This window comes from Pseudorca crassidens, chromosome 9 (genome assembly GCF_039906515.1).
Source record: "Pseudorca crassidens isolate mPseCra1 chromosome 9, mPseCra1.hap1, whole genome shotgun sequence".
NCBI lineage: Eukaryota > Metazoa > Chordata > Mammalia > Artiodactyla > Delphinidae > Pseudorca > Pseudorca crassidens.
The window spans coordinates 78,486,706-78,630,884 of NC_090304.1; the positions used below are offsets into that span (position 1 = coordinate 78,486,706).

Below are 144,179 nucleotides of genomic sequence, written 5' to 3' on the forward strand. Positions count from 1 at the left end.
CTGAGGGGGACTGCTGCAAAGGAGAGGCCATGTCACTACATGTGAAGTAATCTGTGAACACGGCAAAACAACGATAGCTGACGTTTATGTGGATCTCACCACACACCCAAAACTGCACTAAGTACTTGCTTTATGTCCATTGACTCATTTGTCTCAACATATGAAGTAGGTGCCATTACCTGACCCCAATATTAAAGAAATTAAAGAATAGGAAATAAGTAACTTGTCCGATGTCACAGAGCTAGTAAATTGTGGAACTGGGATCTGAACTCAGATCTCTGGAACTCCAGAACCTATAAATTTGTGGTTAAACGCACTTGACATTTGGAGATGGGGGTGGGGATAAATATAAAAAGCAGTCATGGGCATCATGGAGGCAGATCCCTTTCTTCAGATGAAAGTGTAATCCAGAGCAGTTGATTAGAATCTTGCCGTAAAATCTTGAGGCTCTTTCCCTGGCCTGCCCCACCACACCGAGTGATACAGATCCCTCTTCAGATTTATCCAGGGCATGTCCTGGCTGGAGGAAGAGTTTATTTTTTTGCTCAGGGGACCTTTCCTTGTTTAATCCTGTTTACACATCTGTTTCACTAGCGTTGCAGACAAAATCATTAAAACAGGAAGCTAGTTTTCTTTAGAATGAACTAATGGATTTAAAATCAGAGTGATGTTGCATAACCCTTTTAATACACGAAAAATACTGGGTTGCGTGAATGGCCGCATTGTATGGTATGGAATTATATCTCAGTAAAGCTGCTTTTTAAAAAATCAGAATGTATGAATTAAAAAACAAATTTTGGGGAATTCCCTGGCGGTCCAGTGGTTAGGACTCCGTGCTTCCACTGCAGGGGGCACGGGTTCGCAAGAGGCGCCGTCAAACAAAAAAACAAAAAAAACCCAACAAATTTTCATTGCTTTTGAGTGATTTCAAGTGAACTCCTTGCATATATGACACTGCCGCAAAGAGAACCAGGTGCCTGGGGTGAGCTCCTCACCCGTTCATTTCTTATTCGGTCAACTTTAAGAGAATCCACCCTTGTGCCAGGCACAGGGATAACAAAGAGAGGTAGGCTCCCATCCCCTCAAGGATGAAAGACAGGTACACCGAGGAATGCTTGCAACTGAAGTTAAACACTGAGTTTTTCCGTTGAGATTTTCAAGACTGTGTTTCAAGTCTGAGCACTAAAAAAGTTTTCACTTTTAAAAAAGGCAGTTTTTGGTTATTTAGTAAATCACACTGAGTCACAGATCTAGTCTTAAAGCTTCAAATTACAGAAATCGTTTATCCCTTTCAAGTGGGTTTTGAATATTGAGTGGAAAGAAAATCAAGTTAATGTTAAGAAAAAATGGACCCTTATTAAAATCAATGTCTGTTACGGGTACCATTTTAAATTCAACCTAGTTTGAGGATTTGAGCCCACACTGACACTCCAGTTGGTCAAGTCGGGCAAAAGCGGGGAGGGTTTAAGTGGATTTATACGTCCCCTCCCAACTTCTTTCGGCCTTGGCCGTTTCGCATCTCGGGGCGAGCTGGAAACCTTTCAGCCTTTCCTGAGAACTGGCGGGGAAGGGGCCGGGCTGGGAGGGAGGACTTCCTGCGGCCAAGGGCGGCCGCGTTCGCCGCAGAGATCAGAGCTCCGACCCAGACCAGACCCAACGTTGGTCGTCGGGCCGGCCGCCCTCCCGGCGCGGATCGCCAGGCACGCTCCCCGCCGCGGCCGCCCCCAGGCCCCAGCCCCATGAAGCACTGTGGAGGCCCGGCCCGCTGGCGGGCTGGTCACGTGCGGCCGGGAGGGGCGTTGGAGGCCGGGAGTCTGCAGGAATGTAGTTAACTTGCAGGGGAAAGTTTCCCTCCGCGGATGGCCGCGGATCCTGTGCGGGCGGGCGCGCAGAGGAAGGAAGAGCCGGGAGGAGGCGGAGCCGCGAGCGGCTCGGGCGGGCGGTTCTCTCAACTTTAGTTTTGGCGTCTGAGGCGAGTTTCTGTCTCAGTCGGGCGCAGCCGCCGCCGGGGAAAAGAAAGGGAGGAAGGAAGGAAGGAACAAGAAGAGGAAATAAGAGAGAAAGGGGGAGGGGAAAGGCAACTAGCTGTCCGGCATCCGTCAAGGGCGTGAAGGAAAAAAGTTCTCGGGCGCGCAGGTCCGGGTCTCTCGCAGCCCCTCCCGAAGCGCAGCCGCCAGACCAGTGGAGCCGGGGCGCAGGGCGGGGGCGGAGGCGCCGGGGCGGGGGATGCGGGGCCGCGGCGCAGCCCCCCGGCGCTGAGAGCAAGGCGAGCGCCGCTCCCGCCGCCCAGCGCCGCCGGCCCGCCACCCTCGCCGGTTCTCCCATCTCGGCCCGTCGAGCCGGGGCGCCCGGGCGGAGCCCTTGGCCGCCTGGTCGGGGTGCGCGTCGGGGGAGGGAGAAACCATGGATCCCGGGCAGCAGCAGCCGCCGCCTCAGCCAGCCCCCCAGGGCCAAGGGCAGCCGCCCGCGCAGCCCCCCCAGGGGCAGGGCCCGCCGTCCGGGCCCGGGCAGCCGGCACCCCCGGGGTCCCAGGCGGCACCGCAGGCCCCCCCCGCCGGGCACCAGATCGTGCACGTCCGGGGGGACTCGGAGACCGACCTGGAGGCGCTTTTCAACGCCGTCATGAACCCCAAGACGGCCAACGTGCCCCAGACTGTGCCCATGAGGCTCCGGAAGCTGCCTGACTCCTTCTTCAAGCCTCCAGAGCCCAAGTCCCACTCCCGACAGGTAACCTGGCCGCCCCTCTCCCCACTTTCCCGTCGGGCGGGCCCCAGGCCCGGGGGCGCTCGGGAGCGGCGGCCGCGAGCCCTGGCCGCGGAGGGGGGGTTCCGGGAGCGCTAGAGAGGTGGGGATGGGGGCTCGCGGAGAGGCGGGGGGACTGGAGGCGCCCGCCGGCCGCGGCTACGGGCTCCCCACTCCTCCCGGAGTCCGGGGCCGAGATTTGTTTTTCCCCTTGTAGTTTCTCTCTGCGGTTGCAGCCCCGGGGGGCGTGCTTTTCCCTGCCTTTTCTTTCTTCCTGGGGTTCTCGGGAGGTTGGCGGGAGTGGCAGGGGAGGTGGGGAGGAAGGAAGGGGGTGGGGAGAGTCGGGCCCGGGCCGCGGTGGGCTTGCACAATGCGCGCGCCGCCGCGCTCCGCACCTTCGCTCCCTTCGCCGCCGCCGCCGCGGGGCCGGGGAGGGGGAGGGGGGCCTCTGGCATCTGTGTGTGGGTGAGCTGCCAGCGGCGGCCGAGTTTGTGAAGTTGAGCCCTGGGCCCCCTTTCCTTCGGGGCCTCTCGGTCCACTTCAGTCTCCTAGGGAGTCAAATAATTGTTCTCTTGTTTTCCAGTGTTGATTAGGGGTGGGGGTTGAACCAGTCCATTTAGTTTCTCGCTCTTTCTCCCCCTCCCCCTCCCAAAAGCATTTATTTTCTTCGCGGCCCCGGCGCTTTCTGAATACAGGATCCAGACTTTCCTGGAAGTTGTTTACGGAGTTAGTGCTTTCACCCCTGCCCTTACCTAGCGCCTTGGAAGTCAGGCAGGCTTACTCTTATCAAACTTAGTTGGTTCACGTGTTGGCTTCCCCGTTGGAGACTATTATTTACAGTTTGCCGAAATGCTTTTAAATTAGCCACATCTACACGTTGCGCAGGACCTGAGTTGAGCTTTACCGTGCTTTGGTTTTAACAGAAGCCTTTGATAACGCACTGCAGGTTGACTCATAGGCCGAGTCCTGCCTAGTTCAACTGTGATTAGAAGTTAATGTTTGGGAAGTGATGACTAATTCGAGGCTCGCCATTGCTCTTTAATTCTTATTGAGGATATGAACATGGCTGTTCCACATACACAACGTTCGATTACTTTGTCAACGTGATCCAACATTAAAGTGAAACTATTATGAAAGTGTTAACATTCTGACCTGTCCCAGAAGATTTGTTTAGTGTAGGTTTTTATTCCTTTCCTTACTTTTTTAAAAAGAGCTTGCTTCAGGCTAAACTTCAGCATAGGAACTTTGTCCAGAAGTTAATTGGTTTTCCAAATACTGCGATGTAGTTAGTCCATTCGGCTGTAACTTGAGTGGGAAGAACAGTTATCGCCCCACTCCCATCGCCCCTCCTATTTGCAGCAGGCCTGTGGTGTGTTCTCCTGCCTCAGACCAAGGGGTTTTGGAACTCAGAAAAACTCACTTAACCTGCTGACAAAAACCTGCGTTAAGGAAGAGGAAGGAAAAACAATTTAGCAGCTTGCCCCAAATACTTCAATTTGTAAGAAGTAGACTTAGGTATGCTTTTTTCTCTTACCCCTGGAAATGAGTTTCTGGACTCATTATGGGTAAAAATGTGTTGGCATTGCACCCCACAGTCTACACGACTATGCTGTTAGTTAATATGTTTTGAAAGTATAATACCCATAGGAGATTGAATTCCCCATTTTGTGGCATCTATAAGCCGTAAAGAATTGCAACTAAAAGTTGCAATACTTATTTTTCTAGTAAATAATTGCACAGTAATTTATATCAGCAGTTTATGGATTCATACTATTCATAATCTATTGTAGTTTTGTTTGTTTTAATGCCTTTTTTATCCAAATGTTGTGCATCTATAAATTTGACTTTTTATTTCTGCTAATGAGTCCTAATTCATTCTGATTGGAAACTCAGAATGTACATGATTTAACATCAAGGCATAGATGCATCTGCTGATTGCTTTTAGTCTTCCTTACTTGCCTATATGAATCTAGGAAATTCTAACTTTTTGATAAACCCTAACTCTTCAGTTAAGGAATTTAAATAACTGTACTAGATTATGAATACTACAAATGTGGGTTGTAAATACTATTGTTCACAAATTATTGGATATAAATTCATATACTCATTTTTCCATCATGAAAAAAAGCTATTTAACAAACGAGAAAACTTGAGGCTCAGAGATTATGATATTGTTCAGTGTCACACTAGACAGCTTGGACTGGAACCCAGAACTTTAGGGTCTGAGTTCAGGATTTTTTCTGCTACTACACAGTTGTAAATATGTTTGTAAATTCTTAAGTTATATTGTAATGGAATTGTTGGCATCTTTATCATCTAGGTACAAATATATGGCTGGGTTTTTATTTCATTCATTAGGAGGCTTTTAAGAATATTCGGATGTTTCTGGATCTTTTGTATTCCTTAAAAGTTGTATAAATTTTGATGGTTGCTTTATTGATGACATTTGTCCATGGTGAGAAAAAAATGACAACTGTTGTGTGTTTAGGACTTGGCTTGGAAAAAACATTCACTATGTAAAACCTAGTTTAAAAAAAAGAAAGAAAAAGAATCCATAGCTATATTCCTTGGGTTTTGTTTATACCTAGAACATTTTAGAACTTGGAAAAGCACCCACACTGCCTTGGCCTTCACGTAAACATTTAAAAGTATCCATCTGCAAACCTGTATTCCTCTGTGTCAAATATTAAATGTTGAAATGTGCCTTTGGATTTAGAATTTCATTGCAACCAAATATCTATCTAAGAAATCTAAAGGGACTCTCTTTGAAAACAAATTTTAAGAAATCTTTGTTTTAATATTCCTAATAGGCCAGTACTGATGCAGGCACTGCAGGGGCCCTGACTCCACAGCATGTTCGAGCTCATTCCTCTCCAGCTTCCCTGCAGCTGGGAGCCGTATCTCCTGGGACATTGACACCCACGGGAGTAGTCTCTGGCCCAGCAGCTACACCCACTGCTCAACACCTTAGACAGTCTTCTTTTGAGATACCTGATGACGTACCTCTGCCAGCGGGCTGGGAGATGGCAAAGACATCTTCTGGTCAGAGATACTTCTTAAAGTAAGTGAAAATAATGGTAGGAGATAATTTTCTGGTACAAAGATATAAAACGTCATTTATTTTTATATTGTACTTAATATTTATGTCAAGCTCAGTTATATCTTCCATAATTCTTTTTTCAGTTCAGTATGAGCTAAATACCTTCTTTAGGTAATGTTTTGAAAGCTTTATGGATTCCTGGTTCATAACCTTTTAATAATCTTTTATTTTGTGGCAATTTGGATGTTCTCCTTTTGAGTTTGTGCCAAACCTATTAACTAGCCTAGCTCAAAACTGAAAGGATACCATGAAGAATTTCAAATTGTGAGAGTTTTGGGGCTGGCATAGGTTTATGAGTATGTGCAGTACTACTTACCTTTTTCTACCATTTTACTGGTAGAAGAGAACTATAAAAATAAGGAGGAATTTCCTAGGAGTCTAATATTATAGTACTTTAGGTTGTGAGATGACAGACCCTTTAGCTGCAGTTTGATGTGATTTACCAGTTTGTTTTTCCCTCAAAGGGTAAAGAGAAATATGAATTTTCCCGCTTGATATACAAGCTCAGTGTCAAACTTCTTCGAGCTAGCAGGCCTTCAAAACAGAATCTCTCTTCTCTGGGAAAACAAAAACAAAGCCATTGGGTTATTTGTTTTTATCAGCCTTATTTTTTTGTGTGTTTAAAAAAATGGCAAAATTTCATGGAAGCTGAAAAGATCAAAATAGAATTTCGTCCCTTCTTGTTTTGAAATTATAGGTAGGACCTTAATATTTTTATTTGGTGTGTTTGGAATAAGTATATACAAAATGTTTCCTAAAAGTAATTATTATAGACTGAAATTGATGTTTTCAAAAAGTTGCTTACTTAGTATTGTTTAATCATGTTGAGATAATAAAGTAAAAAACAGTCCAAGTTTTGATTGTGATCTGTCCTGACAGTCTACTCCTAAGGGAAATGTAACATTTATTCATTAGATCAGATAATACAATAATGATATTGTTTTGTTGTGTGTCTTAGTATTTTATATTGATTGTCTTTGGGGGCAGATTGTTACTTTGCAGTGTAAGATACAGTTTTGTGACAAGCTTATTTAGAAGAGCAGAGGAAAAAGTTTGATCTTAAAAAGTTTCTGCAGTTTTTTGCCCCTTTTCCTCCAACTTTTTTCTTATATTTTAAATTCGTTTTCTGGTGTCCTGGTATCCATTTCAAAGGGTCAGGTTTCAACCAGAACAATAAAGGGCCTGAGACTGGAAAGTACACACAAGTCTGGCAGACTCATCTGCATGAGCAAGATTATTTGTTCTCAAGCAGACATCCAGAGTAAATGATTGAAAGAGCTACTAGCTGTGAGGGATGTGTCTTGAAGGGAAAGGAGTGGAAACAAACCAGGTTGTTAGGAAAAAGAAAGGCTGTACTTTTTTGAACCTCTCCCTGCTGGGTCACATGCTGACCTGGGGAGATTTTTAAACAGCTTAATAGCTGGCTTGCCTCTCTTCTTTGGTTGATGTTATAGCTAAAAGTCTATGATTAAAGAGCAACATTTATGCTCCTCTTTTAGTCTTTTGTATCTTGTAATAATTGCTTCTAGGTGACATGGGCCTACATTTTTATTATTTTGAATGATCTTTTTGTTTTGACCTGAAATGTTCTATACTTTATTTTTTAGTTTCCAATGGTTCTTCCTTTGAGAAGTGTTTCTCTCAAAGATGGATTAATGAAGGGTATACACACGCACACACCACACCACCCCAAGCACCCCGCTCAAGTGAGCCTGTAGCAAAGGTAAACCAGGACAAAATGATACGAAAATTATGCCATATGGATAATGGTTACCATGGAAATGAAAAACTGGGAAGAAGAGAGATAAACATGATTATTCTTTAAGATTTTTGAGGGATTCTCACGTGGAAGTAAAAGTAGATTTATTATATGAGAAACATGAAGATTTTTGACACCATGGAATAATTTTCTCATATCAAACCTTCAGGAATAGAAATGTTTTCCCTGTTAGATGTGTCTTGGTCAGTAAAAGCAGGCAAAATCATTGATTATTTGGTACGTGTCAGGAAATGCAGGGAAACAACTAGTTGTTGTCTTGCGACCTTAGATGAATGACTTTGAAGTCAGTTGGCCCATCCTATTGTTTCAAGGCAGCATAATTACTGAAGGATTATAGGTAGGCAACTATTGGGATTTTTAAAGCCCTGCCTAGGTCAGTGAGATTTTCCGACGAAGACTTGTACCTTAGGTTGGCAAGTGATAAGGAGGAAGTATGGTACTGGCTACATTTATCAATGACACATATTCAAGTTCTGGTATGATTGTGAAGTATTTTTAAAAAGCTTAGTCTGTATATTGGGTATATTTGTTCTACTGAATTTACTGTTTAAAACTAATTTCTTCAACATTGTGTATTGAGCTTTATTTTAAAAGAATTCTTTTATTGCTCTGAGAATTATTGCTTTCTTCATCTGTCTTATAGTTTTCCTACAGGAAATAGTTCTTCAAGTAGTTGGTCAACAACTTCCTATTTCTTTATAAGCTGCTGAATAACTTCCTGAATTAGTATTCTATAATATTTCTTGGTACAAGGAGTGCTCTTACTTCTCAGATTTATTTTATTGACTCTGATGCCTTGCAACTATTACCACATACAAAGAACTTCTTGTGTAAAATGTACCATATAGGACCTTATAATTTGATTTTAGAAATCTCATCCAGTAATTTTAGAAGTGTGGAGATTTGCATTGTTTTAATAATCTTCTAATTTTTAAGAAGTCATTTTTGTTTCATTTCTACTATCTATCATTTTCTGAATAACTGGCCTCAGTGTTTTTAATCCTTGAAGATTCAAGGTTTCTTGTGGCTGGGATTTTATTAAAATTATTGAGTATCTTGATTCACAGTTTAAAAAGGTATGTTTTTCAGAGATTTTTTGCATTCTGCAACATATAACTCAGCCAATATTCCAACATTAAATGAACTTACCTTGCAGGTGTTATTAATTGCTACAAATGGTTTGATTCTTTTTCTATTGACCATGTATCTTGTTTCAGAAGTGAATGCTCCACTGCCCTAATTAAAGCTACTTCAGACATGTATCAATTAAAAGAGATGAATTAAACTGTTTCTTGTTATCGTAATTTGGTCTTGCTTCTTCTCCCAAACACTTGCCCAGCAGAAGACTATGAACACATACAGTGTATACATTGTTACCGTAATAAAGACTAGATGTTTTAAAAAGGAACAGTTTCATTGAGAATAAGGCTGTTCTCTTTTTGGTTTCTTGTTATATCAAATGTAATCCAAATGATTTCCCTTTAAGAATGAAACGCTTGTAATATTGCCCTTAACTGTTGATTAAGCTGCCAAAAGAAAAAAATAACCATAAACAGTTGAAATTGCAATCACAAAACATTTCCCTAATATAATAAGTCAGTTATACTTCAGTTTTAAAAATCCGAAAGCAGAGTATTTCCCTGTTTGAGGGAAGGACTGTCCCTGCCCATTTATCTTGCTGATTGAGGCTGAGTGGAGAAAGGAGATAAAAGTATGCCCTCAGCTCTCAGAAAAAATGCTTGCTTCTGCTTGGTGGGTGGGCACCCCGGGGAAGAATGGCCCATGGTGCCACAGTGATTTAGGTAGAAAAATGCTGGTGAATCTGTTGGATACAGTGGTAGAAAAAAAAAAAACAAAACAGTTGGAAGATAGTGGATGTGACAGTAAATAGAACATAGAGATTAGTTTATTTACTGGGGGAAATAATGAGTATTTTTAGAGTGAACTAAAAAAGTACTTAACCTTTATCAAACTAGATGTTTAATTTCAGCAAACTCAATTAGCTGCAAGATGGTAGGCAAATTTTCTTTAAAAAGTAACATTGAAAGCATATTTCTCCCCCAAAGCTTCATGTTAACTATAAAGAAAAAAGCCTAGGTAATATTCAAATAGTTGAAACTTTAAAAAGTTTTTGAAACCCTGAGGTCAGTCTTCATTAGTAATGTAGAAGAATGTTTTACAGTATAGTTGGAAAAATAATGTAAATTAGCATCCCCAAATAGTAATGCTAGTATGACTCTGAAATGTATTTTATCTTAAGACTTTTGGGAAGAGGTAAACTCTAAATCTAACCTTTTAGTTGTCAAAATATTTAGTGAAGTTTAGGCTTAGGGCAAATCAAAGTGAAGTTGTTTTAAAAATCAGTTAAGATTATTCAAACTTAATTTGCTACCTTCAGTAATAGCATAATTTAGCCATTAATTATGACTTGAAAGTTTAATAGTAGTTGAGTAGCATTGTATAAAGGAGGGTCTTAAAGAGCTGTGTGGTTCAATAACTATGGTTACTAAGTGATGCACTTTTTACAAGAAAGGCTTCTGATTCGAGGATTGATCGGAACTTCAAGCCACGAAAGGGACGTTGCTGTTTTTATGAAGAATTGCTTCGTGGTTCTGCTCAAGTACTGTAGCACCAAGTTTCCTGGGAACAAGTACTGCTACCGTGGAAGCACTTCTATTTGCGTAGGGCTTCACCCCTTCTAAAAGCAAACAAAAGAAGTTTGGTATAAATCACAATGGTCTTTTTTTATTCCCTTCTCTTTAATATTTTACACAAAAGTGGTCAGTAGTTTAATCCTTATTTGGCTTTTAGCATGAGAAGCATCATAATCTTTAACACATCAAATAATAAGATGTTGTTTCTCTGAATAATGTTGCAAATTAACAAAATAATGCAAATAGGCGTATCTATTTAAAATATTGCTGTTTTCTTCCACCAAATATTTTCAGTGCTTTATTTGTGGTTAGTGCTGTTACTTACCTATTTTCACTTTAGTGTGCTTCTTTTTTTCTTCACAGGATAGTGTTAGTCAATAGACTTCAGATTTTTCAGCTGGGTCTTGCTTTGCGGGTGGTGAGGGTACATTTTGTTAAAAGCTCCTTTCTTCCTCTTTCAATTTCTTACTTAACCCAAGGTGAGGAGATTTTTGATTATTTTTAAAGTAAGGTCTTTCTTTATCCAGTAAATATACGTTTTAGAGAATGAGCTTTTTGATACATGCATGAAAACTTACTATAGACTAGTTGATCTGGGCTTCAGAGTAAAAATGGCTTTCTTCAGAGTGCTACTTTGTGCTTTCACACAATTGAATGTGGATTTACGAAGTTCTTTGAAATGTAACTTCTCACATATCCTGAAGTGACTGTAGTATGAAGCAGGGTTTTGGGAAGGAGCTAAACCCTATCTAGGAGGTGGGGGTAAGAGGTGGATTTTTTTTTTCTGTACAAGCATGAATATGGGGTTCTTTTGTTTTATATTTATAAAAGTTCTTCCTTCCTTCGCTTCTTTCCCCATGTATCTGATTTTGTGGATTTTTAATAAGGTGTATTTTTTTAATTACAAAAGTAACACATGTTCATTAGAGAGAATTGGAAAATTCAGGAAAGGAGAAAGTTTGGGAGGAAGCACCTAGATTCTTCTGCCAAGGAGAGATGGTTGAACATACTTGTTTATATAGTCTTATCTATAAACATATATTTTGAAATTTAATTTTAGGGGAGTAACATATACATAGATTCAGAAAATCCCTTAGTGCTCTTAGGGTTATAATGAAAAAGAGCAGTTTTAACTCACTTTTCTTTATCTGTGGCTTGCATTCTCCAGAGGCAAACATTTCCAGCTCCTTTGAGATTTTCCCCCCTTTTAAAAATTCCATATTTATAGAACACGTTACACTACCATTTAAATTTTTTTTTTTTTTTTTTTTTTTTTTTTTTTACTGTACGCGGGCCTCTCACTGTTGTGGCCTCTCCCGTTGCGGAGCACAGGCTCCGGACGCGCAGGCTCAGCGGCCATGGCTCACGGGCCCAGCCGCTCCGCGGCATGTGGGATCTTCCCAGACCGGGGCACGGACCTGTGTCCCCTGCATTGGCAGGCGGACTCTCAACCACTGCGCCACCAGGGAAGCCCTAAAATTCATTGTAAAGATTACATTGTTTGGAAACTCAGTCTTCAGTGTGAGTGGTGCCCTTTAAAGTTTTGCAGTATAGTTGCCCTAACTGTCCTTTGGTCCTAGGAAAGATTTCTTTTATTAGTTCCCGGATAATTTCTTCCAGTCTTTTTAATCTTTTCGCTGTTTCTGGAATTCCTGCTTGTCAGAATAACTCTTGAATTTTCTTATCTTTCCCGCCTTTTGTTATGCTTTCTGGGAGATTCCTTCAACTTTAGCTTTTAATTTTTCAGTTTTTTTTTTCACCCCAAAAAGGTATTTATCGTTCTTAATTTCCAGGGAATCTTTTCTGAGTTCATTGTTCCTTTGTTATTTTTAATAACATGCTGTTCTTATTTCATGGATGTAGTAATATAATATCTCTCTAAGGATATTATAGTGGGTGTTTCTTTTTAAATTTTTTCTGCTTTCAATGTCTTAAGTAGGCTTCACTGGAGAGTAATGTAACAGGAACCAACCAGGCCCTGAAGTTGTGGGAGGCCCTAAATGTCATTATCTTTGTTAGGTTCTCTTGTAGTGGTCAGTTTCTCCAGATAAAAATCTGGCAGTCCCCTCTCTAGAGAGCATTGCTGGTGGTAATGGGTGTTAAGATGGAGAGCCAGTGTTTTAGGGTTGAGAGTGTGGGGTTTCATCCTTGCTCTTGGCTGTGCCAGGTATGTGAATCCAGATCCTCTTAGTCTACTTCTCTGGAACATGAATTTCCCATTTCCTGCTTAGGCCAAGGAGGGGGTGTGCAATAGATTTTTAAAAGTTCTTTGTAGGCTTGATTTTTGTGAATCCAATTTTGCAATTATTAGGTTGACTCTATAAAGTTGCCAGTTTTCTAAGCCCCAAACAGTAACTACTGCCAATTTCGTATTATTTGACTTAAATATTACAGGATCACTTTTTTTTAACTAGTTTTTTTTTAAAACATATTTATTCTTTGTTTGTTTATATATTTGGCTGTGCTGGGTCTTAGTTGTGGCGCGTGAACTCTTAGTTGCAGCGTGCCAACTCTTAGTAGAGGCATGTGGGATCTAGTTTCCTGACCAGGGATCAAACCCTGGGCCCTCTGCATTGGGAGCACAGAGTCTTAGCCAGTGGATCACCAGGGAAGTCCCTACAGGATCACTTTTAAATCAGTACTTAAATAAATGCTTTTACCAGGCAAATGATTACTTCAATGACATTGGTCTTCAGCATCGGTTTTGCTACTTTAAATCTTCATATGTTAGATTTTCTTAAAGGGGGGAACTGTGTACTTTGACACTGGGGTGCTTGGCATCCAGCAGTGTATGAATTTGTTCAGAGGGTTTGGATTCTGAAATAGTGTGAAGGGGCAGAGAGACTGGAGACTTAATTCCTATTTGTACATAGAATAATGGAGCTGATCCTATCTGTTTTTATGTCATTTTCAAGTTTTTTGTTTAGTATACACAACTTAAAAAAGTTGGGCTTTAAAGTAAAATAGCCTTATGAAATCAGTGCATCTGTTTTCTTTCATTCCTTCCTTTCAGCTGGTTTTCATCAATATAGATGGTAGGATAAAGAAAATATTTATGCATATCTAAGTTCATTAAATAGTTATTGGTATACTTATGTAGGTTAACCCCCAGAGGTGTATAACTTGGTTTTATCTTAGTTTAGGTTGTTGCTTTCCCTAGCAAGTGCTCTTTTGATAGCTCAGAAAAGTAGCCTGTGCTGTCTTCAGTAGGCCATTGTAGATGTCATAGAGTAATAGTAATAGAGTGTTTTTTACATATAAACTAACCATGGAGATGTAAGTAGTTAGAATTTTATGAAAACTGGGTTTAGGTTAAAATGGATTCACTATAGGTAGTAACAGAGATGTGTTAGGACCCTTTGTTGTTGATCTCAAGTGAAATTTCTTCAGATCCACTTTTCCAGCAATCTCTTCCTTGAGTAGTTAAAAAGCAGTTACATATGGACATTTTTTTATAGAAGAGGAGGAAGCAAACCTTTTAAAATCTGCATAAAATCTTAATTGACCAATGCAAAATCAGACCAGAACACTCTAACATCAGAGAAGAGTGCTAAATGATACTGAAAAGGCGGATACCTGGGGGTTGTAAAAGGTATTAAGTTGAATGGGGTAGAGGAATGGAACAGAATTAACACAACTTAGTTAAACAAGTAAAGAAGTGTGTTAAAATAGCAAAGTACTAATGTTAGAAATGAGCTAAATGAGATTTCTGAGACCTTGCCTGGTACTAATCCTTACCAGTGATAGGGTCACAGTTAAGATTTACCAAGCTCTCCTGGCTAATTTTTTTTTTTCTAAGATGGAAAAAAAAAAAAATCTGTGGAAGAGTTGGCCAAAATACAGATGTTTCTGTTTTTCCTCTACACATGTTCAGACTGATACAGGTTATGTTTCTGAAATCGTGTAGTCTGGATGAGCTCCAGATGATGTAATAGGATCTGTTAACCCCTCCCAGCCGGAGGGTGTGCAGACTTTCCTGTTAAGACTGGTACAAATCTCTTCTTGTGGGTGATACAATAATCACTGTTTCTAGACAATGATATGTGAAATTAATATTATTGTCCTCAAACACAATATTGTCCTTCAGACACAGAAGACAAAGCATGCCCTTTGTGTACCTGTCTATTCTTCAGTTTTCAGTTAATGCCCATCACACTACAGATAAGAATTTGCCCAGCTCCCTCTACTCCCTCAAACACAGGGTGATTTTGCTCAAAAAAGACCCACTTGGTTCTGGGTGGTGTGTGTTGGGTCACTTACATTAACGTGGTTGTGGTTTCTTTCACCCTGCTTATTCTTAGTTAGCTTCTTTGAATTCAGTATGTGTGCTTAGTGGTCTCTTCATTTCATAAACACTTAACCTCTTGGTTTTATGTAGCAGGCATTGTTTAAGGGTTCACTGAGTTCCCCTCTGTAGAGTTGGGACAATATTAATAATATATCAGTCTTGATAGACCAGGTGGGTCTCAAGACACCATTCATTGCAAGTCATCTTGTTTACCTTTTCATTGCTAACTATCTCTCAATGGAGAAGCTGTGGAGGCTAACTAACTATAAGCTCAATAAAGATAGATTTTGTCTTCTCTGTTCAGCCTTGTGTATGTAGCTCTTGATATATTTATTGGTAGATTATGTCCCTTAGGCTGCTCATTTATTTCAGTCTGTTGGTTGATAGTCACCCTGATTGATGCCTATAGTCCCTGCTTAATTATTATTGCTGTGTAACTCCATGCTAAAAAGATGCTAGAGTATTTACTTGTGTATTTTTAAAGTTAATTTTGTAAGTTTGAGATTATTCTTAAACTCAAATAACTACAACTATTAAAAAAGATAATTGTGGGACTTCCCTGGTGGCACAGTGGTTAAGAATCCGCCTGCCAGTGCAGGGGACACGGGTTCGATCCCTGGTCGGAGAAGATCCCACATGCTGCAGAGCGACTAAGCCCGTGTGCCACAACTACTGAGCCTACACTCTGGAGCCGGTGAGCCACAACTACTGAGCCCGCGTGCTGCAACTACTGAAGCCCGTGTGCCTAGAGCCCGTGCTCCACAACAAGAGAAGCCACCGGAATGAGAAGCCCTCGCATCGCAACGAAGAGTAGCCCCCACTTGCCACAACTAGAGAAAGCCTGCACGCAGCAACAAAGACCCAATGCAGCCAAAAATAAATAAATTAATTTTTTAAAAAAGAAAGAGAATTGCTTATTTTTAGGGTATAAATGAATAATAGTTCTACTTTAGGGTTACAGATTTGTTCCATGGACAGGGAATATTTGACTGCTTTAGAATTAAATGAATAAGAAATAAAATTATGTAGGTGTAAAAATGATACCAGTGAGTAGATTACTATGGGAATTCAGGGGAGAAGTAATGAGGTTGTGGCATTGGGACCTCGAAGAGACAGTACTCAAGTTATGCTTATAGAATTAGCATTTTCAGCTCAATGAATGTGGGGGCATAGGAAGTGGGGAAACAAAAGACAGCTGCAAAAAGATTTTCTGGTAACAGCCAAAGTGCTTGCCCTTCCCGTTTTGAATTATGTTTGCATCTAACATATTATGTAATGTTAATGTATTCTAATATAATATATTATACAATATATAAATTATATTTGCATTTACTTTCATCAAAATTAAGTTATTAATTGTGGTTAAATCTGCACTCTGACCTTGGGCATTTAAAAAAAACAATTCTAATATCAAAGCACTTGAAAAACCACTAAATGGCATGGTTTTATTCACTGCTTGGGAAAAAACAAAGTTTTAAAAGTGAAGACCATCTATTACAGACCATCATTACATGAACATTGTCAAATATAGTTGTATCCCGTATGCATTTTTTAACTTTATTTTCATGTTACAGCCTATTTAAGATTTTTTTTTTTTTTGCTAATTTTTGACAATATTATTTGTCAGGAAATGCTAGTTAAAAGGGATTGTTTTCATTTTTCTGGTACTTTTAAGTTTAGCTTAATGTTTATCTGTTTACCAAGTAAACTTTATTAGAATTCGCAAAATGAATATAAACCCTTTTCATTCCTTGATATTATTGCTGGACAAATTGAATTAATAGTAAAATATGCTGTAAAAAGTTACAATTTTTACTTTTTAAAGTTGGTAGGAAAGCTGCTGAAACATTTTCTTTCAGAGATTTAAAGAATTTTTTAAATTAAGCTTTAGAATTTGTTTTAGACAGGCAGAATCAGATAATTTAGTCCATTGTACATTACCAAAACCAAATAAACATTTGAGTGCATATTAATTTTATTAAAATAAATTGTAAAACAAATCTAATATTCTGCCTATCACTATTATAAACTAAATTGTGTCTTTTAAAACACTCCTATTTTAAATTTATTAATAAAACTTCTATGGGACACAGAGCAGCCAGAATTCTTTACCTAAAACTCAGTTTAACATGGGTTTGGAAGGATGTTGGGAGTTTCAGGAATTCCAGTAATTAAGAATTGAGTATATTTGACAGCAACATATTAGGCCATCGGGATTTCAGCTGTTTTATATTAAGCCACATGGAGGTCATTTGCTCTCACTGGTTGACTTACTAAACTGGGCTGCCATACAAAAAACCACGGACTGGGTTGCTTAAACTACCACCTAGTACTTCTCACAGTTGTGGAGGCTGTGGAGTCTAAGATCAAGTTAGGTTTCATTCTGAGGCTTGTCCTCTTGGCTTGTAGGTGGTTGCCCAGTTGGGCACAGAGGTTTCCTTATGTGTTGGTGGGAGCCTTCTAGGGGGATGAAGGCAGAAGCTGCAAAGCCTTCTGAGGCCATTGCATAATGTCACTTCTCCTACATTCTGTTGGTTGAAGCTAGTGACAAGGTCAGCTCAGATTCAAGGGCTTGGGAAGTAGACTGCCTCTTGATGGGAGGTACTGCAAAATATGGTGGCCATGTTTTTCAGCCTACCACACTTGGATTGGAAGTTTTTAAAAAATAATGTTCAAGATTGGTGAGTTATCACCTGAGGCCTGAAAATCTCAGGGTAAAGCATGTCACCGGAAAACAGTTTATACCGTTAACATGTAAAATCTCATTTTTGGTGAATAATATAAGTTGGTAAGTGTTTCCTCTTGAGATGCCATCAAATCAGTCAAGTTATTTATAAACCATTCAGTAAGTTAGACAGAATATGGGCTTTTTGATTACATGTCAGCATTTATATTTAAGACCATGAATTCTAATTGACATCTAATTGTAACTCTCTTCTAAAACTTGACTCTGGTATTTTATTTTTAAAAACTGCCTTGTTTAAATTAACTAAGGCATGAACTCACATGGAAAATTGTAGCAGAAATGGAACCTGGATTTCCTGGTACTTACTTGTGTTTGATTTAAACACTACATTGCTGCTTTCTTTCCCTACTTGAATTCAAGTAAGAACAATCTTCATTGTTATTGCAAATAGATTTGAGTTTGTTAATTGACTGATCGTTGAATTTTTGTTGATTTACAGACTAGTAAGTTATCTGAATTATCAAGTTACATATATGTAAATATCTATAAACATAAGTAGTGCAGGAGGTATGAGTGCTCAGTTACCTTAGAAGTTTATATTTATGGGGTTGCTGCTTCCCCAAAGTGTTTTCTGTGACCACACCACAAGTGTCTAGGTTTCCAGGTTGCTTATGAATGGACATGAAGGAGCACTGCTCCACTGGGAGTTAATAAAGACATTCTCAAACATTTAATTTCAAACTTAGTATACATCCCTTTTTCTAAAGGCCTATAAAAACAACAGTTCTTTTTCCTTTTCATGAAATTGCATGATTATAAAAACTGACTTAATCCCTTGTAATTTTTGTTACCTAAAAGTTGAATTTAAACAGTGGATCAGATTTCAGCACTGTGATTCATACTCCCAAAATGAGTAACCTGGTTAGCAGGATATTCCTACTTGTTCTCTTGAGGGTTGTTTTTTTTTTTAAATGTCCATGGTTACTCCTCCATTTTTGGTAGTGAAGTTCTATTGGGTCTTTGAAGAGGCTTTACAAGAAAAAAGAGCAGCTATTTATGGAGCATTTCCTCAGGCCTGCAATTTGAAGCCATTACAGCAAAGTTGCTGAGCAAGTCGGTGATGACATGCCAGCAGTCACTAAGGCCCCCACCCTGCAGCCTGGGCAGAGTAAGAGTTCAGGACTGCTGCCGTGCGGAGTTTGCCCTCTTCAATTATTGTCAATTGCTTACTTTTTAAAGAGCAGGAAGGTTTCAAGCATTCTCAACCTACTTTCTTAACAGATTATTAAGGGACTATAGAACAGAAGCTAGTTTTTAAGTTTTCAGGAAATAGTTCAACATCCAAGAATAGAGTGACTCCTCCATCCCCCACTCCCTTTTAGTTAGTTAAAATCAGGTCACCTTATCAAATGCAGAACTTGTCCAGCAGTTTTGCTTAAGCTCACAGAAACAGATAACTATTACAGGAATTCCACGATAATGTATATAGCCTTTAGATCTGGAGTCTATGTTTGAGAGGAGTTTGATTTTCAAAGTTTAGGTAACTTTGTTGCCTACCTAACAACATTTCTCTATAGAGTTTTGTTTTTTTAATAGTGATAGAAAATAAAACAAAATGGTCTCATTGTGGGTTTTTGTCATCAAGGGATGAAATTGGATTGTCTAATTGTGGTTGGAAATTATGTTTGATTAGTTAACAGCAAATGATTAATTGAAAACCACTAAGCTTCAGTCCACTCGGGGTAAAATTAGTAGCCGTTTTATCTTAAACAGGACACTTCTAATATGTGAATTTTGCAAACTTTCCACTCTTTGATGTCAAACTTTTAAAACTTAGTAGCTTGTCTGTATTATAGTCTGATGTCTTAAAATATTTAGACATTGTTCCACAATTGTCTTCATCTTTTTAACAAAAAAAATGTATTTTCCACTGTTCTGGATTCAATTTCAGGAAAATTTTAAATGAGAAAAATCATTTTTAGCAATACCTATAATTTTAAGAAAGCATCAGTTGATAAAATCAGGAATTACGTTATAAGAATTGAAATCTGCTTTTAATTCAAATTCTTTGAAAGTACTGACATTTGGAACTATGATAATCTAGGACAGTGGACCCCAACCTTTTTGGCACCAGGGACCAGTTTCATGGAAGACAGTTTTTCCACGGATGGGGTTGGGGGCATGGTTCAGGCAGTAATGTGAGCGATGGGGAGCAATGAATGGGGAGCAGCAGATGAAGCTTCGCTTGCTCACTTGTCACTCACCTCCTGCTGTGCGGCCTGGTTCCTGACAGGCCGCAGACCAGTACCAGTACCTGGAGATTGGGGACCCCTGATCTAGGATATTTGAAATGGTTTTCTAGTCACAGACATTATCTATAAAAGGTGAGTTATTTCCTAACTTACTATGTCTCTACAACTCCCCTCAACCCCAACCCCTCCGCAAAACAACCCATGATAGTCAACAACATAGACTAAAAGGAAAAAGAGAACAGTATCGTTATAAGGTGACCTCCAAATTACTAGGCCTTTTAAAAATGGCACCCTAATCGCTGAATAATCCTCTTGAATTTCACAATTAGATTGAGTGAAATAATGAGTTTCTTAATTGTGGTAGTTAAAATTGAGAGAAATTTCCTAGTTCTGTGACCTAAGTTGAGTTTTAGGACATTTCTATATTTTACTGAATGGTAGCTTTTGGGAAACTGCTTTTTGTATTTCTTTGCCCTCCGACCCCCTAGCCCTTTTCAAGGAACTTTATTATTTATTTAAATATTGCCACACATTCCTTTTTATTGATTGATTGATTGGCTGCATCAGGTCTTAGTTACCGCACACGGGATCTTTTGTTGCGGTGCGCAGGCTTCTCTCTAGCTGTGGCATGCAGGCTCAGTAGTTGCTGCATGCGGGCTTAGTTGCCCCGCGACATGCGGGATCTTAGTTCCCTGACCAGAGATCAAACTGGCATCCCCTGCATTGCAAGATGGATTCTTAACCAATGGACCACCAGGGAAGTCCCCCAAGAACTATTTAAATGAAACACAAATTCCTTCAAGGTTCAGCTCAAGATGTTAATTAATTCCCCTAGAGTGTCTTCCTAGATTTTTCCTAGCCCCAAGTCTGCCTTGGAGTCCCCTCTTCTGGCCTCCCATGAACCTTTTTGCATCAGGAGTATGTTTTCACTTACAACCTGTTGATATTGTATCCCCCTGCACCTAGCATGGTGCCAGCACATACCTACTAACCGCTCACCAGAAAATGTTGAGAATTGCTTTTCAGTGTCGTTCCCAGTCATTTTGGAAGCACTGATTTATTTTCATCTGTTTTGATGCCTTCAGAAAGCTTCAGCACCGTGCTTGGAGCTACGGAACATACAGATTGAGAACCAAGTGGTCCCTGTCTCATTTAGGAGGCAAGGTGTGTGAAGTAAAAATGGTACAAGGAAATGTGTAGTTGACTGCTAAGCAATATGGTAAGCCCTGGGTAGTCTAGATTAGTAACCCAGAAAAAAGAGATTGTTGTGCTGAGTTGTTAGAGGTTTGTAGAAGAGTCTGGTCTTTGGTTGTATTTGAAGGATGGGATGGATAGGATTAGATAGAGAGGATTTTATTCTGTACTGAATATTGAGTCCTTTTTTGACTTTGCTTTATTTGTGAATGGTTTTGTAACTTGACAACATGTGATTTTAGTAAAATCCTATGTCTGGTTAAAAAAAATTTCCCACTTGAATTTTAGTTACCTCGTTACTTGTCTCCCCCACTGGATATTACAAGGCCCAGTCAGTTCACCATCATGTCTCAAGCACTTAGCTTAGTGTCTGGCATATAATAAATGTTTAGTAATATGGCTGGGTGGCTAATTACCTACTCAGGAGCCTTGGTTTCCTCCTCTGTAAAATTACTGGATTGGAATATATGATTTCTAAGAACTTTTCCACTTCTAAGATGCTGTGAAAATCAATGAAAAAATTCACATAAATTCCCAATCTATATATAAATGTCAAATTCCTGATGTGATGTTGTATTTACAGTGCTTTACATTTAGCATAAAGTATACTAAGTTTAATATATAAATACCACCATTAAGCAAAAACACTTAGTGATGTTGGCAATAGGAGGGGTATATTTAAAGGAGGGATTTTTGTTATTGTGACTTAACTGTAAAGGAAAATGAAAAGTAAAAGAGCTCTAACAGTGACGTTAAGGGATGTAGGTAGAAATTTAAGATGGAATTGGTATTTAGGGCCAAAGGAGTTAGAAAAGAATTAGAAAAGAGAGGGCTGACCTTTCTAGATAAAGAATCAGTGATTAGTTTGGGGGTATGGTTTTGTTAAGAACACAAACTGATTCTAAGAAATATTTTGTATGAGAAAATACTAACATATCACTAATTGTTTATTATCTATTAAACTTAAAATAAATATTAGAAAAAAGAAATTCAAGATTTAAATCAGCTCTTTCTCATTTGTAACTACTCTGTAGCACAAAAACTGAGAGGCAGTCACTGTCTCTTAGAGCCAAAAAAAAAAAAGCCTTTAGCCTCTGAGAGAAGAGCCAATTTGTTTGTCAGAGTCACAGCATAGTAGTCCCAGACACTTGCCATATTTTCAGAATCTTTTCTTTATAGTCAGTTTTAATTTTCGACTGTTTTTAATTAATTAATTTTTTTTGGCTGTGTTGGGTCTTCATTTCTGTGCGAGGGCTTTCTCTAGTTGCGGCGAGTGGGGGCCACTCTTCATCGCGGTGCGCGGGCCTCTCACTGTTGCGGCCTCTCTTGTTATGGAGCACAGGCTCCAGACGCGCAGGCTCAGTAGTTGTGGCTCACGGGCCTAGTTGCCCCGCGACATGTGGGACCTTCCCAGACCAGGGCTCGAACCCGTGTCCCCTGCATTGGCAGGCAGACTCTCAACCACTGCGCCACCAGGGAAGCCCCGGACTGTTTTGATTGTCAAATACAACTTAGAATTTTTTTTTTTAGCCCATCGTCAGCAGTGTTTTGATTTATTTGTTCCACTGTATGGAAGGATGTTAATATTTTGTGAGTAGGTTAATGATCTATATTTATATTAAATTTCAAAGAAAAACAGTTACAGAAACTTCCTTTTGAGCATGCAAAAATTTTTTATATACTACATTTGATATTAGTGCTTTAAAGTTACATGCCTTCAGTACTTGCTGTGTGAATACTTAACAATGAATACTTACCATACTTTATCTCATTTAGTCCTCTCCATAATCCTGTAGGTGTTTCCTACTTTATAGATTGGGCCTCTGCCTTGAAGAGTTGAAGTAACTTACAGATTCACCTCTCGAGGCCTGTGTCATTCCATTGCGTGAGCTCTTCCTATTAAATCTCTTTACGATCATAAACTTTTTTTGTTTTTGTCCTACAATTTTTTTTTTGTAGACTGAGCTAAATCTACACTGTATTTATCACAGAGTTTCATTCAATATTTTATACTCATTTGGTGATCAGTAAACACTTGTTGAATTAAACTAGGATGTTTTAATTTCTTTACCATGTTCCTTAAAAGAAATGACACCAGAATGGATGAATTATCTACTCTTTCAAAAGCTTCCAGAGCGATTCTGATATATGATTCTACTTATTAAATAGTTGTTGAATTAATTGAAAAGACTTTTCAGATTGAACGTATTCTTATACACGTACAGTTGACCCTTCACATCCACAGGTTCCAGCATCTGAGGAATGAAAATTTTCAGAAAAAAAATTTTCAGAAAGTTGCAAAAACCAAATCTTGAATTTGCCATGCATCAGCAACTATTTACCTAGCATTTACATTGTGCTAGGTATTAATAAGCAATCTAGAGATGACTTAAAGTATACAGGAGGATGTGTGTAGGTTATATGCAAATATGATGCCATTTTAAATGAGACTTGAGCCTCCTCAGATTTTGGTATCTGAGGGGGTTCTGGAACCAGTCTCCTGAGGATACTGAGGGAGACTGTACTCTTTCATATCATTAAATACATACATCAATCTGTGAAATGAGTGGATCCTCATTTTACAGATGTTGAAGTTTAGCCACACTTTCTCCCCACCCCCCAGCTGCTGCTGATTTAAGGTCCCTTTATTAGTTTATGTGTTTGTGATAATGCATGCAAGAGTACTGCATAAGCTGTAAAGGACCTTATAAATGTTGTGTTTTATTACCCAGCTTTGTTTATTGCTAAGAGCAGGTCACATGCTATAGATACTAAGGGAGAAGAGGTTACCTAGACACCTTGCATTATCTGAAAAATAGTGTTTTAGTTGAACAAATTACGTGTTAGTACTTACACATTGGATTAGAATTTGGTAAGGATTTGAGTTAGGCTCATGTTCCTCTGCCTTCATGTAATAACTGTGAAAAGAGTAGCAAATTCATATTGACACTCATTTATTATAACTTTCTTAATGGAATTGTCCTAGTTGGAATTTCCCACATCTAGGGATGTTAAGCAATAGGATTCATTTCTTCTATAGTACCTGATTAAGATAAAGTGGCCTTTATTATAAAGACGTTTAAAGAATAAGCAAGTGTGTGATAGAGGGCATTCCAGCATTGGCAACCCAGTGTGAGAAGAGGCACGATGACCTTATGGATGCCTTCTGGCTCCAGACCTGTGATCAAGAGTTCATAACTAAAGCTGTTTGAATGCTGAAAATAATGATACCAGACAAACCTATTTAAATGAAAACTGAAAATTCATGGCATTATAAAAGATTATTTACACTCACACACATAGATAATTTTTTCCCAACTATGTGCAAAATTAGTTCAAGTTATATAGTTTTATCCTAGGGCAGAATTATTTACCTGGGAGTAAAATATTTGATTACATAATTTTAAGTAGGGGAAAAAATAGTTTTATTTAGGAAATTTACCTTGTGCCATATTAGGACCTCTAATGTTTAGATTAAGACACCTGGTGTATGAATTTTAAGTAAGGCTTATTGATTTTACTGGGATGCCTTTTTTTTTTTTCTTCTCCTGTACGCGGGCCTCTCCTGTTGCGGAGCACAGGCTCCGGGCGCGCAGGCTCAGTGGCCATGGGTCATGGGCCCAGCCGCTCCGCGGCATGTGGGATCTTCCCAGACCGGGGCACGAACCCGCGTCCCCGGCATCGGCACGTGGACTCTCAACCACTGCGCCACCAGGGAAGCCCTGGGATGCCTATTTTTAAAGTACAGAATAAGTTTCTGCTCTCAGGAATACAGCCTAGTGTTTCAAATGAGAGCTCATGTATTGCAACATTATTTATCTATTTTTGTAAAGGGCTGTTAATCACTTGGTGCCACCCTGTCTCAGTTGTGTGCTTGTGGATTGTCTACATGAAATAACTTGATACGGCCTCTCATTTCTGCAAAAGTTTTTCCTATATTTTTAGCCCACAACCCTAGTATAAATCTAAATTATTTAATAGAAATATTTAAAGACCAGAAGCTTACTTTTAATGAATTTTTTATTGCAGATGTTGCCCTACCCTTTTTGGAACAGGGCAGTGTTAAAAGCAAATGTCAATATAGTTATGAAATATAATTCATTTATCCTACCTTTGACCAAAACACACGTACACACTCCCTCCCTCCCATCCTCCCTCCCTCTCTCTCCTCCTTTCCCTTTCTACTATTTCTAAGTTACAGTCTTTTGTTTAAAAGAAAGATTAGTGTGTTCATTTTATTTCCATATTATATTTCTAGATTTGAAGTTTTACTGGATACTTGGTTTTTGATGGAACTGTCATTTCGTTTAATCCCTCTTGAATTATTCTGCAGTAGTGTTAGCAAGAGTTGTAAACTGGAGTTCTTATTTGAAACGTGAGACTGTGACCTCTTGATCCAGAGGCCAGGAGTGTTGCCAACTGAACCAAACCCTGCTGTTTCCTAAGAATAGAAGTACTCTGCTTAATGATTGGAGTAGGACTCAGCGCTTACGGTGTTTTCCTATAATTGGTCAGAATCCCAAATACACATGTTGGTTTTGTATGTCTTTTGAGTGGACAAGCAAGTATTTCTTTGTAGGGAGGAGGAGAGGGAAAATGTGAGTAATTTCTTCAAAGAGTTTGGGAAGGAGTTCTAGTGTACCAGAAACACCACTGATACCTAAGACCTGTCTCAGCCGGGACCCCATAGAAGTTGTCTTCAAATGTGGAACGAAGTGTCCATTTTTATGTTAAATATAACCAACTTGAAAAGAAACATGTAATACATGTATAATCTAAGTCTTTCACCTTGGAAAGTTAAGCCCTAGAAACCATAAATATTGAACTGAGAAAAAAATTGAAGGTAAAGAAAGATTATTAGGAAGCATGAAGAAATAGGTTCATCTGTGAGTCATGAAATATTAGTAAACTGTTGACCATATTTGTTTGAACTGTTCAAAATCAAAGCACAGCAAGGCTTACAGGTCTTCAGTTGGTGGACAAGATTAATAATACTTCATAAATTCAGGGTTCTTACTCTCATGTCCAAGCTGCCTTATATGTATTTCTACTTTTCCTATTCTCCTGCTTATTCCTCTTGTTCTTTATGCTTTTCAAAATTTGTGGTGTTTTGATGCCTGAATATTTGGGAGTCTTTCAGGACAAAAGTGGTTGTGCAAAGCCATGGTCCACCAGAGAGACAGAGAAGAGAAGCCCTTTTCCCTGACCCAGGTAGTTAAGATAGGTCACTTAATCAAAAGTCAGTTAGGTTGAGTTAGTTGAGTCAGGTATGTCAAGGAATTAGTTTGGTTAGTTAAATTAGTTAAGTCACATATAAGTAATGCCCTTGTACAAATCAGTGGAACCACCAGCCTAGAGGTTAAGATTCATAGCCTGGCCCCAGATCTGCTTTCTAGACTCATCTCTATCTACCACCTCTTCTGCTCACCCTCTCCCCCTACCCATCACGCACCACCAATCAGTAGCACTGCAGAGACCATGCTTGTTCATGCATTTGTAACTTTGCATGGCATGTTGCCACTATTTGGGCTGCTTACCCTTCTGGTCTCCCCAACTTCTCCTAATTATTATCATTTAAGACTCGGCTCCAGCTCAGATACTGGTGCAAATTTTTTGGTGTAGCTTGCATTGACAATATTTGAACCTTCCCATCTAAACTTCTGTAGCATTAACTTCACTCATTTTTATTCGTGTAGCATTCTTCAATTCTAGTATGTATATTTTTCACATTTTAACCTCTGAAATTAGGGTACTTCTTATAATTCATGGGATCCTAGGTTTGATTAAGTAAGGTACTTGTGTTCTGTTACATATTACAGAGAATTGAGGTTCTGTGGTTGCCTCCGTTCTGAAACTTGTACCCTTTGTTGGGGCTGTATCTTTCATTTCTCTTCCAATATAACACCCAATAGTTTATGTTCAAATATTGTTCAACGAAATTGGCTTTTATCCATTCATTTGGTTTTTAATGTATTTAGGTGAATTTCAAGGCCATGATTTGTTCTGAATTATACCAACAATAGTAACCGTAATGACTAGCATTTGTTGAGTGTTTATTATGTGCCAGGCATTGGTTGAAATCCTTTATATGGAGTAATTCAGTGAATTCTCACAACTCTTATTATCCCCATTTTATTAATGAGGAAACTAAGGCACACTTCAAGCAAGATTATATAGCTAATGGCTGTGTCAGCATTATAGCTCTGTCAGTCTGACACCAAAGGCCATACTCTTAACCATTACCCTATACTGAAATATAATCGAGTATTTAGCCAGGCACTATATGCTACGTGCTTTAGCTGCATTTCTCATGTAATCCTCAACACAGACCCGTGAGGATTTATAATGTAATATAGTAGAACACTCCGTCTAGTCATCTCTAGATGTAAATTCTAGTCCCTGTTTTGGCACTGTAGAGAGATAAACAAGATAAAGTGATTTCTTACTGTTAAGGAGTGTACATACTAGAGTACTGGCGTTAATAAAATGATCTCTCTAGGTCTCTTCACCTTTTGAAATTATTAAATTGCTGAAATAAATCCAGACCTGAAAGGAAATGAACTAACATTGAACACCTGCTACACTTAAAGAAGGTGGGCAACATTCCTATTTTACAAATGAAGAAAATAAGGTTCAAAGAGATTAAGTAACTTGACCAACTGATTGAATAAGAAGTACAGGCAGGGCTTCCCTGGTGGCGCAGTGGTTGAGAGTCCTCCTGCCGATGCAGGGGACACGGGTTCGTGCCCCAGTCTGGGAGGATCCCACATGCCGCGGAGCGGCTGGGCCCATGAGCGCCTGTGCTCCACAACGGGAGAGGCCACGACAGTGAGAGGCCCGCGTACCGCAAAAAAAAAAAAAAAAAAGAAATACAGGCAGAATTCAATTTTAGCATTGGATCTCTGACTCTGAGAATGACTTCTGAACAGGCAGAACATCTGTGGTGGTGTTTTATTTTTATTTTTCAGGTTTTTAGGAAGCTCTTTTTTCTCCACCATCCTTTTATTCCACCAAAGAATTATCCTAAAACTCACTCAACAGCTATTACCAAAAATTTTATAACCTGTATTTATATTTAATATTAGCCACATAGTATCTCTGCCAGCCATACCGTGGACTTTAAAAACTGATTATTAAAAAAAAAAAAAAAAAAAAAACTTAGAATGATAGTCACGAAAAGGAGAAGGAAAACATTTACATTTATGTTTTAGAAATTACGTGAGAATATTGTGGAATTTCAGCAAAATAAAGCTTTAGAAAAGTCTTATAAAAGCTTTTAAAGCATTCTTGTGAATTTTATAAGTCTGTACTAACTTTGGCTACCCTTGATTATTTAGAATAATTAAAATACCGTTCAGTCTGTATTGGGAAAAAATGAGTTTTGAATGTTTTTAGTGTGTTTTAAACTCTAGCCCATTTCATAACATCTGAAAATAATAGAGCATGCTTAAACTTGGGAATCTTAGTATTTCTTAGTTGACTCCTAAGAGAGGGCAGCTTTGATCTCTAAAACTGCAAGTAATGTCTGACTTATCTGTAAATACCTGGTTTCAGGACTTTCTGGGAGCCTAAGAAGGCCGTTGGTTTCAAAGCTGACATAAGTGTACATTTATGATAGCCTGTGTTTCTGCAAAAGGAAAATAGGTTTAGATTTAATTTCTCTCTCTGAAAGAACTTGTATAATAGAAAAGAACTGAAAAAACAAGACCTGCAACTAAGACATGGTTTAGCAGTGGTTTATTCAGTTCAGTAAATCCCGTGTGCTCCCTGTGTACCACACACTGGCGATTTTAGGATGGCATAAATGTGCCAGGTTTAAGGATCCCATAAGAGTTAATGGTACCTACTCATTGTTGGTGTCAATTTTGGGATAGCTGTGCAACACTAGAACCATTTTAGAGTATTTAGTATTTGATATGCTTTTTAAAATACTATCTTACTAAATGTCTTTACTCATCTTCTGCCAGTTCCTGATCATTGTATAAATCCACTTTTAAAAACAAAAACAAATTACATTTTTTATTGCACAGGTAGTGGAGCTGTTTTGGAGTCAGAATTTGAAGGTGCTATAGGATGATAGAAAGAAGAGGCATGGTTTGTACAGAGAGATGGAATAAGATGAGCATGACCTGTGTGTGTGCTGGATAAGAAATTGACATTATATCTTCAAGAGAGAAAAGAAGCTGATGAGATATTGCCGGGGTGGGTTGTCAAATTAAGGGTTAAGCCAAGGGATAATGACAGGGGGAGCCAGGTTTATTGTTGTAAAGGAAGGGGAGAGAACAGATATGAATTGTGTTTAAGGGAAGCTGGCCTAGCAACTTGTATGGAAGGTGACCTGTGAGGCAGGGAGTCAAGTCTAAGTCTTTTAATTAAGATGGATGTGAAATGACTGGCCAAACTTGTTATTGCTGAGTATAGGAGGTTAAAAAGGGGGGCGGGGGCATGTAAATATTTAATATTGCTTTTGTGATCATGGAAAAGTGGGAAGAATTTGTTCGGGGAAGTTAAAATGATTGCTTTTGTTTGCAGTTATATAAAACATTAAATTTATTTCCTTCCTAACCCTTATTCTGTTGAGTATTAGGACTCTGGTTGGGGACTGAATCTTCCTTGTTCTGTACCCTATGTCACTCCCACATGATGGCTTTGCCTGTAATTGGTGCTCAGGAACCTTCATTGTCTAATTGCACAGATGAAAGAATGTATTTTACTGGGCGATATTGCAACACCAGGACAATCCTGTGGAGGGACATGAGGCTATCACTGCATACAACTTCTCAAGGCTAAATAAATAGGAAAAGCTGTCAGAAATGATGTAAGAAAATGGCCACGGGGCCAGCTGATCAGTGCCAGGGAGAACTCATGAATCTTGACACAAGGAGACTGGAGAACACAAACTAGCTTTCTTTACATTTCAGTTTTTTAACTCCTGCTATTATTTGCTAAGAAAGAGATTGCAAGCAGTGTGCTCACTTCTTTCCAGAGAAATTAGAAGTGTCATTTTAGTGTCTTTTGTCTGTCATACAAGAAGTCTCAGGATGTTTTGATCTTTGGCCAACTGAAGTATTGCCAACCAGTATTTTGGGAACTTTAAAAATGATGGCTTAGTGCTCAATTATCTGTGTTGCAAATTGTTGAGATATAAAATTTAATGACAGATAACTTTAGTTATCAAGTTAAGCCTGAGTTAAACAATGTATTTGGTTATTTAATAGTTTCATCCAACTCTCTTCCTTTAGATAACTCTTTCTCCCTTTAGATGACATCCTCGAGAGCAGAGGTTCTATCTTGCGGTATTTATTTTGTAGTTCCCACAGTGTCTATAGTTGTGCATGGCCTGCAGTAATTGAAAATACCTGTCTACTGTATACTGGTCTGATGTATGCTTTAATCCTTGAAAAATTCTTACACATGCGTATTTTTTGTCCACGCTTCCTTATGAAAACATGTCTAAACAGTAGTTGTAATCAGTGTGAAATTTTGTTTTCTTTATTTTGATGAAATTATCAAACCATTTTTTCAATCTACATAGAGTATATTTATCACTTTTAATGGCTTTAGGATTCTATTAAGAGATGCTTATTACTTGATTTTGATGATTGTGTGGGAGTGTCACAGAATTATGTACCCAGTCTTTCACCCTACACAGCTTAATATTCTACTTTGTCTTGTGCCCAAATCCACTGTTTTCAGAGTCAATTAAAATTATGCCTCTTGGGTATGAAACGAGCCTGAAACCTTTACCTGAAGGGAACATATCTCATTGTTGATTGTCCACAAGGCTGGTCTTTCTGGTTTTGTGTCTACTTTTCTAATTTTGTGGCTAGAGCTCATTGTTTATAGCTCTACTTTAGTTCATCAAGAATTTCTGATGCCTTACTTGCTTGTCATACTTGTTTTTAGCTGTCAAAGGCTACTACCAATGCCAGTGGTATCAAGTGGATTTATGAAGTCAGTAGAGATTGCATAGAGATCTTGTTTTTCATGAATTTTTCCCTGTTTGCAAGTTTACTGAACTTCCTTTGAGGCAGTTCTTGGTAGACAGGATTGGAACTGTGGTTCATTACTACATTTAGAAGAATTTCACCAGGCCTTAGGTTGTGAAGGAAAAAGAAACGGCAAATAGTCTGCATGATTAATTTTTTACCTTAAAAATGTTTTTTTATAATTGTGGTATGTAACATACATACCATAAAATTTACCATTTTTAAGTACACAGTTCAGTGGTGTTTAAGTGCATTCACAGTGTTATGCAGCCATCATCAATATTCATTTCCAGAATTTGTTCATCATCCCAAATAGAAACTCTGTACCTATTATGTTAAACAGTAGCTCTCCATTCTCCGCATGGTGGGTGGGAGTGCGGGAACCTTTACTCTGCATTCTGTCTCTATGAACTTGCCTTATAAGTAGAATAATACAATATTTGTCCTTTTTTTTTTTTGTATGTTATGGCTGAATAATATTCCACTGTACGCGTACATCACATTTTGTTTATCCATTCATGTGTTGATGGACACTTGGGTTGTTTCTACCTTTTGGCTGTTGTGAATAATGCTGCTTATGAACATTGATATACACATGTCTGCTTGAGTCCCTGCTTTCAGTTCTTTTGGGTGTATATCCAGAAGTGGAACTGCTGGATCATACGGTAATTTTATGTTTAATTATTTTTTGAGGAGCTGCCAAATGTTTTCACAGTGGTTGCACCAGTTTTACATTCACATCAGCAATGCACAAGGGTTCCTAATTGTTCCACATCCCTGCCAATACTTGTTTGCTGTTTTCTTGATAATAAGCATCATAATGGGTGTAAGGTAGTATTTCATTGTGGTTTGGGTTTGTATTTTCCTAATGGCTATGATAATGATGATGTTGAACATCTTTTCATGTGCTTATTGACCATTTGTATTTTTTCTTTGGAGAAATGTCTATTCATGTCCTTCCTTATCTTTTAAATTAAAGATAGTGTTCATAGTGAAAATTTTTGAACACTTATTTTATGTGTGTGTCATATGAGTTTAGAGCCCATAAAGATTCTTCTACATACTCTCATGTCTCAAACATCTGAATGGACATGTAGATACTAGCAGCGCTTTTTTGTATTTTGTATTGGGACAGGCTAGGTTATGCTGGGTAACAAATGACCCAAAAAATCTCAGTGTCTAAGGGCTTTATTTCTCACTCACAAGATATTTTTTGATTTGGTGCTTTCCAGGGTGCTTCCTTCTTAGTGGTGATTCAGGCATCCCAATATGTATCTCTCTTGTGACTGCCATTATGACGCATTGCCTTCATTGTTATCACACAAAGGGCAGAGAAACATGGAAAATTCATACATATTGCTCTATGCTTTGGCCTGAAACACGGAACTTAGCATAGCCTACTGGCAAGAACAAGTTACTAGATTGCTCCTCATTGTAAGGGGCATAGAAGCGTGGGGGAGCATTTGGGGATTTTTTTTTGGTGATCAATAAATGTATCTGCCACGTAGAGTTAATAGGGACTTATAAGTATTAAGATCATTAGTGTTTTCTAATAATCTCTCCTGCAATGGACATTGAACCATATCTGTTCTTATTAATAATATAGATGTTCTGTGTATATTCTAGAGGTATATAGCCATCCTTATCCTGGTGATTCATGTATTCCTAGATCTATTTTTAAAATTCTTCCATGTTTATGTATATATGTGTATATATGTATATATGTGTATATACATGCACATATATGTATATATTTATATCCATTAGCCTAGTATTTGTTAAATGATAACATTTTAATATAACAGGTACAAAAAAGCTTAGCTGAATCAACATTATTGAACATATAAGGGACTCTTAGGAACTAGAGGTACTACAGAGTTGAATAGAACATGATCTTTATTCTTAAGTCTAGAGCAGTACTTCTCAACCAGGATAGGTTTTATCCCCTCTCTCCCATGGGGCATTTAGTAATGTCTGGAGACATATTTGATTGCTAGAGTCATGTTAAATCTTTTTCAGCCAGAGCGGTTTAACTAAAATCTACTCCAGCTCTTTATTTAAGTGGACAAAAACCACACTTATGTGATTTAGCCTGTGTTTCCCCCCTCTTTGTGGAATGCTTTTCCAGCCTCATCAACAAGCTAGTTTTATAGATTTTTCAGCACTCAGGTCAGAGGTTATCTCCTCTGTGTGTCCTCTGTATCCCTAGGTTGGACCAAGAACCTTTCCACAAACACCATGAGCCTCCCTTTCTATCATTTTTTATTAAAATTTTATCTTAGTGGATCTTCCCCACTGAAAGGAGACTTTTCCAGGTCAGGGACCATGTCCTGTTCATTTGATGTCAGCAGTACCTTGACTTAGTAGTGTTCAGTAGGTGTTTCAAATGAACTGTAGTCCAGGCAGTATTGTTTGGCTTGGGTTTAGGTTTTGTTTGTTTTTGTTTTGTTTTGTTTTGTGGTATGAGAGAGGGTTGGGGTTGTGGAGAGAAAAGTTGCTTGACAGGAGACTTGAATTCTAGTTCTCCCTTTACCACCCACTTAGTCTCATGATCTCAGGCAGGTGGTTGAATGACCATCAGGAGTCTCAATTTTGTCATTTACAAAGTGAGGGAAAATTGGACTTACAAGAAGATCAAGAATAGTGCTCAACCTGTAAGCAGTGTATCACAGCCCACTTACCTGGAGGCCAGACAGCTGTGTGTCCAGGAGTAAACAGAAGAGGCCTTAGTGTAACTTCCAGACATTTTCCCTGTAATTTAAGGTAGGGGATTATAAATAGTAGTTAATAGTAAATTAATACCCAAAACTGAGAGTCCAAATAAAGAGGGCCTTGCACTTACCTGTGAAGTAACTTTTAGGGTACGCTTTCTTCTTTATCACTGACCTGGATAAGGGAAGTGTATTATACTCAATCTGGTAGTATTCAGTCTTCAGTAAGCACCTGGCTAATGAAGAACTCATAAGATGCTGATGAAATGGCTTTGTCCTGAATTGTTTTTCATCTTCTGAGTCATAGGCACCAAAGCAGTTGTAGATGCTTCTGCCAGTGACCTGGATGTTAGCAGTTGTTGGACAGGTAAGGCAGTGCCCATGTACCTTTCCACTCTGGCCTCTCTAGGCCAAGCTCCTTGATTTAAGAGATCAGTCTGGGTGTTGCCAAAGGAAACTATACTACTCTGTGAGTTAGAAAGGAAACTATACTAACTCTGTGAGTTAGAAAATCTGTGTAATAGTGCCATTGCACGCATTGAGTTAAATGACTCTCTTATCTGTCCATTTCCTCATCTATAAAATTAAACAAATTGGTCAGATGGGGCTTCCCTGGTGGTGCAGTGGTTGAGAGTCCGCCTGCCGATGCAGGGGACATGGGTTCGTGCCCCGGTCCGGGAAGATCCCACATGCCGCGGAGCGGCTGGGCCCATGAGCCATGGCCGCTGAGCCTGTGTGTCCGTAGCCTGTGCTCCGCAACGGGAGAGGCCACAACAGTGAGAGGCCCACGTACTGAAAAAAAAAAAAAAAATTGGTCAGATGGTCCTCAAGTTTCCTTTTAGTTCTAACATTGTCCTGTTCTATGTAAGTTTGCCCTTTGATTTCAGCAGTTCTTTTATTTGTATTGACTTAATCACCAATTTAGTGATTCAAAAGATTCTAGTTATGCCTAGAACATAACTGAATGATCTGAATATAAGTCAGGGTTTGCTTCAATTAGTAGAAGCAAGTTGTGCTGTCTTTGGGTAATTAAAAGGAAATTTTAGCAGCCAATCTTGGTGTGTGTGTGTGTGTGTGTGTGTGTGTGTGTGTGTGTGTGTGTGTGTGTGTGTGTGTGTGTGTGTGTGTGTGTGTGTGTGTGTGTAAAATGAATATTCTGGATTTCTTTCCTCCCAATCAGTAACTTGAGTTTGTTATTCTCTGCCTTGATGTAGTGTACAAGAAAGGAAAATAAATGTTTTGTTTATGAACAATAAGCAAACAATTGTAAACATTTTAAACATCATCTGGTTGGTGAGTTAAAACATACCAAACACACAACCTATAGTAGACATAGAATCCCTCAGAACCATGAAACATTTCTATTCATCTATGTTTACCCTGCACCTACTACCATGCTTAGTGTTAAGAAGTTGAATGTTTAAATGATTGGATGATAAGTAACACGCTATAACTACTGTAACAATTTTGGAAAATAAAATATCATTAAGAGCTGAAGTAGTTAAGAAGGTTTTATGAGACAGAGCAGACCTAAACAGGTTATTGAAAGAACAAAAGATTTGGGATTTTCCTCCCCGGTTTTATTGAGATATAATTGACATGCAGCACTGTGTAGGTTTAAGGTGTCAGCATAATGATTTGACTTGTATATATTGTGAAATAATTACCACAATAAGTTTACTTAACGTCCATCATCTTATATAGATACGAAAAGAAAAAGAAAAATTTTTTTCCTTATGATGAGAACTCTCAGAATTTACTCTCTTAACATTCATATGTGTCATCCAGTAGTGTTAACTGTCACCATGTTGTACATTACGTCCCTAGTACTTATCTTATAACTGCAAGTTTGTACCTTTTGACCAACTTCATCCAATTCTCCCCCCCCACCTCTGATAACCACAAGCTGATGTAATTTTCTGTGACTTTTTTCCCTTAAGATTCCACATATAAGTGAGATCATAACAATATTTGTTTTTCTCTGTCTGACTTATTTCACTTAGCATTATGTTCTTAGGGTTCATCCATGTTGTTGCAAATGGCAGGATATCCTTTCACACACACACACCACACCTTCTTTATTTGTTCACCCATCAGTGGACACTTAGGTTGTTTCCATATTTTGGTTATTATAAATAATGCTGCTATAAATATGGGAGTACATATATCTTTCTGAGTTAGCGTTTTTGCTTTCTTTGGATAAATACCCAGAAGTAGAATTGCCTGATCATATGGTAGTTCTACTTTTAATATTTTGAGGAACCTCCATAGTGTTCTCCATAGTGTCTGTATCAATTTACAATCCCACCAGCAGTGCACAAGGGTTCCCTTTTCTCCATATCCTCTCCAGCATTCTCTTGTCTTTTTAATGCTTGCCATTCTCACAGGCATGAGGTGATATCTCATCATGGTTTTGATTTGCATTTCCCTAATGTTTAACGATGCTGAGCATCTTTTCATGTACCTTTGTATATCTTCTTTGGACAAATGTCTATTAAGGTCCTTTGCCCATTTTTATTTAGATTATGTAGGTGTTTTTTGCTATTGAGTTTTATATTTTGGACAGTAACCCCTTATCAGATATATATGGTTTGCAAATATTTTTTCCCATTCCATAGGTGTCTTTTCATTTTGTTGCTAGTGTCTTTTGCTGTGCAGATTTGGGATCTTTTATGCTGCCTAATGTTGATGGTTTTTGCAAGGCTTTTACATGGTTTTGAAGATTGCTTGAGCTAGCAGCATTTCTTTCTTTTCCTTTTTCTCTCCTTTTCTCTTCTCTTCTTTTCTTTTGTTTGCCATTTTCCTCATCTGTAATATGAGTCTGTTGGATTAAGTAATTCTGAGATCTTGAGGAACTCTTCTAGACAAGTACTGGGTCTTCTGGCTGATGCCACTTGGTTGATCACATAAAAACTCTTGATACAGGTGTGTTTCCACTTCAATTTATGCATCTGAAATGTTCATAGAATGAGAGTTTGGCCTAATGCTAATGAAACTAAACTCTTAGACTCTTAGATGTTTTCTCTGCCTTAATATAATATTTGTTATGGTGGTTTAGTACTTTTTCAAAAAAAATAATGCCTCACACTTCATAGGGCTTCATAAATGTACAAAATTCCATGTATGTCCTCTTTTGTTCCTTAAAACATTTATGAATGTATATTACAGTGGAGATTGAAGAACATGTACGCATAATAACCCCTCTGATCAGTATAGTAGTAATTCTAAAGAAATTTCCATGAAGGCAGGAGGGGGCAGTTAGACCTGTTAAGGGGTCGAGTGGAGGCAGAGAGAGCCCAGGGAAACCTTCCTAGGAGCTGACATTTGAGCCAGCTCAAAGGCCTTTGACAAGAGAGGAGTGGGGGAGAAAAAGGAATTGAAGGCCAAGGTACTATATGAACAAAGGCATGGAGGCATGAAATAGTGATTGGTGGCTGAAATTTTCCTTTAGGTGTGAAGTGTTTTTCATATTTTGAGAACTTTGGAATTTTCCTTTCCATTTGTGATTTTAATCATATCTCCACTTGGACTTCATCTTTATAGACTGAAGCATTCCAAATAGGCCTAGTCTGTTCCATCCTTTAAACCATTTAAATAGTTTGTCTTTGTCCAACAGCTCCGTTTTGTCAGTCTTAAGCAATAGTGACAAAAACTTTCCACAATTTCACAGATATAAGTGATTCATAATATGCAGACATTATAGCCCATTCTACCACTCAACTGTTGCTCCTTCCCAAACTTGTAGTGGACAAAATGTTTTATGAAAACTCTTGTATAGAGGTGGAGTTTTTTTGTTTTTGTTTTTAAGATACAAAGAAACCTTTATTTTATACTTTAGGTATTTCAGTCTTACTGTAAAATCCAATAGTATGTTCTGATATTGTGTTAAAGAATCAGTTATTTTCTATATGTCCATTATATGTGAATTAGAAGTTTAACAAAATGAGTTCCACAGATAACCAAATTAAGTTCCTGCTTTGGGGACCCTTTTTCAGTTATTAATCATTTTAGTTATTGAAGGAGAATTTCAGTAAAACTCCTAATCTAGTAAGTAGTCTCTTCATTAACTTTTTAGATTCCTAGACCTTGGATTTTTTCTCAGTAAGCTGGTGGGCATTTCTCATCTTAATCAGAGTAGAGGGAGTACATAGGAACTCTCAAAGAAAAGAACAAAACAAACAAACAAAAAATACCTAAAAACTAGATACCTAAGAAACTACTCTTTGGGCATGTTTCATGAAAGTGAGGATTCGACCTACGGGCATGGCTCAGATTGAGACAGTCCCTAAGTGACCATGTTACTTAGTGTTTACAGTATAACCTTTTTGTTAATTTCCTTTTAATGACTATGACTGAAACATTTTCTACAAATATCCATAAAAATTGGCTTCAAAAAGGTATTAATATATTTCATAGTATAATTGAATTTCATAGTCATTTAACTTGGAAGGTTCAAAGAAGAAAACTGTATTTGCACTGACAGGATCACATTTCAGTTGCAACTTAGAAAAACCAAGTTGAATCCCAGTTTTCAGCTTGAGCAAAAATGTTCTGATTCTGGTGAACTAGGCAATTTATAAAGTGGGGTTTTTTTTCTTCTTTTAGTAAGCCCAGAGGAGACAGAAAGGAGACATTTAATCTGTATTTATAAATTTAGTATAGATAGACTACTGAGTATTCTATGTAAGTCAGCTCTACCTAATAAGGTAAACCTGGGTTGGATGACTGTCTAGCATTTATTTTCTTTAATTAAAAAAAAAAAATTAGCAGCATGGCATGACCATATAAAGAGAATTTACTGGATGCAAGAAAGGTTGGGTGTCTACTTGGCTGTGAATGAAAGAGTCCTACTTCCCTTTTGCCACATTTAAAATACACAGGCCTGGCAAACCACCTTATTAGTACCTGCAAAAGTCCTTCACGTAAAATTTATTCATTTATTTATTATTAGTTTTACCAGTAACCTTAATGTAGCTAAGTGGTTCTATCACTCCATTCAAGATAATTTTTCCAAGTTTGCCATCAGATATTTATTTACTTTGAAAATGGTCATATGGATAAAATGCTTGGTTTTTGTACAGTAGGTGTTCAAAAAGTGAAGTATTGGTTCTTATTAAATGGAGGCCTGTCATATATCACAGCTACTGAAGGTGAGGTCCAGAAAAGTTGAATGACTTGACTGAGATTGGGTACCTTAAGTCTCAAGTTAAATAATAAATGTAGCACTTTTCCACCAGTGTCCTGCTTTCTGTTCTGAGAAACCCCTTGTGGAACCCCTGAAGGCATTACTAAAATTTCAGTTATCTGAGCAACCAGCATGCCCTAAAATGACATCTTGCAATTAAATAACAAGACATGAAATTAAAAGGTTTTATATAACATTTAATGAAATGCAGTTAAGACTAAGACTCTATGCTTACTATTTATTTGTATAGAAACCACCTCTCATTGTTCAACGTGCATTATATGTATTCATTCTGAAAATGGGGTGTAGAGTATATAAATTTAACTGCTTTAGATTTTGGGGTCCTTCCCCAAGTTATTTTGCTAATTTCAGTAAGATTGTTTTTAGATGATTGAAGACATTCTACAGTGTTATCCACTATTGTTTAAAGCAATTTGTGATTAAAAGAAAATACATATATAAGAATAAAATATATATATAAGATTCTTTCATTGTATCATTTCCATCAAAATGGTGGTGGTAGGAGGTCCTGGGGTTTATGTTAAAAGTCGTGCCATTTGCCTACTTTGCTTAAAAGTGTTTATTGTGGATATTGTTAACTGCTTTCCTGGTGATTTACCACTTGGGAAATGTTTCCTAGGCTGTTAGACTCATCCTGTGTTAATGTTTTGGGTGGCTGAAACCCTGTTCTGTTGATAACAGTTGAAAATTTGAATGTAGCCATAAATATGCAATGAATATGGTTCCAGCTTTGTAACTTAATGTGATTTCCTCACGGTAGACACATGAGCCAACAGACTGAACAGATCCTTATTTGGAAGCCAACTGCGTCTGATGAGATGCAGAAGGCTGATTATAGCTTTGTTTGACTGCCTAAACCTGTCTTCCTTGGTCCCTGGTTGAGGGCCTCAGGCCTAAGTCATGTCGTGGTAGATGAGGTGAGAGTTGGTACTCAACAGATTTGTTTCCTTACCTTCACAGGGTTTTGTTTTGTTTTTTTTTTTACCCCTAGACTGACAATTATAAAATGAAAGGATGATACTGCCAAGGTCTTTAACATGTATAAGAAAGTTACTTCTTTTTGACATCTGACATATAGTTTCATTTGAAACAGTATTTGCTGAGGAATATCACTTTAAGGATAACAGTGGAATGTGAGAAAATTATCAACCATCTTTAGAAGAGATTGTATTCCTCATCTAGTTCTTATGGTAAATAAATGTCTTATTGTATGTAAGGATCTCAGATAATGAAAGAATATGTAAAGATGTTAGATAAATTATTCTCCAATCTTATTGTGCTTAAAAATACTGAGGAGCTAATAAGTCTTCCAGGTAATTGTGATGCAAGTGGTTTCAGGACTGTATTTTGAATAATGTTTATAGATTTTCTGTGTCTTAATATTTCTTAGCGTTTTGTTTTGTTTTGTTTTTAATTTTTGGTCATAGTTCTGCCATTCAGCCATTTCTTTTTTCCTTTCTTTTTTTAAGATGACTCTTATGAAAGAATCTAGGTAGACCTTATAATTGAGAATCAAGAGACTTGAATTCTGGTCTTTGTTCTATTAACAAAATTATGAGCCTCAATTCATACTGTGATGACATCTGTCATTTTCTATAACATGAAATAAGGACGAACACTTTTTTTTGAACTTTTGGGGAGAATGTTCTCAGTCATTATTGAAAGAATGTTGCTGAACGTAACTACAGATAAAAGCCATGTGGGATCAAGATTGAAAGAACTGTGTGTGTTTTAAGAAGCCTCCACTGTAGCTTTGGCATTATTCTCATAACTGCTCCATCCTATCCCTTCCTTAGGGAATAATTTCCAAGGGGAGATGTATATAAGCATGTCACTCTTATATGGCAACATGGTTAAGTTTGTGTTTAAATTGATTTCATACTTGTGAGCAAATACTAATTTTATTCAACCTGAGGCTATAGGGTCAGATTGCAGTGTGGTTATACAATTTGTAGAGCAGAGTATAATCAATTGTCACGTTTGCTTTTATGTGTTTCTGCCTACACTTGTTCATAATTTTAACCCATCTTTAAGCCTTTAGTGATAGTCCAGTTATTTACAGTTCAATATAAGATATTGGTTTCCAGTAATTGTAAAAACTGTTGTCATAGAAGCAAAGTGTGTAAGTTTTCTCATCCTTATCAAGAAATTATAGTATGTGTATATCTCTTAACTTTTGAGGGTTCTAAAAATAGTTCATGGTAGACATATACAAATATAAAAAGCATATGGTTGTGGCTTAGGAACTGTAGCTCATAGAAGGATTAGCTTGAATAATGTATCATTGTTCCTAGGGTCAATTAAGCGTGTAGGTTTGGCTAGCTTGGGAACAGCCTCTAGCATGTGACTCTATAAATAACACTTGCACAACAAACATGGGCTTGATAAGTGAGCAATAAATCTGGGCTGACTGCCCATGCTTCTAAATTTTAGAACCAGTCCTGCCATCATAGTATTTAGAGGGCATGACAGCAGTAACAGAAGTTTTTAAATGAAAACATTTTTCATATCTATTTTGTGTTATTCCTGGTTATCCGGTTTTATTCTTATTTTTTGTTGTTTCCTAAAAGTCAGCTTTGCTTGATAAAAAGAATTCTTTAGTTTGGTCACTTGGCTTCTCATTAGATTCTTAGGTTTTGTGGTCTTACATATACTTCAGTACAAAGGTTCTCACCTTGAGGAATGGTGGTGATTTGGTTGCCCAGTTTTCTATAAGCATAAAAACAGGGCACACTTCTATCATTTCATCTTTGTTTAGCTTTATTGGGAAGAATTAGGAACTTCTCACAGTTCCCACAATTACAGGCCCAAGCAGCAAAAGATAAGTTCACAAAGACGCATTTTGTCAAAGGATCTATCTAAGCAAGTCACTATTGCCAAAAAAAATTTTTTTAATTTTGGTTTTCCCCTATTTCAACACAAGGTCTGAAAGGTGTGTTAGGGATTAAACATTTGTCAGATGTAATTTTTTAAAGTTTCTGTTGGTTTAGTTTGTAAATTATGTTAAATTCTTATGACCAGTTTGTGCCATCTGATGTCACAGAATCTTGGCAGAGTTGGAAAGAACCAATTTGTTAGGTAACTGTGAAGTACAACCAATTTAGGACTACATTGTTGGGATTTTGTGAAAAGTAGGTTTTACAGTTTAGAAGAAAAACATTTTCAAAAGTGGATTATGAAAAGGGAATAAACCATACATATTGACTCCATTTAGGATTTAGGTCACAGTATTCCTTGGTGGTTAAAGAATAACCCGGTAGAATAAGCTTTCAATTCATCAGACAGGTTATTGAGCACTTATGCAAAGCACTGTGTTCATGTATGAAATGTAGAAAGGGAGGCTGAGATCGTTTACCCTCCAGAAATTCATGATCTGATGGGAAAGACATCTTAGACTTATGATATAAAAATGCTCTCTATTTATATTGATAGTTTAATGGTCTCTTAATGCAGTGGCTCTTATCCCTGTCAGTCTCATCAGCCTCTTTTAGTAATAAATATTTGGGAAAGTATCCTAAAATGAAATTCATATGTAACAATTTAACTACATACATAATTTTTAAAAGTCAACATTATATCAGAATTATGCAATATGGAGGAGAAATAAAGTAATTTATGATAAAAATAACATGTATATTAATTTATAAATGCTTTGGGTATTCTGTATTTGAAGCTATAATAAAGTAGTCAAGTGCCTGCATCTGTACCTAAAATTGCCATGAACATGACAGTTTTGAATAAAGATCAAGTGTGTTGAGTTGGTAACTAAAATACCAAGAGGGCATTGCTGTGATAATGTGGTTATCCAAAAAGTATATACTGTTAACAGATTTCCAAACAGAACTAAGTGTAATTGATTGCCTTCCAGAAAAATTTGGTATGTAACTAAAATTGTGCAAAACATACTTTGTCTATGTATAAAATGGAGTTCTGTGTAAAATTTGGCTTTTTAGAATGTGTGGCATGACATTCAAAGTTGTGGAAGACCATCTACTGCATTGCAGGAAACCTAGCATCCAGTACCCTCTCCCCATTGTATATTTGTAAGACTGTGATAACGAAAAATGCCCTTCCCCCAGTTTCTAAATTGAGAACTGTTGCTTTAAATAAAAATTATCAGTACAACACCAAATCAGTTTTTGAAAAGCTGCAGTGCTTTTTGTTTTGTTTTAAATTCAGAGTAGGCATGAAAGAGTAGAGAACTATCACCAGTGATGTAACAGTGAGAATGCTGTTTCCTTGTGATGTAAATGAATACACTTACAGTGCTACAGTCAGTGGCTAGTAGATTTCAGTGTACCCTTCTGCAGTAATGATGCAAATTAAACTTTGAATTTTTACCACAGGTTATTGGTTTTGCTTTAACTGTAATATCTACACCATGTAGTTCTTCATATACATATACAGAATATTTACCCTCCAGGCATTAGTCATACTTAAAACACAGCATAGGTGATCAAGTAGTGTCTAAGGCAGTGTTTCTCAAACTTTTAATGTGCATACAGCTCTCCTATGGATCTTGTTAAGCTACAGATTCTTAATCAGTGTGTTGGGTGGAGCCTGAGGAGACCCTGACATTTTTAACAGGCTTCCTCACAGGTTTTGTCAGTTCTGCTGGCTCAAGGCCCACACTCTTTAAGGAGTAGGGATGTAAGGGAAATTGTTAGTTATCCATTCCTTGAGGTGTGTAAACTTTGTCAGTATCAATGTTAATCACTAAAATTATTTTACTAAAACTACATTACTTTAATTCTCTAATACGTTCACTAATGAGTAGCATAAGGTTATCCTAAATTTTGAGGGTAGAGATAGTCATCAGTAGTTTCTATCACTACAAAACTCATTTCCCATTACGTTGCTCTGTATCCCTTAAGTAAGGGTTATGCATTTAGTATTTGATAGATGAAACATACAACAAAGAATTTGAAGAGCACCTTAGCATTTGTTGGGATGTGCTTTGCCTGGTTCATAAGAAGTGTAGCTTTTTCTTTGCCTTGGTTTAGGTGGATAGAGTTGACCATTTTATGGCTTAAATAAAAAAAAAAAATTTGTATGGAGTGATTTTTCACAATGAATATTTTAAGACATTTGGTTATATGAATGAGATTATTCTTTTACTCCCAAATTATTTTGCTGCTCTTTTCCTGGGAGCCAGTATGGTCGTACCTGCATGGTTCCTTCTTATTCTAAGCTGATGGCCTTGTGCAAGTTGAACTAATGGTCTGGAAACATTGTTTCCTACCCTGAAACCTATAGTGTCTACTGCATCTCTTCATCGTCTATCAGGGGAAACCAGACTCTTTTTCAGAGCTCTTAAAGCCCCAGACCTGTCATTCTCACTTAACTGAAGTCATCTCATTCTTAAACATGTTCTTGACTTAACCTGTCTACCATGAAGTTTTTCCTATTTTAAATACTATTGGACTAGCACAGGAATGAAGTCTGGAGAAATATTTGAGAGCCTTTTGTGTACTGGGAGCCACAGTACTAGTTGCTTTTGTGTATGCTATTGAATTTAATTCTCAAAACCCTGGGAAGTAAGTAAATAAATCAGTCTTATTTTAACGAAGATGAAACCATTTGTCTAAACGACCTGCCTGTACAACCCAGTTTATCGTTGGCAAATTTGAGACTGGGATTTGAATCTATGTCTGCTTTCTTACTATTCCAAAGACTTCTGAAAGGAGGGATCTGGGTCTTGAAAAGGTAAGGTAGAAATTAGGTGTTTTATGGGCCAGCTGGGGAAAAGATTACCTGAGGAAGAACAGTAGTCTTAAGAAATGTAGCAGATATTTCAAAAGAATCAGATACTCATATTAAGCTTACATAGCTGTTGATTATAGCGTTGATAACACTTGATTTGCATAAAGGATTTTTTTTTTTTTTTTAGTAATACATTATCTAAGCCATCTCTCCATGACCCACTTCCAAAGTGGGTTCACTCCTTTCTTAAAATGTTTATGTGCCATTGTGACAATATCTGTTGAAGTTAATAGTAGGGAGAGTTACTTTTATTAGATTCTGAGGAATTACTTTCTTAGGAGATTAGACACTACATTATAACAGGAAGACAATGCCTAGATAGGGAAGCAACTTGCAGATTATCATATCTGTATATTAATTTATACCGGTGCCAATAATCTTGTTTCTAAAGTAAGAAACAAAGTAGGAAGGAGAAAAACCAGTGTAACTTTAGAGCTGCAGTCCACCAATTTAAGTGAGTAGAAATGGTAGGCATAATATCCCCATAACCAATTTGTCTCTTTACGAGTGCCATCAGGTAACTGATCATTAACACCTCTAATGATTGTGCATTTTTATAATAAAGGCAACTTTCTGTTCTGATGGTAGAGCTCATTTGCTGGTCTTGGAATAGTCTTAATAGTTGGCGAATTAAACAAGGAAGCATTTAAAAGGATTCTGATTCTCTTTTTGAATTACATTCCCTGAAAAAATTTTATTCTGCAAATGGCAGATTATCATTTTAGAAAATCTTTTCCTCTTTAGAGACCAATAAGGTAAAGTGAAAAGAACACTGAGCCAGAAGGTAAAAAACATTTATTTTAATCCTGGCTATGTGTGACTGGGTGTTTGGTCTACTGAGTGTTGTTGCAGAGATTTTTGTCTCCTTGTACTTCATTATTGTAGGGATTAGAGGCAGGTAAGTAGTGATGTAGAGGTTAGTCTTAAGAAATCTAAACAACATCCAAAATACTCTCACAGCAAAAGGAAGTCTGATATAGTACAAAGAGTGCAGATTTTTGCATCAGTTCTCATTCCTGAGTTTAAATCCCATTTCTGCTGCATACTATTCCGCTGCTCTTGGGCATATCACTTAATCTTAACAAATTGTAGGAAGGGACTTCCCTGGTGGCGCAGTGGTTAAGAGTCCTCCTGCCAATGAAGGGGACACAGGTTCGAGCCCTGGTCGGGGAAGATCCCACATGCCACGGAGCAACTAAGCCCGTGCGCCACAACTGCTGAGCCTGTTCTCTAGAGCCCGCGAGCCACGACTACTGAAGCCTGAGCGCCTAGAGCCCGTGCTCCATAACAAGAGAAGGCACCGCAATGAGAAGCCTGCGCACCGCAACGAAGAGTAGCCCCTGTTCGCTGCAACTAGAGAAAGCCCACGCACAGCAGTGAAGACCCAGCGTGGCCAAAAACAAATAAATAAATTTTTAAAAAATAAAAATAAATTGTAGTAAGTGATTATTTTGTTCAATCTCTGTGAGAGACTCATGAAACAATAGCATGGTATCATCTTCCTGTTGAACATCGGTCCTGGAGAGATGAGATCTTTGGGTCTCCCCATTGTAGCTTCTTCAGGTAGCATTTCATGATCTTATGGATTTCCCCATAATTTGAAGATGTGACAGTAATATTGTTATTCTTTATAAGATCAGAATTCCTTATATTCCCTGCCCACGTTTGAGTTTCATAAGGTTCACATCTCACAGGAGGATATAAAGCGCTTCAAATATTTCTATATACTGTAGCCTCAATTAACTTTTGTGGGATTATGCAAAACGTCAGTTTACTAATGATTCACTTTAGATTTTTGCCCCTTTTTTGGTTCTACATGGATTCTGCTAAGTCATCTAATACGTAAGGCCAGATTCTGTAGTATAAAGTAAAAGACAAAAGCCAACAGGAGAGGTGGCTCTGTATACGCAGGAGAGACTGCTGCTGGACGTGGACCTTGGTCAAAGTACAGCTGCTTATGTTTCATCAGTCTAAACTTTGAAAGGTTCATTGTTTCCCAGTCTTAGCTGCTCCAGAGTAAGATCATAGGGTTTATCTTGGTCATAAATCCAATCACCTTTTCTTTTCCAAAGTAATAGGAAAGAATAATTTATTTACATATCTTGAAGGGGCTGGAGAATTTCACACTTATCTATTTTCCTGTAGTAAGTTCAGCAGCTAGACTATTCTTAGGAACAAGATAAACTAAATTTTAAATTATTTTCTATGTTATATATAACCACTCATATTTTTAACTCTGAAAATACTGTTTATGAGTTTTGCTTAATTTTATCTCCTTGGTTTGTATATTTTGATTCTGTTATTTATAATTTGACCTTTTTTAGAATCTGTAGTTTAAGTGAAAATTCTTTTCAGCCCATTCTCTGATTAGCATTTATGTGAACTCTTAATCACCTACATTCTTAAATAATGCACACTGCTCTAATATTCATTGCGTTTACTATTTATTGAGCCCTACTATGTACCAGGCACTCTCCCAGGTACACCTTCTTCAAGGAGCTTATATTCTAGTAGTAATAGAAACTCTGTTTTGTAATATTTTGTAAATTTTGTAAATTCTTTTATTGAATCTTCAATACCATGCCTTTTTATTATACTCCCTCTTTAGTATTTATGCAATTATTTGTTATTCAATGTATATTACAAAGAATTCACATTTTTGAATATTGTCCTTTTCATGTGTATGTCTAGTACAGAAATTGTTTTCAGAATTCCTGGGTACCAGATGTAGTCTTGTTGTGTACTGGATATGTGACCTTGTGCAAGTCCCTCAGTTTTTCATAGTGGAGGTACCAATAATGCCAGCCTCCTTAATCCTCTTAATGCTATATCTCTCGATAAGAGAGTAGAAGTCCTCACACCAGAATGCGATCAACTTTGACCAACCAGTGAAATTATTTGCTTCTACCCTATCCTTTCTTCCTCACCTCCTTACAGTGGAAGCAGTGTCTACATTCTGTTCCTTCTCACTCTCTAATGGATGACTATAACTCTTCATTGATCCTTTAGCACATCTTCAGCTACTCTGTTTTCATTCACATTTAAACAGTTGAGTTTCTTCCTCCGGAAAAAAACAAAAATTCATATCCATCCATTTGTGGTTTTGTACACAACTAAATCTGTCTGTTTTCTTACCTCCTATGCACTGTACCCCCATCATGCCACTGAAGCTGCTCTTGCCAGTGTCACCAATAATCTCCTTATTACTATTTCTAGTGGGTCTAGAATCCTTACCTGCAATTACATTTTTGGAAAAGAAGGTGCGTATTGATAAAGTCAGTAAGGCGACAAGGACTTTGGGAGAAAGTTTGATGTTCTTAGGGCAAAAAGAAAACAGCTTTCTTTTCATTAATTCATTGACAAATATTTATCAAGCACTTTATTAATCATTGAAGATACAGTAGTTAATAAAATGGATAAAAGTCCCTTTTTCTCTGGAGCTTGTTAGTTTGAGGAAATAGACAAACAAAATAAGTAAATTATGTGTCAGATAATGATAAAGGATTATCAAACAAAAATAAAGCAAAGAAGAGGGAGTAGAAGTTTAAATAGGGTGGATTTTAGATGATATGGCTACGGAAGGCCTCACTAAGAGTAAGACATTTGAGCAAAGACCAGGAGATGAGGGAAGGTCCCGTGCAAATATCTGGGGGAAGAGTAGGCCTAGCAAACTATTTATTTTGTCTAAGCAAAAATAGTTCTTTGTCCTATGAAATGTTTTTATAAAGATTTTCATTCTTATGATAAGGAAGACTGGATATTTTGGGGTATACTTCTGCAAATTGACTTTTTAGGATAAAACAGTATTCATGATTTAATCTTATAGAAAAAGTGAAGACAAAAACTCTAAAGCTAATTTTATTTCACATTCCCTTTAGCATCTAGATGGTTGCATGCTTTTAGAGTTGGGACAGTTTAAATAATGGCATATTTATTCCTTAAAAAAATGTAGATCTTTTTTGAGTAAGTGAGACATTAGCTGAAGTAACATAGGGTAGCTTTATAGGGCTCTAAACTATCTTACTGAGGTTCAACAGAAGCCTTTTCAGGAGGAGAAATTTTAGCATTTGTACACTTAGTAGTATTTCAGCAAAATAATCACTTTTATGAGAGCAGTAAAACTATACATTCTCTGCATTATATTCAAAACACTAATTTATTTAAAGGAGAAAGACGCCTTAAGAACAGACTTACAGATTGGCTCCACTATTTGGGAAGATTCATGTGCTTGTTATTGGAATATGGTCATTTAGTCATCAGAATAGGGTCCTAAACCCTCAAGTGGACTGCAAGCTAGTTATAAATGGATTAATATGATTTACATAATTGGTTAGTTTTCAGAGAAACCTTTTAGATATTTAGAAAACCTTCAACAGTCAGAATCCAGAACTTGCTTCTCTCTTCTCTTTTACCCCTCATAAAGGTAACAGATTTTAAGAAGTACTGGAGGGCTTACCTGGTGGCGCAGTGGTTGAGAGTCCGCCTGCCGATGCAGGGGACATGGGTTCGTGCCCCGGTCTGGGAAGATCCCACATGCCGCAGAGCGGCTGGGCCCGTGAGCCGTGGCCGCTGAGCCTGCGCGTCCGGAGCCTGTGCTCTGCAACGGGAGAGGCCACGACAGTGAGAGGCCCGCGTACCGGAAAAAAAAAAAAAAGAAGTACTGGAGACAAGGAGTAGGCAGGTGGCACACAATTTCATTCATATTTAAGAGCCAATAATAATGAATCACTGGCCATTTTTCCTGGTTTCTTAACATTGTAACAGGCAGTGAGAAACAGAAACATTTCCCTAAATTTTGGTTGTCTTACAGGTTTCAAGTTTCTTTCCTTCAGTATGACTGTATTAATTATCGTGTATTGCTTTATATCTGTAAGCATGAGAAGCACTGAATAGGAAACATTTTAGGGTTTAATTTGTTCAGTGGCTCACATGGAGGATGGAAAAGGAATAAACTCTTAACTGAGCTTGATAAGGATGTGATCTTTTAGAATGAGGTGTTTACATATACACTTGTACAAGGTTTTGCCTGTATTGTCTAGACCTGAGCAGTGCTAGTGCAACTGCTAAAAAGCATATATGACTGGTAAAGAAGTGCTGATAAGGTGATATTTGAGAGACTATATACTCTACTAAATAAATATTCTCTCTTAGCATTTTTAGTTGGTCTGTGATAGCCTTCAATTGTCATTCCCAAGTGTACAAATCTTCCACATTTTTTACCCCCCTGTTTTCATCTTCTTTCTGCTTGCTTAGGAAAAAGAATTCTCCCATCTCTAGTAGATAATATTTAAGGTCCATTCTAGCCAGAGTCTAAGATCCTTTCTTACTGTGTTATTGATATGGTAACATTATTGATGAGAGAGCATTCTGGTTCCATTTCAGGAAAATTAACGACAGGCTGTCATTTCCTTTACTATTTACATGGGTATTTATCATGGGATGAGTCAGGAAGAGAGAAATCAGATTTGAAATTTAAACAGCCATAGAGAAAATGATTTGAGGGTTTTGTGGGGTTTTTTTTTGCGGTATGTGGGCCTCTCACTGTTGTGGCCTCTCCCATTGCGGAGCACAGGCTCCGGACGCGCAGGTCAGCGGCCATGGCTCAACGGGCCCAGCCGCTCTGCGGCATGTGGGATCTTCCCAGACCGGGGCACGAACCCGCGTCTCCTGCATCGGCAGGCGGACTCTCAACCACTGCGCCACCAGGGAAGCCCTTGAGGGTTTTTTTTTAATAACTTATTTCTAATGCCCTCCCTCCCCCATTTCAAAGATAATGAGTTCATGATTGTCTTTCTAGGTTTTCCTATTATTAAACAGTTCTGTAATTTTGCCATCTAAACACTTAAAACATTTTGATGTCTATCCTTCCCATGTGTTTTCAGTACACACACGTTTAAACAATTAGCCTCAATTGTTTTACAATCTACTTTTAAAAGCTGTATTATGAATATTTTCTATGCTATTAAATATTATTCTAAAATATTTTCAATAGCTGCAATATAGTACGTTATATGTAACAAGATTTAATTAGTCCCTCTGGTTAGATGTTGTTATCTACTTTTAGATTTTTGCTTTTATTAATTATACAGAAGAGAACTTTGCATAAATCTTTGAATACTTCCCTGGCTATTTCTTCAAGATAAATTTTCAGGTGGTTTCATGGGTATAATATTTTTAGTTTTTGTTTCAGCGAAACAATTACTCTTTGCTGGAGGAAGAAAACTATATTTTTTGAATGCTCATATGCCAAATACTGTGCAAGATGCCTTGTAGTCACATATTTCATATAATTTTTAGCTGTTTTCTTCCCCATTTTTATAGATGAAGACATCTATATGCATGTGTGTAAGATATTTTGCAGTACGTTAACAGTATGTAGAAACTGTTTAAATGTTTTGTTTAGCAAATAACAAAGGCCTTCAGCAGTCACAGGAAACAATCAAGTTTGTAATTCTGTTTTGGCTTTGGAATATGTACTATAATAAGACTTCATCTTTTCATGTTTTATTTGTTCAGTGTAAAGGGTTTTAGGTCTTAAAATTATATGTTAATTGGCATTTATAGCTCTAGGAGGAAAAAAGTGGGTGATTCCCTTATGAATTTTGGGTTTTGCTCATATGACTACTGTTATAGATGATTAATTTATAAATCACATTTTATCTTTAAATTAGAAGCAGATAATAATTGTCTGCTAGGTGAAAATGGTTTCCCTTCACTTAAAACTCCAGACATAACTTTTTCAAATTTTGCACTTGCAAGATCTAAGAGGGGAAAGTTCAGAGATATAAGGATGACAGAAGGTTGCAGAGGAAGAGTGAGAGCAGTGAGGTGACAAGACTGTATGCTTTTACAGAGCTAATTTAGAATCCTTTGCCTACTGCTTCATAGAGCTACCCTATGTTGATAAGTGAGGTTGTTGTTTTTAGGGCCTCGTATTTGTTGTCTAATGCAGTGGATGTTTTGTCTCAGTCACATAGATCAAACAACAACATGGCAGGACCCCAGGAAGGCCATGCTCTCCCAGATGAACGTTACATCCCCTACCAGTCCACCAGTGCAGCAGAACATGATGAATTCAGCCTCAGGTGAGTGAAATGCTGTAATTAGAGCACACCAAGTAATGCTCGTGCATTGATAAAACTTTCTGTGGAAAATAGTAGTTATTCTTTTAAGGAAACTGGAGCATGGATGATGGTTATTTTCTATCCACTTTCATAAGGGAAACTTATCTTATTTCAAATAACCTGCCGAAAGCCAGCAGATTTTAAAGTTTCAGTTCTGAAGTGAATATCTCAAATTCCTAGTTTGGTTAACTTTGACATGCTTGTGTTTTATTGTGCCGCTTTCTTGTGTCTCTTAGAGTTGAAGTTTCCTCCCTCTTCCTTTTGTGGTTTGGATGGGAAGCCAAGCTGTGGTGTTCTTAACTCACCTCTTAAAGTGGATGTTTGTTCTACCTTGAGAATAACTGGAAGGTAGCAACTTATAAAGCTCAAAGCATCTTTCTTAGGGCTGGTACATGTTATTTAACACATTTCCACCTTTTTCACAGAAGATAAACCTGAGTATAAATTTTTTTTCTGTCTCCTATTTGGCAGTTTACTTAAATCTGCCGTTTTTCTCATCTATATAATGGGTAGTGGTCATGCCCCTTATTATAGAGAGGAAGATATTAAAGGAAATCATATAATACATATAAAGCATTTATATTACAGTTCTAGTACGGAGTAGAAATCTTTAGTTCCTTCTTCCCTAGGTCAGTTAGATAATTGTCTGGCTTCTTCTTTGTTACATGGGCCCAAGGCCATAGCTACCCATTATGCATCTTTGTGCATGTTAGGAAAAGGTACCCCTTCCTCTGGGAAGATGCAGCCCTATGCCTGGCATCAAGGATTGAGCATTTGGGCTGGATTTCTGACCATTCCCCTACCCCACACAAACACACACAAACACACTTTATCCCCTTTACTGAGTGTCCTGGGTCAGGGCACAGATGGCAGCTGTAATTGGCAGCCCTAGTGGCCTTAATGGCTTCCTCCTTCACAGCCCATCCATCTTCCCTACCCAATAAACTGATCAACATGATATTATTGGAAGCTGCACTGTAGATTTTCTTAAACAGCAGCCTTTGGAAAGGGACTGGTAGAGTTGGAGAGGGTGGTACAGTTCATTGTCACAAGGATTCCTTGACCAGGAAAGGTCACAAAATTTGAAATGTCCTTCTGCCCCTAAAGATGGTGACAATGTGTGAGAATGTTTTTGCTGTTGCATTAACTCTATGTTCTTGCCTTTGGTGGGTTGAACACTTGAAAGGATTCAAGAAAATGAAAGTCAAGGCAAGATTCGTGACTGAGCTTCTCTTGTCATAAAGTTTCTTTATATAAACTCTTGAAGAGTTTATATAATCTTCCATTTTATCTTCCATTTTAGCTAATTTTAATATCAGTACATTTACTTATCCTCAGAACCTGTTTTATGTGTGACACTTGAGTTAAAATTTTTCAAAAGCAAAAAATTATGCAAGTATTTATTGACTGATATTTTTACTTGACAACCATTTTTTTAATTATCAAATTTCCAAATAAAAGTTCTGAAAGCTGCTTCGTATTTATAATCCGAAGAAGATGACGCACATTTTTTATTTTGTCATAATCCATCAAAAACTATACCTGGGAAATTAGTAACAAACAACTCATTAATATAAATTTTATTTTGAAAGATTAGGCATTTTGCATCTAAAAGGTTGATTATGATTCTTTTAGAACATTGGTTTGTTTATGTTTTTCCTATTAAATTTTCTAATAGTAATGGTCTAAGGAAATGGGGAGAATTTGTGTTCAGATTTATGTTTAAAACCAAAAGTATATATCAAATTGGTTTTAATGGATTTTAGAATATTTGTGTATCTTTTATTTCAGCTCTGCGTTTTATAAAATATGAAATGTGTTTTTATATACTGCATATAAATTAATAGACATGCTTACTGCTGTATATTAATAAAAGAGGTGACTGGCAGGAACAGTTTGAGTAAAGTGGCAAGAAGCACGATTGTAGTGGGTGGGTAGCGGGGTGGGGGGGGCATTGTATGAGACAGAGAGAGTTGGAGGGAGGACCTGAAATGGGAAAAGCCACCCCGAAAGAGACTTGAGCATGTTTAAATGGTAGTAGAAGGTATTAAATAATAATAGGAAGCCCTGTTTATATGTCAGGCTTCCTGATGAGGTCATTTTGTACAATCTCATTCAATTCTCATAATGGTCATTTAAGTTAGGTGCTGTTATTAGTCTCACTTCACATCTGAGAAACATTGAGTGACTATTTAAAAACAAATAGAAGACTTCTACATGGTGTTGAAATGCTTGGGAATGAATGTCATGGGAACTATAATCTTGATAACCTCATGTTCACATAAAGTTATAGCCATAATGTCATTTTAATAAGGGTTCAACCCAGGGTCTTGTCCTTATCCATCTGTAACAAACCCATGGAGTTTGGCGGCTGTGCATTCTCCACTGAGGTTACACAGCATGATTTCTCAAATAGCTTTAAGAGAAAATGATCTTATCTCTCAGTCAAGGATTTCTCCTTGAGAAAAGCAGCAAAATTGATGCTCCTCTGTGCTTGGAAAATAATCTTCTGAGTTTTTAGAGCCTGGAGCCAGTGAGCAAGAATTGTGAGGGTATATAAATAAATTTCCAGGGTATTTACTGTAACAAAGCAGCAAGCCTGTTTCCAGTTAAGCAGGGTGTCTACAGACAATTTTCACCCTAAAGGGAATGCCTTCTGAACCTGGTAATCTGAAGCCTTTGAATAAAAGAGGAAGGTACACAGCTCTTTTGAAGCACTTTACTGGGTTAATCAAGCTAAATGCAGCTTGATTTACATTTTTATCATTAATTATTTTAACGAGAACTTTCTAGTGTTAGTCTTTTTAAAAAACTCTCCTCATTCAAATATTTGAGTCCAGCTTTGTGTTCTGTTCTAATTATTTCTAATCAGGCCACTTTCCTTTAAAATACTGTATTTTCTCCAGACTCTCCAGTTTTCTGCATAATTTTTAATGGAACTGAATAATATTTTAAGATTTCCTCCAGTTCTAAGATTTTATGAAATCCAATTTATTTCACTCAGATTTGGTTTAGCAAAAATGATTAGTTTACTTTTGCTTTTTATAAGTCCTTTTTCAAAATATGAGGTTGAAATGATGAATTTCATTGCTAGACTGGAGATGTGTGATTTGTAATTGGCCAAATTTCTAAATATATGTAATTGAGAAATCACTTAAAACAAAGCTGCACCTGGAAAGGGTTCCTTACTTGATCCTAGGAAGAAATTTATATTCTTTAACTGTCCATTTAATTGACAAGACAGTGAACTTTGTGAAAGGAATTTGAAAAGTGAGGAAAAGAAAATTATTAAAGGAAATTTGAATAATTTAGTAAGATAATAGTTCTATTTTACTTTACATTAAAATATATAATACTATATACACACATATAAAAGTATACACAAACCCTGTTCTGTTAAATTACTTGATGTTGCCCTTTACAAGTTATATTAAAAATGTATTATGCTTATAGCACATTAGTAGCCTTTTGATGCATGCTTGGGATCTATATAAAATAGTTCTGCATACTAAGAGTTGGGTAAACAGTAGTGGTTTTTGTTTTAGACATTAGAAGATAAGGACTTGGGGAGAGAAAAGTGGTAATTCTCCTTTAACCAGCTCTATTTATATGAAGATGTTAAGTTTTTTATTAGTAGCTTGTTAACAGTGACCCACAAGATTGCTGAATCTTAAAGCAGCATTAAAGTCAAGAAAATATACTCTGTGATAATCCAGAAATAACTTGGTGCCAAAGGACTGGTGACTGTTTAGGACCATTAAAAATTGTGTAAACCTTGATTTAAATTATACAAAATCAATGAGACCAGTTGTCTGCTTTTTTAAAATTTACCTTTGCTAACAATCCAAAGTCAGATGTCTTGTTACAGATACATTTTAAGGGATTCATTATTTTCATGTTTTAAGTCTGGCATTTATTTTTGACTAATGCCCAGATCTACCAATGCAGCACTTTCTGATTTCCCCATTATGAAAACCTGCATGGAATTCCTAGGAAATATATCAAGATGGGTGGAGAAAATGCCCTCTTGATCATGGAAGGTGATGTGTGTTGGAAGAATTTGCTAAGCACCTCCATTGCAGTGGGGAAAATATTCAGAAGCAAGCAGAGTGGGTAGTACAGAGCTTCCTTGATATTTGCCTGCCGTATTACTTCTGCTTTGTGTAATCTGTGTCAGAGGACCAAAGACCAAATGGGAAAGAGAGATTGTAACCAAGGAAAATATGACATAGGACAGATGTGAAATGTGAAAATAACAGGTAGAAAGTTGATATGAGTTTCTTAACTTTAAAAAGCACAGAAGAGGTAAGGATGTATGGGAAGTTGCACAGCGGACCACAGGTTTTAGGAGTTGATAATTCTTACTTCATGTGTTGTAGTTCACAAACTTCTAAGTTCTACTTTTCACCTTTGGAGTGAACTGAGAAGGAATTTAGAATAGGGGTTAAGATCAAGGGCTCTGGGGTCAGGTGGACATGGGTTTGAATCCCAGCTCTGTCACTTAACTGACTATGAGATCTTAGATAAGTGAGTATATCTACCTGTGCCTCATTTCTTCACTTGGAAAACGGGGTGACAATAATAATAGTAACACTGAATTTATAGGGCTATTGTGAAGATTAAATGACACAATCTATATAAAGTGATGGGTATATAGAAATTAGTATTAACAATATACCGTGCTTGGTATAATATATTGAATATATAAAAGTAAATGTGATCTGATCTGATATTTTACAGTGTAATCAGTTTACATTGCCTGGTAATTACTGTTACTTCATTTAAAATAAGTTTTTAAATCTGTTACCACACTATTTTTTAGGGTTATGTTTATCTCTGTAAGCTTTTTATCATCAAATATGCATCATTGGTTCTTACGCAAGTCATGCGTTGTCTTCTGGCTTTTAGTTTCACATAGATTCTCCAAGCGTGAGAGTGTTGATAAGAGTGTTAAATATAAATATGGTTTTCTTCTCATGGGTCAAACCTTTTCTGATTCTTAAAGTTTTTTATTATTGTAAGATGGAAATTGTTTGTCAGTCTGAAATTGTAATATATGGAACAACACTTAAGTATACCAAACAGGAATAAAACTGTAATAAAGCCCAAAGTCAAAGCAATGAATGAAGTATGAGACGGAGGCAGTATACTTCATTACTCTCAATCTCTTATCCCAAATAATCTTTTTGAAACCAGAATTAGTGCTTGCTTTTTTCTCATCTGCAAATTTTGGTAAATTAAGAAAAGATGGCCACAGGAAAAGGGAAAATAGTAAAAAGCAAAAGCATAATCCAAATGAATATAATCCTTAAGAAACTGTTTGTTTTATTTAGTTTGTATCTTGATTTACTTGTTAAGTTCCTGAAAAAATGGTTAGTAATATGGAAACAAGAACCATTTTTCCTGTTTAAAAATATGGACCAGTCCATTTCATTTTAATAAAAGTTATCAGTAAACAATATATAGGGATTATGAAGGTAAAAATATTTATTTGTGAAATAGAAAAAATAATTCAGTGAGAATGTCCAAGCAAGTTGCAGATGACATAGCTTGCAATTATCATATCTTCAGTATATAGGAGTTCTTCTGAAGTCTTTGTTAAACCCCGTGATGCCCTACACATGGTATTTTAAAATCTTGATGGCTTCATGACTTTGCTGCTTGATGAAACATGCCACTTGTGTCCGAGCAGCTAATGGCCTCTACTTTACTCTGATGGCGAGAGCTTTTCGCTCCCTCTATACTGGGGATCAGTCTTTTTTTTTTGGAGGGGGGGGCTGCATTGGATCTTTGTTGCTGCACACGGGCTTTCTCTAGTTGCGGCGAGCGGGGGCTGGTCTTCAGTTGCGGTGCGTGGGCTTCTCATTGTGGTAGCTTCTCGTTGTGGAGCACGAGCTCTAGGTGCATGGGCTTCAATAGTTGCAGCACGCAGGCTCAGTAATTGTGGCTCGCGGGCTCTAGAGTGCAGGCTCAGTAGTTGTGGCGCACAGGCTTAGTTGTGACGCGGCATGTGGGATCTTCCTGGACCAGGGATCAAACCCATGTCCCCTGCATTGGCAGGTGGACTCTTTACCACTGTGCCACCAGGGAAGTCCCCCTGGATCACTCTTGATATTAACTGATTCCAGTCATGATTTTTAACTTAAAAGTATTTTCTAAATAATATTAAAACTCAGAATACCTGGGCAAGGCAGCAACATTTAGCAAATGGAACAATAGATGTTGGCTGATAAATTATCATTCTTTATTCTGATTCTACCCAGCTACACTTCTAAAATGACTCCCAGAGCAAGACACCCTTCACCCCAAATATATCAGCAGAACTTTAAATTCAGTTATTCTGGAATCAAGGCGTGTGTTTATGTATTACTTACTTAAGTTATGTATTACTTACATAAACTTACATAAAGCTATTGGCATGTACGATATAGAACTATTTTTAAAGTAGTACTCATTTCTTCATTCCTTTATTAAAGAAGCCCAAAATAATCATGTTGAAAAGTGGACATATAGTTACTTGGTTTTTCAGTACCTTCAGAACAGTATTTTTTATAGTGTCAACATTTTCCTAAGATTGTGTCCACTTGGGAATTGTGATATCCCAAATAATTATCTAAATCTCAAGTGTGTTAGGCAGTACCGTATTCATACATTTAGTTATATGCTCTATTATTTCAGACAAGGTAATTCCTTTCTGTCTTTGCTTTACTTTAGGGGTTTTCTTCTAAAGCAAAGGGAGATATATAGAAACTCAAGATTGTTGATGTCCCTTGACCTGATCTTAGAGCATGAATAACAAATATTTTAAAAAATCTATTAGAAGTCTCTTAAGTAATCATTTGGGAAAGTAAAGTTCATTTGAATTCTGAAAGTTACTGAGATTTTATTGTAAATACTGAACCTAATGAAGAAGAAAAGGATGTAAGCTTATTTCTGTTATGTTAACCAAGAGACTAACTTAGAAGAGTAGGATAATATTGTAAAGAGTATAAAGAAAAAAATTTGATACGTATCCTTGCCACCAGCTTTCTTAGTATAATGAGTTATTAGATAGTGGTGTTTAAAAATATAGGTGTCCATGTTCAACTTTTCTCCAGTGATTATTTGTAGTGATTATTTGGAAACTTTGCTCAGCTTTGGAGTAGAAAGGATGAGAAAGAGATTAAATTATTTACATTTAAGAACCAAATAAATGCCTGTTTTTTCTCTTGATAAGTGTTAGAATATTATTTTTGTCTTTCCTACTGATTTCTAAATCCTTCTGGCTACTCTCTTGCTACAATAATTTTATGACTCATAAGAGAAATATTTGTGTGAAAGATTAAGATGCTAATTCTTTAAAAATGATATCCATAGACTACCATATATAGGCAGCATCAGTGAAATGAAAAAAATCCTGCAACAATAGAGTTTTCCAAAATAATATTTTCTTTTGATGTCAATAAGGTAAAGAGGTGATAAAACTTTAGGTTAAAATTTTACCAAAAGGTCATTGCTTTATTTGAACATGTCTGAAGTCTAAATGAACTTTATAGAAAGCTAATCTTTTATAAATTTACATACTAAAACTCTGTAAGCTATTAAGTTAAAATCTAAAACACTCAAGTTACGCTGAAGAAAATCTGAAGAGTTGCATATTAGAAAGTTCTCTGAACTTATACTTGGCCTTTTCCTCTAGGAAGTTCATCTAGCTTTAACAGACAAAGAGACAGATGATTTTTAACAGTCTTATTATTCACCTTGAGACAATTGAATTGTTCTCTTTCCACATCATTCATTCAACAAATATCAAATGCTCTACTTTGTACTAGACATCATTGTAATGTCCTCAGATTATGGAGTCAAGGTAAAACAATTTTTTTCCCATATAATTATAACAACAAATGTTATGGGAGACATGCACCAAGTGCCGAGAAAGTGGAGGAGGAACAAGTGAATAAGTGGTCGGGAGGGTAGAGCAGACATCTTTAAGGAGCCAGAGGTTTGTTCGTTCCCTCAACAAAAATTGAAAATATGTGCAGGACACGATTCTAAATCGTGAGAGTACAGAATAGAAACAAGTACACAATGTGTCAGGTAGTTACAAATGGAAAGAGAAAAGAAAAGTAAACCAGTTAAGGGCCAGAGAGTGACTGACTGGGGGATGGAGGAGGGAAATGATCATTTTAGATAGTTTCTCCAGTGTAGGCCTCTATAATTGATGATTTTTGAGCAAAGATCTGAATGAACTGAGAGCCATGAAGATATCTGAGGAAAAGGGGAGGAATGTTCCATGCATAACACAACAGCTGATTTAGAGTTGCTGAGGCACATTTGAGGCACAGTAAGAAGAAGGCCATTGCAACTGGAACAGTCACTGAAAGGTAGCACGGAAGCCCTGTTATATAGGGACTTGTAGGTTTTGAACAGAGGAGTGATACGATCTGAGTAAGTTTTTTAAAAGTACGGAGATTAGTTAGGGGGCAATTGCAATAACTCAGGGGAAACAGTGAACCAAGGTGGTGGAAGGGAAGTGGTGAGAAGTGGTTGAATTTAGAACCTGAATTTTAGTAGATGAGTGGGAGTTAAGTTTACGGAAGAAAAGGGAAGATAAAGATAGCATTATGTGAGAGATTACTGAGCCTGACACCCCCCAGCACCATATAAGTAGTGATGGAATGGTGGGGAGATGAGACTAAAGACATCTAAAGAAGGCCTTTGTGTGATCAACTAAGAAGTTTGAGCTTTATCCTGAAAAATTTGGGAGCCCATTAAAAATGACTCCTCTCTAGGGTTCTTCCACTATCTAAGGGAAAACCTTCTATGGGTTCCCTATTGTTGTTATTCAGTCATTTCCTCTTTGAGATCCAGGTTTATTTTCTCATAAACCTATCTCAATATTATTATACACAAGTTTTCATAAGTTAAATATATTGTTAGAACAAAATGGCAAAACTTCCAGGAAAGAGTAGGGAACGACTTTTTTTTTTATAAGTACCTACTATAAGCCCTTCCCTTTGTCAAGCACTTTCTCCTTTAATCCTTTCAACAATTAATTGAGAAGATCTTTGTCTCCATTTTCTGGATAAAGAAAGTGAGCATCAAGCAGATTAGTAACTTGCCCAAGGTTAGAAGGCTAATAATTAAATCTTGGATTCAGGATTTGAAACCAGGTCTGTCTGAATCTAAACCTTTCACGGTTTTCTTTAAAGTATGCTGTCTCTAGAGTTTAATTTCATTTATAATGCATCAAAGATGATTGGTTTTTGTTTTTTTAACCAAGTAACATCAAATGGTACTTTTGCTATACTGGTAAAATTTGGGTTAGTGGTAGGTAGTTCTATAAAAGAGTTTTAAAGTAAGCATTGTTAGTTTTCCATATTTTAAATCAGTGGTTCTCAATTTGTAACGTATAAAGGAATCGCCTGGGGATTTTTTTTCAATGCAGATTCTGATTCCATAGGTCAGGGGTGAGATGTAAAATTCTGCATTTCTAACAGATTTGCAGGAGGTGCTATAATGCTGGTTCATGGACTACACAGATAGAAGACTCTAGAATGGTGAACTTAAAACCATAGAAATGTTATTAAAGATCCACTTTGTTATTCCTTGTTTTATTTTATTAATATTTCTATTTTCAGTTGGGAAAAAACCTTTACTAAGTGCCTAATACAAATGGATGACTCCACCATTTCATATGAGAGCTCATTTAATATAAAAATGCTGCAGGGGCTTCCCTGGTGGCACAGTGGTTGAGGGTCCGCCTGCCGATGCAGGGGACATGGGTTCGTGCCCCGGTCTGAGAAGATCCCACATGCCACGGAGCGGCTAGGCCCGTAAGCCATGGCTGCTGAGCCTGCGCATCCGGAGCCTGTGCTCCGCAACGGGAGAGGCCCACGTGCTGCAAAAAAAAAAAAAAAAAAAAAAGCTGCAAAACGTTACCAACTTATAAAAAAAGTCTGTCATCTATAAAAGCACAAACTAAAGATCGGAGAGACTGACTTGACCAAGATCAATCAATCCTTCTTTTCACAGATAAGTTCTTAATCATTTCAGCTCAACAAACTTCGGTTGTATTTGGTGGTAGTGCTAAGCTCTACGGATATAAAGAGCAAAAAAATCAAGGTGATTCCTTCAAGACTTAGAGCTTGATGGGGAGAAATGTCAGGATGTAGGCAAATGAGTAGAGTTCAGTGAGGCATCTGCTAAAACAGGACATGAGCATGGTGCTTGGGGACACAGTATATGCTAGTGAGTAGAATACAGATAAGTAACATTGCCAGAATTCCAATCTAAGCCTGCAGATGTATGGGCCAGAGTTTCCTCTTCCACTGCATTGTGATCTACAGGGGGTTTGGGCTCATCAGTATGTTCTAGTAGTTGGGCAGAAGAATCTTCTAGCTACTTATGACATAGGAGAACACCTGAACTCGAGGGGGAAAAAAAAGAAATGGCTTGGCTACCACTCTTGCATTTATTTGCCTGAAGCAGATTTTCATCGGTATATTTATAATCTTTTTAGTTTCCAGCCTCTAGGTCAGTACACAAAAATGACAAAACCTGAGCTCATAACTTAGAGCTGCACACTTTAAATCAGTTTTCACCCTGAAAATAAAACAGTTACTTTGGAAGCCAGAAGAGAAATCATTTTTTTTTACCAAACCTTGATTTTATAACCTGCTTTTTCTTCAACAAATGCATTTATACACGCTTGTCCCGTGTTTTGCTTATTGAAGCCACAAAAAAAGTTAGTGACAGTGATATTATAGGGTTTATTATACACGACAACCTTTTCCATTGAGTCTACCTAAAAATTTTAGTAGTGTGGACAGAATTTTGTTAAGGATTGTTTAGGACTTATGAGGTCAAGCATATGAATTTCAGATGTTAGTGGTTATGAAAGACTCCCTTAGAAGCAAAACTGCAGAAGAGTCAGGGGTGCATATATTTTAGTTCTCAAATACTTTAAAAACCACACGTCTGCAAGATCAAAGAATCACAGTCTAACCTGGTGGTAGTTTCTGATGAATGATGCCATCCTTGTCCTGAGCAACCTTGCAAAATTGAACATACCCACTCAAAAAAAAAAAAGGAAAACTCTTTTTCTGTATTCTAGGGCAGAATGATAAATTCTGAATTAAACTCAGTGTAAAAGAACAAATACAAGACAATCTTCAGTGAGCATCCACGAAATCAAAAACAAGTGCAATTTCAGTTCACAGGTGGGGAGGACTCTTACTAGTGGGATAGGAATTGAGAAAAGCTTTGCAAAGATACAGCATGAAAATGGAGTGGAATTTCAGTAGGTAAAAATAGTGGAGGCTAGGAGGAGACAGGCTGGGGTGTGTACATTGGGGATATGTGTGGAGGTGAAAAGTGCATGACCCTGCTAAGTACTGGAAAGACAGGCCATGCAGCAGGAGGACTAACTTTGAATGGATTACTAAATTACTAATGTGATAGGATCATCTTACCAAAGAGAGAGCACCGGGTGCAATAGTAGAGGAAACTACTGTATATGTAAGCAAAGCCCTCTTGAGGAAGGGGCATTCACATTGGGGAGGGACGAGTAAGGCGTTAGCTAAGCAAGGAGGGCAGGGAGAAAGGTGCCTGCAGGGTGGTCCTGGAGAGAGGAGAGGAGGAAGAGTTTGAAGGACTGAAAGAAGACTGGGTGAGGAGAGGTATGAATGGTAGTGGTGATGCTTTCAGAACCTGTGCACTGTGCTATGTAATGCGTGACAACAGAGGACCTTGAATAACCCAATTAAGATTTGAGAATTTTTCCTGTGGGCTTTAGGGAGCCCTGAGTCATAGAGCTACTTCCCCAGAGAAGGTGTGAGGCAAGATGCTCTTAAGGTACATATAATGTTTAATGTTGCAGTTGATTAAAACCAATGGGTAGGGCTTCCCTGGTGGCGCAGTGGTTGAGTCCGCCTGCCGATGCAGGGGACACGGGTTCGTGCCCCGGTCCGGGAAGATCCCACATGCCGCGGAGCGGCTGGGCCCGTGAGCCATGGCCACTGAGCCTGCGCATTCGGAGCCTGTGCTCCGCAACGGGAGAGGCCACAACAGTGAGAGGCCCGCGTACCGAAAAAAAAAAAAAAGAAAAAACCAATTGGTAGGCTACTGCTAAAGTTTAGTCATGGAAATACGAAAGTCTACAGTAAAGTTTGATTTGAGGAACAGGGGCAATTGAATTTTAAAGTAACGTCAACTCAAAATATGAGGACATGTTTTTTGAAGTGTTAGTGTCCAGTTGGTGGAGAAGAAAGACTAGTGTTGACCTTGTGAGAAGCATTAAAGATGTAGGAGCCATCTATGTGAATATGACTGAAGCAATGGGATTTCATGAAAGTTCTAGGAAAAGAAATTTTAAAAAACACTACTTTTCATTAATGTTTGTCGTATTTGCAGTGTAGTACTTAAGAGCATGAGTTCTGGAGAGCTAGAACTATCTGGGTTTGAATCCAGGCTCTGCCAGTTACTAGTCTGGGCTAAGTGATCTGAGGCAATAGTTTCCTCATTTGTAAAGTGGGAATAATAATAGGACCTATGCCATGGGACTGTTAAATGAGTTAATTTGCTTGCAAAAAACTTAGAACAATGCTTTACGTATAATAATACAGTTTGTGATTCATCATAAGTGTAAGAGACCAGAATTTCAAAACGAATTCTTCAAAGTTAGATTCCTTTGAAAGATGTATTGCATCTACTTCTCCAGCTACTCCTCTTACATTCTAAGGAAACGACTTCTTGATAGCCCTGTACTTTGAACCATGATAGGGGTGTGTTTAGTAAACTTTCAGTGTCCTGGGTGACATCTTTATTCCTGAATTGTGGGGCAGGTGAGAGGGAGAGGTTGTTCATCTTGTGGCATAATCAAGACTTTCTGACTTGATTAGACATTGCAAATGGTTTGTTAGTCATTACTAATGCAAGAAGGTCCTTAGGCAAGAGCAGGAAGTTGATGTTGAGTCACCTTCAGTATTATGACATAGAGTATTTTATTTGTTTTCAAAACATTGCAGGAAGTTAGTATTTGTTATAGTAGTTATCATTCAACCAATAGTAGTAAATCCTACATAAAAATTTATTTCCCCCAAGGGTAAGTAATTCTAATTTATGAATTACTTTAATTATAGCCTACCGCTCTCTCTTGCTTGTCCTAATTCAAATTTCTCACCCTCTTTACATCTTATTAAAATGATGACCTCTTTCTGTTTACCTTCTTGATCCAGGGCTTATTTTTTATCTCCTCCTTTTTCCAAAAGACTTTGATGTGGTGGTTAGGCATGATAGCCCAGCCTTGGAAAACTCCCATATCTTTCCCATGTCAAAGGGCCTGCCTTTAGTGTATGTAAGCATAATCTGGGATGAAAATGTTTATTGCCCACTCTCACATGTTTAGAGGTTGTCCATGAGTTTGGAGACGTTGTTATTATCCTTTAGTATTGGTGGTCCCCTTTAGGTATAACCCATTCAACTATTTACTGGTTAAAATGCTGAGAGGTTTTCTGATCAAGTCTGGATCATAAAAACAAAGTGAATCACCGTACCTCATTCCTTGCTTATTCTACCCCCTTCATACTGGCCTCCTCGCTGTTTCCCCGACTGGAATGCTCATGCCCCACATCACCACACGCTGGCTTGCATTGTGTACGAGTCTCAGCTTTAAGGTCACTTTCTCAGTTTGGCCCTTCTTAGTCCACATTTTAAAAACACCATTTCCAGGTTTATGTTTTTGTTGTTTTGGTTGTTTTGGTTTTGCACTCATGCTGGTTTGTTTTTTGTTGTTGTTTTTTTTGCACTCATTTTGTTTTTTGTTTTTTTTTTCACTGCACTTATTGTTAGCCAACATTGTACTATACATATCTGCCTGTCTTCCTGGCTAGAACATAAATTCCATGAAACAGGAACTGTTTTGCTTATCTCTGTATGTCCAGGGGCTAGATTAGAGCCTGAATATAGTAGGGACTCAATAAATACTTAACTGAATAAAAGAATTTGCTATATCCCTGTGCCTTCAATTTAAGTGATACCAAATAATGGAGAAATTGAACTTACGTGGAGAGGATGAAACGGGATATTTTTCTCTGACAAGCATAAATAAAGAATTTTAATTGAATTTTGTTTTGATTACATTAATGTCAGCCAACATGTAAATTCCTGCCCTTGCTGAGTACTAGGCATCCCACTCGACAGTAAAATAGAAAAATGCAAAATATACACTCCTGTGTTAGGTATTTCACAGTCTAGCCTGGAAGAAAATGCATATAAACAAATAATACTGTGTGATAAATTTTATGGCATTAGTTAATAAAGAAAATATTTTGCCAGCACAGAGAGATGACTCTTCATTTGAATTGAGAAAGTGAAGAGTTCTCAGCTAAAAATGGTTTAAAGCTAAGTTACGAGTAGTAGTTCCCATGGATCACATCAGTTTACTTGCCTCCAGAGTCCTACTCTTCATTTCCATCTGGTCATTAGAGGACAAACAAGATAATGTATTTTGGTCTACTTCTCCATGATAGTTGCTTGAGCCATTTCAGTTTTTTAAAAAAAAAGAAGCATCGCCCTTCTTATGACTTTATTTATCCTGATAGATGTTGAGCCATTTGCCTCATCTTATTCTAGCAGATGTGGCTGTGTGCCATTCTCAGACATGCAGTGCTTGATAGTTCGGCCTCTGAACTGCCCAAGATGCCTAACAGTGAATAATTATAGTTTTATACAAGTTACATAAATTCAAGAAACAGTTCTATACCAGCCAAAGAATTCTAAGTAGTTATTTTTAGGTCAGTGTTTGTCAAAAGTATGTTCCTTGGACCAGCAGCATCAGCATCATCTGGGAATTTTCAGGCCCAGCCCCAAACCTACTGAGTCAGAAATTCTAGGGGTGGGGCTCAGCTTGTATTTATCTTAAGTAAATAAAATATTGCTACTTCTGTTTGCTTCATTTTATATACTCCTTCTTGGAGAAGTTAGAATATTTATGACACTAAAATCAAGATGTAAATTGAACTCAAAGGTATTCTACATTTATTTTGATCTGTCCCTGTAGTCTCCTCTTATTATAAATCTAGTTTTGTGAGAAGCCTAGATTTCCCCTTAGACTTACTGACCTTACTCCATTCCAACTCTAGACCAAACAGATGCTTGCATCAAACTTTCAGTAGCCTGTGCAGCTTGATGATTCAGAAAATATATCACTCTTGCTTTCTCACCTTCTTATGGTTATTCGGCAGTTAGCTTAGTTTAACCATAATGACATAGAAACCTTGCATTATCAGGTCACCAAATTTCTTCTAAAGAGAGAGCATTTAACTGAAAATTCTTTTTGTGGGTGAATAAAGCCCAGATCGATTGTTGTTTATTTAGTTCACATTTAAGATTGAAGATTTGTTTCTTTTCAGTTTTCTTTTTTCTATTACTAAGAATTCGATTGTGGTGCAAAGCTGTTTAAAGGTAATCTTTCCTCCTCTACTCCTTTGCCTTTATCAGTAGTAGCTTTCTTTTTTTATAAAGCGGACATCCTATTTTATTTTATTTTTTAATATTTTTTAAATTTCATTTATTTATTTATTTTTGGCTGTGCTGGGTCTTCTTTTCTGTGCGTGGGCTTCCTCTAGTTGCGGCGAGCGGGGGCCACTCTTCATCGCGGTGCGCGGGCCTCTCACTGCTGCGGCCTCTCTTGTTGCGGAGCACAAGCTCCAGACGCGCAGGCTCAGTAGTTGTGGCTCACGGGCCCAGCCGCTCCACAGCATGTGGGATCTTCCCGGACCGGGGCACGAACCCGTGTCCCCTGCATTGGCAGGCAGACTCTCAACCACTGCGCCGCCAGGGAAGCCCGGACATCCTATTTTAGACAGTCTCTTTACACACAACATTAAATTTTTATCCAATGTTAAATGAACAACATAAGTGAATATAAAAGCATTCTTTTGTGTTTAGTATGTATATTTGGTATCAATTTGAGTGCTTATAAAATTAATTATATAGTAATTATTGTATTTCATATGTACATTATTTAATTCTTTAATTAGAAATATGATGAGAAAATAGGCAGAAATCACTATGCTCTTTATTTGTATACCGGGCTTGTCTCTCCTTTATATCCTCATGTCTAAAATTAGTTAGAGCTTTGTTTTTGATTGTTTGCAAATTTAATGTATGGAAACACCTGCATAAGTTTTGGGGAATGTATTTATATCTTTGGGAAGCAGTGTGTTGTATGGTTTAAAAGCAGAAGCTCTGAAGTCAGACTGCCTGGGTTTATTTTAAATCTTTACCTTAGGGAAGTTTACTTTATTGTTTACCTTGGGCAAGTGATCTGTCTGAATGTAACTGTGTTTCATCTGTATGATATGGCTAAGAACATGGTGTGTGATGGTACTAATGGAGCTAGTTAGTGGTAGAGGTGTTGCTGCCATTGCTGCCCCCCAGAGGTTGTGCATTGCACTATTATTTATAAGAGCAAAAAAATTTACAAAGAACTGATATGTAACACTGGGAAAAGGGATAAATGAATTCTAATATATCTGTGCAGTAAGATCTGTGAAGCCATTAAAAAGAATGAGAGAGACTTATGTGTTGTGTTAAGAAAAGATGTCTATATATATATTAAGTGAATATAGCAAGTATGGTTCAGGTAGAGCATGACATCAGTGGTTATGCATGTGTGTCACAAACTGTGCACAAGAAAAAAATCCAGAACATATCACAAAACTAAAGTTGTTCAGTTTTTCCCCCAGGGAATAGATTACAAGAAACTTTCACTTTTCCATTATGCATTTCTACAAATCTTAAACATTTTTTAAAAATTTCAGATGAACTGTAAAAGTGAAATACACTTATGAACAAAAGGTTTAAGGTGCAAAAAACACTGCATTAATAACGTCATTCACATATTCTGCTTATAAGCTTATTAATTGAAAAAAAGTTGTTTGGGGTTTTTCCTTAACATCTTGTGCCATATTTAATTCTTTTTTTTCCCTTTTTACTTAATCTAATGTTAGTGAAATTTGTCTTATGTAAAAGGATATTTCAGGGAAATATTTTAAGAAATCTATTTAGAGTCTCTTTAACACAGTGTCCCATTGAAATTTTAATTTTTAGAGAAGTTATGAATCACTATATCAAGAATCAGATTGGAATGACAATGAAGCCTTTATTAGGCCACGACATTAAAAGTATATATTGCTTTACTGCCTTCAATACCAGTATTACATAAATGCATGTATCAGAAACTTCACAGAAATTACATGACAACTCTTGTAGCTAAGAAAGTGATTCTGAGGTGTACATTTGTCTTGCCTTTTTAATTTTTTTTTTTTTTTTTTTTTTTTTTTTTTGGCTGCGTTGTGTCTTCGTTGCTGTGCGTGGGCTTTCTCTAGTTGTGGTGAGCGGGGCTACTCTTTGTTGTGGTGCATGGGGCTTCTCATTGCGGTAGCTTCTCTTGTTGCGGAGCACAGGCTCTAGGTACATAGGCTTCAGTAGTTGTGGCACGTAGGCTCAGTAGTTTTGGCTCGCGGGTTCTAGAGCACAGGCTCAGTAGTTGTGGCCCACAGGCTTAGTTGCTCCACAGCATATGGGATCTTCCCAGACCAGGGCTCGAACCCCTGTCCCCTGCATTGGCAGGCAGATTTCTTAACCACTGAGCCACCAGGGAAGCCCACCTTTTAAAATTTATAAACCTGCCCTAAAAGGAGATGCATATCTGGGAAACTGAACTGTCTTTATGCAGTTTAGCCTTCATGTACATAAAATATGCCGTTGATTTTATTGGGGGAGAAATTCCATCCAAAAATGTTGCCTACAGCTATGAGTTAAGAGTGTCTGTACAGTGTGTAGCTTTTATTTTTTAAAATCACAGATAGGGCATGTATATGAATTATAAATATATAAATACAATTTTGTATTAAAAGTTTTATAGTTTATGACAAAATCTGGTTCTGTGATAGGCTAATGAGTACAGTCGCTGTGAAGGAATGTTTGTGGCTCATGTCAGTGTGTGAATGCATAGACAATTTGAAGCTTTTGATATATTTGTGATATTTATCTTCCGTATACATCTTATGGGAAAACCCAAACGAACTTTTTGGCCAACCCCATATATGTACTATATGATTTTAAGCTTGTTTATAGAAAGTTCAAAGTATTAGAAGGCAGGATGTTCATTCTTCCATTAAATATCTAGTGAGCAATTACTCAGATACTGGACACGAGTTAAAAGATAAGTGGCCTGGTCATTGTCAGGAAGGCAGACATGTAAGCAAATAAATACAGCTCTATCTGTTAAAACATTAATACAGAGTAGAAGAGGAAGTTAATGATTTTATGTGGGGTAATCAGGGAAGGCTGAATCAAAGGGGTGACATCTGAGCTTTCTCTTTTAAGGTGAATAAGAGTTTATAAGAGATGGGGCAGAAGGCTGTCTGTGATAACATGAATAGTACATACAAGGAGATGGCATGATTTTGTGAAAACTTGGGGAAGTAGAGTGAGGGTTGGGTGTGTGAGGAAGACTTATTAAGAAATGAGTCCAGCTGGCATTTTCCTTTTGATGGTAGAGAGCAAGGGAAACGTTTTTAAAATCAGTGAGTAACATATAAATGTTGATTGGGTAGTATTTTAAGAAGAAAACCCTGGTGGCTGCTGGATAGGAGACACTGGAATGAGGAGAGGAAACAAGAAGTCAGACACCAGGAACAAAGATCTGTAGTGGTTAAGAAAAAGAGCTGAAAATTATTGATGGTTGAATTCTTAGAGACGGGCTGCAACAGATCAGTCAGAGTGTTAAGTGGAGTCTACAGCATGGAGTGGGTGGAGCAGAAAGGGAAAGTTGATTTGTATCCAAGATACTGTTCTTGGTTCTAACTCAGACAACAAAGGTAGAGAGTGATATTGTTTAAAAAAAAAAAAAGTAGGGAATCCATTTACTCAGGAGGCAGGTTTGGAGGCTATAATGAGGTCTGTTAGGGCCATTGGGTTGATGCTTCCAAAGGCATCCAGTGACTTTTGTTGACTTGTTCATCATCATGATATCTTAGGAAGTTAGAATTTTAATTACTTGTTTTTCAGAAGCATTTTACAATTGAGCCATCTTCGCAATTAAAGTCAGTAACAAACCCTTAATATTCAGTTCTGGAGGTTCTGTCTTCCTAGTGGGGAAATAGAACCCAAAGTGACACTGAAGGCTGCTGAGAAAAGTGGTTTGTTTGATTTACATGTGTTAGACAGATCTGCTTCCCATTCACTTTTTAGTAAACACAGGATTTCTGCAGCAAAGTTCAACTCTGGACATGGTTAGCATTGTGTGCAGAGTTCCATATTCAGGATTGGAGAAGGGTCTTCCCCCTGTGGCCTGTCTAGGAGTACAGAACACTCTGGTTCCACATGCCTGCATTCCCTAACAGGATTTTGACCCCATCAAAGTAGATCTTTAATAATACTATAGGAGCAAATTGGTCTGTTCCTAATACAAATGAAACTGGCCTAGAATTAGGGCCTTGGGTCCCATGGGCCTGTGTGAGTGGTCTGTTTAACCAAAGTTACTCTTTCAGCATTACTCTTAAGGCTGTTGGACTGCCAGTATAGAAAGAAGGAACTTGTTCCATTTTTGCACAGGAAACATACTTAGTCTCTGATCTTGGATGTGGGAGGTGAATAAAAAGAAGTGTTGTTATGAGAAAAATGTCTCAGGAATTAGGCTGCTAAGTTTATCATCTCTGACACTAGCTTTGTGATGTACCGACTAAACCACTCTGTGCCTCAGTTTCCCCATTAGAATGGAGATAGTACTACTGCTTATGTCCTTGGTCATTGTAAGGATTAAACGAGTTAATGTACCTAATATACTTAGCACAGGGACTGGCACACAGTAAGCAGTCAATTCGTGTTGGTCCACAGATGGAAAATTTTAGGCATTTGCTCAGACTCTCCCAATTTACCTTTGCCTTTTCTGATTCCTGGTGGGAGTGGGAAGTGGAAGCCGGGGAGTGGGAGAGACAAGGAGGAAATATGCCTGAATTTAGTGGTTTATACTGGGCCTCTCTTTTCATTGCTATTACCTCTTAAAAGCAACTATCTAGCCTCCCTTCCCTCATAAAGATAGAATAATCTTCTTATACTTTCTATATTCTTTAGCCCTATCTCCCAGGTATTACTTCCTCACTCCGTAGCTTTGAAATTTGTACCTTTTCTCTTTTTCTTCCTGAGAAATTTGCCTTCCGGCAGTTGTGGTGTTTACTCTGCCCCCTTCCCAAGTCTCTGACAAACTTAAACTTCTAGCCACAATCCCCACCTCCTAGCAACTTCCAGTCTGCTTAAGAATAAGCTTTTTGGAACCATGTTTTCTCTATTATAGTTTTCTTGGTGTGAGTCAGTCACATAAATAATGGAAATAAATGGTACTTGGCAGTCTTAGCTAAACTGTGCTTTATATTAAGCAGAATGTTTATGATACTGTAGGTACTCTGAGAACACTTGCATATATTCCTTATTAAAGAACCTTTTGGGGTCTCTAGGAAGATACTGTCCCAAAACTGACTGGATTGGGGGATGGTCCCTGAGCTGCAGCACTCCATGTCTTATATTAACACTAATAACAGTTATTTGGGTCATGACTTCCAGAGCATTTTCTAAAAATCTGACCTTTTTTACATCTGTGTCTTTGGGGGTATAGATTTTATTATTGGGTAATTTCCTTTTAGTGGAGAAGAATCAAGTATACAGGTTTACCTTTCTTCTCTGAGCACATTGTTAATTCTGCATTAATGAGTTGTTTTATGTCAGGATGTGTTTTCTTTTTAAATTAGCACCCCTCTCACTTTTTTTTAGATGCACCAAGTTAAAAACCAACCGTGATTTTTTTTCTGTATTTATAGGTCCTCTTCCTGATGGATGGGAACAAGCCATGACTCAGGATGGAGAAATATACTATATAAACCATAAGAACAAGACCACCTCTTGGCTAGACCCCAGGCTTGACCCTCGTTTTGGTAAAGGTTCATCTCAAAATCTTTTTAGATATTTTTGATGACTGTTTTTTGGTATGTGAATTTGGGAAGGTACATTTAAATTAAATTGCACTGCTTCATAATTTTAAAAAATGACTGCCCATCCAACTTATCCAAGTACTGTTTTTATACCTTTCACTTTAAACTTGAGAAATTCAGGTCTAAATCAGCCTTTTAGCTTGGACTTCTTGGGATGGGGTTGGAGGAATGTTGTGGTGGTTTACTAACCAGACTCGCTGTTCCTTTCACATTTTGGGAAAACGCACTGATCGTGTTTAAAATGATCTTTCTAGCTACAGAAATAATCAGTCTGTCGCTTCATCTAAAACCTGGGATATCAACTTTTGTCAGTAACGTGGTGTCTGCTTATGCTTAACTTAAGAGAGTAACGAGTACCATCCTGTGCCTGGGTATTATAATGTTTTCTATCCTAGGGGGGGTGGGTACCCCGTCACCCTAGAGATAGACCAATGAAAGCCTTTTTTTCCTTCTCTTCGCTTCTGCCCCCCCCTTTTTTAAGTAAAGGGGATTTTTCCTTTGTTTTTCATTTAGGAAACAAACCCAAAATAAGCCATATTTCCCTCCAAATCAAATGACAAAAATCACCATTTGCACAAAGAAATACTCGCCTCCCAAATGTGCATATTTTGATAATAGTATACATTTTTTTAGGGCCTTTTTACACATTTTTTTTCACTGTTTTCAGTTTCTTCAGTTGGGTTTCTGAGACATTTTTCCAAAGCCATGGAAAAATGTATTTAAAAAGGAGCAGATCATTGTGGTTTTAAAGCTTTCGTCTTGGACTGGATGCAGCTAAATGAAAACAATGTGCAGATCACTGAGTAGGTCAGACTGAGGGAACTCGGAACCTTTGAAGCTTTACAGGGGTTGACCTAACAACAACTGTGGGGCCCTTATGGGAAAGAGGAATTAACTCTGTGAATGCCATCAAAACACAGTCCTGGGGGAAAAAGAGAAAGAAAAACTCTACCCAGAGCTGGTTGGGTAAAATAACTTCCCCGTCAGGAACATTCTGAGCAGTTCTCCTATATCTATATGTATACCTTTTTAAACCCCCAACATTTGGGTTTGCCCCAAGCTTACTGATTGGCCAGCTTTATGAACTGATTGAATCCCCTATTCAAGTCAAGTCAAAGGTGGGATCAGGGCAGAGACTGTCATTTTGACAGATATCCGGTTTGGCTTAAATGCTAGCCTTTTGAGTTTCAAGACCTGTTTGAGTGTTAAAAAAGTAATGTGGCATGTTAATAATTTGCAACTTCAGATTCTATTTAATGCTTGAATAAGCCCTTGTGGTTGAAACAGGAAACCAAGTAAGGTAGAGAATTTAATAAATGTTGCCATTTGTATGGACTAGAACGATAACAGACATGTTTCCTTAAATCATCTTTAATGAAATGAATTCTGCTTGTCCATGTTTTGGAAATTTTAAAAAATGGTACTGTGGGATTTTTTTTCCCTCTACACGAGATTATGAAAAATGATGATTAACCCTTAGCTAACTGTAGAAATCAGCAATTGGAACAAAGCTTTTTTTTTTTTTTTTTAAGTATTTTCAGTTAATAAAAAGTGAAATAAAACAACTTGGCTGTGAGCTTAAGTAGATTCATTAATTACACACACAGCTTGGTCTTTTTTTTTAAATGGGAGAAAGTACCAAAAAAAAATAATGATAATCTCCCTCCCACCTTCAACACGTATGTACACACAGCGTACAGTTAGCTATGCCAAGAAAAGTTTTCATAAAATACTCTTACTGCGTTTAGTTTCCCTTTTTGGGCCCACTGTGTATGTGTATTCCAGACAGGCTTGACAACATGCCAAAGCTTTTTATTTTGTGGCCCGACTTTTAATCTGTTCCAGACCTTTTCAGTCAGAGAGCTCAAGTGTAACTGAAGGGGAGCAGGAAAGGGAAAAAAAAAAGTGTGGGTTTCTCTGATCCAGAGTGACAGCAAATAGAGACAAGCTGTTAGCTGCTGAATTTGAAGGAGTTTTCCTTGAAATCTGAAGTTCTATGGTGGATTGCATTTTATCTGTCAAAAAAATATAGACTATCCCCTTTCTGACCCTTTGAACCATGCAGACACCAACAAATGATAGGTTATTGCTTTCATGGTTGTGAAATTTGTTTTCCTATATTCCCCAAATCTATATGAAAGTATTTACCATTTTTTACCTTAAGTCAAGTTGACCTATGTCTTTTGACATTTTAGAGTAGAAGATACACCGTACATCTGATAAGCTTGACTTTATCACTCACCTCCTTCAAACACCAGCCTCTTTTATATTTCTGTTCTTTATCAGCTGCTTTAGAATAATTATATTTAGAATAATTCACATCCCACATGAAGTTAATAAATTATCCATGTAACATAAATTCAGGAAATTAAATAATTAGTTATGCATTGTTTCTTTTTTATCTGATTTTTTATTCTTTAACATTTAAAAACTATGTATCTTTTAAAAATTTTTATTGAAGTTTTTATTTTACGTTGACTTACAGTATTAGTTTCAGGTGTATAGCAGTGATTCAACATTTTTAAAGCTTATACTCCATTTAAAGTTATATGATAATGACTATTTCCCTGTGCTGTACAATGTATTCTTGTTGTTTATTTGTTTTATACATAGTAGTTTGTATCTCTTAATCCCATACCCTTATCTTGCCCCTCCCTAAAAACTATATATCGTTGACATATTATTTTACAGCATTGATTAGTAATTTGTAACAAATCATGAAGTGACATCCAGTGCCAATAAGAATTAGCTGATATTTACTGACTTCGAAAAAAGGAGGGCTTTTGTTTGTTTTTAAGGAATCATATTAGGAATGTTTTCACACTGTATTAAAGAAAGTTGATGCTTGAGTATTATGCAGGTCATTAAATTATTTCTTATTAACACTCTTTTTCCTAGAGATTTTATACTTGCAAACATGAAGAGTCTCAGGTTTAAATATTTTCTTGTATGTTGTAAAATTATTTATTGTTTTATATAATAATAGCCATTTGAATATTTTCCAGTAAAAGCCCTAATGAAAACATACACAAAAATTATAATTCCTGTTTTTCAGAATGAAAACTCTATTCCAGAATATTAATGGTCAATGAACTGATCTTTTATGTAATGTTGTTGTCCCTGTTTATATAAAAGGACATAATAAGTAGTGTTAGAATCTGTGTTTCTGGAAATAAGTGCTGATGGGACCACTGGGATTAAAAACACGTTGGGTGTAAATAAAATAAACAGAACTAGAACTGGAACTAGAGATTTGGATTAAAAGGTGTATCTTTTGAGACTTAAAGGAGGTAATAAACAACCTAGTTGGCGAATTCAGAATATCCTTTATAATTACTATCAATAATTCTGTGCATAGAAATTCTGTGCATGGAAATGTCACAGCTAATTAAAACCTAGGTGTTGATTTTGGTCCTTGGTTTCAAAGTTTCCCAAAACTTGCTATTAAGTCAAAAGCCAAAAGTTGTTCACATCTTTCTTATCAAAGTTAAATATTTTGCATCAATAATTAAAGGTCTGTTAAATTTTTTAACTGTTTAGACATTCATTAACCTTTTTCCTTGAAGACTAAATATTTCTGATAGCTGTTATAAGTAATATTTTACTTTTGATGAAAATGTACCTAAATGTACCTAAGCCAGTTCTGGTAGAGGTAGGAAAAAGCACTAAAGGCTGTAGAAACTAAATCTGTAACTCCATTAATGGAGTCTTGGGTAGCTAGAATACCAACATCAAATCATTTGAATTTTATTGAAGCAAGTCTCTTTATATTCGTGCATTAAAAACAAGTTCTTTGGTTTTTTTGTTTTGTTTTCCTTACCCTCTTTTTTTTTTTTTTTTTTTTTTTTGCGGTACGCGGGCCTCTTACTGTTGTGGCCTCTCCCACAGGTTCAGCGGCCACGGCTCACGGGCCCAGCCGCTCCGCGACATGTGGGATCTTCCTGAACCGGGGCACGAACCCGTGTGCCCTGCCTCAGCAGGCGGACTCTCAACCACTGCGCCACCAGGGAAGCCCTCCTTACCCTCTTTTAAATCTCGCCTGGTGATCCTAAAATGTCAGTATTTGGTTGTGAATTATATTATTAACTACTTAGGGTAGGGAGGAAAAGATGTTTCAGTGTGTTTTAGGTAAATAGAGCTGTTGCTAACTAAAACTTCTTAAAACAAATAAACCTCATAAAATTTGGCCCTGAAAAGGAATTTGTAATTCTTCTAATCAACATTTCTCAAAGGAGGAGGGAGGGTGTATCCTGGGCACTGAAGAACGTTCAACATCCCTGACGGTTGCCCACTAAATGCCGTAGTGCCACCCAGTCCTTGTGACTCCCCAAGCCACCAACATATATTTTTTGAAAAATAACTGGTAGAGGGCTTCCCTGGTGGCGCAGTGGTTGAGAGTCCGCCTGCCGATGCAGGGGACACGGGTTCGTGCCCCGGTCCGGGAAGATCCCACATGCCGCAGAGCGGCTGGGCCCGTGAGCCATGGCTGCTGAGCCTGCGCATCCGGAGCCTGTGCTCCGCAACGGGAGAGGCCACAACAGTGAGAGGCCCGCGTACCACAATAAAAAAAATAAAATAAAATAACTGGTAGAGGTAGGGATTTTGCCCCAAATCTGAGTTTCTCTGAGATCTAGGGAAATTGTGACTACCCACGGTTATATAGTTGAGTGACAGAACTAGAATCTGGACTTGATCTTTTGACACCCAGAATTTTAAAGAAATTTAGATTACATGCAGTTAATCTTTTCAAAAGCACACCTAGGTCACCAATACTAACACATGGAAATTTCAGAGGGAGGAAGATGACAATGGTTGAAGCATTTACTTATATACTGTATTGTGACTCATCTTAAGGAAATTACCCAAAGGTAATGAGTTTCTAATTACAGAAGTGAAGCCATCTAGATGAATTATCATGCCTCACCTCTACCATATCCTTAAGAGATTACCTTCCAACCTCACCTTTGACCTTTCCCTTTCCCTTGACTAGGAGCTTACCCCGTTACAAGGCAGTCCATTCTATTTAAGGAAGGTTCTAATGACCAGAAAATATGTGTCCCTTTATTACTCAGAAATTTACTTCCCTTCAAATTTGTGAATACATTTCTAATCCCAGAGTGTTCTCTTTTAACTGTGGTTTCTCCAGTTTTTTTATGCATTAAGAGTTCTGAGTTTTGTTTTTTTTTAATGCATTAAGACTTCCCTTCTCTGGATGCCTCTTTAAATGTGATACTCAATGTAGTTTTTAAATGCACATTATCCAGTGAGAAAAATAGTTATGACATTGCTCTGACCTGACATTTTATACACCCTTCAAAAATCCATTAGTAGAAGTTAGCTAGCATCCTCTTTTCTACATGTGAATTCAAATGAATTAAATTGTGTCATAGAAAAATTTACCTATTCAATTGGGAATCAAGAGACCCAAGTTCTTCTGGTATCAACAGTGTAACCAACTCATTCAGAAAGATACCTGACTTCTCTTGACTTAATTGGACTCATATACTAGATGCTTTTAAGAATATTTCCAGTCCTTAATTAATTTAATATAATATGCTAGATTATGAATTCTTCAGTGACTGTTTTGGATCCTTGCTTAAGGTTACTTCTCAATAGCTTTATGGATTTGAGTGCACTGAGCTTTCAGAGATATTTTTGAACTATTTATTGCACCACTTAAGTTTAGCTTTTGGCCCTCTGGTCACAGCTGGGAATTACTTTTGAAGAGGAGACCAGGAAATCTTTCAACCTTTAAAGATAAGCCTTATCACATGGTGGGTATGCCCAGGCAAACAAATCTGATGGGGGATGGGCAGCGCTAGATGGAATAGTTAAGTTTTGTCTGCGCTATCAGCTCTGACATATATAGGAGTTTAAACTGCCTTAAAGATGATGCATTTTTAGTATGCTTTGTTTCTAAAATTTAGAACTCTCATAAAGTTACCATGTTAGGAGCCTGATGTAAGCTGATTTGAAGTATACTTCTAGGCCATGTGCTTAGTGAAGTCCTATTTAAAACATACTGTTGGAGATTGTTACTAATTGTTGCCCTCACTACATTTTTTTTTTGTTTTACTTAAAAAACAAACACTAGCCGAAATGAACATTTTAATACGTAAGGTTATAGAATATCAAAATTAGTTCAATATTAGAGGTTTGCAGTTTTAGGTTTTTTTTTTTTTTATGTTACAGTCAGGAGGATGGTGTCAAAATAGTTTATCAATCATGGTAAGCAGTCTCTCCTACTTGCCAAGGGTGAATAGACATACGTTAATGAAGTTAAATTAATATGTAGTTTCTACTTGATGATGGTTCAATGATACAAATAATTATACAGTGAAGAAATATTTTTCTTTGTTTACATAATGAGTTTTTCATATAGAATTTTAAAACTTAAAGTCACTGAATGATAATTTAAATTAATGGTTTATTTGTGTTACTAAAGCCCCTCACATCAAACACAAGAAAACTTAATTCATTTTTAAAAGGAAACTATGTTTCAAGTCATATTTGTATCAACTCTGCATTAATAGCAAATATCTCATAAAATGTGCTGGAGAAGAGAGCCATTTGGTGATGTCACTTTTTGTGACAACCCAGAGACTCAGTTATAAGAAACAGAAAAAGAGATTATAGACTTCTTGAGGGAAGAGTCAAATAAATAGATTTCTGCTGAAATAAATTGGAATGATTTAGAAGAGGAGTGGTTCATATTCTTTGCTTTGTTTTATACTCCTGTTGTTCTGCTACCTTGGTTGCTGAGGTTGCTTCAGAACTCATTCTGGACTTGCTTCAGCTTGGAGATTCTCCTGTGTATTACTAATTAGCATCCTACTAACTAGGGATAGAAACTATTTGAGTATTTATTTACTCATTCAACTGATGAATGCCAGTTATGTACCAGGTGCTATGCTAGCAGGCATGCATGGGGTTGTCAGCTACAAAATAAATAATTATTACAAAATGTGTTAAGTACAGTGAGGGATCATAAATAAGGTGCTGTGAGGGACATTAAAAGGTAAGAAAAAGCCAGTCAAGCTCTACACTATGTAAAAGGGCCAGTTTTTGTGCTTATCAGTCAGAACTCGGATTCATCTCTTCTAAATTATAAATTCCCCTAGCGAAAGAGGATTAATAGTAATACATTATATGTAATTAGGAATAAAGCTGTTAATGGAACTATTTGCTCATTAACATGAATTCATGATGGCAGGTAGATTTTAAAATGTTATTCCCCTTCTCTTTAGACTAATAGTTTCATTATCTGTACTTTCTCTCCAAACTAGCCTTTAAACTTTATTTTCATAGTAGAGGGAAAAAACACAGTTATATCCGGTGGACAGAGAGAGCCGAAGGCTAGTTAGACCGCTTTCTCCCTTCTCCTCACCTCATTTAGCAACTCCTGTATCCTGCCCCAAACTGCTTAATGAGGTGATGAGGAGAAAATGTTCTGTTGAATGTTTTTTAAGCTCCATTCTCAATTGTATTGTTTGAAAAATACCATTATAATAAATTTTCATGCCAGACTTTTGATAGGTGGTTGAAGGAAGACAGTGTTGAATTGACCTAAAAAAAGGTGTTATTGGTATTTTTGAACAGTTTAAAGATTAAAATACTTTAACCCAGGTTGGGGGGCCTGGAAGTTGATGTTTGGTGAGGGAGAGAAGTACAGAGTGTGGGAGGGAGAGATTATTTTGCTTATGGTAAGACCTGGGGTAGAGTTTTAGGGGAGGTTAACTGTAACCACATCATACAAAGCAAAACCACAATGAGATGCCACTTTATTCTCAGTAAGATGGCTAAAATGAAAGACAGGCATTAACAAGTGTTGACCAGAATATGGAGCAGTTGGATCCCCTCATACATTTCTGATGTGATTGAAAAATGATGCAGCCACTTTAGAAAACAGTTTGGCAGTTCCTCAAAAAGTTAAACATATAGTTACCATATGACCTAGCAATTCCATTCCTAGATATATATTGCCCAAAAAAGGAAACCACATGTCCACACAAAAACCTGCACATTTGTATGTTTGTAGCCACATGATTCATAATAAACAAAAAGTGAAAATAACACAGATATCCATCAGTTGATTAACAGACTAACAAAATGTAGTATATCTGTACAGTGGAATATTATTTGGCAATAAAAAGGAATAAAATGCTGGTACATACTGTAACATGGATGAATCTGGAAAATATATTAAGTGAAACAAGCCAGTCACAAAATTGATTCCATATATATGACATGTCATATATATTCCATATATATGACAAATCCAAAGAAACAAAGTAGATTAATGGTTACCAGGGACTGGGGGAGGGGCAATAGGATGTGTACTGCTAAAGGATACAGGGTTTCTTTTGGGGATGATGAAAGTGTTCTGAAATTAGATAGTGGTGATGGTTATACAATTCTATGAATATATTAAAATTACTAAAGGGGTGAAATATCTCAGTATAACTTTTTTTAAAAAGTCATTCCTGGGCATGGTGTTATCATTTAGGTGTAGCTTAATTGAGTGTTGGGAGATGTCTTTTGCATATTGATAATAAAAAGTTATATTCAAAAAAAAAAAAAAAAAAAAGTTATATTCAGTCATGAGATAAGGACCCTGGCCTTTTGCTCCTTTTGTAAGAGACAGATTTTCAGTGTGAATCAAATAGTAAGTAATTTTCACTGAAAAAACCATCATTTTGTATTTAAATACATAAATTTTTGTGCCAGTTAGTAGCAACTTTTTGTAGACAATTCAATCCCCTAGGTCATATTGAAAGACTTAGTTAGCAGTGGGTGTTTTGTGTTTTGTTTTTACTGTTTTAAGACTGACAGAGTTGGCCTGTTAGTTTGTGTTTTTAGAAAAGCATTCATTTCTTTTAATTTTACAGTCTTAAGTACCCTTGTAGGTATGGGGGAAAAACCTAAAATTTGTTTCTAAATGTTATAAGCAAACTAATATAGCCATTCTAACATGTAACCATGTAATATCTGAAACTTGATAAAATATTAGACAAAGTAAAAAGGTGCTTTCTTGTGTTGTGGGAGATTTGATGTGAGTTATTATTTTAAAAGCTCAAAATAATTTTCTGATTTTAAATTTACACTTAATGAGGTTACTAGGATTGAATTTATTATCTCGAAGTCTACGATTGATTACCACATCTGTAGTACTTTGTAATATTCCAAGGTTGAAGATACAAATTATGCAAATCTAAAATTTGTGTGAAGTTTGAAAATTCAGATGTTCAGAATAAAATCTGGAAAGAACCCGTGGTGATGACCTCCTTTGTTTTTGAGAAGGTCGTCTCTTCTTTTTCAGTAATTGCTGAGTGTATGATTTGCTACCATAAAGCTGTCAGGACTGATCGGTTAAGAAAAACTTGAAACAGTTACTATTTCATAGTTCAGGCAGCAAAGGCTGAATTTAAAATGTAGCATTTTAAAAAAAAATTTGTCATATTTTAGGGATTTGTTTTCTCCTTTACCTTTTAGAAATTTTGTTAAAACTGGAAACATTGAGATTTTGGTAGTTGGTCATGGAGGGGAAGAAGGTGGTAATGCAGTTCTTTTCTTTTTTAGCTGCCCTGCCCCCTTCCCCCAAGAAACAAAGCTTGTTTTGTTTCTTGCCTGCTTGTGAGGTCTCTGCTGCACCCCATGTGGGTGCACTGCTCTGTGCTTTGTTGAAATGCTTGAGATAGTCAGAAAGTAAAGAACAGGATGCTTCTGAAGAGAAGAAATCCCAGCTTCTGTAGATAAACTCGGTTGTTTGAATTGGTCATTTAAGTGAGCTCTTTATATGGAAGCTTGTAGCACTGCTTGTATCCATAGGTAACAGCATTTAGGTAAACACAACCAAAAGTGCTCACCATTATTAGCCAGAGAGACTATTTCTATTGCATAATTTGTGCAAATTTCTGTTTAATTCTGTGGAGTTCTTACTCCATCTTTTGATACGCTTATTTTTCCCTTTCTGTGGTTTTTAATAGTCAGATAAGCTTAGATTTGAAAAAGACTTTCCCAACCAATTGAGTGTGCCATCAGCAGTGGTCACTGTCATTAATGATTACTGCTAATGGTATCTAATTCTGAGAAACTGGTGGGAAGCAGAGGATATTTACCTGTTTATTTTCATACAATACTGTTATTGTCCAATTAGTTTTCACAAGGAATATTTACATTAATTTGTTAAATGCTATATTACTTAATAAAAATCAGTATGGAAAGCTCAAGAGCTTTTTTAAAAATGTTTCTTAATAGATGAAATATTTAACACTGTATAGCTGTAGAATCTGTTTTGAAATCAATCATATTTTATCATTTCAACACTTACTAATGGGTTATTTCCTAGCAGTTTTTTAAATTTTTTAATTTATTTAACTGCTTGGAATGGAAAACATTTTTTCCCCAGTAGTTGTTTGCACTAGGCCTCAGTTTGTGAGATGGTCACCATATGTGATAGATACTCAGATCAGTCCCCCAATTCATATTTAACTCATATGATTGAACTTGACATAGCACAACGTAAGAAAACATCTCTTTGGGAAAATAAATATGTTGAGGGAGTGCCCTATGGGAATGCCAAGAACATGTTCACCAAAAGAGAAGGATCCCTAGGGAGGTTAAGCTAAGGCTCAAACTCCCCCACCTATTTTTTTCTGTTTAGATCTTACAGGAAAGATAAATATGCATATCTTTATGAATCATAGAATACTTAGAAACAGTGAGTGGCATGGTGAAGTGGAAGGACGGGGGAGGGAAGGTATGGGAATTCAAGCCAAGATGATTATCTGCAGGACTGGTAATCTTAAAGTTTAGAAAGAACTATTCGGAAAAGGGAGGAGGCTAACATTTTTGGAGCATCTGTTGTATTCCAGGACTATAATAGATGCTTTACATATTACTTATAAGCCCCACAGTGATCCAAAAGGGTGATGTTAATGTCTGCAGGTATAGCTGAGGAAACTGAGGATTAGATGAACCACGAACTGGTGTGCCCAACTCTAATCATGGTTTGTTTGACTCTAAAGGCCATATTTTTTATATCATACTATGAGGCCTGTCAATTGTGCATCTAATAATGTTGGTGACAGGAAAGTATAAGCAATTGTATTAAATGAGGTTATTGATTGGCAAATCTTAGCCATTAAAATTTTTTGGCTTTTTTTCTACCCATTCCCCTGTAAAATACTAACTATAAACCGTAATTATTAAGGTTTTAGCCATTTATTCTTTGTAAAGACATTTTATAAATGTGGGGTGTTTTTGTTTTTGGTCATAAAAGAGATTAATAAGGCTTTGAACAATATGAAGCAGCGAGTCATGTTTTTTTTGACATCCCTTCTCTGCTATGCCAGACAAAACATTTAAAAGAGATAACCAGAAAGACTTAACTGGGATCATAAATTTAGAAAAAGTCTCTGCTGGTCAGAAAACAAAACCACACAAAGCAGTGAGCAAGGGCAGGGCTAGGGACCAGTCAGCCAGTCAGGATATCAGGAACTCAAAGTGTTAAGAACAAAGACAGAGATACATGAAACACTCTCAATGGTGAAAGCCAGGCGTGTAGCCGTCTGCCCCTGACCTGGTACAAAAGCAACGACTGACCACATGTCAAGTCACAAATTTCAAGAATCAGTATACAGACCAGATTCTTTTAACCACAAAGCAATAAAATTAGATCCCAATAATAAAAAGTTAGCTTCAAAAAAAATATGGCTTGCTCTACCAGCTATTAAACATATAGGTTATAATTAAAACTGTGGTACCTAATAGGAAATTAGTTGAATGAAATACTATGCTATTTTTAAAAGAAAATGGCGGGGGGGAACCTCTATATACTGCTTTGGAGTAGTCTCAAGGATATGTTATTAGCAAAAAGGCAAAATGAAGTTAAGTATTAAGAGTATGCCACCGTATATCTAAGAAGTATGCTACCATATCTGTGTGTTTGCTTTGATTTTTATAAACGGAATAAACAAACTGCTAGGAGCAGTGGGGAGTGGCAAGTAAAGCCAGTGTCTGAAATTCAGAAGCATATCGCCACAAGTGAGCCTGTATATTGAGTTGGCCGAGTCACACAGAAAAGAATTATTTCAGATGACACTTAACCACAGTGATTTGGCTGGATACACCTAATGAAATATCTTAAGGACCAGACTTTTAATAATCATTTTATTGATCATAACTTTAATAATCGGTCGTATGTTATTTTGAAATACTTGCATATGTATAGAAGGATAGTACATATTAATGTTATTGGAAGCAAATTTTTCAGCATTAGACAGAAAATATAGTTATAAGATCTAAGAATCTAAGCAAAAACCCGAATGATACATATTGTGATTATTTATGGATGAAATGCTGTATTATTTGCTTGAAAATAATTGAGGGAAAAGTCGATGAGAATAGATGTAAAACAAAATTGGTTATGTATTGATCATTGGGAACCCGGATGATGACTACATGAGGATTCATCATCTGTATTATTTTTTCTGCTTCTCTATTTGTTTATGGAAATTATTTTTAAAAATTTAAATGTATGCTTGAGAGCATAAAAGTGTACTCCTTAGTAACTCATGAGTTAAATGGAAATCACAATAGAAATTACAGATATTTGGGGTAGAACAATCATGAATTTTACGTACTATTTCAACTGTATGACATGCAGGAAATACTGTACTTAAAGGTAAATTTATTGACTTAAGTGCTCTAAGAAAAGACTTAAACTAAGTAAGTTCAACTCAAGAAATTAGAAAAAGAAATACAGAAAAAATTGAGGGGAAGAGTAAAAACAAAAATACCATCACCTTATATAACTATCTCAGTAGGTTGACTTGAACTAAGGCATGCTAGGAGAGAGTTGGTCTGTAATTTTCCTTTCTTCTAATATCCTTGGTTCTATATCAATGTTATGCAGTCTCATGGAAGAGTTGGTCAGTCTAAGGGGAAATTGGTAGGATTTCTATATTATCATATATTAAATAGTTAAATATCTGCGTCAGTGAATACTTAACTGACTTAGAAACATTACAGTGTTTTTTTTCAGCACAAGTTTTGTGCAAAGATGCTGGACTAGGCACTGAGAATATATATACAATTAGGATACTCTCCGCACTCCTGTGGCACTCCAGTCTAAGAGCAGATGCAAATTTGTAAATAAAAAATTACAGTCATGTGAGAAATGTCAGTAAACAAATGTCCCAGGGCAGTGCCCTGAAGGAAGATGATTCTTAATGCACATGGCAGACTCTGGGGAAGGCTGGGGAGGTTTGGTCAAGTAGCCTCCAAGAAGAGTTGGCATTTACCAAGCAGCCTCTGTGCCTTCAACAGAGGACACGTGAAAAATCACCAGAAGGAGTTTGCCACTTGGCTGGGAGCCAGTATGTCATGAGAGCTGTCAGTGAATGTCATTTCAGATTTTGGTAGCAAGGTTCATTAGAGAACGTGATCTGTAATTTTTCTTTGTTTTAATGTCCTTGTAAGGTATTAGGGTTATGCTGGTCTCAAAGGTGTTGTGGAGTTTCCTTCTTTGCTGTTCTCTGGAAAAGGTTTTATAAGATTAGTATTATTTCTTCCTCGAGTGTTTGTGAAGTCATTTGGGCCAGAGGTTTTCTTTGGTCAGTGTGTATTAAACATTTAGTAGAAACAGTGACCTGAAATTTCACCTTAAAATGTTGAATATGTGTCTGAAAAGGTGATACATCATTCTTATTGCCATTTTCACATAATAAAACTTCCATCTGTTCACCAAGGTTACCACAATCCACAGTTTGGTCAATGTTGTATCAGTGAGAGAAATTCACTAGTGTAGGAATCCAGTCTGTTTCTAATTGTCAAATGGTATATTCTATGTTCAACTAAAAAAATAACAATGACTACCTGAGCTGTTGAATGAGACCAATCTATGCCATCCAGATTCTTTTTTTTAAATAAATTTATTTGTTTGTTTATTTATTTATTTTTGGCTGCATTGGGTCTTCCTTGCTGTGTGCAGGCTTTCTCTAGTTGCAGTGAGCAGGGGCTACTCTTCATTGCAGTGCACAGGCTTCTCATTGCGGTGGCTTCTCTTGTTGCAGAACACAGGCTCGAGACACACGAGATTCAGTAGTTGTGGCTCGCGGGCTCTAGAGCGCAGGCTCAGTAGTTGTGGAGCACGGGCTTAGTTACTCCACAGCATGTGGAATCTTCCCGGACCAGGGATCAAACCCATGTTCCTGCATTGTCAGGCCGATTCTTTTTTTTTTTTTTTTTTTTTTATTGATTGATTGATTGCTGCATTGGGTCCTCGTTGCTGTGCTCAGGCTTTCTCTAGTTGCAGCGAGCGGGGGCTACTCTTCGTTGTGGTGCACGGACATCTCCTTGCAGTGGCTTCTCTTGTTGCAGAGCATGGGCTCTAGGCACGTGGCTTCAGCAGTTGTGGCTCACGGGCTCAGTAGTTGTGGCTCATGGGCTCTAGAGCGCAGGCTCAGTAGTTGTGGCACACGGGCTTAGTTGCTCTGCGGCATGTGGGATCTTCCCGGACCAGGGCTCGAACCTGTGTTCCCTGCATTGGCAGGCGGATTCTTAACCACTGCACCATCAGGGAAGTCCCATCCAGATTCTTGTAGGCTTAATTTATTATGAGCATGCATCAGATCATTTAATCTACTTGATTTATTAGAGTTATATTTAAAGATTAATAATCTTGATGAGCTTTAATGCTTAGGATGCTTTGTCTCAGTTACTTTGAGAGATTTATTTTAAGTTAAATATATATTATATTTTATAATAAGCAATATATTCACATTATTCAAACTTGAAAAGTTATAAAAAATGTCTCTCTTGAACTCGGTCCTCTAGTCATCTAGCTCCCCAGGTCCAGAACCAACAGATGTTAATTGCTTCTTGGCTGTCCTTCAGTTCCGATTCTCTGGATATGCATGTAATATATGTTCCACCTGTCCCCTTTTTTTTTAATACTATCTATTCTGTACTATGCTTTTAACTTAGTATGTCTTAGACTGTTCCATGTCACTGCCTATTAGAGTTACTTGTTTCTTTTCTCTTATGGCTGCCTTGCATCCTAGGATAATGACGAGGATGACTACAATAATAATAAATTAATGTAACCATTGTACTATTGGTGGATTTTTAGGTTATTTCTAGTGTTACTACAGAAAAGGCTATGTTGAATATCCCCAGTTGCTTTTGAATAACTAAATATCCTTTTTCTTGCTAGTTTTTTAGGATAGATCTTCTGTTTCATTTCAGCCATGAACCAGAGAATCAGTCAGAGTGCTCCAGTGAAACAGCCACCACCCCTGGCCCCCCAGAGCCCTCAGGGAGGAGTCATGGGTGGTGGCAATTCCAACCAGCAGCAACAGATGCGGCTGCAGCAGTTGCAGATGGAGAAAGAGAGACTGCGACTGAAGCAGCAAGAACTGCTTCGGCAGGTGAGGCCACAGGTTAGAGACCAGCCTTCCACTCTTGGGGTTTTGTTTTCCTACATAAAGTTGGGTGTGTTTCATTTTGACATTTATTAGTTACAGAAGAATGTTGTTTCTCTGAAACTAGAGTGACACAGAAACATTCTGTCCAGCTTTCATCTTAGTTTCTAGTTTCTTAACTGGCCTTTGATCACATAGGCTATAACTTGTAAACCTGTATCACAAAGAGATGTTTTGGTCGTATTCATTGCAGTCAAGCAAAAATCGAAGGAAGCAAGGGTGCTTTTCCTCAAATATACAGGCATACCTCGGAGATATTGCCGGTCAGTTCCAGACCACCACAATAAAGCAAGTATTACAATAAAGTGAATCACATGAATTTTTTGGTTTCCCGTTGCATATGAAAGTTAATGTTTACACCGTACTGTAGTCTATTAAGTGTGCAATAGCATTGTCTTAAAATAAACAATGTAAATTGTTTATTGTAAAATTTAATGTAAATTTAAATAAATTTAATGTAAAATTAAATACCTTAATTTTAAAATACTTGATTGTTAAACAATATTAACCATCATGTGAGCCTTCAGTGAGTCATCTTTTTGTAATAGTAACATCAAAGATCACTGATCACAGATCACCATAACAAATATAATAACAATGAAAAAGACTGAAATATTGTGAGAATTACCAAAATGTGACACCGAGGCATGAAGTGAGCAAATGTTGTTGGAAAAATGGCTCTGATAGACTTGCTAGACACAGGGTTGCCACAAACCTTCAGTATGTTTAAAAACAAAAATTGCAGTGTCTGCAAAGTGCAATAAGATGAGGTATGTCTGTACATGGAATTGCAGACTACTATATATCTGAGGATTTCACTAAGGGGGAAACTCTGGGACATCACTTGGGGAGAAACATCTTTTACTTTAAATGAATTATTTGTCTAGGGGAATACACAATATGATATTTCTCAAATGATAAATGTTTCAGTATTGCTGAATCTAAGATGTTTTATTTAAAACAATACAGGCTATCCCAAGTTTAGAAGATCCCACAGTGCTTTAAAATTATCTACTTATGGATATTTTTTCATGTTGGGATGGGTAGTTTCTAACGTTAGAGAGCTGGAAAACTTTACGACCATTTTTATCAGTTTTCTTTCAGAAATACTGTTGGTCTTTATGTGCTATAAGAATATATAATCCCTCATCTCAAAATGAATTTTTACTTTATCTTATTTCAGAGTGATAAAATCTAAGTTCAGATTTTGGGAGTGTGATCTTCTCAAAGCAGTATATTTTTAAATTTTTATGTAAATATTTTGGATAATAAACATGATGTGATTTTGAAAGTGTACAAAAGGTAAACGTACAGTGAAAATGAAATCTCCTTTTCCATTTCTCTAGTTCTCTTTTCTGGTTGTAAGTAGCTATCAGTTTCCTGTATTTTTTTTTTTTCCCCCAGAGACATTCTCTCTGTTTGCGAACGTGAAATATACATATCTGTACTATTTTTCCTCACCTAAGTCATAGCATACTAAGTATAGGCATTAAAAATATCATTATACTCTCCATTTTTGTAGTCAGGATGCAGACATTTGAACAAGGTACTTTTTTTCATGAGTGTTATATTTTAATAGTGTCACGTGTTAATGGAAATACATGAACTTGATACAGTCTTTGAACTCAGATTTGGGATTTGAAGAACTAGTACCTAAGAATTAAACTAAGCCATGGAATCCCAGACAGGCACACCTTTAAACTGTTTGTGCTATCAGTAACCTGCCAGTGTAATTCTAGTGTGGTTGGCACCAAAGTGAGTAAGAAAGATGATGCCAGCATATGATGTCAAGAAGTGGTCTTGAAAGAAATATTCCCTCATCCGCCTTTAAGAAGGTAGAGAAAGGAAGCACATTAACAAGATTAATGTATCTCTGATGGACTTTTTAACATATTACTATAAAGGAAAGATATTTTTCATTTAAATAAAACTTTATCATCGGAACAAGGTAGCACCATCAAAATTATAGTTATATAGCTCTTAGAAGAAATAAAGCAATTTAAGGGTATGTTTTACGCAGACTGTTTTCATTTTGTTGTTACTGAGTACTAGATGGCGTATGCGTATATAATTTCACATATGAATTAAAGACTACCAAACAAAAAGAAACCTTATTAATAAGAAAGGTTAAAGTCTGGGAATGGGCCATCCATCATTTTGTTGTTGCCGTAGATCAGCTCTCCCCCACCCCCTTCCCGCCCAATGGGCAAAATGCTGCTACTTATAAAATTCTTCATTCTAAAGAATTTTTCTAAATCTTATTCTCACTCTTACTCTGGGTGATGGGTCCTAGACAGAATAGTTTCCTTTAAAGGTAACTTCTTTATTTCTTCTTTACCACCTACTGTGTTGTCTTTTCTTTTGTTGAAGTGACAGATCTGCTCTATTCTTATACTAATGGTGTGTTTTCTAAGATTTTTTGGTTTTGTTTTTTAGCAATCAGTATAAATTCAGTATATCTTAAGCCTTTTGGCTGCCTGTGAACTTCTTCCATTGATAGTTTCTCTTCTCACTGAAGCATCAAATTATATTTTTCCTGCTTCATCTAATATTCAGAAGTAAAGAACCTACCTGACCAATATCCAGTTTTATTTGAACCCTGACACCTAAAGTCTTACTGTCCTATCCTCAATGCTGTTTAACACTTCTGAGGTTTCCATTTGTTATGTGGCGACTCCGTTGGCTCCTGTCCTCAGTCTGCTTCTTCTTGGGCTAGCTTGGGAATTCTGTGCTATGGTGATATGTCTGGATACAATTTGTAAGTCAGCCTACACAGCCAAACCATGTGGCTTAAAGTAATTTTTATCCATCTTATTTTTCACTCTTAGGCAATGCGGAATATCAATCCCAGCACAGCAAATTCTCCAAAATGTCAGGTAGGCTCTTATCTGATGTTTTAGCATTGAAAACAGATATTAAATTAGGAAAGAGAAAAACTTGTGCTCCAGGGGCCTGTCCTCACTGAAGATTAGCCCAGAGTAACTTTGAGGCATCTTTCTACCATGATACTTCAGTTAACATTGCTGTTCCCAGAAAGTTTACACTATCTGCTCCCTCCCCACTCCTCCCAGAGTAGTATTCAAAACTCCGTCGAGGTCTTTTTTTTCCCCACATTTGATATGTAGTATATACACCCTGTCAGCCTTGAAGTGTGCCTGATTTTTTATTTGCATAGCCTAAAATAGTACTTACAATGATTTATAGAGGTTAATAATTTGAACAGTAACAAAGGTAGTACAGGTTATTTACTTGGGTAGGCTACTTTAGGAAATCTTATTAAGAATTATAATCATACTACGAGGAAAGGAAAAGTTTCTTTTAGTGAACACTCCAAAGAAAGAATATTAAAATTATCAGAAGAGCAAAGGATCTACCTGAGTACTGTTTTGGGTTTCTTTGTTGGCTTTTATCAACATTCCTCCCTGGTGAACCCAAAGGAACACTGGTTGTGAAGGTACCTTATTTAGATGGAAAGATTGTGGCCATTTTTTCCTTCTATAACATAGGCACTTATCTGACTCATGGAAAGAATCTCATTCTTGAAACCAAAGAGATTCTGTTTGTTCAGGGTTCACAGATTTGAAGGAATTAGGAGCTGGGGGATTATTGCACTTTTCTCAGATTGCCAGAAGCAACCATGAAACACCTCATATTCTGTGGAGCTCTTCTGCACTAGGCTAACAAGTGCATTGTGTTAGAATGAGCTGTGGAAGTGTGGGAATTGGCAGAACTCCACTCATTTTAGATACTGTTAACTGGTCCATTTGGAGCACCAGATAGAATCTTCATAGAGACCAGTTTACTTTGTGAGAGGAAAAACTCTATTCATTGTCCCTCTCATAAATGCCTCCTTTAATCAGGAAATCCAGGGAATAACTAATGAACGTCATCTTTGCTAAAGCAGAGCAGACATTCTTACAATGAGGACCTCTAATACCACATTTGACTGGGAAGAGCACTGTAGCATTGGATCTTTATATAAAGTGAAGACATTTTTCCTTGCTTTTTCTCTGAAGTGTTTCTTTTATTTGTAATAAATGAAGTAGAAACATAGGAGCAAAAATTAATTCAAATGAGATTCGGAATCAAGCAAAAGGTTCTCCATGTTAAAGTGTTTTGAAATTGTTTCCTTTTTATTTTTTCCTACTAAGATCTTAAACTTTAAATTTGATAAGTAATTAAATACCTTCAGGTCTTTATTTCTTACATCAGTATAAGTGTAAACAGTTGCTCATTAAAATTATCAGGAGTTTTTAGATACTTCTTTTAGTAGTAAAGCTTCAGAAAAGTTAAGGTTTGTAAATTGAATTTCTATTAAATTTGTATGGTATTAAAATTACAGAGTTGATTCCTTAGATTTGTCTAAGCCAGAGCAGAAAACCTGAAAGAGATAGGTTTTATAAAAGGTTTTTTAAATTTAACTTTGCATATGTGGATAATAAAATACTGCCTTGTCATATAAGATTCAGTTGTCAATGTATTTACCTGGCACAATTGTGAAAATGTATGAAATTCCAGTATAGGGCTAAATTTGGAGTTGCTCAAATACCCAGAATATGGTTGTATTTGTATCAAGCAAGTATCTGTGTTTTTCTCATCCTACATATTTTCTAGATTATCTTAAGGTAGGTGCCAGGAAAGATTCCACAAAGAAGGGTCATATCTTAAGTGAAGATGCCTCTAAATAAGGTTACCAGGATAATCAAGAAAGCCAGAAAGAGCTTTCCAGTCTCAAAAAACAGGAATAATGAAGAAAAAGGGATGGATCCATTCAATACTTGAGCGCAAGGCACTCCTGTTCAGTGCTGTGGGGGGGTTGGGTTCTGTTTGTTGTTTGTTTTTACTTTTCTAATAGAAATCAGTGCAGATAAGTTAACAAGCAACATGAAACCAGTGGCATTGTTTTGTAATTATATACCACATTTGCTGTGGGAAGGTACCAGACTTCAGAATGTTCACAAATTACTTGTTTCAAAAGCTATCCTTAAGTACTTCTGCATAGGATTAACAAAACCTGTCTGTTGTAGAATTTCCTGGTCTTATAAACTACTGTCAGTATGGGTGAGGTTAATACAAAATTCTGAAAAATTGAGACAACTTTAAAGGGGTTAGTATATTTTCTTAGTTAAAAATGGAAACTATTGCCTTAATTTGTTAGGGTTTGTTGGCAGAATTTTAGAAAAATTTGTCCTCATAGAGCTTTAAATTTTTAAATTTCATTTTGATTATTCACTATTTTTCTTTCTAAAGCAATTTCTGGTCTCAGAAGAAAAAAAACACTTTTTAAAAGTATAAACATCGTCTTTGCTCCATGAGATTGAACATGTATGGAATGCTCAATTTTCTCTGTATAACTCTTACTAATACATCAGTTTCTCCTCTGTGACTGGAGGGAGACCTTTGAGAGAGTGGGTTAGGAATGCATCCCAGCTTCTGTTTCAAAGTCTTTTGAAACTAACATTTTGAGGAAAGATAGTTCCCCCTGAGTGTGAATGTTTTTACCTTCTCTTATGCTTAAGAATGTGGTTCTTAGTACCTGCGGTTCCCTAATACCTATGAGATCAAGCCTAAACTCTGCAACCTAGCTGATTTGTGGTCTGTGGTCAGTAGCCTTCTTTCTCTCTCTCAATTCTGGTTAAGCCAATTACCTTCCTTCAGCCAAGTGCACTCCTCTGTCTTGTTGCCATGATTCCACTCATGAGCTTTTCCCCATAAGGAGTACCTGACTTTTCCCCTTCCCTTTTACTGATAAAGATTCTCCATTTCCTTCATAAGGCCTAGGTCAAAACGCATCCCCAAGTGCCCTCATCAGAATGCTTGAAACGACCCAGAAAATAGAAACAAGACTGCTGTGTATAGATAGCTTATCTCTGAGCAAATAATTGCTTTACTCTTCATAGAAATTATAGCTATAAATTTTTTGCAACTAATGAATATTGTGTAGTCGCCATTCCTATGGACAGTAATAAATACACACCAGGGTCAGTTACTGGGTTAATGCTGGATAAAACCCACAGTATTAATGTTGAGGATATTGTACTACACTGTTAGCCCGAAATGGTGAAGAGATTCAGATGTCCATAGTTTTAGTCAAATAGAGCAAAATAGTACAGGACCCCTGTTCAGAGCCATGTGAAAATAATCACCACAGTTTTTTTTTTTTTCTGAATTTAATAATAGCAAAGTTTTGGCTTTTTTTTTCCCTCCAAACTCTTTTATGTTAGCAGATACTAGAAAAGCTTTTTCAGAATCCAATTAATACCTTTTCCAAGTTTATCTCTCTTCTTTTTGAAGTCCTAATACTGAATAAATCATAGATTCTAATGATTCTGTGAATCATTCTATGAATTTGAATCATAGATACACATGTTTTTAGTCAAAAAGGTTGTTCTGAAGTTGAAGATACTTTGGCAAATGGCACAAATATTAAAAAACAAAAAGCATTCTAAACATTGGCTAAATGTTTTAATAACTTCCAACATAATTAAATATTCTGTGAATGTTTAAAGCTGTGTTGGAAAATGGGGTATGGCAAGACCTATCTTGAACAGTTGGAAGAAATGGCTTTTTGTTTGTTTGTTTTTAAAATTGTTGACATAAACTGCTGTTACTAAGACAAACTGTTTAAAAGATGTGTATTTTCAGAGTTATTCTTCATTTCTAAATTTGGATTTCTAGTTCGCTAAACTAACCTACCTTAAATAAATTGATTAGGTTGGAGAGGGGGGACCTTCATTTGTGTGCCGTATATTATCCAGAAATGAAACACTCTTACATAGTATTTGCTGAAGATAAAATTGCTTTAAGAAAGTAAAGTTGACATTAGCTTTACAGAATTTTCTATAAATGGAATCATAACTTTTTCACCTTAGCATGATTATTTTGAGATTCATTCATGTTGTATTTATAGTTCGTTCCTTTTTATTGCTAAGTAGTATTCCATTGTAGGGATATACTACAATTGTTTATCTGTTCACCTACTGATAGATATTTGACTTGTTTCTAAATTTTGACTTGTGTAGACATATGCTTCCATGTCTCTTGGATACTCTAAAGAATTTAATAACCTAGAGATATTCTAAATGTTTCCAGACTACTGACTTCTTCTACTGCCTTTCTCCTTATTTTTCTAAATGATGTGAACCAAAGCATCAGTTTTATATGGAGCCAAAATACTTTACTACCAGATATATATTATCTTAAAGTATCTTTTTTACCCTATGAGAAATGATACTCCTATTTAAATGAGAGAAGGGAAATACAAAAAGGACCAATGGCTCATGGCTGGATCCTGAGTCCATAAAAGTCCACTATGTGAACCAGGCAAATCATGTTTTCCTTTATAAACCATCCTGGAAAGTTCCCTCCAGACCAAGCTGGGACCATCAGTTTTACTTACAGTTGCAGATAGCTCTGACTCCACATGCGTCCCAGATTAGCTAAGATTTACAAGCTCAATGGGAAAAGCCACCACATTTTTGTATTATTACAGAAGAAAATGAGCTAAAAATATTTGCTTCCTTTAGAAAAAGTCAAATACTCTAAAAGAACTGTTTGACCTTTGAAATACAGAAGCATGATAAATTTTGGCTGAATTTCCTATAACTTGCTTACTTCTCCATTTTTGAAAGTCTGTCAAACTGTTTATTCTGACTACCTTTGGGAAAAAGAGAAGCTTAACGAACTTGTATTTTTAGCTCAGTATTCTAATATTAGACATTTGTTCAGGATAAAAAACTCCTTAGAGATAGACATAACTTTCAACATGAAGTGTTTCAACTGAAATCAGTTTTTGTAGACAATCCAATTATGTCCCAAGGCTGATTTTTAAAACAGCTATGCCAGATTTACTCAATTACAAAATGATGTTCATATTCATCCAAAATGTGTTTTGACAAAATTAATTTATTGCAACAGAATGGGTTTATTCTACATAGGTACATGTAGATATATAGAGGATTTTTTTTTTTTTTTTTTTTTTTTGTGGTACATGGGCCTCTCACCGTTGTGGCCTTTTCCGTTGCGGAGCGCAGGCTTACCGGCCATGGCTCACGGGCCTAGCCGCTCCGCGGCATGTGGGATCTTCCCGAACCAGGGCATGACCCCGTGTCCCCTGCATCGGCAGACGGACACTCACCCACTGCGCCACCAGGGAAGCCCAGGAATTATTTTTAAATGCATATAATGGAGAAAGTTTATATGAAATATTTTTGATTAAAAAATTCAGATTATTTAAATTCATTTCATACTTATTCATATTAATTATTTTTCTCTAAAATCACTGGCCAAAACTCTGTACAACTCTGAAACAAATTTTAAATATTTTACTTCTAAAATTATTAATTTTATGCAGTGTGTTCACTTTCACATTTACAATCCTTGGCTAAGGATACAAGGAATTACAAAGCTTACTCACAATGAAACCCATGATTTAACTATTCCTCACTGGCAGCAGGACAGCTTAGGGAGGAGCTCTTTCAGTTAGTTCTGACTCCACATTCACTCTCCTTCAAAGTCTGACTAGGTAAAGCATGGAGTAGGATACTTTCGCAGATTTCCACATCTCTATGTGGGGGTGTGTGTGCATGCATGCATGTGTGTGTGTTTATGTGGAAGTGGATGTTATTGTTTTTATATTCAGTTGAACTCTGAACTTATTGATATATGTTAAGGGGAGGGGGAAGTTGGCCTGTTTTCCTACAAAATACATATGGTTTTCCTCCCCAATTTTTGACAGTCTCCTTAAAATATCAACAGAAATGTTTCATCTTATTGAACCCAGTGAAATAAATTATGTTCACAGATGAAAATATTAACAAAAGAATTAATTGGGATTGACATATATACACTGATGTGTATAAAATGGATGACTAATAAGAAAAGAAAGGAAGGAAGGAAAGAAAGAAGGAAAGAAAAGAAAGAGATGGAGAAAGGGAGGGAGGGAGGAAGAAGAAAGGAAGGAAGGAAGGAAGGAAGGACGAACGAACGAATGCCCTGGGAAGGGAGCTACCAAGTAGTCAAGTTTAGTTAAAGTAATTTTGTTTCTAGCAAATACTGAGCTATGTAAGAATATATACCCATTTTTGGATGATGTATGTGTAAGTTATTATATATCAATTATACCTCAATAATACTTCAAAAATTACTTCTAATCAACCCTGGTTGGTGTTGGGGTTTTGTTTTGTTTGTTTGTTTTTCCTGTAACTAGAAGTTTCAAACCTGAGCTGAATATCCATACCTGGTATATGGGTTCTATAATCTATGTATATGTTATTTATATCATTGGCCTTACCACATTACGTTTGTTTTCATGCCGTATTCTTCACTATTTGGTTGATAATGCTAACACCGTCCTACCACCACCACCAGTAAATAAAGTGGCACTTTTTTCCCCTTATTCCTTTCAAGTTCAGTTTACATGAATCTCTAGGTTAGTTACTCTTAGTCCTGGCTCAAATATGGATTTGATGAGAAGTATTTCCATAGCCTTTCAGGGGGTTGGCTGTCTTCTTAGGCAACTTGTAAACATTGGCCTTCTTATTCACATCTCTAAATTACCTTTCACTGTAAATGTGGATAGTTGGTTCTTTACTGTCTGCTGACAGTAGAAATTCAGTTGTTAAACGCAGCAAAAAGTAAAAATCTGATAGCTTCAAACAAGCAATGTGGCAGAATTCCAAGTAGCGAGAACATGGAGATTTTGCACATAACAATTAGCTTTAACTTCATAAAACCTTGAAAAAGTGGAAACCATCAAAAGGGGTAAAATAAAAGTTGTAAAAACAATATGAAAATTATAGCCAATTTATTAAGTTATTTCAGTAATGATGTATTTGCTTTGTGCTGCAACGTTCAAAACTAGGTACACAGAAACATGAGCATACATTCCCTAGGCATCAGCCTCATCCAGAGCCTATAATTTTATTCATTTTAAAATTTATTGCTTTGGGGGCTTCCTTGGTGGATAGGACTCCGTGCTCCCAATGCAGGGGTCCTGAGTTTGATCCCTGGTCAGGGAACTAGATCCCACACGCATGCTGCAACTAAGACCCAGCGCAACCAACCAACCAACCAAATAAATAAATATTTTAAAGTAAAATAAAATTTATTGTTTTTAACATCCTTATATTTTAATAGCAACATAAATTCTTCAAAGTATTTAGAAGCTCTTGTTTTATGCTCCAAAATAGTCATTCATTTATTCATTTTGTGCCCTTAAGGGACAGAGAAGAAATAATTACAATATCATGTGTTAAGTGCTAAGATCATGTTACATACATATGCTCAGGGTGTGAAAGACATATTATCTATCTGTCTAATCTAATCCAATCCGAAGATGGAAATGGGATCATTCTGGAGAATTAACGTAGAGAAGGTTAAAGGTTAAGGTGTCTTAAATAATAAGAAAGAAAAGTGTTCTAGTCAAGAGTATATGGAAAGACATGGTACCAGAGAAAACATTTCATATTAAAGACCTGCAGGGAGTGCACTTTGTTTTAAAGTCACTTCTCACTTTGTAAGGTGAAAATGGGGGCAAGGGGCACATCAAAGATAGAAGATAGAGAAAACAAGTAAAATGGATCCCCAGAAGCTGCTAGGAGTGTGGGTTGGCCTAGAACAGGAGACAGCGGGAGGGAATCCATTTTCTGAGACTGGAAGAAAAGTTATAAAGGTGATGAATGAAGATGGCTTTGGGGGAGCAGGAAGAGATGACAGGAGGATCCAGAAAACAACAGATTGTTCCTGATGACCTCAGTGTTCTTATTTAAATGCGAGAGAGCTTGAAAAAGGAAAAGCACTTAAGTCAACAGGGTCTTGAGAGAGTGTGCCAGATTTGGAGTAGTAATCATGAGAATGTGAGAAAAAAGTAACCAAGGACCCAAGAAAAAACAAAAAAACAATGAGTGGTACTAAGGAGGGCCCAGCCAAGGCCAAAGACTATTAGTTTATAACAGTCTGGATAGTTATATGATTTTTCTGTAGCATTTCTTAGCAGTCTCAGTATAGAAATGAAGCAAGCACATTTTTAATATTGATTCATGGTTGGAATTTGCTGTGTTGAAATAAAATTATGTGTGTATCAGGAATCTGAAAGGTAATCATGTGTATTTAAAATGATCAGCCCTGCATTTAAACTTGTAGGGAAGGAGAGCCAATAGATTGGAATAGTAGGAGGCAGAAGAAACTGGATGGAAAGAAAAAATACGGTTCCAGAAAGCGGGATGAGTACATGTAAGATTTCTGGGGAAGAAGTTTCTAAACCAGCTCAGGGTGTGACCGAGGAAGTTAATGACTGAAATACAATGGTAAAGTGGTCAATATCATTGTAATTTAGAGAGCCAGGAATTTCAGCATTAGATTACTGTATAGATTTTGTGCATGGATGTTGACAGTTCCCGGGTGATAGATGCAGTTGCAGTGAAGTGAAACAATGATCATTGTCCCAAACATGAGTAAAGATTGTAGAGGTAGGTTTGGTTTTGGAATAACAAGGTCTTGGCTGTGTAAGTGGGTGATTGAGGTAGGTAGGGATGAAGATCACTGGAATACAGAAATTCAAGGAACTCATGTTGAGTGAATCATCTATGTAATGTATAAGTAATAAGATACAGTGGCATGTCTTAATATAATATTGAAATAGTAATGAATATAAATGGTATTATGATACATTTGCAACAACTAGAGCATGATATGAAAATGTTTTCTATTGATGAAAAGTCAAAGGTATAGTAAATACTACTGTTTGTTGCCTATATTTATAATTGAAGAAAATGCTAGATTTTAGTTATAGGTTAATGAAAATAAAGATGTAAATTTTTTTCTCCATCCAAGTTCACATACCCTCTGCATTCTGTCATGATCCTCCGGTTAAGAAACCCATTTAAAGGATGGGGTATCTAGGAGGCAGAAACCTGAGTAAAAAGAAGTGGTTGTTGCATAGTCTAGAAGTGGTGGTGCAGAGCTCAGAGAATATCTCCACTGCTTCTGGACCCAGTGGTGACTGGGAGTGAGGATGCTGGAGATGGTGTGTGCCTCAGCGAGCAGGCTTGGCTCAGGAAGGCTGCAGGGGGTGAGGTATGAAGGTGTAAGAGTTGGCCAGAGTGAGGTGAACTAGCCTTGAAGCCCCAGGCAAATATAAAGCTGAGGCCTGGAATGTTTGGAAGCACGTTGAGGCAGCCCTTCTGAAATGATCAGGGTAGTAATGGCCCATAGCTTTTGCTCAGTTTCCAGGTAGAATCTTGCTGAGAAATTGTTGGATGCCCCCGAAGACAGTTCAAGATTGAAAAACCTGAAGTCAGAATGAGTTACTTGATACCAAAGTGTAAAACAATGCAGGAGGGCAGTGAGGAGTGTTGGTGTCTTGGTAAATCACCAAATTTTGTTCTTTTGACTTTATTTTTATTACTGGTGCCAAACATATAAAACCATATGAGGGTTGGTGAGTAAAAATAAACTGTAAGAAGAATTCTCTTTTGTAAAGATCAGACTTGCCATCCTACCCCAAAGGAGGGATTTAGGAGTGTCTGCCAGAAAAGGAAAATACCAAAAGGAAGCTAAGTAGTTAAGTATATATGTTTTGGGGTTAATAAGACTAATTAAACTTTCAGTTTATATAATTTAATGTTTAATCACTTGAAATGGATAGAAGAACCTGGTCCTTCTGATTGGGAAACTCATTAACTTTTAGATGTTAATACTTCAGCTTTATACGTACAAGTTTATTACTTTAAACCTAACGATAACTTTGTTAATCAATAGATTGATTCTGTTCATTTGTGTTGATTTTTTTTCTAGGAATTAGCTCTCCGTAGCCAGTTACCAACACTGGAGCAGGATGGTGGGACTCAAAATCCAGTATCTTCTCCTGGGATGTCTCAGGAATTGAGAACAATGACGACCAATAGCTCAGATCCCTTTCTTAACAGGTTGGTAAGAGTTGCTACTGGCCAACATCTGAAAAAGATCATAGTTTTAAGGTGATTCTCCTTAGTACTTGTAATAAGCTGTTTGAACATCTTTGTGGGCCAAAAACCATAGCTGTAAATGAATCTCTCCATAAATGGCTAGTACAATAAAACTTGAGGATTAAAAGCTGGCTCATGTGAGAGGAAATGAGCTGTTCAGACTTGTAGAGGGGATACTTATTCACAGTCACATGTTTGCTTGTGCCTATACTGTTGAAAAACAGTTACTTGCAGAATCATGAAGGAACATGTGAATGCCTTTCTATAAAAGCAAATGAACTGCATCTTAAACCTACTTAGGGCTGCATTGTAAGGATCATTAGAAGGAATTTTCCACGTAAGTGTTCAGCCTGAGAAGTTTCACTGCAGGAGCACTGTAAGGCCTCATGTTCTTAAGGGCTATAGGTCAAGGAGATAAAAAAGTAAGGTTGTGCCTCTTTCAAATAATGTATTAATATTAAAGAGTATTGAAAATAACATAGTTTAAGGATGATTTTTAGTGAGTTACCACAAATCTTGGGTTTCAGGCATATTGCAAAGATGTTATTATATGTAGGGAGGGCTATGTTGAAAACTGCAAGCTGAGACAGAACATATTCTTTGCCTAGAAGGCCGTTTAAAATTAAGATTTGACTACAATTCTTTCTTCTAGATTGTCAAATATTTATGGAGTTTCAGCTTTTAAAGTAAGGAACAAATGCTTTCTGGTCTTTGCTTTTGTTTTTTTTAACCAATTTTAAACAGTGTACTTTTTAAAACATTTAAAGGTATTTTTGTTTAAGAAGGCTATAATGCTACCCTTTCAATTCTCACCAATTGAATTGAAAACATCCTGATCCTAAGATAAAAACAAAATACCTTGTCATACCAAAATATTTAGTACAATAGAATTTTCTGTCATTTGCTCTGTCTTAAGGTTAGTTAGTGCTGGTGCCCTAATTGGTAAGTTTGGTTTCAAAGGCCATCTAAAGGGTATTTAAGTTTGTATTTACTCTTCTGATATATGCAGTTTAAAGTTCTGCCAAAAATTGAGTATATTTATATAAGACTGTAGTTGTAAGCTTAAACTGAGGTTAATTAGGAAAGGTCCATAGCCACAGAACTTTCTTTTCCACAGAGGAAATTTCAGATCAATATAATTCCAGTACCCGTCTTATTGAAGGCCTGTATTGATCCAGGGATAAAATTAGACCATTTGGAAAAAAATGGATAGACTGCATTTCCTCCTGATAGTCATTTGTGCAGATTGTTTCTTAAAACTTTTGATAAGAGCTGAGCTACAGTTTAAGATTCTATTTTCTGGTAAAGATCACAGAGTGGAACATTACCCGTGTTGTTAGTCTCAGGGCAAAATTCCATGTCTACTCTCTGTAGTACCCCCAGGTTCTAAAACACACATCTGACTATAACATTTTTCTTTTCAGAAACTCTTGATGGTTTCCCCACTGCCCATCATTCGATTTATACATATTCCTTAAGCCCTAAACACTTGTTCCCCTAACTTGCCATGGAGTTGACTCTTAGTAGTGGTGGAACATCCCCTCATCTCCCTTTTACTCTGAGGTCTTTCAAGGCCAGCTCCCACATTCCCTTCCATGAAACCTTTCCCCTGTACGTTTCAAACTTACTCCTCTTTGTTCTGAAAGCACTTTGCTCACGTAGCCCTTGTATATGATTCATTAACGTATTTGTGCACCTCCCTCCCTGAAGTTGTGAGCCTCTCAGAAAGCATCAGTTGTAGATTTTTGTTGTATCCTCAGACTATTCTAATCCCTATCACGTAGTAGCAGATGCTCAGTGAATGTTTATTGAAGGGAGGTTGGGGGGCTGCAGGGAGCAGTCCCTAACCAGGGAAATGGCCTTGTGAACTCGGTCCTCAGGAGTGCCCATGTGCTTCCCCTGGGGCTTGGAAAGAACTCTGAACAACTGTGTACATTCAGCTATTCTGTAACAGAGTCTTGAGTGTCTTGATACGTGCTCCGTTCTCAGCAGTGGGAATAGAGTGATGACTAGGACCAGGCCCTTGTCCCAGATCAAGACAGGCAAAATAAAAACAAACCACATCCTGAGACCTTCTCCAAAGTAGCTGCATTGTATACAAATGGTCTCAGAGGCAAATTTGTGTGTTCTTGGATCTGTGTGAGGCTTTTGAATCTTGCCAAAATCTGACAGAAGCATTAAACTAGTGGTTGCAATATACAGAGTGAAGGGGAGGGAGAACAAGGCAAGTGCATTGAGTAATTTAGGAAAGAAATTTAGGGGACTGAGCTTTCGACCTTGAGCAACTATTAAATCTTGTTTTTAAAGCTTAGTTATTTTTTGTTTAACTTTTGTGTAAGCTAAACAGCTGTTTAAGTGTCCAAGCTGTGGAGAAAGTTAGAGTTTGCCCTGTAGTCAGAGACCATTATGAACAATTGTCTTTATTTCACACTTTGCCATAGTTTTTCTACAATTAGCAGAACCCCCAATTCTACAGGCGATGCCACCTGGTGTCTGCGTGCTACTAGGTTAGGAGAGTGTCGTATTTATGAAAGTAATAGTCTAAGGATATTTACCATACTTGTATGTAAATCTGTGATACTTTTCATTTAGCCTAAAGTAAAAATCTGTCTTGGCTCATAGTTTTCTGTTTTTCTCAAGGTATGTGCCTTGTAGTTTTTTTGTTTTTTGTTTTTAATCTTTCCTTCATCTGGGACTCTCAGGACTCCTATCTCATGCTAAGGTGTTTGTTTGCAGCTCCCCGCCTTTCCCAAACAGAAACAACGAGATCAAGCTAGGGAGTTCAGTTCTTATCGGCAGTGACTCATGTTTTGGCCCAGTCGAAAAAGAAATTCTGGTTCTTTATTTTGGTTTGATTTTTCTGGCTTAAACTCTCTGCATGAGAGCTAGGAATTTAGCACGAATCTAGTGCAGACCTGTCTCACCACCCACCTGGAGGTTGTGTTTTGACCTATGCCTGTGACCACTGCCACTTGGGGAATTGAGACCTTGAAACAAATGAGCCATGTGGAGCCCCTAGATTCAAATGATACTAGAGAATATCTACACAGAGAATTTTCTGTCACCTAGGAAAACTGGAAATATCTTTCTTTTCCCTTATTGCCACCAAGCCCCAGAACCTTAGGAAAATTTTGGCCCCCTAAAGTTGCCGGTTTCAATTAGGATTAACTTGTCTGTTTCACCTCATAGCAAAAGAGCTTTGTATGGGCCCTGAAGGGAGGGTGCTTGTTTCAGATGCTGCAGGGCAAGAATTTTCACTAATCCTCTTTGAGAATCATGTTGGTACTCAGCAGGTGTTTATATTTTTACCTTGAAATCATTTCTTAAATTTTTTGTGTTGGTCTTTAACTCTCATTCTTTGTAGTGGCACCTATCACTCTCGAGATGAGAGCACAGACAGCGGACTAAGCATGAGCAGCTACAGTGTCCCTCGGACCCCAGACGACTTCTTGAACAGTGTTGATGAAATGGATACAGGTTGGTATTCTTTATTCCTCTAGCTTTCAGTGAGAAGTAGTCATTGTATTACCAGGTCTAATTAAACTATTGTGAGCAAATTAAACTATTGTGAGCAATAAACTATTGTGAGCAAACAATTATTCAGAAGAAAACCAATTGAGATCCTGTAAACTTCAATTCAAATTAAGTTTGCTTTGTGGGGTTTTTTTGTTTGTTTTGTTGGCATCTTGTAATTTCAGTCTCTTCCCAGTTTTTAAATGTCATGAATATCTCAGCTCTATTTGACATGACTTATTTTATATTTTAGCATTTAAAACATTGAGTTAATTGACAGAGCAGTTGAGGACCCTATTAGAAGTCTCTGTTATATGGATTTGTATTCTTTTTTCTTTTTTTTTAAATAAATTTATTTTATTTTATTTTATTTGGCTGTGTTGGATCTTTATTGCTGCTCGCGGGCTTTCTCTAGTTGCAGCGAGCGGGGGCTACTCTTCGTTGCAGTGCACAGGCTTCTGATTGTGGTGGCTTTTCTTGTTGCAGAACACGGGCTTCAGTAGTTGTGGCTCGCAGGCTCTAGAGTGCAGGCTCAGTAGTTGTGGTGCACGGGTTTAGTTGCTCCGTGGCATGTGGGATCTTCCCGAGCCAGGGCTCGAACCCGTGTCCCCTGCATTGTCAGGCGGATTCTTAACCACTGCACCACCAGGGAAGCCCCTGGATTTGTGTTCTTAATTTTGGAGAAGATCTCTATATGTGATTCATATGTCTCTACATGTGATTCATTGTCTGCTTCCCTCTTTTTTGTGAGGGTCTTTGGTCCAACTTAGGTGATATGGGGCTCAGGAAGCCAGGTAGGAAAGGCTAGGTGGTGGGGCTTACCTCCATTATTGTTAGAATAGTTTCAGGGATCTTGCAGAAGCTAAGAAGTACCTGCGTCACAGGGTAATTATAGAACCCTTTTTCCTGTGGCTTACCCGGTGACCCTGGCCTTGGCAGCTCTCAGAGGGCACGAATTGGCGGGGAAATGAAGCAGTTCTCCAGCTAGCTAGTTCTTTAGCCGGCAGCTTCTAAAAGTGTTTGGCAAGTCTTCTGTACCTGTGCTCATCCAGCTTATGGCTTTGATGCTTCTGGGAATCCACAGCGCCCTCTCTTCATCTAAATCTTAAATCATCCATAGGCGTTGCTTCAAACCCATCTCATTCATAACACCTTTCCTGACTCCTCTGTCCCCCCATTTCTCTCTTTAACACTTAATGATTTATATTAGTTTTTCTGAAAGCATGTTCCATTGAAGTGTTAAGGAATGTTAACATTGTCATGGACAAAAAGGTTTCTTGGCAAGGTAAGTTTGGGAAACCTAGAAGCAAAGCTAGGAAGACTTACCTATCCAAGGACTTTTTGGGAGGCTTGTTTTTACTGTTGTGAATGTGAATCTCCTAAGGGTGGAATAGTTTTGTGCAGTTCTTTTATTCTGTTCCCCAGTGTGTACTTCAGAGAAAGACAGGTCTATACCATTCATTTTTATATTTTATCTTATTATGGTGGTGCATACCTGGAAGAGAGTCAAGTAGTGATGCTGTTGTGTCATACTTGTTCTTTCTCTCTTGCTGTATATAATTTTTTAAGGAATTTCTTTTCAGGACCCCCTTCACTGCTCAGCACACAGTAGTAAGCAATCAAGCTTGTTCAATATCTGAACAATTTTGAAGCAAAAGGAAACTTGCGTTGTTACTTTGCTATCTGTGAGTTGTTTGACCTTAAGTAAACTGTGGGCCAGTGGAGGAGGTCGGTCAGGAATGCGTTTCTTTCCCTGTGCATTTATGTATACTCACATGATATGGCTCTGATGTTAGCTTTTCAAAAAGGACCTGTTCTCTTTCTCCCTGTTCCATCTAGGTGACACTATCAACCAAAGCACCCTACCCTCACAGCAGAACCGTTTCCCAGACTATCTTGAAGCCATTCCTGGGACAAATGTGGACCTTGGAACACTGGAAGGAGATGGAATGAACATAGAAGGAGAGGAGTTGATGCCAAGTCTACAAGAAGCTTTGAGTTCTGACATCCTTAATGACATGGAGTCTGTTTTGGCCGCCACCAAGCTAGATAAAGAAAGCTTTCTTACATGGTTATAGAGCCCTCAGGTAGACTGAATTCTAAATCTGTGAAGGATCTAAGGAGATATACCTGAAATTTCCAGATAAGCCGGTTGTGATCTTCTGGCTAATACAGAAAAAGATGAACAAACGTCCAGCAAGATTCTTTCATCCACTATTTTGCTCTTCCTTGTCCATTGCTGCTGTTAATATATTGCTGACCTCTTCCATGTTTGGCTCTAAAGAATCAAAAAAAACTTTTTTTGTTTCTTTTGCTATTATAACTACTGTTTGTTTTGGGGGCTGGGGGAAGTGAGCCTGTTTGGATGATGGATGCCATTCCTTTTGCCCAGTTAGACGTTCACCAGTCATTTTAACTAAATACTCAGACTTGGAAGTCAAATGCTTCACGTCACAGCATTTAGTTTGTTCAAGCAATTGTTTCTTCAGCTGCCTTTGGCCAGTGGAAAAACATGACTTACTGGTCTGACAAGCCAAAAATGTTGTATCTGATATTAAGTACTTATGCTGATTTGAAGAGATAGCTGAAGCCAAGGCTGAAGACTGTTTTACTTTCAGTGGGTTTTTTTTCCTCCTAGTGCTATCATTAGTCACATAGTGACCTTGATTTTATTTTAGGAGCTTATAAGGCTTGAGATAATTTCCATAGAAATATATTAATTATTGCCACATACTCTAGTATAGGTTTTGGTGGGTTTTATTGTGGTTTTTTGTTGTTGTTGTTTTTGGTTTCTTTTTTGTTTGTTTTTTGTCTTGGTTGGGGTTTTTATTGTTTGGGGGTTTCTTTTTTTTCTTTTCTTTTTTTTTTTTTTTTTTGTTGTTGTTGTTGTTGTTGTTTCTCAGAACTTAGGCAAATTACCATTATAGTGAATCTGTTTATACTTGTAGCTTGGGACAGTTATTGTAGTTCCTTTGGTAAATCTACATGTCCTGGTTTTTTTTACCATCTTATTTAAATCTTGGTAATCTGCTCTCTCTATATATACCCACACACACACTTATAATGTTTATGATAGTGTGATAGCAGAATGTATCTTTTTTTTTTTTTAAGTTTTCCCTACTTTCCAATTTATTTTAAAATGGTAGCTTTGAATGTATGCATTTAGAATACATGACTAGTAGTTTATATTTCACAGGTAGTTTAAATCTGGTTGGGGCAGTCTCCAAATGTTGGTGGTAGTTTAGTGTTCTAGAAAGGGCTGTTATTATGGGTAGTGCCTAGCGGAGTCCTGTATGCCCTCTGGGCACACAATGGATATTATCTGATGAATTTGAAAGAAGCAAACAAGAAATGGCTTTATTATCCCCTGGTTAGTCCCTCAGACTAATTTACGTCTTGATGGGAAATCACTGAGTTAGGTTCATAGTGTACATGACAGAAGTAAGCTTTATATAGTGGTTTACCTTCCTTTAGCTTTGAAAGTTTACCTTTGCCTTAGTTTTGGAAGTAAATTCTAGTACTCTAGTTCTCTTTTGTAATGAACACATTAAGGACTACATTGAAATATTACCTACAAAATCGTTCTTCTAAGACTTGCTTCTGCTTCTGTATGCTGAGAATTGACCCTGGATAGTGTATAGAATACTGTAAGGTCATAAGTTAGCTGGTAAAGTGATCAGATTAATGTATATTGGTAGTTGAATTTAGCAAAGAAATAGAGATAATCATGATTATACTTTTATTTTTACTGGAAGAGATATAACTAGAGTATGTGTCTACAGGAGTAATAATGTTTTCCAAAGAGTATTTTTAAAGGAACAAAATGAGCATGAATCAAACCTTCAGTATAAGCTATGAAGTAATACTTGGTTGTGAATTATAGTGGTATCAGCTAGCACCTCTATGATTAAGGGTCTTTCAGTGTTTCTAGAGTAAGCCCTTATTTTCAAGGGTTTATAAGACATAAAATCTCTTTTCCTGGCTAAAACTGCTATGAAAAGCCTCAGCTTAGGAAGACAAGTATTGTTTTTTTTTTTTCTTTCTCATTACAGAATCTAAGCATTTTGACCCTTCAATTTAGAGGAGTGCAAAAGTTGGAAGTAAGAAGTTTTATATTAAGTAATTTCAGTGCTCAAAATGCAATCACTGTGTTGTATATAATGATTCATAGGTTGATCATTCATAATAATTGACTCTAAGGCTATTATTAAGAAAACAGAAGAAAGATTAAATCTTGAATTAAGTCTGGGGGGAAATGGCCACTGTGCAGATGTATTGATTTTTTTAGAGGAATAATGAAATTCTGCCTAGAATGCATAATTGAGTTTATGGATGGATGATACAGCATGTTGGCTTTTTTATGTGCAGAAGATCAAAGCTACTTGGAAGGAGTGCTTACAATTTGCCATTAAGCCACAAATTAAGATCGCATTTTATATATCAGCAGAGTAGCTTTAGATTAGGGGAGAGGGTGGGAAGGTGGGAGGGGAGTTGTGAAGACTTAGTGGGACCTTGATAGAGAACTTTATAAGCTTCTTTTTCTTCAATAAAGACTTGTCTTGCATCTTGCTGTCATTAAAGTCAGTTGTTCCTAAAATTTTAATCACTCAAGTACACCCACAAAACAAAACTACGGAGTTCTTCATTTCCTCTCACCTTTAATTTACCCAGTTATACCTCAGTGTTGAAGCAGCACCGTGGTACCTAACAGACATGGTGCTTTGATCTTATCGTACCCTCTGTACTCACCTGAAGGAGACCTAAGCCTTTCTCTTTCTGAGTTTGAATCACAGCCTTGACGTGCTCTTCCTTGTTTTATGTCCTTATTCCTAATGTAACGTGTTTAACTGCTTCTTGGTTGTATTGGGTGGCATTGGGATAAGATTTTAACTGGGTATTCTTGAATTGCTTTTACAATAAACCAATTTTATAATCTTTAAATTTATCAGCTTTTTACAGTCGTGTTCTTTTTAGTTAGTGCTTCTTAGATCTACTTATGGTTGATGGAGCACATTGATTTGGAGTTTCAGATTTTCCAGAGCACTATTTGTTATAATTACTATTTTCTAAATATAGTGCCTTTTTAAAAAAAGGAAAAAATATAAGGAATTGACTTTTATACAAACGATGTTGCTGTTTTAAGTATTCACACTAAATAGATGCATTCTATATGGAACCTTGGCAGAAACACTGAAAAACTACTTAATTGTGTAATTCATACCAATCAATGTTGAAATTCAAACAGTGCAAAAGTGGGAGGCAATATCAAATGATTTACAATTTCAGAGCTTCTGCACATCTGAGAAGGAATGCTCGGATCAATTTTATCTTCCATAAGCACGGTTTTAAAAGAGTTGTGGGTGTGCCTATCTTAACAATTGTTTTCTGTATCTTGAAAAAGTATTCTCCACATTTTAAATGTTTTATATTAGAGAATTCTTTAATGCACACTTGTCAAATATATATATATAGTACCAATGTTACCTTTTTATTTTTTGTTTTAGATGTTAAGAGCATGCTCATATGTTAGGTACTTACATAAATTGTTACATTATTTTTTCTTATTGTAATACCTTTTTGTTTATATGGTTCAAATATATTCTTTCTTTAAACTGTTCTTTGTTGTTTTTAACGATTAATATATTTAAAACTTCTTTGGCTTCTTAATGGTCTTCCAATAGAACAAGTATTAGTAATAAAAGGTGATTACAGTGGTAACTGGTAGACAGATTAAACTTAAGGTTGGTTTGGCATTTGGAACTTTTGTAGTATGGATATAATTCTTTGAACTTTATGTTCTGTACTCTTCCTGTAGACCATCCTCATCAATAATAGTGTGTGTGTGTAAGCTGAATTGTATCAGCTTCATTCTTAAATGATTTTACTTCATGTAACAGCACAGAAGAAACTGCGGTTTCTTTCAAAATAGCCTTTGGTTTTATTTCTCCAAAATGTTCTCTTAATGATCTCCAAAATATAATACTTATATTAGTGAAAATTATCAGTTATTATTTTATAAATAAAAACACAAATTTAAATGGTAGGTCCTAAACTTTGAATAAGAGGTAGATTTGATTGTCTTTGAAAATGGTTTACTTCTGTGTTTGTGTATATAATATCTTCAATTATTGACACATCATTTTTGGTGAGGCAAATCTGAAAACAGTGTTTTATTATGTATAATTTCTTTATGATAGTAGAACACTAATTTTGTGGAGCATGAAATTTATCGTTCCCCTTGTGCAAAATGTAGTGGTTGTAGATTTTAGCTCAAAACCATACCTTGTATCTATAGACATTGCACCTCTTACTAGGGAGTTGCTCTAAGAGGTGGTGTGCTTTATGTTGGATGACTTGAAGTCATTCTGGAGCCTGTGAACCAGAATTGTACAACCTTTTAGGTAACTGATTTAGTCAGTCTGAGTCAGTAAAATACTCAGGAGAAATAGCCTCTAGAGAGAACAAGGACTGGTAACAAAAGGAAACATTGGTGATAACTGCAGGGGGTGGTCTGCAGACCAGTGAGTTGCATTTAATCTCCCTTGATTTCCATCTTGTCAGCTGAGGTTGTAAAAGAAGAGCAGCCCCAAGGGACCCCCATCACATTTTCTTACCTCCTGTAATGGCAACTAGACCATCCCTGGTCTTGGCAACTGTCAATTATATTGAAAATCTGGCTTTATTTGGTATTTATGGGTAAATTCACATACTGCTTTCCCCTGGGCTTCAGGGTTGCATGTGCACTGTTGCTTCTGGAATCAACCATGTCTTTGGCAGGGTATCTCCATGTTGTCCCTATCCTGCTTTAAACTGTTGGCATTTAATTGCTTTATTTAAGTAATCCTGAAAAACTTGAACAGTCTTCTTCAATTAAAAATTTACTGAATTAGATATCAGATGAGAATTCTGTGACATTTAGTACTACAGTTTTTCCAAATCAAACATGGAATATTTTTTCCAATATTTGGATACAAAAGGCTCTGATATAAGTAAAATTAATATTTTTCTAACCATAAACATAGCCTTAAGCTGGCAAACTTAATACTACCACAAATGAAAACAGTTGCAGAATCAAGACACTAGCAAATAAGATGATATTGAAAAGATACTCTGAATTTTTTAATCTGCCATATTTTAACCAAAAACAAAATTCCTGAACTAGGTGACTTGATATCTAAGCTGTGAGGACCCTGTTAGAAGTTCGAAACAAAACTGGATCTGTGTGTGTGCTATTTGGAGATAATCTGAGCAAAGAGTCTAATTATGTAAAATTCCTAAGCAGCTAACCTGGCACTTGGAATTTTTTTTTTTAAGTGAAACTATTAAATACTAGAGTTACTGTAACTTTGTGAAGTTGATACTGGTTTATATGCAAAGTAAATGAATGGACAGTGCTTAATTCTTACTAAAGGAAACCTCTCTAAGAAACAACAAAAGAAAAAAATAGCATCTAAATCAGGAAGATGTCCTGTTACTTAACGTGACTTTTAAGGCTGTTAAATTATTTCTTAGGGTTAGGACACAACTTTACCCATATTTCCTTATGTCTCAAGTATATTTTATGTTGAGACTATAGTTCCTATGACCTTCACAGAGTCCCTATAAAGTAGTCTGTGAGCTAAACATCACCTTTTTTTTTTTTTTTCCTCTTGGTACACGGGCCTCTCACTGTTGTGGCCTCTCCCGTTGCGGAGCACAGGCTCCGGACGCGCAGGCTCAGCGGCCATGGCTCACGGGCCCAGCCACTCCGCGGCATGTGGGATCTTCCCAGACCGGGGCAAGAACCCACGTCCCCTGCATCGGCAGGCAGACTCTCAAGCACTGCGCCACCAGAGAGGCCCCTAAACATCACCCTTTGAGTATAATTTTCATTGTAGGATATTATTAGAAATCACACCTCAGTTCCATTTAAGGATGTTTTTATCAGTTACAAATCAAGTTCTTGTGTATAGTGGATTTACACAGGATTAAAATGATGCTCTATGTAGCCAGTTAGAAGAGAAATTCATTTTCTCAAAGCTGTGGATTAAGTGGCAGAATCTGAGGAAAACGCACTGCTGCATTTCAGTAGTATCTCTATGAGCTACCAAAGCCAACATAGTGATAAATGGACTAGGAAACTGGGCTGAAGATCATTTCTCCTTAAGTGAGCTTTGTAGCAACTTGTTTTTAAGCACCACTTTCTACCAATTAAGAGGTAAGCGTATCTATAGCCAGGGTTCAACAGAGGCATCTCATTGGCTCAGTGATGAAGATCTGAATGATGATCAGAATATCACAGCTGTATGAGATTCCAATCACTGGGGTGACCATGAATCAGGACCTTAGATTTTATGAAAGATACAAAGAATCATATTCATGAACTGCCAGCCTACTGAGTAGCTTGAAGTCACACTGTGCAAAGCTACATGTGCAGTATCTTCTGAAGGAGGCCATCTGCTGAAGTGTTTCTTCTGGACACCAACAAGTCTCTTGAGCCCTATAATACAACCTCAACAAGACTGGCCAGAGTAGAATATGGACTTGAGATTTAGTTGTCTTTTACAATCCAAACCTTACACAGCATGAGCCCATGTACTGTCCAATCGAAAAACAGCTGATGCCTCATGGGACATGTGTATGTTAAACAGCTCCGAACTCCCCTTTGAGGGCACATCTTTGATCTGGAATGGAGTGGAAAGCCCTGGCTACATCTGGAATGTTGTTTAGGAAATTTAACATTGATTTGAACTAAAAATTAGCTATTGACCGAATCCCGATCAGTCTTCTAAAATCATCAAAGTTCTCAAGGCCTGAACATTTCCAACAGTTTCATCGTTGTACCGTGCTAAATATGGCAGATTTCAAAAGCAGGTTCTTCCCCATCAAGCTGACATCCCACTGCCATCACTTACTGTGGGGCTTGAAGACTCTGAAACTTTTGCTATCAAGGGTAAAATGAAAATACTGTAATTTATACAGCCTCTGACACTGGTTATACGGACCAAAACAAAATGTTATAGGGATAACTGGTAAACTATTGACATTCTTTAAAAGCAATATTGTTTTTCAACATGAATACGATCTTTCTCATCATCTTGTTTAGATGGCAACAACAATATGTTGTTATTGGATAATTCAAAATGGTCCTTCAAACTTAGTCTACTCAGGGTACTTGCATAGGTGCATGAACCTCTCTGCCTGCTCTCGTTAGTATACACAGCAAGTAACCTACCCCTTCCCATTTTTATGTAAGTATGCTGTTTGTTTTCAACAATAATGAAGAATATTCTATAATAATTATCAAAACATTTGTACATGTTACCTTATTTGATCACTCCAAGTCCTATAGGATATGTTATAGGTATTATTACTGCTATTCCTAATTAAGTGCCTCAAACCTAGGTCCAAATCCCACACTATGTGAAGTGACTGGTAGAAGTTGAGGGCATAGCCCATAACTGGGAAACTGTGTGTACAGGCTAACCATACTCATGGGGCCTCTTCCCTATCCCTTGCCCCACCGCAGACGGGACTGTGCCTTCCACACAGAGGTAATCCTAGAAAGATTGCCACAACAATGGCAATGCTCTAATAGGTTATTAAGTCTTCTGTCCATTTTTAGGAATCATGTATACGTAGATTCAGCAAACACACTACCAGGTAATATTCTAGTCTTGAGCAATAAATGGTATGGTAACTTCCTCAAGTTGCTCACAAAATTAGAAGAGATAAGACTGCTAAGTGCTGAAGAGTAGTTCACACAATGTACCATGAGAGTATTGTCTAGGGAAAGATTACTTCCTCCTAGGACTACTCTCTTATGGTAGACACAAATCCCTGCCATCATGGAGTTTACCACACTCCATGGCCAGGACCAGATGATAATAGTATGTATTGAGTGCTCACTGTAGGCCAAGCACTTTCCATGTATTAACTCATTTAATCCTGGCAACAACCCAGTGAGGTAGGTCCTATCCTAGTTCTGCAGATAAGAAAACTAGCATAGAGTTCCCACACCTTTGAGTAGAGGATTTGGGCAGTCTGGCTCCAAAACCTGACCTCTTGCCACCATGTGCTGTGTATGGCTTGAGTTCCTGGGTGAAAATTTTTAATATTCAATGAACAATGGAGGCCTTTGAAGGTCTTACGATGCCATGAAAAATTATTTGAAGTACAGGCTATCCAATCATAATTTAAGGGCATTATGATTGAACTTATCCAAAGGGTAACAAAATGGGCTGAACACAAGAGAGAAAAAAATATAGATACCTGCATATACAGTCCCAGAGATTAACAGTGAACTCAGGGTACCTTTGATCCACTCCCATAATACTATGGGTCAGTTTTTTTCTACATGGCAAATGGAAGACAGGAGGGGAAGTCATTTCAAAGGCAACTGAATTAGTTTCTCCAATGGTATAATCAGACTTTGCTCAGACAGTGAAGTACTGTAGATGGTAATAATTCTATTTATCATACAGAGATAGAAATTAGGAAATCTGGTGTCTGAGCAGATTCCTAACTTGTGAAACTTACCTCAAGCAAAGAAAAACTATGGAAAATCTAACCTCATGAGTCCACCAAGAGTAGCTACTCATAGGCTAAAAGGCCATGACCCCATTGTGGCAGGGGGAGGGGGGGTGGGTCTTTGAACAGAAATGGACCAACTAAAAGGCCTGAAGAAAACTGAAGTCACAGACTTACTGTCAACAAGAGGCAGTAGTGCTTCCATATGTGCTAAAGCAAAAATCCAGTCGAAACTCTTCAGCACTGCCCATGAGTTGAGATATGATGTCGGCACTTCAGTGACGGCACAAGCAACTCAGCTGGTGTGCAGCAATCACAAGCCAGTATGAGCAGAGATGACACTTGAAAAGTATCTTAAAGTACTACCTCAGTTTAACCTCATTTCTGTGTGGCTCCCTGAAGACCCGTGGCAACAGACGAGTGCAGCTGTGCCACCAGAGAACAGGTGATGGGTGATAGGTGGTTCCAGAAGCTCTCAAAGGTGGCTGCCTATAAGAGGAGTCACAACAAGACCTCGGTGGCTCGGTGTTGATGAGTTCCTCGTACCCTTCACAGTTCACTCCTCCAGAGAGGGATAAGTCCTGAAGGAATTGTCTCCGGCCTTTCCATTCAAGAGAAGATTGAATCGTGTCTGGGAAAAAGATAAATGAATTTGTAGAGTAAAACAAATGCCAGAGAGTAAGCAACCCACATAGGAGAAACTCTTCAGTCAATGTATAGAGAGAGCACCTGCTAGGTGATGAACAGGGCAACATCCCTGCGCTCATGGAGCTGACCATCTCAAGAGAGAGGCCAACCTGAATTTCACAGTTATCTAACTATGATTGTGATCGTTGTTAACCCATAAAGATTTGGGGAGCCATGAGAGATGTGTTGGCTAGATGGAGATAAAAAATAGAGGTTGCTGCTCTGTTAATCCTGTTTTGTTATGAAGAACAACTGATTTAGGTGATGAATTTAATGGGCAACTCTAGAGTGTGTTTGAGCTCATTAAACTCTAACATGACACCCAGGAAACTCCACAAATAAGCTCAATCCACAACCCCTTTAAAATCAAGAGCAAAACTGAAAGAAAGCCAAACTAACATACAACAGTTCCAAATGCACAACATGGATCTAAAAGATTTGTCACTTCACAGTTTTTAAGTTCAGGTCAAATCCCGTTAGAACATATCTGTACATAGTTAAAATAAAAATCCCTGGTCCTACCCAAAGCCTCTCATTTAGAATTTTAAGTACAACAAGAGAATGTTGGCAATTCTGTTATTTCATCCCTGACAGGAATTGACCTCATTTCTCCAATTGGCTTTGTGTATTTTAAAATTGACCAGAATGCCATGTGTGTTTGATTAGCACTTCACACCTTGTTTACAGTATATGGCGTTTGGGGGGGGTGGGAGGGCTGCTGTTGGCATCTGTCCAGCTGTTCCTGATGAGGCCGCCAGGCTGAGAAACCTCCCTTGATCGGGACAAGTAGGGCAAAGGCCAAGCTGACTGAGTAAAACATCAAATGGTCCTGTTTTTTCCTTTTTCTTTTTTAAAGAAATGCCCTAAAGCCTGAGCTGGACTCCTAGAGCTCTCTTTATTCCCCAGAACCAGCATCTAGGAAAGAAGAGACTTGTTTATGGTACTGCCCTTTCCCCTTGGCCACAGCAGAGTGTTTTTCCTTAGGGCTAAAGGTGTAAATGGCAACTGTTTCCAAGACTATTCAACTCACATCGCTGCTGAACTAGTCAGGACTGATACGAACAACTTCCCTTGCACCACCCCAGGCGTGGGGAGGCCTCGTGGGGCATTGGTGGGGAGAGAGCCTTGCCGGGCAAGGGGACAGGGTAGCCGGGAGTGAGGTCAACACAGTCATGACTGGGGAGCCTGATTCATCAGACTCACAGAGGCAGACAAGATGGTATAAGACGGGGTTCATCCAGGTTTCAAAATCAGAGAATGGAGGAACTCGGGAGAGAAGAACGAGGCCCAGAAGTTCGGAGAAACTTGCTCAAAGCCATACAGCTAATAAGTGGCAGAGCCAGGAACAGAACCTTAGACTTTTGACTCCCAATGAATTTATCCTGTTAACTACATTGGTCAAAATCACATAGAGTCAAAATTACCCTCAAAAACTCCTTAAATTGCCCATATATAGGGACAACAAGATGCTCATTTGGAAAGCAGGCACTCAGGACTACGACCGAGGGAAGGAAAAGCTGGCCCAGATCACCAGTTGCATGATTACTCTAGCATCTATTTTTATAGAGTGGAAGGGGCCATGGAATCACCCAGCCTTCTAAAACATTCTTTTTTTCGTGCTCTCTTCTCTTTGTCTTCAGAATATATAGTTTGTGTGAGTTCAGTGGGTGGTAAGGCGCCCACTATGCGTCAGGAACCCTACTGGCCAGTGGGGAGTTACTGCTACTGCTACTGCCAGTGTTACTGCTGATAATAATAATAATATAACCAAGGTATTAAGAGCTGAGTATATGCCACCACTATTCTAAGAGATTTATTAACTCCTCTAATACCATTGATGAATAAGCAAGTGCCCGCTTTCAAAGAACTCACTGTTCAGGGAAGTGGTTGAATATTAGAATCCCTTGGGGAGCTTTGAGAACACCCTAATGTGTGGGCTCTAGCTCCAGAGATTGTGCTTTAATCGGATAGGGGGATAGCCTGAGCACCAGGATTTTTTGAAGCTCTCCAGAAAATTCTAATGTGCAGCCACGATTGAGAACCACTGAGCCAAGGTAAAGCACACAGATGTGTAAACCTGCAGTGACAGGTGAGTGTGCCACAGTCTGGGTCATCCCTGTGTGCTAAGAGAGCCCATAGGTGGGACACCTGACCCAGATACCGAGAGTCAGGAATAGATTCCCAGAGGAAGTGAAATGTGAGAGAGCATCACTCCAGGCCTATCTCACCAAGGTGTGTCCAAGGGGAGTCTGTTCCCATCATGCTGCTTTCACTCACAGCTACCCAGTTGGCCCTGTCCCAGATGGAACCTTCTAGTTTTAAAGAGCCTGAGCCAGTTAAGGTCAAACCAGCACTTGTGAGGGTAAGAGGTCCCCCCACAAAGCCAGGTACTGGCTTTCACACCGACAGGAGGTGCCTATCTTCTGCCTGTGTTTGTCAGCAGCAGAGCCTCTGTGCCCAGGAGCGACTGAACAGGACTGGGCATCTGGCTTGTTTGAGGAACTTCCCTTCTCGGCGTAACCCGAGTTGGGGTCTTGACCACAGAACTCCTGATTAATATTACAGCCACACTATAAATGAGATGGATTTTTTGTGCTAATTTAGGGACTGAGAACCATTTATAACATTGCTTTTGATGGGTAAACATTCTAGTTCCAAACAATCAACGGGCAAAGAATTCTTAGAATATGTTCTAGCTACGGAAATTGAGTCTGTATGGTATACATTACATTCCGAGATATTAATCAGAACTGATAAAGTGGGTATAAGATGTAAAATATTGTATTTTATTTTATTTTTTAGTCGCACCGCGAGGCTTGTGGGATCTTCGTTCCCTGACCAGGGTTTGAACCCAGGCCCTCAGCAGTGAAAGCACAGAGTCCTAACCACTGGACCACCAGGGAATTCCCAAAATATTGTATTTAAAAATCCACATTTGGCCTAACTACATCAATGTGCCATACACCAAATTGTTTAATATGTAGAACAAAACGGGAGGCTGGTTAAAAATTTACTTGAAAACATTTTGCAAATTGACTAAAACTTTAAAATTTTCAGACTTTCTGTTGATACATTTTGAATTTTTGAAAGCAAGTTATACACAAATGACAGTGGATGAAATGAAACCTCCTGGCCTTACTGTAAGTGACCTTCAGTCCTGGAGGTGAGAGACATGGGACGTGCAGATCTTCTCCGAGGCAGTGGTGCGTGTGAGCAGGCCGTTCATCTGCATCACCACAGGGAACTCAGCAGCCCAGGGGCCCAGGGAACAAAGATGAGTGATGGGAGATCTAATTTGAAGTTGTCTAACAAGATTACCAGTAGTTTCTGCTTCTAGCACCTTATCCCAAGAAACGAATTGAAGATGTGTGTAAAGATTTAGCAAAACAAGAGCAAAAACTCTGGGAATAATTTAGTTTTCCAAAATGGAGGATTTGTAATTACAAATTTGTGATTACAAAATTAATTATGTAATATCCATAAAATAAAATACTATGCAACCATCAGGAATGATGTTAAAGAAGCATATTGATTGACATGAAAAGATGTTTATAATATTGAATACTCTTTGACGAAAAGACAGGATACAAAGTTATATTCCTAGGACCAACCTCATGACTAACACAAAGCAGTATTGAGTAGCGAAACAATAATATTAAACATTTATATCCATTTTTGTTTAAAAAAAGCTAAATACATTTTTAAAAGAGAATTATAGACATTAAAGTATTTACAGAGATTATCTCTGAGTGGTAGGATTATATGTCATTTTTATTCCTTTTTATTTATCTCTATTTGCTCATTTTTCTACAATGAGTGTGTATTACTTTTGTTAAGTTAAAAAATAAAAATAAAAAAGCTTCAGACTTGTGACTTATACATCTCTATGTCTGTCTTTGAGTAGATGATATTCCTTCAGGGGATTTATATTTCTGAAGACCTTGTAAAGTGATGCATCTCCAATCTGAAACTTTGCTCATCACTTGCTTTAAGTAAGTACAGTTACTACATGTGATTTATATCTCATAAAGCTGTTTTTAAAATGTTACCTCTAGATTTTTTAGGGTACGAATTCTGTATGATACTGTAATGGTGCATACATGACACTGCACTTCACTTGTCAAAACCCATAAAACTTTACAACACAAAGAGTTATCCTTAAAGTATGCAAATATTTAGAAGATCGTTTAGGAGGTAAGGGATCCCGGGATGGAATACAGAAATTGACAAAGAATCTAAAAGTGTTACAAGTCTATGAAACAACCTCACTGAAAGGAATGGGGGAAAAGTTGCTGACCTATGTAACCTTGGAAATGAAGGGAGTCTGTAAGACTAAAGAAAAAAGGAACTGCACACAAACCTTGTAGTCTGATTGATAAAGTTGTTTCCCACAGTCATATGTGTTAACAATTCTGATACCACCGTGAATGTCTGCTGAAACTAAATAATTAACTAAATTGATGAGGGACCGTGAGAGCCAGGTTTCTCACTGTTAGAGCAGGGGTTACAGAGAAGCAAGGGGAGGAGGCTAAAGTGATCCACGTGGTAATGGGTTAGAATTGGAGACACTGGTATGAACTCATGTTTAGTTTAATTTAGACACAAGTGATTATGTATTAAAATATTTATAGATATGTGTATATACATGCGTGAGTAAACACACATGTATTTCCTTGCTCTGTCAGCTAAGAGGGATTTTAAGCCCTCTTAAGCAACAGCAACAAATATTCTTAATCCCCCTCGCCTTACTTACACAAATAGTAGCATATTATACACACTGCTCTGCACCTTGCTTTTTCACTTAATATATCCTACATATCTCCTATATCAATATATAAAACTCACAATTTTTTTCACAGCTGCACAGAATTGGGTTGTGTGGATATAACATAATGGCTTCCTATTAGTAACATGTATTATTTCCAATCTTTTGCCATTTCAAATAATGCTGCAATAAATCCCCTCATACATGCATCATTTTGTACATACACAAGTATATCTATAGGTTAGAGTCCTAGAAGTGAGAATGCTGAATTAAAGGAAAGTGTACAAGCATTTGTAATTTGATGAATGAATACAAACAAATTTTAGAGCTTAGAAGTTGTTCCATTTTCATACTCCCACCAGTAAATTACAAGAGTGCCAGTTCTACCTTACCAACAGTGCGATGTCCTGCTTTTGGCATTTTGCCAATTCAACCGGTAAGCAATAATACCTCTGCAGGTTTAATTTGCATGTCACTTATTATAAGTCAAACTGAGCATCTTTCATAAATTTAAGGCTCATTTGTATTTCTTTTAATTTTCCATTCAGGTCATTTTCCCATTTTATTCTTGAGCTGCTGGATTTTTTTCTCATGAATATGAAACAGTTCTTTAAGGGAAATTTGTTCTCGATCTGTGATACAAGATGTAGAAATGTTTCCCAGTTTGTCCCTAGTCTTTTGACTTTGCTTAAGACATTACGTTGGCTGGGAATTCCCTAAGATGGCGGAAGACTAAGACGCGGAGATCAGCTTCCTCCCCACATATACATCAGAAATACATCCACACACGGAACCGCTCCTATAGAACACCCACTGAACGCTGGCAGAAGACCTCAGACCTCCCAAAAGGCAAGAAACTACCCACGTACCTGGGTAGGGCAAAAGAAAAAAGAATAAACAGAGACAAAAGAATAGGGACGGACCCTGCACCAGTGAGAGGGAGATGTCAAGGAGGAAAGTTTTCCACACACTAGGAAGCCCCTTCGCGGGCGGACACTGCAGGTGGCGGAGGGGGGAAGATTCGGAGCCACGGAAGAGAGCGCAGCCACAGGGGTGTGGAGGGCAAAGTGGGGAGATTCCCGCACAGAGGATCGGTGCCGACCGGCACTCACCAGCCCGAGAGGCTTGTCTGCTCACCCGCCGGGGCGGGCGGGGCTGGGAGCTGAGACTCGGGCTTCGGTCGGAGCACAGGGAGAGGACTGGGGTTGGCGGTGTGAACACAGTCTGAAGGGGTTAGTGCACCACTGCTAGCCGGGAGAGAGTCCGGGGAAAAGTCTGGACCTGCCGAAGAGGCAAGAGACTTCTTCTTCCCTCTTTGTTTCCTGGTGCGCGAGGAGAGGGAATTAAGAGCGCTGCTTAAAGGAGCTCCAGAGATGGGCGTGAGCCGCGGCTAACAGCGTGGACCACAGAGACGGGCATGAGATGCTAAAGCTGCTGCTGCCACCACCAAGAAGCCTGTGTGCGAGCACAGGTCACTCTCCACACCCCCCTTCCGGGGAGCCTGTGCAGCCCGCCACTGCCAGGGTCCCGGGATCCACGGACGACTTACCCAGGAGAACGCACGGCACGCCTCAGGCTGGTGCAAAGTCCTGCCAACCTCTGCCACTGCAGCCTCGCCCCACATCATGTCCCTCCCTCCCCGCGGCCTGAGTGAGCCAGAGCCCCCGAATCAGCGGCTCCTTTAACCCCGTCCTGTCTGAGCGAAGAACAGACGCCCTCAGGCGACCTACACGCAGAGGGGGGGCCAAATCCAAAGCTGAGCCCTGGGAGATGTGTGAACAAAGAAGAGAAAGGGAAATCTCTCCCAGCAGCCTCAGGAGCAGCGAATTAAATCTCCACAATCAACTTGATGTACCTGCATCTGTGGAATACCTGAATAGATAACGTATCATCCCAAATTGAGGAGGTGAACTTTGAGAGCAAGATTTATTTTTTCGCCTTTTCCTCTTTTGGTGAGTGTGTATGTGTCTGCTTCCATGTGAGATTTTGTCTGTATAGCTTTGCTTTCACCATTTGTCCTAGGGTTCTATCCGTCCATGTGTTTTTTTGTTTTTTTTTACTTAAAAAAATTTTTTTTTCTTAATAATTTTTTTTATTTTAATAACTTTATTTTATCTTACTTTATTTTACTTCTTTTAATCCTCTTTCTTTCTTTCTTTCTTTCTTTCTTTCTTTCTACTTTTTCTCCCTTTTATTCGGAGCCATGTGGAGGAAAGGCTCTTGGTGCTACAGCCTGGAGCCAGTGCTGTGCCTCTGAGGTGGGAGAGCCAACTTCAGGATACTGGTCCACAAGAGACCTCCCAGCTCCAAGTAATATCAAATGGTGAAAATCTCCCAGAGATCTCCATCTCAACACCAATACCCAGCTTCACTCAATGACCAGCAAGCTACAGTGTTGGACACCCTATGCCAAACAACTAGCAAGACAGGAACACAACCCGACCCATTAGCAGAGAGGCTGCGTAAAATAATAATAAGGCCACAGGCACCCCAAAATACACCACCAGACATGGACCTGCCCACCAGAAAGAAAAAATCCAGCCTCATCCACCAGAACACATGCACTAGTCCCCTCCACCAGGAAGGCTACACAACCCACTGAACCAACTTTAGCCACTGGGGACAGACACCAAAAACAATGGGAACTACGAACCTGCAGCCTGCAAAAAGGAGACCCCAAACACAGTAACGTAAGAAAAATGAGAAGACAGAAGAACACACAGTAGATGAAGGAGGAAGATAAAAACCCACCAGACCTAACAAATGAAGAGGAAATAGGCAGTCTACCTGAAAAAGAATTCAGAATAATGATAGTAAAGATAATCCAAAATCTTAGAAATACAATGGAGAAAATGCAAGAAACATTTAACAAGGACCTAGAAGAACTAAAGATGAAACGAGCAAAGATGAACAACACAATAAATGAAATTAAAAATACTCTAGAAGGGATCAATAGCAGAATAGCTGAGGCAGAAGAACGGATAAGTGACCTGGAAGATAAAATAGTGGAAATAACTACTGTAGAGCAGAATAAAGAAAAAAGAATGAAAAGAATTGAGGACAATCTCAGAGACCTCTGGGACAACATTAAATGCACCAACATTCGAATTATAGGGGTTCCAGAAGAAGAAGAGAAAAAGAAAGGGAATGAGAAAATATTTGAAGAGATTATAGTTGAAAACTTCCCTAATATGGGAAAGGAAATACTTAATGAAGTCCAGGAAGCACAGAGAGTCCCATACAGGATAAATCCAAGGAGAAACACGCCAAGACACATATTAATCAAACTGTCAAAAATTAAATACAAAGAAAACATATTAAAAGTAGCAAGGGAAAAACAACAAATAACACACAAGGGAATCCCCATAAGGTTAACAGCTAATCTTTCAGCAGAAACTCTGCAAGCCAGAAGGGACTGGCAGGACATATTTAAAGTAACGAAGGATAAAAACCTACACCCAAGATTAGCAAGGATCTCATTCAGATTTGATGGAGAAATTAAAAGCTTTACAGACAAGCAAAAGCTGAGAGAGTTCAGCACCACCAAACCAGCTTTACAACAAATGCTAAAGGATCTTCTCTAGGCAAGAAACACAAGAGAAGGAAAAGACCTACAATAACCAACCCGAAACAATTAAGAAAATGGGAATAGGAACATACATATCGATAATTACCTTAAATGAAAATGGATTAAATGCTCCCACCAAAAGACACAGACTGGCTGAATGGATACAAAAACAAGACCCATATATATGCTGTCTACAAGAAACCCACTTCAGACCTAGAGACACATACAGACTGAAAGTGAGGGGATGGAATAAGGTATTCCATGCAAATGGAAACCAAAAGAAAGCTGGAGTAGCAATTCTCATATCAGACAAAATAGGCTTTAAAATAAAGACTATTAGAAGAGACAAAGAAGGACACTTCATAATGATCAAGGGATCGATCCAAGAAGAAGATATAACAATTGTAAATATTTATGCCCCCAACATAGGAGCACCTCAATACATAAGGCAAATACTAACAGCCATAAAAGGGGAAATCGACAGTAACACAATCATAGTAGGGGACTTTAACACCCCACTTTCACCCATGGACAGATCATCCAAAATGAAAATAAATAAGGAAACACAAGCTTTAAATGATACATTAAACAAGATGGACTTAATTGATATTTATAGGACATTCCATCCAAAAACAACAGAATACACATTTTTCTCAAGTGCTCATAGAACATTCTCCAGGATAGATCATATCTTGGGTCACAAATCAAGCCTTGGTAAATTTAAGAAAATTGAAATTTTATCAAGTAATCAAGTATCTTTTCCGACCACACTGCTATGAGACTAGATATCAATTGCAGGAAAAGATTTGTAAAAAATAAAAACATATGGAGGCTAAACAATGCACTACTTAATAATGAAGTGATCACTGAAGAAATCAAAGAGGAAATCAAAAAATACCTAGAAACAAATGACAATGGAGACACGATGACCCAAAACCTATGGGATGCAGCAAAAGCATTTCTGAGAGGGAAGTTTATAGCAATACAATCCTACCTTAAGAAACAGGAAACATCTCGAATAAACAACCTAACCTTGCACCTAAAGCAATTAGAGAAATAAGAACAAAAAAACCCCAAAGTTAGCAGAAGGAAAGAAATCATAAAGATCAGATCAGAAATAAATGAAAAAGAAATGAAGGAAATGATAGCAAAGATCAATAAAACTAAAAGTTGGTTCTTTGAGAAGATAAACAAAATTGATAAACCAGTAGCCAGACTCATCAAAAATAAAAGGAAGACTCAAATCAATAGAATTAGAAATGAAAAAGGAGAAGTAACAACTGACACTGCAGAAATACAAAAGATCATGCGAGATTACTACAAGCAACTCTATGCCAATAAAAGGGACAACCTGGAAGAAATGGACAAATTCTTAGAAATGCACAACCTGCCAAGACTGAATCAGGAAGAAATAGAAAATATGAACAGACCAATCACAAGCACTGAAATTCAGACTGTGATTAAAAGTCTTCCAACAAACAAAAGCCCAGGACCAGATGGCTTCACAGGCGAATTTTATCAAACATTTAGAGAAGAGCTAACACCTATCCTTCTCAAACTCTGCCAAAATATAGCAGAGGGAGGAACACTCCCAATCTCATTCTATGAGGCCACCATCACCCTGATACCAAAACCAGACAAAGATGTCACAAAGAAAGAAAACTACAGGCCAATATCACTGATGAACATAGATGCAAAAATCCTCAACAAAATACTAGTAAACAGAATCCAACAGCACATTAAAAGGATCATATACCATGATCAAGTGGGGTTTATTCCAGGAAGATAAGGATTCTTCAATATACGCAAATCAATCAATGTGATACACCGTATTAACAAATTGAAGGAGAAAAACTATATGGTCATCTCAATAGATGCAGAGAAAGCTTTCGACAAAATTCAACACCCATTTATGATAAAAAGCCTCCAGAAAGTAGGCATAGACGGAAATTTCCTCAACATAATAAAGGCCATATATGACAAACCCACAGCCAACATCGTCCTCAATGGTGAAAAACTGAAAGCATTTCCACTAAGATCAGGAACAAAACAAGGTTGCCCACTCTCACCACTCTTATTCAACATAGTTATGGAAGTTTTAGCCACAGCAATCAGAGAAGAAAAGGAAATAAAAGGAATCCAAATCAGAAAAAAAGTAAAGCTGTCATTGTTTGCAGATGACATGATACTATATAGAGAGAATCCTAAAGATGCTACCAGAAAACTACTAGAGCTAATCATTGAATTTGGTAAAGTAGCAGGATACAAAATTAATGCACAGAAATCTCTGGCATTCCTACACACTAATGATGAAAAAACTGAAAGTGAAATCAAGAAAACACTCCCATTTACCACTGCAACAAAAAGAATAAAATATCTGGGAATAATCCTACCTAAGGAGAAAAAAGACGTGTATGCAGAAAATTATAAGACACTGATGAAAGAAATTAAAGATGATACAAATAGATGGAGAGATATACCATGTTCTTGGATTGAAAGAATCGACATTGTGAAAGCAATGTACAGATACCCAAAGCAATCTACAGATTCAATGCAATCCCTATCAAACTACCACTGGCATTTTTCACAGAACTAGAACAAAAAATTTCACAATTTGTATGGAATCACAAAAGATCCAGAATAGCCAAAGCAATCTTGAGAACGAAAAACAGAGCTGGAGGAATCAGGCTCCCTGACTTCAGACTGTACTACAAAGCTACAGTAATCTAGACAGTATGGTACTGGCACAAAAACAGAAACATAGATCAATGGAACAGGATAGAAAGCCCAGAGATAAACCCATGCACATATGGTCACCTTGTCTTTGATAAAGGAGGCAGGAATGTACAGTGGGGAAAGGACAGCCTCTTCAATAAGTGGTGCTGGGAAAACTGGACAGCTACATGTAAAAGTATGAGATTAGATCACTCCCTAGCACCATACAAAAAATAAACTCAAAATGAATTAAAGACCTAAATGTAAGGCCAGAAACTATCAAACTCTTAGAGGAAAACATAGGCAGAACACTCTATGACATAAATCACAGCAAGATCCTTTTTGACCCACCTCCTAGAGAAATGGAAATAAAAACACAATTAAACAAATGGGACCTAATGCAACTTAAAAGCTTTTGCACAGCAAAGGAACCCATAAACAAGACCAAAAGACAGCCCTCAGAATGGGAGAAAATATTTGCAAATGAAGCAACTGACAAAGGATTAATGTCCAAAATTTACAAGCAGCTCATGCAGCTCAATAACAAATAAACAAAAAACCCAATCCAAAAATGGGCAGAAGACCTAAACATACATTTCTCCAAAGAAGATATACAGACTGCCAACAAACACATGAAAGAATGCTCAACATCATTAATCATTAGAGAAATGCAAATCAAAACTACAATGAGATATCATCTCACACCAGTCAGAATGGCCATCATCAAAAAATCTAGAAACAATAAAAGCTGGAGAGGGTGTGGAGAAAAGGGAACACCTTGTACTGCTGGTGGGAATGTAAATTGATACAGCCACTATGGATAACAGTATGGAGGTTCCTTAAAAATCTACAAATAGAACTACCATATGACCCATCAATCCCACTACTGTGCATATACCCTGAGGAAACCATAATTCAAAAAGAGTCATGTACCAAAATGTTCATTGCAGCTCTATTTACAATAGTCAGGAGATGGAAGCAACCTAAGTGTCCATCATTGGATGAATAGATAAAGAAGATGTGGCATATATATATAATGGAATATTACTCAGCCATAAAAGAAACGAAATTGAGTTTTTTGTAGTGAGGTGGATGGACCTAGAGTCTGTCATACAGAGTGAAGTAAGTGAGAAAGAAAAACAAATACCATATGCTAACACATATATATGGAATCTAAGAAAAAAAATGTTATGAAGAACCTTGGAGTAAGTTGGGAATAAAGACACAGACCTACTAGAGAATGTACTTGAGGATATGGGGAGGGGGATGGGTAAGCTGTGACAAAGTGAGAGAGTGGCATGGACATTACGTTTGGACATAGCTAGTGGGAAGCAGCCGCATAGCGCAGGGATATCAGCTTGGTGCTTTGTGACCGTCTGGAGGGTGGGAGGGAGGGAGACGCAAGAGGGAAGAGATATGGGAACATATGTATATGTATAACTGATTCACTTTGTTATAAAGCAGAAACTACCACATCATTGTAAAGCAATTATACTCCAATAAAGAAGGGGAAAAAAAAAAGATATTATGTTGATATGTGAATACTTTTTTTTTTTTTTTTTGTGGTACGCGGGCCTCTCACTGTTGTGGCCTCTCCCGTTGCGGGTCACAGGCTCCGGACGCGCCGGCTCAGCGGCCGTGGCTCACGGGCCTAGCCGCCCCGCGGCATGTGGGATCTTCCCGGACCGGGGCACGAGCTCGTGTCCCCTGCATTGGCAAGCGGACTCTCAACCACTGCGCCACCAGGGAAGCCCGTGAATAGTTTTTTTAATAGTCCTATTTAACAATCATTTTAATCTTTACTCAGGAGAAAATATCTCAACTGCTCCAGGCCTCTGGACCCTTAGAAACGTCACGTGATGTCAGGCCCCTGTGTTTTTGTAGGATTTACCTACCTTTCTGGGATGCAAGTGTCTTGCTAAGGCATCTAGATCATCAGCCACTTCCTGCTCACCAGGTCCAATCAGTTGTGAATCTAAGAGTGATTCAAGACAGGCCTCAGTTAACCAAACCTGGGGATTTGGGTGTTTTGTTTTGTTTGTTATTACTGTACAGATCACGTAGGACCTGCATGGGCTGCCCTATAATTTGGCCATGGGGAACTCATACCATCAGCTTCTGCCAGGCCTGTAGGTCAGACTATTCTGAAAATGTTTCTGACCCTTGCTGTCTATTTTTGTCATGATACTTACTTTGCATCCATCCATTAGTGGCCTCTACTGAGCCTCTGCCATATTCCATGTGTCATATTTTTTCTCCCCATAGAAATCAGTGTGCTCGTTTCAATTGGGTTATTTCCTGACAGCCACTATAGCAGTAGTCAAAGATGCTGGTACTCTCCTTTCCAGTACTTCTTAAGGTCTTGGTGGTTTCCCATAGCTGTTGGTGAACAGTGTCTTCCAGCCCTTCGAAGGACATAGCTAGGAGATGAGCGAGCAGCTCACCATTAAAAATTTACCCCAACATTCCTATCTCCTTAAGTATTTGAATTATTTCCTTCACATTACACTAAGGAATTTCCAGCTTCTCAACTTCAGTTGGCATGGGTAAGCCAGGGCAGTCCACAAAAAGCAGGTCCATGTTTGCACATTGGTGAGAATGACAACTCAGACGTGGCTAAGACTTCCCTCACTTAGTTTCAGAATTGCTGCAAAATATACACAAATGAGTAAGGATACATGTTGGTGTGAGCCGTCAGATACCTAAGGATCCCCACTGTTAATCACAGAGGTGTATCCTAAGTTTGGTGGTCTCAACAGCTCTCACAGAATAATGAATTCATCAGGTCAACAGAGTTTAGAAACACAGCTGTCTATCATCTTTCATATCAATTTAGGCCGAAAGAAGGAAAGCCCATGCCATGATTCAGGGGTCCACTTATTTCCGTGAAAGGAATTTCTTAGTCAATTGCAGATACAACAACCTGGTTCCTGCTGCCTTTATGGCTTTCTGCATCATCAGGCCAACTTGAAGATTTGTTGCAGCAGGCCTGGGCAATAGTTTGCCTCAGTTAGCTTCAGTGGGCCAGCTTTTAATATAAAAATGGAGCATACAATTAAATTGCCCCTAGCCCAGTAATTTCAGAATCTCTGGTAATTTCACCCACATTGATAATTTCAGTCTAACCTAAAATTTTAATATTTCCTATTTGACCCAGCACCATCAGAATACCACTTAGGTATTCCATCTTTTTTTTTTTCTCCTAATATAAATTAGCAAAACAATCTCCCCTCAGTTTGACTTTTTAAACTGGCCACTCAGGGCATGCTGGGCTCTGATTCTAGTTATGTTTTGGCAAACAATGGAGGGCAGAGGGTAAGTGAAGAACTGACTTACTGTTGCAAGCCGGCTAAGTTGTTGTGGGGTCTTCAAGTAAGTAAGATAGATTCGTAAGAAGGGAAGCAGGGCAACTTTCTTTAGCAAGGGAGGCTCAGAATATGCTGCAGATTCCATACACAATCTATTTCAATTTGGGGGCAACATTCTTTTCCAGACAGAGTTCTAACTTTCCCTTTTTAGAAGTGGGGAATCTGTGAATTCAACTAATATAGTTTGGCAATCAATAAGATCCAACTTTTAGTTTGGTTTCATCTACCTTAGCCCAGTGGCTGCAAAAGACAAGTGTTTTTAAGTACCATCACAGAAAGTTTTTTGTTTTCAGCTGATCCTTGGCCAACAATTTAGGACTCTGAGCTGGACATTCTCTTTCTTTAAGCTGTCCAGCAGTAACTACCCACTCTTCAGTTCCTTGTGGCTTTCAGACTGTTCTGTGTCAGTTGCCACTTGTTTCTGCAAAGTCTTGTCTTTAATGAGCAGTTCAGATGATCTTCTGGTTAACAATTTTGCCACTGTGTGGCATGGGCTCCCAGAGTTCCGTCCTTTAATACTAGATGGATTTTTATTGCTGTCACCACAGAGAGTCCAAATGATGAATCCCAGGTTCTGATTGCTTCCTGAGAGGCTTTTGCCAGCAATTCCTCCTGCCATTGGTTTCTATATGAATCAAGGTTCTTTTTATAAGCAACAGAAACAAACTCACACTATTTTAAGCAGAAAACAGATTTATTTTTTTAAAAATGCGTGGAGTTGATCATAGGCTCTGCAGAAGCCAGAGGATCAGATTTAGAGGTTGCAGATGAGCTGGGAACTATGCCCAAACTCATGCTATGGAGGGAGTCTGCTGGGTACACACACTGCCACTTGTACCACTAACGTCAAATCTTGGACAAGGACAAAAAATGTCTGTGTTTGCTGCCTCGGGGAAGTGGTTGCAGGAACGACCACTGTGGCCACCTGTGTCAGAACAGAGGCAGTATGGTCTCTACTTTTTTGTATCACTAGTTTCCAACTCAAAGTCCTGGAGAGGGGCATTTAATGGGGAGGACCTTGAGTACATGCCTCCACTCTACACAGAAGACTGGTAGCCTGGAAAAGCAAAATATCCAGCATTCCAGCTTCTGTACTGGAGCTGGGGGTTTGCAAATATAGGAAGCAGTGCTTGGATGCTGGGAAGCCAAAAGGAATGACAAATGACCAGTTAGGCTTATAAGATCAATTGACATTTACAAGAAGAAGAGATTTCTCTTTCAAACTCCTCAACAGTAAAAAGGGCATTCAAGGTCTCCATTTTATTTACTGGCCTAGAGTGTATTTTTGCTCATCTTTCTTTATTTGCACTGAGTAGGACAGAAGGAGTAAGAGGACTCTTTTAAATCAAATGACTATATTTTGTTTGGTCTCTGTACTTTATTGATATACTGAACCTATGCCATTTTCAAGTATTAGATTTTATATAGATTAATTCCAATATTTTAATTTCCTCTATGTTAAAATGCTAGAAAAATAGCAGAGTCATGAAATAAAATAATAGAAACACACTCTTTAAAGAAAGTTTTATTTGCTGGTACAATATCCTAAGCCTTCTTGCGTTTGCTTTGCTTTGTTTCGTTTTAAGTAGAACTGATGATGGTCCAGTCTTTACGCAGGAAATTGGATTTAGTGAGTGGCAGTCACAGCCACACAGCGAGTCCTTAAGTGGTAGTCCATTTCCAACACTAAGCCTCTAGACATCGCACTAATCCCGGCAATATGAGAGAGAAAGCCAGATCAAAGCCCATTTGGAGAAAGAAAGAAAATAATCCCAAACTGCTCCTTTGATGTCACATTAGGCCATTAATACACATCACATCTGTTTAATTTAAAACTTCTGCCTAGTGCTGGTACGACTTAATTGCCCACCTCTTGAGACCCAGCATTAAGTTACTGTGTATTTGGATGGGAAACATGATTTGTGCCATAGTCAATGATGAGGTTTAGAGTCAAGTCCATAGTCATGCATTCTCTATACTCTCCACTGACCTGACCGCATGTCCCTCACAATGTCTTCAGAGGATGAGGGGACCATAAATCTGTGCAAAGATGGGTCTCTCCACCCTGTGCTGCTCTCTTCCTGGACACTGCCTTTTGATTCCCTACAGTATAATGAGAAGTCTGTTAACTAAGTGTCTCTTGTCTCTCTCAGTGACCGGTCATTTCCTTCCTGCCCTTACTCTGTCTCATGTTGGGGAAGAGAAGGGTCGGTTGTTAGGTTTTTAACGGACGCAGGCCTCTCACTGCTGTGGCCTCTCCCGTTGAGGAGCACAGGCTCCGGACGCGCAGGCTCAGCGGCCATGGCTCACAGGCCCAGCCACTCCACGGCATGCGGGATCTTCCCGGACCGGGACACAAACCCGTGTCCCCTGCATCGGCAGGTGGACTCTCAACCACTGCGCCACCAGGGAAGCACTAATGGTATCTTTAAAATATATCCATCCTTCAGACTCTGATCTCTATTCATATTCCAAGTACTTTTACAGCATGGTCCTTTTTTGGGTTTTTTTGTGGGTTTTTTTGATTATAGAAAGTTTCTCTTACAGATTTTATCAGGCTTTGTGCAAAAACTGGAGGAGGAGTTGAAATAATTGAAAAAAATTAAAGAAAATACAGGGCTTAAAAATTATATGAAATGGCATTATGAACTATGTTTACCTCTAGCCATCTTGGGAAATGCAGAAATGGCATATCAGATTTAGCAGAAACCAGCTCATGCTTTCACCTCTTGTCTCTATAGACTAGCAGGAGAAGCAGCTAGACATTCATAAAAAGAAGCTGGAAGGAGAAACCAAAGGTGCCATAGAGGGAGTAGAGTTATGCGAACTCTACTCTTGCAAAAGGGACATCCGATGTGAGATAACCAGCATGGTCTGAAACTGTGAGCCTTATGCACAATACTTAGGTGTTTATAGACAACTGGGAAAAAAAAAAAAGAAAGAAAGAAAACAAAAGAGAGTTCATAACCATTTGGCACTCTTCTCTCAGTCCTCAAATGTAGTATAAGCTTTAGATGAGCTCCTTTTGTTGTTAGCATACATAGGAGATGGAAAAAGAGAGAATGATAATGACCAAAACATAGGCCAATGTCAAGGCTAGCTAGCTTTTCTCGAGGTCATTTAGTGAGCTCCGACTGAGATCAACCTATTAGCTTAGAGCATCTTAAACTTCTCCCAAACAATATCAAGGAAAAGGAAAGTGAACACATATCTTTGGCAATTGGAGAGATGATGCCAGCACTGCAAGCAAAATTTTCTTTAAAATCCCCTGTTTTATCCTAAAAATTTGTATAAATGTTGCATTCTATTCATACTGTGGTCTTTTTATATAAAATATTTTAAGTTAAGACTATTTAGCAAAATCAGTCCTTCCAGAAATTGTGTTCCATTAGTCTATGATTTTGCAAAGTCCATAGCCCACTGCCAAGGCTGTCTCTGAGAGGGCCACACTATCTATCTGAGAAGAAGATGAAGAACAATTAGTTCAATTCCAAATGTTGCATCTGAAAATACTGTGACTTTCAGTTAAGTGTATTCGACCATTTAGCCAAATATTTTAATAACCTGTAGAAACCCAGGGAATATAATTTTAAACTTTGGCCTGCTTTGCTCTCGGTTGAGCAAACCGAGCTTTGCATGACTCCTTTCCGCCAGGAGATGCTTAGTTCTATCAGAGGCATTGCTCACTCTCAAAATTTGATCCAAATCTGGAGTTAGTGTTAAATGACACCATGTGTTTCATCTGGTTAAATAAGGTCAATAAATCATGTTCCTTTTGTTTCAGAAAACTATGATATTCAGTCTTCTCATGTTGAAAGAATACTAATTGTGAATTTAAGAAATTTGGAGGGGGAGCGGCAACTCTTAACACTGCATTTACCGTGCCCACTCATCTTGCCTTCAGAATTCTGGGGTATTTGAGAAGCAAATCTACTTTTCTTATGGCCTAAATTATGTCCAAAAATGTTTTGAGAAGTGACAGCATTGTTAAATAGGGATGCAACCTCCCAAGAAAAGGCAATATTATTTGAATATTTAAGTGAAAATTTAAAAATCATCTATAACTGAATGAATGTCAGAGATAAGGTTAAACATGAATTCCTTCCTTTGAAAAATGAAAACTCATACTTAGGCCTCTATGGTCATCAAAACTCCACCGTCCAATATTAATATCCCTGTAGTACCTAATACTGATTCTGCATGGAAATATGTGGAGAAGGAGGGGGCTGCCAAAGGTGAAAATCTCTTAATTGAATATAAATAATTTAACGGTTCCAGAATTCCCAGAGTAATTTATATCTACATAAGTGTGGGTTAAAGGTGGGGAGGAAAGAATGGTAGATGTAAAATGCAGTAATTTGCAGTTTTTTTGGCTCAAAATCTAGCCTGAGTGACTTCAGTGTATAAAAGATCAAATTAAGAAAGTGTTGTCCTCTTGTTTCCAATGCCTCATCCTTTATCTGGATTCATCTCCCGGTCTGACCTGTTCTCCACAGTCCTCCATAGGCCAAGGAGATAATCCACGTGATTGGGAAGCTTTCCTTCCTGACTACTAAAGGAACTTATTCATTCCACAACCAGGCTTCTAAGTGCCAGGGACTGTGCCAACACAGGAACAGTAGAATGTCTCTGGCCTAAGGTTTCCTAGCCTAGTGAGAGCGACAGATCAATAAATAAGTAAATTTAAAATGTGAGTTCTCTGCCTGAGGTAGAAATGTACAGGGTGCTCTGGGGACACAGAGGGGGCCACCAGACCTAATAGTAGGTGCCCAAGAAGGCAAATGCAGAGTAGATACAGAACCAAGACCCCAGGTTCTGAAATGCCCGGTGAACGTCCTGGTGAGACATTGATTTGGGATCAGAAGGGGCAGTGTGTGTGGCTTTGGCTATTGCCCCACTGTGGGCTTGCTCCACGCAGGGTGGGCTCTGCGTCATCCAGACAAGGTCACTTTCAACTGATGGGAAAAGTTTCAACTGATGGGCAAAGAGGGGTAGAGCATGGAGAGGAGCTTCCAGTTCAGGGAGAGGAAAACATTCTCCAAGGAAGCACCAGATTCCTGAAACGTGTCCAGCCCTTGTGGAAAAGATACAGTTTGGGCTGCGATTCAAGCAGACTTCTGAGGAGCTTCAAACGCTCGGACTTGGCAGTTCAACTCCAACAGCTCTCGCAAGCTCTTCCTATTCAACTGCCGCTTCTAAGGCAAAGTCATTGTTTACAGCCTGGCGGAGCTGGAATATTGTTGAAAAAACAAACTTGTCGTGACAGTTGGGGTTTATAACCACCCTCGGACTTAAGCTAGAGGCGAATTGGAGGGGCTTCCAGCACGGCGGCCTGACGGCTTTCTGCGGGCCCCACGTGTCTCCCCCTGGGTGAGGCTGAGGGGAACCGGGGTCTCAGATTTGTGAGCGACTCCTTTTCGGTGAACACCATTCTCACCTGCCACGTCCCTAAGGGCACCTGGAACTGCATTGCCGCCGTTTTCCACAGCATTTCCGCAGACCCCAGCCCTGCAGGTCCTGCACACCCCACCGCTCCTTCCACCGCCAGGCACAGGGTGGGCGGGGCATCCGGGCGGGGGCGGGACCCTAGGAAGCGGTGGGCGGGCCCGCGCACTAATACCTGCCTGCACCTGGGGCGGGGTCTGGGCTCAGCCTCGCGGGCCTGGGCGGTGCCACCAGCGCTGCAGGCAGTCAGGCGACCGCACATTCCGCTTGGGAATAGAGTGTCGTAGCGCTAGATAACGGACTCTGTGCTCCTACCGGACGGATACCTCGCTCAAGTGACAAGTCTCGAGACAAATTTCCTCATCCACAAAATGGGGTTAATGATCCTTACATTTTAGAGCTGTTTGAGGATTAAAAGAGAGATGTGTCTAATTACCTACGTGCCTAGCACTGGTAGGAACTCTTCAGAGTTAGTTTCTTTCCACATTCAGTAGTTCCCGAGGGGCTGTTAGTTTTCAGGCACCGGAGATGTAATGTAAAATAACCCTCAAGAAACCTGTTGGTCCGTGGAGAAGACAGACAAGTGAATGGGTAGTGGGGAGTGAAGTAACGGCAGGATTGCTGGGCGCTCCGGGAGCACCCGGGAGAGGCCCCTAAGCAAGTTTCAAGGTGTCAGGGCAGCCTTGCGACAGGGGAAAAAATATCAGAAGGCGCTGGCAGGGCAGAAGGGGCTGAGGAGGGAGAAGAGGCTGCAGTTAGAGAGATCAGAGATGGGATGAAAGCAAGGACAGAGGGAAGCCGACTGGAAAGGTGAAATTACAGGGCCGGACCATGGAAGAACTCGCAAATTATAAAACTTTAGTGACTGTAGATTTTTATCTTCAAGCAAAGGGAAACCATTGAAAGACTTGGATTTTAGAAAAATTCCTCTGAGTAGAGATCACATAGATGCAAGGTACACTTTTACTTCCAAGTTCCTCACCATTAGCAACATCATTTGAGGGTCAAATGAAGAATTCTTCTGGAGTCTAAAAAATACTATTTGGAATTTTTCAGGTTAGGTAATCCTGAGTTCTCAGAAACAACTAGAAGGATTTGTTCTTCCTCTACAAGTGGGATAGAGTTTGGTTTTAATATCCCCTCTACTAATCAGGCTTGGTTCCAAGGCAAATTTTATTGCTCCGTTGGAAAAAAAAAATTAAACTTTTGTATCTTCATTACTCAACTCCCTCTTGGTAAACTTGCTTTCTACCTCACCTCCAGGTGCCTGGATGCTGGGATCAAGAAGCTATGAGGCTTCTATGAGAGAAAAGTGTTATCAGGCTTGCATAAGACCAACCCCTCCCTAAAGATGTTCTGGAGACCAAGCCAAATAAGGTGGAGTTGGGCAGGGTGGAGGCTTCAGGCTCAGGCTTGCAGGCTGGCTTGGGGGATTAGAAGCCCTGAACAATTTAGAGGGGTTATTCCGCTCCCTTTGTTTCCTGTTAGGTGATATGTGAGTTGGTTATGTTTTTATTTCCATGATTTGCCCCTGAACATTGCTTTTGAAACGGCAGTTTGCAGGATTAGCTAATAACCATGCTGCTGTCCTTGTTTAAACCCACTGAACAGTGATTTAATGTCAGATTGCTCTGTGCAAGCTTCAGGTGCTCTCCACCTAGCCCTAGCCTTGCACGGGGAGGGTCACTGAGTGGGTCTGGGGAGGAGTTATTTGGCTTCTCCTGAGAGATCCTCCAAGTGGGGGAGTTGTGAGAGAGTGAGTCCTGTCAACATCAACTCTTTTTTTTTTTTTTTTCTAGTTGATTATATGGGACACAATGCAGATCTGGAATTTAGCTTTGAGCTGCTCCTAATTTGTTCTGCGATCTGGGATTATTTTATTTCTTCCATTCTCTGAGGCTTAGTTATGAGAGTTTGAGTAAGTGGTGGAAGTTTCCTTCTGGTCCTAGGAGGGTCTGAGTCTTCAGAGCAGTCAATGTCAAATCTCCGCGTTTAAAGGCATAACATGAAATTATAATCTAATGAACTCTTCTCAGACACTCCTCTGGGTCTACGTCTTTGTCTGCCAACCAGTCTTTGCCACTGAAAATTGATTTCTAAGTGAAACTGCAAATCTTGCCAAATATACAGGATTACATAAAGTTGATGAAAGTAATGTTAGAGATGGCAAAGCCTTTGACCAACAAAATTTAGCCAGGTCAGAGTACCTAAAAGCTGAAGGAAAAAATCAACAAGGTAAGTGCTTCAAAAGAGAATTAATTAGCCAAAGATTTAATAGAGCTCTTTGGGGAAAATTGGTGAAGCCCACTCACATTCTTATAAAAATGATCATTCTTTAAAAGTCAAACATGATTATGAAGGATATCAGAAAGTGACGCCAATAAAGTGGTAAATTCTTGATTTTTGGAATTATAAACTAAGATAAAATATATTTACTTTTATAATTTCATTATGTTTTTCAAAATAAAATGCAATCAAACTTTCTTTTTCTATGACATGAGTCCATTTTAGATGGCCATTTTTGGATGCCAATATCTCCTGTATTTATTAATTTTCCACTTCGTTTCCAAAGGATTTGAGATGTCTTGCATTCTGTGTTGAACATCAGTATATTCTAAATTCTTTGCCACCAAAGGGATCCATTTCCTAATGCCTCTCTTATGGTCTTCATTTTTTAAATATATTTTGCCTACTAATTGGCACTTTTAAAGTAGTGGTTTTTCCTATGTTAAATGAAATTTCATGTACTTGCTTCTGATTAGCACCTCAGATAGTGGCTATAATCATAGCTAAAAGTCGAGGTGTCCCTCTGACCCCCAGTCATACTCAGTGTTGGACACCATGGGCTTAGGGAAGGAGGGCTTCCAGGGCTTGGTCAAGACATAGGATCCAAGCCATGGAGAAGGGGGAGGGTAAGACAAGAAACTCAGATGATAATATGGTCACTCAGCTGTGACTGGCCTATCGAGCAATAGGTCTGACTAAGTCTTTCCAAGTCTGGGGCGTAGAAGACAGTGAGTGAAGGACATTCTTAATTTATGCCCAGCCTGCATCAGTACTGGTTTGGGAACCAGTTCAGGTCTGAGTGCCAGTGAGGTGAATAGAGAGCACGAGTAGATGGGGAATTTAAGATGAGGACTAAACGACAAGTGTTTATGTTTTGTCTTCCGTAGCATACTCAGGGGAAGCTCAATTTATTCCAGGCAAAGTTCTTCTTTCATCTTTCTTTTCTGTCTAGATCTGCTTTCTCCTGTCCTATATCAGTGACTTGGGGAGGTATCCTGCATGGTAGTGATGAAACCAGCTTTGTTAGTACAGTTAGCAGAAGTGTAAAGTCCTTTCCAACCCTACTGTTCTGTGTTTAAGTGCCACAGGTAAGGAGAAAATCGTGACTATAGCTTTAAAATGTCTGAAAATAATTATAAATAGTAATATTGACACAAGAACACTTAGGGAATAGAAAAAAGAAAAAAAATCACCTAATAACTTCACATCCTTAAACCACAATCGATATTATCATTCTGGTGTGTTATCTTATTTTTTTTATTTGTATGGTTTTTGCTTTATTATGTATTTTTGTTATCATTTTCTCACTTACTCTTATATCAAAAATATGTTTCCATGTTGTGATTTGGTCTTGATAACCATCCATTTCAGAGGGCACACAACAGTCTAGTGAGTGAATGAAGCATAGTTTTCTTACTTTATTATTGGACATTCATGTGGCTTTAAACTTTTTGTTTTTGTCTTTTTAAAATATTGGTTTTATGAACTTTTAGAGCATATTGTTTCTTGTAGACTTAAAATGAGTGGGAAAAAAATAGTTTCATTAATTCACTCAACAAATACTAACTGAATAAGACACCATATTAGGTACTGAGAATAAAGACTTCAAGGAAAGACCCAGTTATTCTTCAGTCGTAGTACAAGTTGTTGGCAGATCAGTTTTAAACTTACCCTGATTAACCAAAGACAGTGCCAAATCCACACTTCTGAAAGCCAGCAGTCAGGTCTAGGCTCCCTCCAGTAATCAAACTTTCACAGCTAAAGGTCAGCCAATCCCTATGCTCCACATCTGAAAGTCTGCCAGTCACTGAAGTTCACGCTTCCCAAAACTTTATATAAGATTAACTCTAAAAAATTTTGAAATGGTAACTATGTGAGATGAAGGTTATATTACTTGCTTGATTGTGGTGATGCTTTCACAATGTATCTGTATATCAAAATATCAAGCTGTACACCTTTTTATAAAAAATAAATTTATTTACTTCTTTGTTTGTTTATTTTTGGCTGTGCTGGGTCTTCGTTGCTGCAGGCGGGCTTTCTCTAGTCGCGGCAAGCGGGGGCCGCTCTTCATTGCGGTGCGCAGGTTTCTCATTGTGGTGGCTTCTTGTTGTGGAGCACGGGCTCTAGGTGTGTGAGCTTCAGTAGCTGTGGCACACAGGCTCAGTAGTTGTGGCTCACAGGCTCTAGAGTGCAGGCTCAGTAGTTGTGGTACATGGGTTTAGTTGCTCCATGGCATGTGGGATCTTCACAGACCAGGGATCGAACCCATGTCCCCTGCATTGGCAGGTGGATTCTAAACCACTGCGCCACCAGGGAAGTCCCTGTACACCTTAAATATATGTAATTTTTACTTGTCAATCAGACCTCAATAAAGCAAAAAAAAAGAAAAAATGATTAACTCTAGCTTTCTGCTTTGTTTAGAGAGACACTGTACAGCTCTCTCTTGCTTAGCAAGCCATAAATTAAGCTTTTTGCTTTGATGGCTTCTTCCTTTCAATAGCAATATCAAGCATAAAACTAAAACTATTCCTTTCCTTTAAAGACATTATGACTTAGGGATAACTCACCTACACACAAAAAACTATTATAACTTGGTATGCCACAAGAGAAATACTAACAAAGAACAACATGCACTCAGAGGAGAGTCCTTCCTACTAGGAAGTTCAGAGAAAGCGTCACAGAATAGCCCTAGAAGGAGGTATATCTAGAGTTGCTCGTACCTAGGAATGAAAATATCACAGTAACAATCACAAACTAGGTTTTTCTGTTTTCATATTGTATTAGTCTGCTCAGGCTGCCATAACAAAATGCCATGAAGTAGGTGGCTTAAACAACAGAAATTTATTTTCTCACAGTTCTGGAGGCTGGAAGTCTGAGATCAGGATGCCAACATGGTCGGTTTCTGGTGAGAGCTCTGTTCCTGGCTCCCAGATAGCTCTTTTTGCTGTGTCCTCACATGGCGGAAAGAGCATACTCTCTCGTGTCTCTTATAAAGTTACTAATCGTATTGGATGAGGTCCCTACCCTTAAAACCTCACTTAACCTGAATTACTTCCTTGTGGTTCCTATCTCCAAATACAGTCACATTGCAGTGGTTAGTGTTTGAACATATGAATTTGGGGAAGGACACAATTCAGTCCATAGCACATATGAATTTCAGAATGTCACTCAAATTACAAGATGCTTATAAATTATAGACTTGACAAAACTTAGCAAGAGATTTGAAATAGATTTAGGAGAGAAGAAGAGAGAGAAGTTTGAGGGTAGGGTGTTTTACAGATTCCTAGATTTGATGACTGGAAGTAGATTAGTGAGTGCAGAAGAAGAAACAAGTTTGAAAAAAAGATAAATAGTGGAACATGTGGCTGCTCTACCTTTGGAAATTCAGATAGGCACTGACCTTGGAACAACATCTGCTGCAGTGGCCAGCCTCCTAGATGGCCCACAACAATTCTCACCTCCAGTATTCATGCCCTATATAGTTCCTTCCCACACTGACCTATGTAACCAACAGGATATAGCAGAAATGGTGGTGTGTGTCTTCCAAAGCCAGGTGTTAAAAGATACTGTGGCTTTTGCTTTGCTGCTTCTTGGACCACTCAATTTGCGGAGAGCCAGCTGCCATGCTGTGAGGACACACAGGCAGTTTTTTGAAGAGCTCTACATGGCAAGGGACTGAGGCCACCTGCCAGCAATCAGCACCAACCTGGCGGCATGTGAGAGAGACACCTAAGCAGCCAGTCTTCCAGCCCCATCAAGCCAAAGATGACTGTAGCCCCTGATACCATCTTGACTGCAACTTCATGAAAGAACCTGAGGCAGGGGTCACCCAGCCAAGCCACTCTCAGATCCCTGATCCATAGAAACTGTATGAGATAACGAATATTTATTATTGTGGGTGACCTTTTTGGGGTAATTTGTTAACAAAAATAATACATCTGCTTTAGAGAGAGAGTTTTGGGAGTCATTCAGCAGCCATCTAAAGAGGTAATAATACAGCATTGAGATTAAAAGCATGGGTTCTAGAACCAGACTGTCTGGGCTTAAATCATGTCTCTGCCATTCAACCTCTGGGCCACTATTTTTCTCATTTGCAAAGTAAGAAAATAAAAATTATACCTATCTCACTTTTAAAAAATGATTAAATGAGTTAATGCATGTAAATTAATTAGAATAGTGCCTAGGACATAGTTCACATTCTTCTTAGCCATTATCATTAGATGATGCTACTTAGTATTATCATCTAAGTATCAATAGTACTGTAGTTACAGGCAAGCAACAGAACTGAAAGTTCTCTGGAAGAGCATGTAGTAGTAAAAAGAGAAGCTGGCTGTATACGTTGAAGCTGCAGAGCCTCGGTTGCTCCAAGTTTAGTTACTTCTAATTTCAAGGTCTAATGGACTTCCAGAATTTGTCAAAGTGTTTCCACATCACCATTTTCCCTGCGACCCAAACCAGAACTCTGAACTTATCCTAAACCCTTTCCTGTACCTTGTCCCTCACATCCAATCCCTCATTCCACTTATATTGATTAAGGCTTCAATAAGTGCCAGTCACTGTTTCTAGTGGCCAGAACAGAGGCCAGAACAGTGAATAAGACAAAGTCTCTGCCCTAACACAACTCACATTCTATCTCATTCTGGTGAGGGACACAGCCAATCTACAAACAAGAATAGATTACACTGTCAGATAACAGTAAGTGCTATACAGAAAAGTAAAGAAGGGTAAGGAGATGGAGAGGGGGAGAGACTTTAGGAAACCTAACCATGTCTGTTAACTTTATCTCCTAAGTCTCTACACCACATCCTTTCTTTTCCATTGCAGAATCAAGACACTTCGTCATCCCTTGTCTGGATTGTTCCACCTGTCTCACCACCTTTACTTGTCATGAATCACTAGATCTATGTCTGATCACATTATATCCTGGCTCAAAGTACTTCAGTGGGTCCCTATCCTGACAGAGAATAAAACCTAGGCGCTTACAAAGTCTCAACTGATAACCTTTGTTCCTATTTCACTGAACGAATTGAAGCGATCAGAAGAGAATTTTCATTCTCCCATTGCAACTACACACATGCCTGAGTTTGTGTCCATATGCTCTACCTGTCCCTGCATTTTTATGTGTGAACTACCCTCACTCCAGTCTAAAGCCATTATTTCCACTTATACACTAGATCCCATCCTCTCAACCACTCAAGGGCATTGCTCTATCGATCTTCCCCTTTCTCTTCTGCATCATCAACTTCCCCCTCTTTACTGGACCATTCTCATCATAAACATATTATTTCTGGCACTATAAAAAACTCTGTTGAATCACTTCTCCCCTGGTTACAGACCCATTTCTCTTTAAAGAAAAACTACTTGAAGTGTTGTCTGTGTTCATTGTCACTAAATCTGCTCTTTCCATTCTTTCTTGAATCCATTCCAATCATGCTTTTGACCTCAAAACTGCTTTAGTGAAGGTTACCAATGACCTCTGCAGTGCTAACTCTAGAGGACCCTCCCCAGCCCCCATCTTCTTTGATTCAGAAGCATAGTTTGATGCAATTAATCAGACTCAACTCCCTGAAGGATTTTCTCTACTTGTTTCCAGACATTACAAGGTTTCTGATTTTCCTCCTATCTCACTGGCTTCTCTTTCTCAATTTCCTTGTTTTTATCCCAAAGAAGACTGAGGGTCTGATGTACACTCCATCTTTTGTTGATAACATTCAGTCTCATAGCTTAAAAACCCATCCACCAGGATATACTTACATCTGCTAACTTCCTATCCCCAGCCCAGAACTCCCTCTTGAACTACAGACTTGTACATCTAGCTGCTTTCCCAAACCCCATCCTCTCTCCTTTATATCTTAGTAAATGACAATGCCATTCTTCCAGATGCTCAAACCAAAAACCTTGGAGTCAGGTTCTTTCTTTCACACCAAGCCTTCACAGTCTCCAAGTCTTTGCTCAAATGTCTTTTCTTTGAGTTCTTTCCAGACTACCATATTTTAATTTGCAACCTCCTTCCTTGATTTTTTCTCCATAGCACTCATCGCAATCTGACATGGAGTGTTCACTAATTTGTGCCATTTTCCTAGGAATGAGATACTGTTTTTGACTTAGAAACTTGGCTGGGAGTGAAGGCAGGGCAGTTTTAGGGGCTTCTACCAGGCTTTCCCCACTAAGATAGTTCTTATCTCCCAGGACGAGGACCCAAAATGGGTTTTTGCCAAGTGTACCTATTCCGGTGATACATTTGGAGACTAGGGAAATAGACATGGGGGCAGGTCTGCAGAGCCAGTGGACCCATAAGTAAGTTGAACTTACTTCTTACTTCATCCCCATATGCCTCCCTCTGCAAGGG

At 38.0% G+C, this 144,179-nt stretch overlaps 1 protein-coding gene across 8 annotated transcripts; it reads left to right on the forward strand.

The window, feature by feature from the left end:
- Positions 1–2,403: 2,403 nt before the first annotated feature.
- YAP1 (Yes1 associated transcriptional regulator) lies at positions 2,404–110,104 on the forward strand. Of its 8 annotated transcripts, none has more exons than XM_067750812.1 (9): positions 2,404–2,727; positions 5,553–5,803; positions 51,335–51,450; positions 72,354–72,473; positions 87,774–87,967; positions 90,838–90,885; positions 100,805–100,935; positions 104,339–104,451; positions 106,327–110,104. In XM_067750812.1, the coding sequence occupies exons 1-9, from the start codon at positions 2,404–2,406 to the stop codon at positions 106,563–106,565; spliced, it is 1,536 nt and encodes a 511-aa protein (XP_067606913.1). In that variant the 3' UTR covers positions 106,566–110,104. The 8 variants fall into 8 exon arrangements, with proteins under 8 accessions (XP_067606913.1, XP_067606916.1, XP_067606914.1 ...); XM_067750815.1 differs by having other exon boundaries at positions 87,774–87,955; XM_067750813.1 differs by having other exon boundaries at positions 72,354–72,467.
- Positions 110,105–144,179: the final 34,075 nt, after the last annotated feature.

Bases quoted from the DNA above. Each gene is read 5' to 3' on its own strand.
- YAP1 (XM_067750812.1), top strand. From the start codon at position 2,404: ATGGATCCCGGGCAGCAGCAGCCGCCGCCTCAGCCAGCCCCCCAGGGC. The intron at 5,804-51,334 runs GTAAGTGAAAAT...GTTTTGTCTCAG, and splicing joins GGTCAGAGATACTTCTTAAA to TCACATAGATCAAACAACAA. The intron at 104,452-106,326 runs GTTGGTATTCTT...TGTTCCATCTAG, and splicing joins TGTTGATGAAATGGATACAG to GTGACACTATCAACCAAAGC.